Source organism: Pongo abelii, chromosome 5 (assembly GCF_028885655.2).
Source record: "Pongo abelii isolate AG06213 chromosome 5, NHGRI_mPonAbe1-v2.0_pri, whole genome shotgun sequence".
In the NCBI taxonomy this organism is placed as follows: Eukaryota; Metazoa; Chordata; class Mammalia; order Primates; family Hominidae; genus Pongo; species Pongo abelii.
The window spans coordinates 47,464,273-47,608,451 of NC_071990.2; the positions used below are offsets into that span (position 1 = coordinate 47,464,273).

The 144,179-nt window shown below is 41.1% G+C and overlaps 1 protein-coding gene across 1 annotated transcript; it reads right to left on the reverse strand.

Moving 5' to 3' along the window:
• Positions 1–38,061: 38,061 nt before the first annotated feature.
• Positions 38,062–115,656, reverse strand: TNFRSF21 (TNF receptor superfamily member 21). Its single transcript, XM_002816966.4, has 6 exons — positions 115,101–115,656; positions 92,828–93,479; positions 90,821–91,315; positions 60,207–60,472; positions 41,655–41,883; positions 38,062–39,511 (listed from the first exon to the last, which is right to left on the reverse strand). Exons 1-6 carry the CDS (start codon positions 115,194–115,196, stop codon positions 39,282–39,284), a joined length of 1,968 nt encoding a protein of 655 aa, XP_002817012.2. The 5' UTR covers positions 115,197–115,656; the 3' UTR covers positions 38,062–39,281.
• Positions 115,657–144,179: the final 28,523 nt, after the last annotated feature.

Below are 144,179 nucleotides of genomic sequence, written 5' to 3' on the forward strand. Positions count from 1 at the left end.
TTTGACTTCTGTTTCCATGGTCACATCTCCTTCTCTGACTCTGACTCTTCTGTTCCCTCAAAAGGACCCTTGAGATTCCATTGGATCCACCTGTATAATCCAGGATACGCTCCCCTCTCAAGATCCTAAATCACATCTGCAAATCCCTCTTTGCTGTTTAAGGTAACATGGTTACAGGTTCCAGGAATTAAGATGTAAACATGTTAGGGGGGAAAGGGTCATTATTCTGCTTACCATACCCCCTTTTATAGATGAGGAAGCCAGCTCTGTAAGATGATGTCTCTGGTTAAGTTCATGCAGCTGTCAGTGGTGAGGAGAGACTTGGCTTGAGGCCCATGCTTTTCCCACTGCAGTGTGCTGTGTCTGTAAATATTTTTCCAACAGCTGGCCCAGGGCAGGGGCACATTCTGGGGCAAAGGATATAGCATATTTAAAGATAGCTAGTATCTGGGAGACTGACCCTATGACTTTATGGGCCCTCCCAGGTCCATGCTTCTGCTAATGACACATCCTCCAATTTCCTTCCCAGAGTCCCTCAGATACCTTGGAGTTGGGAATACAATTACATAAAGTCTCTCAGAACCAGGTTTTCTTTTCTTTTCTTTTCTTTTTTTTTTTTTTTTTTAGACAGAATCTTGCTCTGTCACCCAGGCTGCAGTGCAGTAGCGTGATCTCGGCCCACTGCAACCTCTGCCTCCCGGGTTCAAATGATTCTCTTTCCTAAGCCTTCCGAGTAGCTGAGAGTACAGGTGTGCACCACCATGCCCAGTTAATTTTTATATTTTTAGTTGAGATGGAGTTTCACCATGTTGGCCAGGCTGATCTCAAACTCCTGACGTCAAGTGATCAGCACGCCTCAGTCTCCCAAGTGCTGGGATTACAGGTGTGAGCTACTGCACCCAGCCCAGAGCTAGATTTTCTACGTGTTGGTTGAGATATAACTAAGGGCTTACCAAGACACATGGACACATTTCCTCCCACCCACTCTTTAGCCACTCAGCAGTCTGACCCCTTTCTTTTCTGGGACTGAGCGTCCAACCTCACGACTCATCACACTTTCTATTCTGTCTCCCAGGTCATCACCACCTCCCTTCCTCAGATGAAATAATATGTAAATAGAAGAAACTATTAGGATGTCAGCACATCATAAGGACATCTGTGACACTCAGTGACACTCAAACTGATTAGATTCAAATCGGAAGAAGGATTAGAGCCCTCCCCCACTCCTACTAGCGCTCTATGCCAAGTGAAGGCAGCAGCTTAAAAGATGCTGAATTAGGAAGCTTGTGTCCTTGTTCACATACTCTTCTCCCAATTCATGGCCTGACTTTGGGCAATCACTTCTTGTGAGCCTTCATTTCCGTATCAGGGTTGACACAAGAAGCAGTTCACTCCTTGAAATGCTACAGTATAATGTAAAAGTGCTGGATCTAGCATCAGACTTCCTGAGTTCACAATCCTGGTTCCACCAGTTATTAGATGGGCAAAGTTGGATAAAACACTTCTCTATGTCTCATTCTTCTTATAAATAAAATGGAGATGCTAATGATATCACCATTTTACAGACTTATTGTAATGATCAAATGACTTAATGCAGGTAATGTACTTTAGCATAGTGCCTGGCATATCATAAGCCCTTAATAAATGTTAGTTATAGTTGTTGCAAGTTAGTGATTTTTAAAGCGTGGTCCCTGAACCAGCAGCATCAGCTTCGCATGGAAACTTACTAAAAATGCAGATTCAAAAGCCCATTTCAGACTTTCTGAACCAGGAACTCTCAGGATGATTGAATTGAGTTTCTCAGGCCATTGAATCCTTACAAAAAACGTCTGTAAAATGGTGACATTATTAGCATCTCCATTTTATTTATAAGAAAAATGAGACCGAGACAAGTGTTTTATTCAACTTCACCCATCTAATAATAGGTGGAACCAGAGTTGTGAACTCAGGCTGGGGCCTAGCAATCTGTGTTTTAACAAACCCTTTAGAGGATTCTGATGCTACCTGCTAATGTGTGGGAACCACTCATGTAGATGCTTCTAAAATCTCTTCCAATTCTGGAATTCTATTATTTCATGCAAGGTTATACTTTTATGCAAGGCCCCCAAAATTATTATTATTCATGCATGTTGTTCCACAAAAATTTATTACATCTCTCTTCATATTGAGATCTGGGGCTAAAAAGCAAAGTAAGACATAGCCTGTGACCTCAAGTAGTTTATAGTCTATCTCATTACCCTTAATTTATAAGTTTTAAAATATCTTATTTGTAAATTTTTCTGCATTGATTCACGGCTACTATTTACTATATAAAAACAGTATTTTTTAAAAAAAAAAATCTGTTGGTTACAGTTAGAGTAAGATATTAGCTAAGTGACCTTGAAACTCAGTCTCTTCATTTTTAGAACGAGACTAGTAATACCTCATTCACTAATTTGTTGTGAAAATTAATATAATTAAATGTGATGACATATATGAAATGACAGTTTGTTATAAATGTCTAATAATGGTCAACTGGGTCTCTATTTGAATCTAGTCATAATTAAGTATTGTTGATTAGTATTGATTTGGTTCTATAGTGTATGTTGTTGATATTCAAAAAAAAGAAAAAGGTTCAATTCATTATATGTTGAAATCTAGCTCCTCAGTGCTATAAAGAGCATACATCACTTTCCCTTTCTCTTTTTTAGAACTCAGGTGATGAAGACCCTCTTTGTAGTTCAGAATAAATCAGAGAAATAGCTGGTGTTTATCCAAAAGGCCACATTAGAGCTAGGAATCAAAGAAAAGTTTAGACCAGCTACAGTCTCCTCAGCTATTTATGGTATCATTTTGAAATTCCCTTGGAAACTTCCCTTTTGATTCTGTCTCAGAAGATGTTATCTGATTAACTAGGCAGTCTACAGATTGCAGAAGAGTTTCAACTCTCTTTGTTTAAAATCAAGGACCTGCCCCTGAGTGTGAACTGGAAATAGAGCCCTTAAAGTCACCCAAATTCAGTTCAACAAATGTCACATTGCTGAAAGACCATGATGGACTGCTTTTGAAGTTAGTGGTTTCTTCAACCAACAGGGCTTACTCTGAGCTTGGAAACTTTCCACACATCAGGAGAAGAATAGCAACAATCCTATTCATTGACATGAAGCATTCTGCCTGCTTTTCCTTTATCCACCAGAACTAAAGAGAGTGTTTCTTGAAACTTTTTGAGGTGAGATTTTTAATGTGTGCCAAGATCTTGCTGCTCTGTTAAGTCCTGGCCAAGGAGAAAACAGCTGCTGAAAAGGCTAATGTGTCACCTTGAGTCTTACCTACAGGTAGGAACATGCCTTCTATTTACTGAATCACGCTCTTCAGGTACTAGCCCTTCACTACTGCTCCTGACCTTTCGCCAATCTCCATCTGTTCAAATCTAAGTGGCATCTCACTTGTCAATGAATCCATGTAAGCCCTGGAGTTTTAACAAAACAGTAGTCCCAGATTCTAAGGTGTAAGACAGTAAATTAAGATAATGTCTTGAGGGCTTCGATATTGAAAATCTAGATCTTGATAAGTGCTGTAAGAGACATGGTCTAAGATGCCTTTTGTCTATTTGGGTAGCCAATTTGTCCACAGGGATGTTCTGTAGGGATCTGGAATTTAGCACCTTCAGACCTCAGACCATCATCATCTTAATTCACTGAGTGCCTACTAGTGTGTGTGTGTCAGGCCCTGCGCAAGGAGAGTTTCTTACCTGACCTCATTTCAATCCTCACAACTCTGCAAGGTTGATTTCATCAATCCTATTTTATAGGGGAACAATATCAAACCTCAGCCTGGTCACATAACTCAGCTAAAAATTAATGGCTAATTCAACAAAAATGAGATTGGTCTTCAGGCCCATCTGACTCCAGAACCCATATTTTTCCCAATTTATTTAGTGGAACAAAAACAAATCCATGTGTTCACAACAGAACACTGGGTATTAATTGCTTCCTCTCCTGTACCCCCCAAGACCTTTTTTCCATCTGATGGGTCATCAGACCTTATAATGGCACCTTTTAAATGGATTTCTTTCTGCCTTCTTCTCCATCTGCATCTCTAGCCCTCTCATTATGATCAAATAAATAAAATTTCCTCCTATCATTTTCTGCACTCAAGTTTTCACAGCCCTCCAATTCATCCTTCATGCTCCTCTTGGAGTCATCTTCCTAAGACTCAAACCTGATATCTGTATTTAGACTTAGATGTTACAAGCAATGGAAGTAAAGTATGGCAAGCACTAATCTCAGAAGATAGCTAGGTACTATGGGCACTCAATGAAAGTCTCCTAAATGGTTAGGAGCAAGGTTTGGGGAGTAGGAGGTAGGAAAGGCATCCTGAGAGAAATAATAATTGAGCTGATACATGAGGGTTAAAAAAGGATTATACAGATATAGTGTGGCAAGGACTGGGCTATCAAGACAGGAAAATATATGCATGAAGACTCGGGGCAAGAAGGGATTTAAAGAGAAAAGGGAACTGAGAATAGAGATCAGAGAAAAAGAAGGAAAAACAAGGTGTTGCAGAAGACAAGGGATGAGACTGTGTGAGAAGGCAAGAGTGGACCACAGTGTCAATGTTGCCAAGAGGTCAAATAAGATGAGAGCAGAGTGTCCATTGGATTCAGCAATGGAGAAATCACTAATGACCGCACTAAAAGCCCTTTGAGTCAGTGATGTGAACGAAGGCTAGGTCACAGTGTTGAGAGAAACAAATGGACTGTGAGGCACTGGAGACTGGACTGTGGACAAGTCATGGAAATTTAAAACATATCATTATTTTTTCAGATTCAGGGGGTCCATGTGCAGGTTTGTTATGGATAGATTGCATAATGCTGAGGTTTAGGCTTCCATTGATTTGTCACCAAATAATGAACATAATACTCAATGGGTAGTTTTTCAAATCTTACCCCACTCCCTCCTTCCCCACTCTAGTAGTCCCCAGTGTCTCTTGTTCCCATCTTTGTGTCTGTGTGGACTCAATGTTTAGGTTCCACTTATAAGTGAGAAGAGGTGACATTTGGTTTTCTGAATTAATTCACTTGGGATAATGGCCCCCAGCTGCGTCCATGTTGCTGCAAAGGACATGATTTCATTCTTTTTTTTAAGACTGTGTAATATTCAATGGTGTTGGAATTTTCTTTCTCCAATCCACCATATTTTCTTTATTTAATCCACCACTAATGAGGACCTGGGTTGATTCTATGTCTTTGCTATTCTGAATAGTGCTGTGATAAAGACGCGAGCACAGGTATGTTTTTAAAACACTGCATCTTTACACTATTTGCTCATTCTGGACCATTTTCCTTCTTTCTTGCTTCTTTCACTATCTTGCCTACACCTTTCACACTCAATTTCTCTTTCTATTGAAATCCTAGCCATTCTTTGAGACCAAATAAAACATCATCATATCCTAAGCTTTCCTGCATTCCTGGTGGTTAGAATGTACTGTTCCGTACTTGCCATGTAAATCTTTGCTGAATTAGCAAACTGTTTCCATTTGACTAATCGCATGACATCTCATTTCTGTGCCTGTTATAGCACTTTCTTCTTGCTACCTTTTAATCTTTTTAGTTGTACAGACCTGTCTGCCTGACTACACAACTTGATGACAATGAACTAGCTACATATTAGTCATTTTTAAACATCTCATAGTTTCCAACTAAGTGCATTGGGCACTGTTGTCAATCAAATTGAATTTAACTGACTACTGTTGGTCTTGCATGGATTTAAGCACATTACATAATCTTTGTCCTTAGAGACAATGATTGTTAATAGTATCTATAATGGAAATGGAAAATCTTAGGATTTGCTAGTCATTTTTAACTTATCTAAGTATTTCCACTATGATTCACATGCTTTCCATATTCTAAATTATATAAATCATTATCAGATTGGTTAATTCAATATATGTGAATGAATACTCTGCAAATCAACTCTGTAATCCAAGTGAAACAACTCAACTTTTAAGCTCAGAGTCCTCAAGTAGCAACTCATTAATGAAGCTGAGTTATCTATTCACGCATTGCTCTCTTTTCAAAGAACGCTAGGCAATTGTTAAACCAAGCCAAACTAGAAAAAGTAACATTGAACTTTTGGGTTTCTAGGGACTACAACCAAAGGAATAAGTCATATTCTTAAATTCTAAGTACCCAATGATCATTTGGAAAAGGCTGATTTAAAGAGGGCAACAACAATAGTTATAATGATGGATAAACTACTATGTTGTGGGTGGATTTTCAAAACCTTTAAAAAATTTTTTGTAGTTGAATTTAAAAACTTTTGTAGTTGACAAAATTAAGATCTACTTTCATTCTGTTTGATTAGTACAACTTATAAGCTCCAGTTTTAAATGTTTTGGAATTTCTACCAAGCATATTTCACAATTCTTCTGTAGTAGAATCTGGAATTTTTGCCACTTCCCCTCAATAAAGCCCCACTCTTCACTGCATGTTAAATATCAAGCAGAAAGAGATAACCAACTTATCCCCAGCTCACATAGTATAATTGGGATTAAAATACAAAGGTCCATTTTTTAAAAGCAAAATTCTGAAGCAACTATTGCTAAATGTTGATATTTTAAAAAACTGAATAATGGGTACCCAGGTGATTGCTATATTACTCTCTATTCTTTTCTCTAGACATGAGCTGTACATTTAAAATAAGGGGAAAAATATCCATAGAGTCCAAAAAGTATTAGAGAATTTAATCAGGGAAAGAGTTTCTTGTATTGATTTTTAATTATCCAAGTTCTCTACTTGCCCCATGAGCACTTAGAGGTCAGAGATATTTCTTTGGTTTTCAGAGGAAGAAACAAAAATAGTTCAGAAAAACCAAGTGATTCCAGAGCAATGCCAAGTCCAAGCTCAAGTCAGAGTTAAAATTCCTGGGGTATCAAAGGAAGGGAGGCTTTCTCCAAATACTTATTGGCATAAAGGACATTCAATTAGTACTTGTTCAATTAATTGGTTGCTGATTTAACAGGAGTAAAAGCTCAAATCCTTGGGACAGGTGGCATATGTCACCTTCTGCTCATCATTGACCATGGTAGTGTGTGCCCAAACTCAGGAGACCATTGTGTGACCTTTTCAGTAGTGGTGACAACTTAACACAAAATGACTCCTACTCAGAAGGATCCCTGCTTTTGTAAGGTGGCTGACCCAGGATGATGGGTACTGTCAATAGTCTTGGTATTGCAGAGCAAAGTTAATGAATCCAAAGACTAGGAAAAGCTACAGGACCTAAGGGTAAGAAAGAGCAAAAACACCCCAAAGAAATTAATTGTCAAGCAGTTCGCCCTCATTTTGCCAGCATTCTGTTTTTACAGAGGTGACTAGATGGGATGGATTTGGTTGGTGAAAGAGGCCACAAAACAAGAAAGGGAGTGCATGGTGGCTCTGCTATAGCTCTTTAATTCTGCCCTCTCCTTCACTTCAATCTAGCAGCATTGATTAAACACTTTCAATGAGCACCAATAGTAAGACATTACACTATCCTTTTTCTTCTGCCTCCTCGATGTCTTCTCTCTCTCTCCCTCTCTCTCTCTCTTTCACACACATACACACACACACACACACCCCTGAAATTGTGAGCAGCTTGTTCTGCCCACAGGGAACCTCTGTCCAAAGTCCATGAAATGTCACTTTAAGCAACTGTAGAGAGTCGAATGGTGATAAAGGAAGGTAAACTTCAATCTCAAGAAAGATATTGCCTGAAAAAAAACAAACTGATCTTTTATCAAAGCTCATTTCATCACAGCTGTTTTAGGATTCCTTAGTACGGTTTACTCACAATCTAGTTACAACACTTGACTGAGCTTCTCACAAGTGCCACAGCAGCTACCTATGCAGCCTGGGCCCACCTTTCCAAGCAATGACTGTTCACCTTATCTGCAGTGTCCTTCATTGATGCCCCCCTTCTCTCGGTCCAACATTATCTTCAACTGCCCATGAAACATTTCCTCCAACAGGGAAGTTCAGGCTTGTCATGGACCTGCTCTTTCTCAGGTGCGTATTGGCTCAGGTTCCCTTGGGAAGTCTCCAGTGTCCACTTCTCTAACCAGAATCCTTCCAAGCCTTTGCATCTCTATCACAGCAGGCATGCCCTTTGGAAGTCTTCAAACCAGCAAGCCCCTCAGCTTCTTGAAAACTCATGAGGCATTGACAGTCTCTCCCCTCACTAGGAACTTACCACATAAACTCTCTGTGGGGTCAGTTACCAGTCTCCCCTAACCAAACTGAAATCTTCTTTTCAGCCAAAAGTTTGACTTGCAGTCTCTGGGACAGCATCATGGGCCATGGCAGGGCCTTGAGCACCCTGGGTTTCCACTGCATGTGTAAGAGAGAAAAGCAGAGGAGAAGCTCTGGCAATTCAAGGAAATGGGAAAAGTACAAGGACCAGGATATGCCGTGACTTTGAGATGACATGAGTGTGTTAACCATGTAGATTTTCCCTTTGTTTTGTCTCAGCTGAGGACCTTAACAAGGTGCAGGAGGATGTTAGTGAAAAGGAAACAGGTCATATGTACCCTGAAGCTTCTTGGGCAAAATGTAAATCAAATTCCCCCTCTCTGGAGAGAGAGAGGTCGGAGTCAGAGTCACAGGAAGTACAGGTGTGTGTGGTTGTGTATATGTGTGTGACTGTTGTTTGCAGAAGTGACTCCTCCATGGCCATTGATTTCATGCACCTCTCTGGGCAGCCACAGCCCTGGTTAGAGTCAAGATTCCACCTAGGCCAACACGCTGAGACTGAGAAGGTCCTAGGGGTAATTCTGAAAGGCTGGAGCTGGAAAGAACTTAGAGAACAAGAATCCCAAGTCACCCACTGCACAAATGGAGCAGCGGAGCCTGCAGCTGGTGCAGAGCGTGGACAAAGCAGGCTACGGCTGAGCAAGAACAGCCACTCATGCACTACCTTGGGGTGGGGCACACATGCCCACTGGGAGCCTTCCTTGGTACTATAAAACACTGCCAATTATCCAGGAGCAGTGAGACTCAGCTTCTCATTAACTTGCCATCCTGGGCTTGGCAGTACATGTTGTCTTTCCAAACCTTGCTACTGGGCCTGGCAGTAAAATTTCTCCTCAGAGACTCCACAGGGGAATCAGAGGTGGGTAGAGAAGGTTTAAATAAGTGCAACGTATGAACAGGTGGGGAAGAGGGATGCCTCAGTGGAGAGGGGCACACAAGGTGAGCCAAAGAGAAGCCAAGGTCAGCCATGGACATATGACTGCAAAGGCCTCTGGCAAAATTGAGCAATGCGTTTTCTCCTGTCTGCAGGGGAGGAAAGCCAGACTAGGCGCGTTCTGGGAGGTGCTCTTGAAAATTCCAGCCTGCAGAATCCTTTGGCTTACATTACCTATAAATGTTAGGTGACAGCATAGCCTAGGAGCAAAGTTGATGGTAAGATGAGACCCAAAAACAGACTGTTAAGTCCACTGGAAAACTCCAGCCTTCCCAAGGAGGCCACCAAAACTGCAACCTGGAGTCCGAAGCAGGGCCAAACCTCAGAATATGACAGTTCCTTAGGGACTTCTTGTCAACTTTTTGTCTGAACTTGCCTAAGGCCAAGACATCCTGTGCCTTATGCCAGCCTAACCCTCCCTAAGTATGCTTTCATCTCACCCCTCCATCATCAGATCACTCGCGTCGTTCCATCCTGCCTCCTGCTTCAAGTCTAAACTTTGCTGCCCTGTTCTAGGCCTCCACAGCCCAGCCCTGCCTCGTTCTCCATCCTACATTCCTCCCTCACCTCCACACCTTCCTCTTTATTGTCCCCTGCACTCTGTGCTCATTCTTAACTCTGTGGTGTCTTCCCCCGCTCTTCTACCCAGATAGTCCTGTCTTCTCCCTCTGTCTAAAAATATTCAGCAAAGTGTGGCTCACTTCTTCTGTGAATCCTTCTTCTTTACCAATGCACATCGATCTCTCCTTTCTCAAAATGTCGTTATAGCTCTCCAATACCCATACCAACCCCAGTCCTATTACTAATGCTAGTGCTGACACTATCACTGATAGTAAAATTTATGCTGGCCTAAATTGTAGGTAATTTTGTATACTAGCTCACTTAATCCTCCAACAATCCTAAGAGATATGTACTCTGATTATCCCAATATTACATCCCTGAAAACAAGAAAGGAGATAGAGCACTCCTGTGGTAAGTGTTTTCATATTTGGTGGATATTTAATATATAAGAGGCCCTCAGTGGCCTCCAATGAGAGGAGAAAGCTATTCCCACTTCTCAGCTATAGGGCCATTGAGGACCTTCACTATTGCCCCCCAGATAAATCATCCCTGACCTGACTCAGGGTCCAGGATAATCAGGCTTCAGGTGAGGGAAGCAGGAGCATAGGGAGAGTTGCATTTATCACCGTAAATATCTTAGGCCTTGTTAAGTATCTGATACATTACATGTGGGCATTACATTTTGTTGAAGCCATGTATAAACATTCAATTACTATTCCTTGCCCTCCACTGGAGCAGAACTCATGGTCCTTGTAAGGATTTATTTTGTGTTTTTTATGATGAATAATTTCAAACATACACAGAATTAGAGGAGTTTAATAAACCCCAGTGTACCTGTAACTCAGATTCAGCAATAATCAACTCACAGCTAGGCTTGTAGATTTTCTAAGAGAAAAAGCTTAGAAAGTTTTTAAACTTTGTTCCATTCACCCCTCACCCAAACTCAAATTATTTTGAAGCATATCCAAGACACTGTACCATTTCCTGAGGAGGATATTTCAGAGAGAAAGGAAAGAGAGAAGGGAAACATACATTTTACATAAATTTTACTTTTTCTAAAACAAGGGATGGGACCTAGGAAAAAGGAATGCAAGACACCCTGTTCCCAGGATGGACAGAAAGTGACTAATTCTCCCTTTTAATTGCTTCCCCGCTTTATATTTATGCAGTTTGTTCTTTACCATTGTTGTTGTATATGTTGCCCTGTAATTTGTGACTTTAAGGGCCTCACCTGGGTTTGCCTCATTGACTCCAGTTGAATTGGAAACACCTGGTTAACAGCATCCACATTATCTTCTTACTGGATTTAATGTTGTATGTTCTTGTGCTCCACATAACATCTGGCTTACCTTCCTCTCGTCTTTCCTTCATAATGTCCTTCCTTCCTTTCTTACCAATCCCCTCACTTCCTAATAACTTCCTTTTATTAATCTCATATTTACTGGGCCCAGCTCCTGGCATACAGTAGACAAAGTAAAAATGAGACAGGAACATCTAGATGACCAGTGGGGACTAAGAGGTGGCAGGAAACTCTTGCAGAATAAGAATGAATTAGCCAATTAAAAAAAAAAAAGGAGGTAGCAAGCAGTTGAACATGGAGGAAGGGCATTCAAGGCAGAAGCAGCCATTCCAGCAAGGATCTGTGAAGGATATTTGGGGTCCATTTGGAGAACTGAAAAATGTACCATGTGACTGGACCAATAAATTTGAGTGGAGAGGGGGTAGAAAAAAGGAGGGTGGAAAATATAGAATTAAGCATAGCTGAGAGCTTGGTTAACAATATTGATTGCAGTCATGGGGAGATGGTTTGAGTAGAGCTGGGAGAGAGGGGAATTCTGTTGTGATAAAGATACACAACTATGATGCACTCCCCAAGCACCTGAATTTACCAAAGCACTTTTCAACTTTGACATCATCTTCTATGAGAGCATAGTCTCCCAAGACTAGCTTATCTTTTTGATAATTAACTAAAGACTGTTTCCTCTCCCAAAGATTTTTCCTTGATTAAGAACTTACATGTTAGCTGGGGAAATCCATGGCATGCATATTTATTTAGTTTGCAAACATTTCTTTTCCCAGAAAATGTTTTCAAAACAGAAATTAGGCTAGACCTTATTTTTTTTATAGATTTGTTTTTCTTTGTACAACGAAATAAAGGCAAACAATTATAAAGTGGGAGGGTGGGGATGCACATAATCATTTTTATTGTGGTGGTTGGTTTTATTAGGTCGACTGTATCTGCAGTGCACCTGTAGAAACTTACTTGGAAATGTTCAGTTTATGCCACAAGAGCTGTTTAACCATGTAGCTGGGACTTTGAGCTACATCTATAGAACTCAAAAGGAAATTTAGAGTTGCCAATTGGCTGCTGAATTGGAGTTGTGTAGATTATCATTGCCACTGAATGATGTATTCTGGCTATTGTCGCTGCCCGCATTTGCTTGCCAGTTAAAAATTCTAAACTTTGCACTTGATTTGTTGCACTTGACTTGTTTCAGAGCTCAAGGGCTGGATGGGTGATGTTTTTAAGTTCCAGGGGTCATAAATTTCAATTGCAATGAAGTATGCACTAGAGAGCTCTGGAGTGAGAAATGTGATTAAATGACCTCTAATGTACCTTCCATTTACATAATACTCTAGTCCTTGAGTCGCAGATGTCTGGAGCTACTAAACAGATCATTCATTTTTCTAAAGTAAAACTTAACCCAAACTTCTGGAAGATGATTTAATGACCAGTTTGAATGGTGGAGGGAAGCATTTGATCATACTGGGATCTAGTTTCACACTTTATGATATTTAGATTCAGGATCCACCAAGAACCTTGTTCCAGGACAATGCCAGTTTTTCTGCATCCAGATGTGACATCATTTCCACCCATTTGTTCTCTCATTTAAGTCAGGGGCTCACTCACCTGTTTCTCTCATTTTCAACCTGTTTTTCTAGGTTTTGATTATACTGTCTTGCTTGACCCAACTTTCACATTTTACCCAACTCTCACCCTTATTTGTAAGCTCAATTGAGCCCCAACTCTAGGTATAGATGTGATTTTAGACAGAGAGGAAGAGCTGTTTGGAGGGCACTAAGAACCTAGAATCTCTGTCTTTAAACTCCTACCTTTAGACTGCCAATATTAGGGTTTCTACCTCCTATTTCCAGATGTCAGAGACTAGTAGCCCAACATATGCTACTAGCTTTTTTGATACTAACATTCTGTTCTCTGGGCTTTGGCTGGCATCCCACCCTATTCCTGCCTGGAGTCACCTCTGAATGTTATACTGTGAGACCTTGGAAATGATCCTTGCAACCTACAAGTCCTAGATCCCCGGGACACATGCCCTCTGGAATCTGCCCCACGTGTCCTCCAGCCAGGCTCGCGTGTGGACCTTCAGACTCCGTTGACTCAACGGACCAGCTAGACTTACAATCCTACAATTCCCCAGTCAGCTCCAGCCCCTGCCAGGCCCGAAGCCTTACTTATGCCCCTGGACTTGGTTTCTGCCCAAGGAGAAAATGAAGGTGAAATCTCTAGCTCTGCCAAAGCCTTGCCTCAGTTATCAGCACCACATTATCACTTTCTAATTGCTTTTCTCTGGTGTCAGTTTTCTTTCTTATATGTCCCATCACTGGTCCCTGACCTGGAGCTTGACCTGACCATGGTAACAGTGTCTGTCTCATGCCTCTTGCTTCCTTGAAACTCTCAGAGCCTCCTTAGCTGCTGGGGTATTACCTTACTCCGATATTTAGTTTGAATATACTCTGACCTTCCTGGCTTTAACCAATAGCTGCTGTGGGCCCAGGACTTCTACCCCAAATCCAGCTTTATTTAAATGTTATGATGTAGCTCAGTGTTACCTGGACTCTGTTCTGAAGAAAATAACTATTCCATGAGATAATAGGCCTTTGTAAAAAAACAAACTGATTACTTGTAAAGTATGTATTTGTTAGGAAGTGTGTATGTCATAATCATGTGAATTTGGGAAATGCTGTGCTAAATAATGTCAAGCAGATGACTTCATGACAGGACTTTTTGAGTCCATTAATATGCTACTAATGAGCATAATAATATTCAAGGAAGGTGGAGGGGGTCAGAGTACGTAGCTTTTTTCAAATGTATTGGCCTACTGAAGTTTTTCCTGTAGAACACTCTAAACATCTCACCAAAACTTTCCCAGAACACCTTGTGAGAAATCTTGAGTGATTTCAGCTCTATACTTTGACACTGACCTGGACCCACTTGAACAGGGAAATTTCCCTCTGTCAGAACCTAAAAAAGCACGTTGGTCAAGACATCTCTAAATATGAGAATGAAATTGGTCCCTTATTTTACACCCAGACACAAAAATCAACTCAAAATAGATTAAAGACTTAAACATAATACCTTAAACTGTAAAACTCCTAGAAGAAAATACAGGGATCTAGGAGTGGGAGACAGGCCAAGATGGCCAGTTAGAAGCAGCTATGGTCTGCAGCTTTCACAGAGAAGAATGAAAATGGTGAGTGAATTCTGCACCTTCAATGGAGGCATCCAAGTTCTGGCATTGGGACTGACTAGGCAGTCAATGTGACCCACGGAAAGCAAGAAAAAGCAGGATGGGGTGACAGCCCACCCAGGAGTGGCATGGAGCCAGGGAAGTCCCCACCTCCAGCCAAGGGAGGCAGTGAGTGATTGTGCCACCCTGCCCGGGAAACCACACTTTTCCCACAGATCTTTGCAACCCTTGGATCAGAAGATCTCCTTGTGAGCTTGCCCCCCACCTCCAGGGCCTTAGGTCCGAAGCCCAGAGCTGTGCAGGCTCTTGGCAGCTTCTCAGACATGCACAGAAACCCAGGAGTTTTTGCATACTCTGGCCCCAGGAATTCTGGTGAGGCAAGAGATCAGTCTGTGCATTGCCCTAGGAAGGAGGCTGAAACCAGGAAGCCAAGTGGCATCATTCTGTGGACCTCACTCCCATGGCACCTCACAAGTTAAGACCCACTGGCTTGGAATTCCAGCCAGCCAGCGGCAGCAGGCTGGAGACTACCTGAGACAACCGAGTTCCAACGGGGGGAGAAGGGCAGCTGCCATCTCTACAGCTTGAGTTGGGGGTCCTGGCCTGCTGGCTTTGGAGAGTTTGGGCAGTCCAAACCATGAGGAATTCCCCACAGTGCAGCACAGTTGCTGTGACAGTTCATGACCAGACTGCTTCTTTATGTGGGATCCCAATCCATCCCTCCTCACTGGGAGGAGCCTCCCTGCATGAATTTCAGAAACTCCGGCCAGGATTTTACTGACAAAACCCTGATCTCCCTGGGACAGAGCCCCTGGGGGGAAGGGCGGCCATGGTCTCTGTGGTTCAGTGGACTTAACCTTTCTTGCCTGCTGGCTCTGGAGAATATGGGCAGTCTGGATGAGAGGAGTTCCCACCAGCACGGTGCACCTGCTCTGCCAAGGGACAGTTAGACTTTCAGACTTTCAGCTTGTCCCTGATCTTGTTCCTCCTGACTGGGTGAGACCTCCCAACAGGGGTCTCCAGACACCTCCTAAAGGAGCGTTTGGGCCCCCATTAGATCAATCCCCTGGGACAAAGCTTCCAGAGGAAGGAGCTGGCTGCCATCTTTGCTGTTTTGCAGCCTTCACTGCTGATACCTCCAGGTGTGGGAGGGACTGAGACGATTAGGATCTGGAGTGGACCCCCAGCAAACCACAGCAGCTCTACAGAGGAGGGGCCTGACTGTCAAAAGAAAAACAGAATAGAAAGCAACAACAAGAACAACATCAACAAAAAAGACCCCACAAAAACCCCATTCAAACGTCAGCAACCTCAAAGATTGAAGGTAGATAAACCCACAAAGAGGAGAAATAATCAATACAAAAATGCTGAAAACTCAAAAAGCCGGAGTGCCTCTTCTCCTCAAAATGATCATGACACCTCTCCAGCAAGGGCACAAAACTAGGCTGAGGCTGAGATGGCTGAATTGACAGAAGTAGGCTTCCAAAGGTGGGTAATAACTAACTTCGCTGAGCTAAAGGAGCATGTTCTAACCCAATGCAAAGAAACTAAGAATCATGATAAAGCATTACAGGAGCAGATAACCAGAATAATAGCCAGTTTAGAGAAGAACATAAATGACTTGATGAAGCTAAAAAACACACACAAGAACTTCACAATGCAGTCAAACAAGTATCAATAACCAAATAGACCAAGCAGAGAAAAGCATCTCAGAGATTGAAGACTATTTTACTGAAATATGACAGGTAGACAAGATAGAGAAAAAATGAAAAGGAACAAACAAAACATATGAGAAAAGACCGAACCTACTACTGACTGGGGTACCTGAAAGAGAGGGGGAGAACAGAACCAAGTTGGAAAACATACTTTAGGATATCATCCAGGAGGCCAGGCACAGTGGCTTCCACCTGTTATTCCAGCACTTTAGGAGGCTGAGGCAGGTGGACCACTTGAGGCCAAGAGTTCAAGACCAGCCTGGCCAACATGGTGAAACCCCATCTCTACTGAGAATATAGATTGCTTCCCTCTCCCTCTCCCTCTCCCTCTCCCTCTCCCTCTCCCTCTCCCTCTCCCTCTCCCTCTTTCTTCGGTCTCCCTCTCCTTCTTTTTTCGGTCTCCCTCTGTTGCCGAAGCTGGACTGTGCTGCCGTGATCTCGGCTCGCTGCAACCTCCCTGCCTCGGGCTCCTGTGACTCTCCTGCCTCGGCCTGCTGAGTGCCTGGGATTGCAGGCGCGCGCCGCCACGCCTGGATGGTTTTTGTATTTTTGGTGGAGACGGGGTTTTGCCGTGTTGACCGGGCTGGTCTCCAGCTCCTGGCCTGGAGTCATCTGCCTGCCTCGGCCTCCCGAGGTGCTGGGATTGCAGACAGAGTCTCGCTCACTCAATGCTCAATGGTGCTCAGGCTGGAGTGCAGTGGTGTGATCTCGGCTGGCTACAACCTCCACCTACCAGCCTCCTGCCTTGGCCTCTTAAAGTGCTAAGATTACAGCCTCTGCCCCGCCGCCACCCCGTCTAGGAAGTGAGGAGCGTCTCTGCCTGGCCGCCCATCGTCTGGGATGTAAGGAGTCCCTCTGCCCGGCCGCCCCGTCTGGGAAGTGAGGAGCGCCTCTGCCCGGCCGCCATCCTGTATAGGAAGTGAGGAACGTCTCTGCCCGGCCGCCCATCGTCTGGGATGTGAGGAGAGCCTCTGCCCGGCTGCCCCGTCTGGGAAGTGAGGAGCGCCTCTACCCAGTCGCCCAACGTCTGGGAAGTGAAGAGCGCCTCTGCCCGGCTGCCCCGTCTGGGAGGTGAGGAGTGTCTCTGCCCGGCTGCCACCCCATCTGGGAGGAAGTGAGGAGCACCTCTGCCTGGCTGCCCTGTCTGGGAGATGAGGAGCACCTCTGCCTGGCCACCCCGTCTGGGAAGTGAGGAGCGCCTCTGCCCGGCCGCCCCATCTGGGAGGTGAGGAGTGCCTCTGCCCGGCCGCCACCCCGTCTGGGAGGAAGTGAGGAGCGCCTCTGCCTGGCCGCCCCGTCTGGGAGTTGAGGAGCGCCTCTGCCAGGCAGCCCCGTCTGGGAGGTGTACCCAACAGCTCCGAAGAGACAGCGACCATCGGGAGCAGGCCATGAGGACGATGGCGGTTTTGTTGAAAAGAAGGGGGGGAAGTGCGGGGAAAGGAAGGAGAGATCAGATTGTTGCTGTGTCTGTGTAGAAAGAGTTGGGCATAGGAGACTCCATTTTGTTCTGACTAGGAGAAATTCTTCTGCCTTGGGATGCTGTTGATCTATGGCCTTTCCCCCAGCCCATGCTCTCTGAAACATGTGCTGTGTCAACTCGGTTAAATGGATTAAGGGCGGTGCAAGATGTGCTTTGTTAAACAGATGCTTGAAGGCAGCATGCTCTTTAAGAGTCATCACCACTCCCTAATCTCAAGCACCCAGGGGCACAAACACTGCAGAAGGCCGCAGGGACCTCTGCCTAGGAAAACCAGAGACCTTTGTTCATGTGTTTATCTCCTGACCTTCTCTCCACTATTATCCTATGACCCCGCCATATCCCCTCTCCGAGAAACACCCAAGAATGATCAATAAATACTTCATAAAAAAAAAAGAATTGCTATTATAAAATGAAAATTACAAGAGAGCATTTTTCAGCTTTGTATGAGAAATGCAATTGACCGAGTGGGAAAAAAAAAAAAAAGAAAATATAAAAATTAGCTCAGTGAGGTTGCATGTGCCTGTAGTCCCAGCTACTCAGGAGGTTGAGGCAGGAGAGTCATTTGGACCCTGGAGGTGGAGGCTGTAGTGAGCCAAGATCGCACCACTGCACTCAAGCTGCGCAACAGAGTGAGATTTTGAATCAAAAAAAAAAAAAAAAGAGTATCATCCATGAGAACTTTCTCAACCTAGCAAGACAGGCTAACATTCGAATTCGAAACCCAGTAAGATACTCCATGAGAAGTTCAACCCCAATACACAAAATCGTCAGATTCTCCAAAGTTGAAATGAAAGAAAAAATGTTAAGGGTAGCCAGAAAGAAAGGCCAGGCCACCCACAAAGGAAAGCCCATCAGACTAAAAATGGGCCTTTCAGCAGAAACCCTACAAGCCAGGAGAGATTGGGGGACAATATTCAACATTCTTAAAGAAAAGAGTGTCCAACCCAGAATTTCATATCCAGCCAAACTAAGCTTCATAAGCAAAGGAGAAATAAGATCCTTTTCAGGCAAGCAAATGCTGAGGGAATTCATCACCACCAGGCCTGCCTTGCAAGAGCTCCTGAAGGAAGCACTAAATATGGAAAGGAAAAACTGTTACCAGCCACTAAAAAAACACACTGACATACACAGACTAGTGATACTAGGAAGCAACTACATAAACAAATCTGCAAAATAACCAGCCAGCATCGTAATGACAGGATCAAATCACAACACAGTATTAACCTTAAATGTAAATGGGCTAAATGCCCCAATTAAAAGACACAGAATGGCAAGCTGGATAAAGAGTCAAGACCCATCAGTACGCTGTATTCAAGAAACCCATCTCATATGCAAAGACACACATAGGCTCAAAATAAAGGAATGGAGGAAAATTTACCAAGTAAATGGAAAACAGAAAAAAGCAGGGATTGCAATCCTAGTTTTTGACAATACAGACTTTAAACTAACAAAGATCAAAAAGACAAAGAAAGGAATGGTAAAGAGTTCAATTCACCAAGAAGAGCTAACTATCCTAAATATATATGCACCCAATACAGGAGGACCCAGATTCATAAAGCAAGGTCTTAGAGGCCTACAAAGAGACTTAGACTTCCACACAATAACAATGGGAAACTTCAACACCTCGCTGATGATTTTAGACATATCATTGAGATAGAAAATTAACGAAGATATTCAGGACCTGAAATCAGCTCTGGATCAAGTGGACCTGATAGATATCTACAGAACTCTCCACCCAAAACCAACAGAATATACATACATTCTTCCCATTGCCACATGGCACTGACTCTAGAATTGATTGCATAGTTGGAAGTAAAACACTCCTCAGCAAATGCAAAAGAACTGAGATCATAACAAACAGTATCTCAGACTCAGCACAATCAAATTAGAACTCAAAGTAGAAACTCACTCAAAACCACACAACTACATGGAAATTGAACAACCTGCTCCTGAATGACTCCTGGGTAAATAACGAAATCATGGCAGAAATCAAGAAGTTCTTTGAAACTAATAAGAACAAAGAGACAATGTACAAGAATCTCTAGGACGCAGCTAAAAAAGTGTTAAAAGGGAAATTTATAGCACTAAATGCCCCACATCAAAAAGCTAGAAAGATCTCTAATTGACAACTGAACATCACAACTAAAAGAACTAGAAAACCAAAAGCAAATAAACCCCAAAGCTAGCAGAAGACAAGAAACAACCAAAACCAGAGCTGAACTGAAGGAGATAGAGACACAAAAAAACCTTCAAAAAATAAACAAATCCAGGAGTTGTTTTTTTGAAAAAAACTTAATAAAATATATAGGCCACTAGCTAGACTAATAAAGAAGAAAAGAGAGGAGAATCAAATAGACACAATAAAAAATGATAAAGGGGATATCACCACTGACCCCACAGAATACAAACCATCAGAGAATACTATAAACATCTCTATGCACATAAACTAGGCAAGAGAAATCTAGAAGAAGCAGATAAATTCCTGGACACATACACCCTCCCAAGACTGAAACAGGAAGAAATTGAATCCCTGAATAGACCAATAATGAATTCTGAAATTGAGGCAGTAATAAATAGCCCACCAACCAAAAAAAAAAAAAAAAAAGACCAGGACCAGATGGATTTACAGATGAATTCTACCAGAGGTACCAAGAGGAGCTGGTTCCATTTCTACTGAAACTATTTCAAATAATTGAAAAGGAAGGACTCTTCCCTAACTCATTTTATACAGCCAGCATTATCCTGATGCCAAAACCTGGCAGAGATACAACAAGTAAAGAAAATTTCAGGCTAATATCCCTGATGAACATTGATACAAAAATCCTCAATAAAACACTGGCAAACCAAATCCAGCAGCACATCAAAAAGCTTATCCACCATGGTCAAGTTGGCTTCATCCCAAGGATGAAAGTTTGGTTCAACATATGCAAATCAGTAAATATAATTCATAACATAAACAGAAGTAAAGACAAAAACCACATGATTATCTCAATAGATGCAGAAAAGGCCTCCAATAAAATTCAACATTGCTTCATGTTAAAAATGCTCAATAAACTAGGTACTGAAGGAACATACCTCAAAATAATAAGAGCCATATATACAAACCCACAGCCAATATACTGAATGGGCAAAAGCTGGAAGCATCCTCCTTGGACACTGGCACAAGACAAGGATGCCCTCTCACCACTCCTATTCAATGTAGTATTGGAAGTTCTGGCCAGGGCAATCAGGCAAGAGAAAGATATAAAGCGTATTCAAATAGGAAAAGAGGAAGTCGAATTATCTTTGTTTGCAGATGACATAATCCCATATCTAGAAAATTCCATCATCTCAGCCCAAAACCTCCTTAAGCTGATAAGCAACTTCAGCAAAGTCTCAGGATACAAAATCTAAGTGCAAAAATTGCTAGCATTCCTATACGCTAGCAACAGACAAGCAGACAGCCAAATCATAAATGAATTCCCCTTTGCAATTTCTGCAAATAGAATAAAATATCTAAGAACACAGCTAACAAGGGAAATGAAGGTCCTCTTCAAGGAGAACTACAAATCATTTCTCAAGGAAATCAGAGAGGACACAAACAAATGGAAAAATATTCCATGCTCATGGATAGGAAGAATCAATATCGTGAAAATGGCCATACTACCCAAAGTAATTTATAGATTCAATGCTATTCCCATTAAACTATCCTTGACATTCTTCACAGAGCTAGAAAAAACCATTTTAAAATTTATATGAAACCAAAAGAGAGCCCATATAGCCAAGAGAGTCCTAAGTAAAAAGAACAAAGCTGGAGGCATCATGCTACTCAACTTCAAACTACTCTACAAGGCTACAGTAACCAAAACAGGGTTGTACTGGTACCAAAACAGACATATAGACCAATGGAACAGAATAGAGAACTCAGAAATAAGATTGCACACCTACAGCCATCTGATCTTCAACAAACCTGACAAAAACAAGCAATGGGGAAAGGAATCTGTATTTAATAAATGGTTCTGGGAGAACTGGCTAGCTACATGCAGAAAATTGAAACTGGACCATTTCCTTACACTTTATACAAAAATTAACTCAAGATGGAGTAAAGACGTAAATGTCAAACCAAAAACTGTAGAACTGCTAGAAGAAAACCTAGGCAATACCATGCAGGACATAGGCAACAGCAAAGATGTCATGACGAAAATGCCAAAAGCAATTGCAACAAAAGCAAAAATTGACGAATGGGATCTAATTAAAATGAAGAGCTTCTGCACAGCAAAAATAAACTATCATCAGAGTGAACTGACAACTTACAGAATGGGAGAAAATTTCTTCAAGAAATTTTCTGACAAAGGTCTAATATCCAGAGTCTACAAGGAACTTAAACAAATTTACAAGAACAAGACAAACAACCCAATTAAAAAGTGGGCAAAGGACGTGAACAGACATTTCCCAAAAGAAGACACACACGCAGCAAACAATCATATAAACAAAAGTTCAACAACATAACCAGTCATTAGAGAAATGCTAATCAAAACCACAGTGAGATATCATTCACACCAGTCAGAATGGCTTTTATATTAAAAAGTAAAAAAATAACAGATGCTGGTGAGGTTGTGGAGAAAAAGGAATGGTTACATATTGTTGGTGAGAGTGTAAATCAGTTGAATTATTGTGGAAATTGGTATGGTGTTTTCTCGAAAACCTAAAAGCAGAAATTCCATTCAACCCAGTAATACGATTACTGAGTACACACCCCAAGGAATATAAATTATTCTATTATAAAGACACATGCACGCATATGTTCATTGCAGCACTATTCACAATAGCAAAAACATGAAATTAACCCAAATTTCAATCAGTGATAGACTGAATAAAGAAAATGTGGTATGTGGTATAGATACACCATGAATACTGTGGAACCATAAAAAGGAACAAGATCATATCCTTTGCATGATCTGATGGAGATCATCATGGATGGAGCTGGAAGCCATTATCTTCAGCAAACTAACACAGGAACAGAAAACCAAACACCACATGTTCTCACTTATAAGTGGGAGCTGATGGATGTGAACACATGGACACATGGGGGGAACAACACGCACTGGGGCCTGTTGGCAGAGGAGGGAGAGAAGGCATCAGGAAGACTAGCTAATGGATGCTGGGCTTAACACCTAGGTGATGGATTAATCTGTGCAGCAAACCACCATGGCACACGTTTACCTATGTAACAAACCTGGACATCCTGCACATGTACCATGGAAATTAAAATTAAAGTTGAAGAAAAACAAAGAAAATATAGGGAAAAATCCCTTTGTCATTGTTCTTGGCGTTCATTGCATAGATATGACATCAGAAGCACAGGCAACAAAAGCAAAAATAGACACGTAGGACTACATCAAACTAAAAAGCTTCTGCAGAACAAAGAAAACCATCAACATTGTGAAAGCGCAAATTATAGATTGGAAGAAAATATTTGCAAACCATTTATCCAAGAAGGAGTTTTTCAAAATATATATTTTCAAAATATATAAGGAATTCCTACCACTCCATAGCAAAAATACTAATATCCCAATTTAAAAACGGGCTAAAGACTTGAAGAGACATTTCTCTAAAGAAGGCATACAAATGGTCCACAGGTATATGAAAAGATGTTCCATGTCATTAATCATCAGAAAAATGCAAATCAAAACCACAATGAAATATCACTTTGCATCTGTCAAGATGGTTTTTTTTTAAATGTCTTTTTTTTATTATACTTTAAGTTTTAGGGTACATGAGCACAACGTGCATGTTTACATATGTATACATGTGCCATGTTGGTGTACTGCACCTATTGACTCGTCATTTAACATTAAGTATATCTCCTAATGCTATCCCTCCCCCCTCCCCCCACCCAACAACAGGCCCCGGTGTGTGATGTTCCCCACCCCGTGTCTATGTGTTCTCATTGTTCAGTTCCCACCTATGAGTGAGAACATGCAGTGTTTCGTTTTTCGTCCTTGCAATAGTTTGCTGATAATGATGGTTTCCAGCTTCATCCATGTCCCTACAAAGGACATGAACTCATCATATTTTATGGCTGCATAGTATTCCATGGTGTATATGTGCCACATTTTCTTAATCCAGTCTATCCTTGTTGGACATTTGGCTTGGTTCCAAGTCTTTGCTATTGTGAATAGTGCCACAATAAACATACATGTGCATGTGTCTGTATAGCAGCATGATTTATAATCCTTTGGGTATATACCTAGTAATGGGAAGGCTGGGTCAAATGGTATTTCTAGTTCTAGATCCCTGAGGAATCGCCACACTGACTTCCACAATGGTTGAACTAGTTTACAGTCCCACCAACAGTGTAAAAGTGTTCCTATTTCTCCACATCCTCTCCAGCACCTGTTGTTGCCTGACTTTTTAATGATCGCCATTCTAACTGGTGTGAGATGGTATCTCATTGTGGTTTTGATTTGCATTTCTCTGATGGCCAGTGATGATGAGCATTTTTTCATGTGTCTTTTGGCTGCATAAATGTCTTCTTTTGAGAAGTGTCTGTTTATATCCTTCACCCACTTTTTGATGGGGTTGTTTGTTGTTTTCTTGTAAATTTATTTGAGTTCATTGTAGATTCTGGATATTAGCCCTTTGTCAGATGAGTAGATTGCAAAAATTTTCTCCCATTCTGTAGGTTGCCTGTTCACTCTGATGGTAGTTTCTTTTGCTGTGCAGAAGCTCTTTAGTTTAATTAGATCCCATTTGTTAATTTTGGCTTTTGTTGCCATTGCTTTTGGTGGTTTCAACATGAAGTCCTTGCCTATGCCTATGTCCTGAATGGTACTGCCCAGGTTTTCTTCCAGGGTTTTTATGGTTTTAGGTCTAACATTTAAGTCTTTAATCCATCTTGAATTAATTTTTGTATAAGGTGTAAGGAAGAGATCCAGTTTCAGCTTTCTACATATGGCTAGCCAGTTTTCCCAGAACCATTTATTAAATAGGGAATCCTTTCCCCATTGCTTGTTTTTGTCAGGTTTGTCAAAGATCAGATGGTTGTAGACATGCGGCATTATTTCTGAGGGCTCTGTTCTGTTCCATTGGTCTACATCTCTGTTTTGGTACCAGTACCATGCTGTTTTGGTTACTGTAGCCTTGTAGTATAGCCTGAAGTCGGGTAGCGTGATGCCTCAAGTTTTGTTATTTTGGCTTAGGATTGACTTGGCGATGCAGGCTCTTTTTTGGTTCCATATGAACTTTAAAGTAGTTTTTTTCCAATTCTGTAAAGAAAGTCATTGGTAGCTTGATGGGGATGGCATTGAATCTATAAATTACCTTGGGCAGTATGGCCATTTTCACGATATTGATTCTTCCTACCCATGAGCATGGAATGTTCTTCCATTTGTTTGCATCCTCTTTTATTTCATTGAGCAGTCGTTTGTAGTCCTCCTTTAAGAGGTCCTTCGCATCCCTTGTAAGTTGGATTCCTAGGTATTTTATTCTCCTTGAAGCAATTGTGAATGGGAGTTCACTCATGATTTTGCTCTGTTTGTCTGTTATTGATGTATAAGAATGCTTGTGATTTTTGCACACTGATTTTGTATCCTGAGACTTTGCTGAAGTTGCCTATCAGCTTAAGGAGATTTTGGGCTGAGACAATGGGGTTTTCTAGATATACAATCATGTCATCTGCAAACAGGGACAATTTGACTTCCTCTTTTCCTAGTTGAATTCCCTGTATTTTCTTCTCCTGCCTGATTGCCCTGGACAACCTGCTCCTGAATGACTACTGGGTACGTAATGAAATGAAGGCAGAAATAAAGATGTTCTTTGAAACCAAGGAGAACAAAGACACAACATACCAGAATCTCTGGGACACATTCAAAGCAGTGTGTAGAGGGAAATTTATAGCACTAAATGCCCACAAGAGAAAGCAGGAAAGATCTAAAATTGACACCCTAACATCACAATTAAAAGAACTAGAGAAGCAAGAGCAAACACATTCAAAAGCTAGCAGAAGGCAAGAAATAACTAAGATCAGAGCAGAACTGAAGGAAATAGAGACACAAAAAACCCTTCAAAAAATCAATGAATCCAGGAGCTGGTTTTCTGAAAAGATCAACAAAGTTGATAGACCGCTAGCAAGACTAATAAAGAAGAAAAGAGAGAAGAATCAAATAGACACAATAAAAAATGATGAAGGAGATATCACCACCAATCCCACAGAAATACAAACTACCATCAGAGAATACTATAAACACCTCTATGCAAATAAACTAGAAAATCTAGAAGAAATGGATAAATTCCTCGACACATACACCCTCCCAAGACTAAACCAGGAAGAAGTTGAATCTCTGAATAGACCAATAACAGGCTCTGAAATTCAGGCAATAATTAATAGCTTACCAACCAAAAAAAGTCCAGGACCAGATGGATTCACAGCCTAATTCTACCAGAGGTACAAGGAGGAGCTGGTACCATTCCTTCTGAAACTATCCAATCAATAGAAAAAGAGGGAATCCTCCTTAACTCATTTTATGAGGCCAGCATCATCCTGATACCAAAGCCTGGCAGAGACACAACAAAAAAAGACAATTTTAGACCAATATCCCTGATGAACATTGAAGCAAAAATCCTCAATAAAATACTGGCAAACTGAATCCAGCAGCACATCAAAAAGCTTATCCACCATGATCAAGTGGGCTTCATCCCTGGGATGCAAGGCTGGTTCAACGTACGCAAATCAATAAACGTAATCCAACATATAAACAACCAACGACAAAAACCACATGATTATCTCAATAGATGCAGAAAAGGCCTTTGACAAAATTCAACAACACTTCATGCTAAAAACTCTCAATAAATTAGGTATTGATGGGACGTATCTCAAAATAATAAGAGCTATTTATCACAAACCCACAGCCAATATCATACTGAATGGGCAAAAACTGGAAGCATTCCCTTTGAAAACTGGCACAAGACAGGGATGCCCTCTCTCACCACTCCTATTCAACATAGTGTTGGAAGTTCTGGCCAGGGCAATCAGGCAGGAGAAGGAAATAAAGATGATTGTTATGGAAAAATTTAAGGTAATTGTTGAGGAGGATGTGGAGAAATTGGAATCCTCTTACACTGTTGATAGGAATGCAAAATGATGCAACCCCTATAGAAAACAGTATGGAGTTTCCTCAAAAATTAAAAATAGAACTATTGTTCTACTGTTCTATTGTGATTCAACAATCCCACGTCTGGGTCTTTATCCAAAAGAATTGAAATCAGGATCTTGAAGAGACTTTAGTGCTCCCATATTTATTGTAGCACTATTCATACAATAGCCAGGATACAGAAACAACCTAAATGTCCACCAATAGATGAATAGACAAAGAAAATGCATATATAGACAATGGAATATTATTCAGCCTTAAAAGAAGAAAATTCTGTAGTGTGCGACAACCTGGATAAACCATGAGGACATTATGATAAGTGAAATAGTCACAGAAAGACAAATACTGCATGATTCCATTTATAAGAGGACTCTAAAACAGTCAAATTCATAAAAGCAAAGAGTAGAATAGTGTTTCCAAGGGGAAATGGGGAATTAATAATCAACAGGCCTAAAGTTTCAGTTACGCAAGATGCATAAGTTCTAGAGACCTACAGTACAACATTGTGCCTATGGTCAACAATACTATACTGTACACTTAATATTTTAAGGGAGTAGACTCATGTTAAGTGTTCTTAACACACATAAAGTGAATTTTTTTAAGAAAATAAGAATGAAATTGTAGCAATTAAATAGAAGTAAGCATCAGAGAGATAGCACTTTTCTTTTTTCTTTCTTTCTTTTTTTTTTTTTTTTTGAGACAGAGTCTGGCTCTGTCACCTAGGCTGGAGTTGTGGCACAATTTCACCTCACTGCAACCTCTGCCTCCAGGTTCAAGCGATTCTGGTGCCTCAGTCCACCATCACACCCAGATATTTTTTGTATTTTTAGTAGAGATGAGGTTTTACCATGTTGGCCTGTCTGGTCTCAAACTCCTGACCTCAGGTGATCTGCCTGCCTCAGCTTCTCAAAATGCTGGGATTACAGGCGTGAGCCACCACACCTGGCTAAGATAGCACTTTTCAATTTTAAATTCTTACTTAGTTGCATGTCTTCATAACTTTTTTATTTTTTATTTTTTGAGGCAAGGGCTCACTCCAGTTGCCCAGGCTGGAGTACAGTGGTGCAATCTTAGCTCACTGCAGCCTCGACCTCCCAGGTTCACGGATCCTTGAACCTCAGCCCCTCAAGTAGCTGGGACTACAGGCGTGAGCCACCATGCCCAGCTAATTTTTCGTATTTTTAGTTAAGACAGGATTTCGCCATGTTGCACAGGCTGGTCTTGAACTCCTAGACTCAAGCAATCCTCCAGCTTTGGCCTCACAAAGTGCTGGGATTACAGGTGTGAGACACTGTGCCCAGCCCATAGCTTTATAAATTTAAGTTTGTGCCACTACACACTTAGTTGAATGACTATAATAAAGAATATTGCCAATACCAAAGACTAGCATGGATACAGTGCAAGTGAATCTCTTATACATCAATATGGGATTATATTATACAATACTGTTGTAGTAGTTATTAAGAAATTATTTTAGGCAGCTAGAGAGGAAAAGGGATCCTTGGGAAGTTTTCGTTTTTAAAAGCAGCTCTTAGGGCCAGGCTGGCAACCTTTGATATGCAAATACAGGCCATTAGAAACTGGGTCCACCCAAACATGGCAATTCCCTCGGCCTTCTTGCCCTTGCCACACATGTTCCGAGCAACATGCCCAACCCCCATATCCCCAAGTGTGTGGAACATCATTACGCCCTGCATTTGCATATTAAAAGGCTAGAGTCGTTCACTGGCTACGTGAATGACATGCCTGGTCAAACCAATCCCCTGAGCCCTATGCAAATCAGACACCGCCTCCTCCAGCCTACTCATAAAACTGGCTGGTATCCGTGGCACTTAAGGTTTCCCTCTCTCAGCTTTGGAGGCCCCCTCCCTCTGTCTTTATACAGAGGAGTTTCTTCTTTCTTTCTTCCCCCTTCTTTCTTGCCTATTAAACTCTCCACTCCTTAAAACCACTCCATGTGTGTCTGTGTCGTTTTTTCCAGTTAGACTGGAGACAAGACCCCTGGTGTTCCTCCACTCATCGGAGCCGTATCAATAGTACCACTACTGTGAAAACAGCTTGACAGTCTATTATAAAGTTAAACATACACTTACAACACTCCCCAACAATCAGCTCAGGTGTATTTACCCTAAAGAAATGAAACATACACTCCAAAAAACTCAGGTGTATTTACCCTAAAGAAATGAAAACTTAGGTCTGCACAAAAACCTGTATACGAATGTTCATAGCTTTATTTATAATAGCCAGAAACTGGAAACAGTCCAAATGTCCTTCAAAGTTTGAATGGTCAAGGAAACTATGGTACATCTATACCATGGAATACTACTCAGCAATTAAAAAGAACAAACTCAATTTTTCTCTTTTTTTCCTGCTACAACAAAAGAAACTTTAAAATATTTTTTACAGACATGAGTGCTTGAAAAAGCTCTTAACTATTATGGAAATGAAAACATTAATAATTAATGTTAGTGTAACAGACCTCTAAATGTTAATACACTGGCAAAATAAAATAAACTTAAAATGAAAATGAATCTTAAAGCTCTGCTATCTCAGTAAGAACATTTACCTTCTATTTTTCTTTTTCTTTACAGGTGTTAATGATTAAATACTGCTAATATAAATAGTTTTTATATTAATGACACACTTTTTAAAATAGTCCATGAAATTTGTTCAAGTTCCTTATGGATGCTGGAAATTAGACCTTTGTCAAATGCACAGTTTGCAAACATTTTCCCCCATTCTGTAGGTTGTCTCTTTACTCTGTTGATAGTTTCCTTTGCTGTATAGATGCTCTTTAGTTTAATTAGATCCCATTTGTCAATTTTTGCTTTTGTTGCAATTACCTTTTTTATCTTTGCCATGCAATCTTTGCCTGTTCTTATGTCCAAAATGGTATTGCCTAGGTTGTCTTCTAGGGTTTTTATAGTTTTGGGTTTCACATTTAAGTGTTTAATCATCTTGAGTTGATTTTTGTATATGGTGTGGGGAAGGGGTCTAGCCTCAATCTTCTGCATATGGCTAGTCAGTTATTCCAGCACCATCTACTGGATAGGGACTTTTTTCTCCATTACTTGTTTTTGTCAGCTTTGTCCAAGATCAGATGGTCTTAGGTGTGTGGCCTTATTTCTCGGTTCTCTCTTCTGTTCCATTGATCTATGCTTCTGTTTTTGTAAATTTACAAGGAAAAAAAAAAAACCGTTATGAAGTGGGCAAAGGATATGAACAGACCCTTTTCAAAAGAAGACATACATGCAGCCAACAATTATATGAACAAAAGTTCAACAACATAACTGATGATTAGAGAAATGCTAATCAAAACCACAACGAAATACCATCTCACACCAGTCAGAATGGCTATTATTAAAAAAGTCAAAAAATAACAGATGCTGGTGAGGTTGTGGAGAAAAAGGAATGCTTAAACATTGTTGGTTGGAGTAAATTAGTTCAACCACTGTAGAAATTGGTATGGTGATTCCTAAAAGACCTAAAAGCAGAAATACAATTTGACCCAGTAATACCATAACTGAGTATATCCCCCAAGGAATACAAATCATTCTATGATAAAGGCCAGGCACAGTAGCTCATGCCTGTAATCCCAGCACTTTGGGAGGCCAAGGTGGGCAGATCACTTGAGGTCAGGAGTACAAGACCAGCCTGGGCAAAATGGTGAAACCCCATCTCTACTAAAAATACAAAAATTAGCCAGGCATGGTGGCACACACCTGTAATCTCAGCTACTCGGGGGAGACTGAGACAGCAGAATCACTTGAACCTGGGAGGCGGAGGTTCCAGTGAGCTGAGATCATGCCACTGCACTCCAGCCTGGGCAACAGAGTGAGACTCCATCTCAATAGAAAAAAAAAAAAAGAAGAAAAAGAAAATGTGGTACATGTACACTATGGAATACTATTCAGCCACAAAAAAGAACAAGATAATCTCCTTTGCAGGAACATAGATGGAGCTGGATGCCATTATCCTTAGCAAATGAATTCAGTAACAGAAAACTAAATACCACATGGTCTCACTTATAAGTGGAGCTAAATGATAAGAACACATGGATGCATAGAGGAGAACAACACACATTGAGGCCTATTGGAGGTTGGAGGGTGGGAGGAGGGAGAGGATCAGGAAAAATAACTAATGGATAATAGGCTTAATACCTGGGTGATGAAATAATCTGTACAACATACCCCATGACACAAGTTTACCTATTTAACAAACCTGCACATGCACCCCTGAACTTAAAATAAAAGTTGTTTGTTTTTTCTTTAAGTCCGTGAAAATCTCACCTTAAGTATTTGTTTTGTTTTCTTCCTAACACTGATATACAAATTGGGACTCTTCATTCTGGGGAAAGCATCAAGTTCTCTCTAGCCCCATCCAGGTGAAGAATTTCAAAATCGTGAATAAGGAGTACTGATATGCAAAACAATTGTGGTCAGATCTCAAGGGAATTACGCCGAGTGAAATAAGGGCAATCTCAGAAGGCTATATCCTGTATGATTCCATTTATTTAACATTCTCTAAATCACAAAACTATAGTGATGGACACAGTTGCCGGGTTTACGGTGGAAAGTAAGGTATGAATATAAAGTTAGCAGAAGGAAGTTTCTTTGTGTGAAGAAATGGTTCCATATTCTAATTATGGTGGTGGTTACCAAGTGAATCAATACATGTGATAACATTTCATATCCACCCCCAAAAAAGTACAGGTTAAAAACTAACATGAACTATGTTCTGTAGTTTCAGTTAGTAGTATTGTACCAATGTCAATTTTCTGATTTTGATAATGTCTATGGCTACACAAGATATTATTCTTAGAAAAAGCTATGTGAAGAATAGAGAAACTATTAAAATAAAAAGCTAGGTGAAGGAAATAGAAACTCACTGTGATATTTTTGAAACTTGTGTGTCTTAAATTATTTAAAAGTACAAAATATTTTACTAAGGAAAAAGCCTCCCTACCCCAAAATTCAATTTCAGTTGAGTCCAGGTGAGAGGCTCTAGGAAAACAGGAATCAGATCCACTTCATTTGCTATTTTGTCTCCAGGATTTACCACCATGCCTGGCTCACTCATCTTTGTAACAAGCCTTCCTGGCTATACCCTTTACTAGCTGTGTGACTTTAGGAAAGTCACTGTCTCTCTTCGCCTCAAATTCCTCATTAGTAGAATGGAAATAGCAGACCCCACATCATAAGATTCAGGTTAAGATTGAAGAGTGAATAATGCCAAGTGCTTTGAATACTTTATAGGAAGAGTCTTTCCATGAGGGGACATACAACCTTTCTATCCTCTGAGTATGTGATATGCACAAAGGAATAGCATGACTGGGCCTCACGTCTTATCTTGTAATGATAGTAAACAATAAGCCCGGGAAATGGTGGAACAACCAATTTATAAAAGATTCGAAATCCTTGCTTATAAAATCATGTCTACCTTATGCCTATATTTTTCCTTTTGTTTTCTTCCCCTTTTCATCTTCCTTCCTCAAGCTTTGAAATGCATGGAACTGCAACTGTCAGCCCTTTGTTTTTGATGCAATTTTCTTTAAGATTAATAAGAAAGAAGGTTTACAGTAGGGATCTTGCAATACTTTTCCTTGATTCATATTTAGTTTCTGGCTTTCCTAATATCCTCTTCATATTACTATCATTTCACTCGGATACATTTGATGATGTTCATAAATCTGTTTCTCTTTCTAAGTTGTGAATTCTTGAAGCCAGGATCATGCACTCATTTATTTATTCAACATTGTAGTGACTGAACCCCTACCATGTTCCAGGCATGAGTCTAGATGCTGAGAATATAGCAGTGAATTAATGCCTTGTTCTCATTGGTAGTTACAATCTTGTATCAAATTCTTCTTTGTACTTCTAGCTTCTAACATAGTGCCTGGTAGTTGCTCAAATATTTCATAGATAGATGAGTGGAGTGATGAAATGAATGTTTCTGTGGGTAAGTGCACTATATTTAAACAGCAACAACAACAACAAAAAACCAATGCTATGAAATTGGCCGTTCTAAGTTTCTGGAAGCAGTGAGAAACAATTGTCATAGGATTCTTGGAAATGAGCTGCCTTTCTGCCTTCTCCTTCCCCATGAGATTTCCTGTTTGGCATGTTGCTGTGGATAAAGCAGTAGATGAGTGACAATGAGACAGTGCCAGTGCAGAACAGAAGTATCTCCTTTGGAGAGATGAACTGCTGAAGGATCCTTAAGAAATCTTTGATATTTTTCCTCACAGACATTGATTATGAGAGATGTCTTTTTTTTTTTCTTTTTTTTCCAGACAGAGTTTCGCTCTTGTTGTCCAGGCTGGAGTGCAATCGCATGATCTAGGCTCACCGCAACCTCCTGCCTCCCGGGCTCAAGCGATTCTCCCACCTCAGCCTCCCGAGTAGCTGGGATTACAGGCATGAGCCACCAGGCCTAGCTAATTTTGTATTTTTAGTAGAGACAAGGTTTTTCCATGTTGGTCACCTCAGGTGATCTGCCTGCCTCGGCCTCCCAAAGTGCTGGGATTACAGGCGTGAGCCACTGCGCCCAGCCTGATTATGAGAGATTTCTGTGCTAAGAAATATAAAAAGATGTTTTGGCCAGAAATTAGCTACTCTGCCCCATCTCCCTAAATTTCGAACTTTGAATTCTCTCCATTTGAACTTTGTATTACTTTTGTGTTTGTGATCTAAGCCCAAGAAAAGGATGTCAAATTCTCATAAAGAGGATGTGGAGGGATGGGGAAGGTGGCCACTTCTCCTGGAGAGCAGGGCAAGAGGCTGATTCCCTTTGCAGATTTTGCCAAAATGCTCCTCACAAAGCTATTGCTAGCATTTTAAGTCTAGTGCATATGACTCTTACCTTGGGCTTCATCAGTGCACATTTCCTGGATGCCATAGAAACATTCTACAGTTTTTATTTACAACTTTTTGAATTCAATAATATATACAAATGATGTACTACTCAAAATGCTCAATAGAACAAATCATGACAAGAACATGTCCTTCTTTGCCTCCTACGTCCTTGCTAGCCCATTTTTCTTCCCAGAGGTGCCCATTGGCATGTTTCTTATGAATCCTGGCAAGCTAGTCTATGAATATCTATATTGGAAATGCAAGACTCCAAAATCCAAATGTGTTTCATGTAAACAGCTACTTCAAAGTCAAGTACAATAAAAGCCTTTTTAAAACTCAATCCTTACTCAGATGAGTGGATTTCATTTTCTACTTACTTTCAAGAAAGGTAGTAAGAAAAGAAGCAAAAAGAGATAGTTTGGAATCAAAAAAGAGTGCTGATAGGGGCTAAGGTGACCAGACTACACCACTAACTAGCAGATGTGAGTCTAGCTCCCCTACCAGAAAACTGCAGGGTTCTCCAGGTGATGTCCAAGGCTCCTTCCAAGGTAAGGACCTCAATTCTGCTCAACAAGAGATCACATCTTCTTTCTCAAGTCAAAGGCCAGCATAGGTACCTGTTACATCTGCAGTATCGTACAATGAGATTGCTGCTCCAAATGGCGCAGTCTGAGACTCTAATATAGTCAGGGCAGTTTTATCACTCATTATATCTCACTATATCTCTTTGAAAATTGGCATTCTATCAAATATAAATATAGTAACTTAAATCAGAATAACATCATTTCCCAAATATTCTTGACTAATAATAGCCTATACATTATGCTAAAAACCATGAAGAATTGATTACTGTACTTGCAGGTAGGTTCATCAATGCAATTGAGCTTTAAGGTGTTACCTCATTAGTGCTTGGTGTGTATCAATTCTTAGCATAATCACATAAATCTTACAGTAAGGTTATGGGTCCTAAAGCAAACATGAAGAGTCAAGTAGGACTGGCTATAGCAAAATCACTTTTCAATTACAGATCTTCAGGTTAACTCCCTGGAAGGTTTGTTCATCAGATCTTGGGTAAGGCTTGAGAAAGGCTCTGTTCCTAAGCTTTAAATACATCATTCTCCAAGCTGACTATACACTGGGATCTCCTGGAGAGCTTTAAAAAATGCTGCTCAATCCCATTACTGGGTATATACCCAAAGGAATATAGACCATTCTACCACAAAGACACATGCATGCATATGTTTATTGCAGCACTACTCGCAGTAGCAAAGACATGGAATCAACTAAATGTCCACGTATGGTAAACTGGATAAAGAAAATGTCGTACATATGGAATGTGGTACCATGGAATACTACACAGCCATAAAAAAGGATGAGATCGTGTCCTTTGCAGGAACACGGATGGAGCTGGAGGCCATCATCCTTTGTAAACTAATGCAGGAACAGAAAGCCAAACACTGCATGTTCTCACTTGTAAGTGGAAGTTAAATGATGAGAACACATGGACACAAAGAGGGGAACAAGACACTGGGGCCTATTTGAGGTTGGATGGTGGCCGGGGATGAGGATCAGAAAAAAATAACTATTAGATACTAGGCTTAGTATACTATTTGGGTGACAAAATAATCTGTACAATAAACTCCTGTGACAAGAGTTTACACACACACACACACACACACACACACATATATATATACACACAACCTGCACACGGACCCCTGAACCTAAAGTAAACCTTTTTTTTTAAAGCTTACCCCCAAATGAAAAAAAATTTAAAAATTTAAAATTAAAAAAAAAAAAGTGCCATTGCCTGAGTCCTATCGTGATTCTGTCATTGTTGATCTTGTATATGGCCTGGGCATTGGGTCTCTCAAAGTTTTCCCGCTGATTTCAATGTGCAGTGACAATTAAGACCCACTACTGTAGAATTTGCCCAAGATTGTCTGGTTCTGGAAATCTCATTGGGTCATCAGAATTTGTTTACTTCTCTCACATGGAAGTGGTATAATCTCCCGTATTAGTGCTACCCTTTGCATGAAACTGAGGCATAACTGGCCTGTTTCAGGCTACCCAGTGTTATCTCATGACCGGGAGCATCCACATCACCCAGGAGCTTGTTAGAAATGCAGCCTCAGGCTGGGTGCGGTGGCTCACACCTGTAATCCCAGCACTTTGGGAGGCCGAGGCAGGCAAATCACGAGGTCAGGAGTTTGAGCCCAGCCTGGCCAACATAGTGAAACCCCGTCTCTACTAAAAATACAAAAAAAAGTAGCCAGATGTGGTGTCGGGCGCCTGTAGTCCCAGCTACTTGGGAGGCTGAGGCAGAATTGCTTGAATCTGGGAGGTGGAGGTTGCATTGAGCTGAGATCATTGCCGCTGCACTCCAGAGTGAGGGACTCCGTCTCAAAAAAAAAAAAAAGAAAGAAAGAAATGCAGCCTCAGCCCAGTCCCACAAAACAATTAAAACCGAATCTGCCTTTAAGATACCCAGGTGTTTCAGTTGCATATTCAAGTTTAGGGAGCACAACACAGTGGCCTCAAATTCTGCGTGCCTAACACAATGCTTCCTTGTATTATGGATACTGCCAGTCCTCATCCACAGTGGCAACGATCTAAAGCACTTTCTCTAAGTGTGGGAAACTCATTCTGGAATTCACCACAAACCTGAATTGAATTCTCCGAATCTGCCTTTTTAATTGACTGCTTATTCCCAGATGATTCTTATTTACATGAAAGTTTGAGAACCACTGATGCAGGCCCAACTTTTTCCCAGAGCAGGAATCATTCTCTTATTTGAAAAGCAGCTCAGTCTAATTGCACTTAGCCTACACCAGCCTAGAGGAAAGTATATTACCCTCTAGAGAAAAATACATCATCTCTTCCTTAGCCCTTCAAATAACTGAAGCTAATCTTTCCCCTGTTGCCTGGTCTTCATTGTCAGGCTTAGACTTGCCAACAGTTGCTCCTGATTCTGTTTCTTACTCTTCTTGGTATCCCCCTATGTCCCCCCCACACACTGGAAACCTTTCACTTCAGCCATACTCCTCAAAGTAAGACAGCCCAAAGCTAGAGGAAAGCTCTAAAGTGTGCCACACAGTATACAAATGACACTATCATCGGCTCTGATCAGAACTTCTTATTTTTTAATAATGCGGCTGGAGGTTCCATTCTTTTTAGAAAAGCTATATATCATGTTAGTTCAATATTAAGCTTTCATTTAACCACATCTCCTATGTTCCTTCCCCATGGATCATCAACACATGTCACCTCATTCCAATACTTTCACAAGTACTGACTGAACTTGCATGCAGGGCTTTACTTATAACCCAAATAAATTTAATCACTGTGATCTCTGCCCACTATTTCAGCCAACAAGGAATTTCCGGTCACTGGTCCTAAATACATGGAACAGTCAGTCTTGGATTCAGACAGTCAGAAAACATGGATTCAAGTCTGATCTCTACAACTTTGCTATAGGTCTTAGGCAAGTTCTTTAGCCTTTATAAGCCTGTCTTTTAATCTATAAAATGGACACAATAATAGTACCTACCTTATAGTTGTGAGGATTCAATAAGGTAATATAAAAATCACTTTGTAAAGTATAAACCTGTGTAAATGTGAGTTATTAATGAAAGCATCCCAAGACACAAGGTACAAATAACTCACAAACTTAACCATAATAACAATTCGTTCATTCTTTGTGTCTTCTACCCCCACATGAAATTAGTGGCAGTTCTGAGATCCTCTGAAATGCAAACTCTGTCTCCTCCACTACCATCTGTGACCCATTCTAGTTTGCTTTCCTTCCTGATAGAGTTCCTATCTTTTATTGACAAAAGGTGGGGAAACCTGGTGTAAGAACCCGTGTAATTAAATACCAGGATGGTTGTCTAGAAACCAACCATGTGGAAGTGGATGAAACCAGAAAAACCCTTTAATGTCGCTGACGTGGGTGTCCAAATGTTCAGGCAGGGCATCCACTTCGTTTCTCACTGAAAGAGGAACTTAAAATTGCTAAGGTTCTGGTTGTTGGAATTCTGTAGAGCCACGGGATGACATGCAATGGGAGACATGCAATGAATATGATATGATATATGATATGCTACAATATATTCTATCAACATGAGATCTCACCCTGCCTCAAGACCATGAAAGCCCTCTGAACTTATTCGGGAACAATGAGGTATCTACCCATTTCCTATAAGGACAATCTCAAAAACTGAATTCTCAGATTTAACCCAAAAGACTAGGAAATGCTTGGTAGTTTTCACTAAAGTCCTTCCCTACGAACCTCCAGGTACCTTTCCAAACACAAATCTATAAAACTGTAGAATACATTATAGCATATCATATATCATATCATATTCATTGCATGTCTCCCTTTGCTTGGGAACTGTGGCTCTATAGAATTCCAACAACCAGACCTTAGCAATTTTAAGTTCCTCTTTCAGTGAGAAACTGAAGTGGATGCCCTGCCTGAAATCTTTGCTAATTTCCAGGATTTACAGATTAGAATAGCTGAGGTTTTTAGAACACACATACTTTTGCAAAAGACTAATCCAAGACTCACAACTAGAGGACATGTACAAAGCAAGAAATTTAATGATTAAATACACTCGGACTACTTAAGTAACAAACACCTAATGTTTATTAATAAATTAGTACACTTGAAGGCATTTTTCTGATATCGGTCCTTCACCACTACCCACAAACCCCACCCACACAAAGGGAGTCCACGCCACCTTTGCACTGGAACCTGGCAACTGAGCATTAGAAGGTACATTTGTAAATGGGAGCATAGTTGCAAATATATCAGACAAGGGTTCTTACAGCTGCAGCCATTTTTAATTAAAGTAATTGGTGAAGGAATCCCACCAAGACCAAGGCCTTGAGAGCAGATTGGACCTATTGACTATGTGTATATGAAAAACAAGACATCTTTTAAAGCAAAGCTGGGCAAATTCTCTATGGAAAGGGTGCCACTGGCACTTGATTTTGACTTTCCAAAGTGCAGCAATGTGTTCCAGAACAGCTCAATTCCTAAAAGGTGAAGTTCAAGTTCTTTGGTGGCCCAGTTGCCAAGCCACTTAAATAGCAAATCCCGATGGCTTGAGGATTTCATTTCTCCAGCCCAGAGCATATTAGCATAAGAAGAGTACAAGTAATCAAGCATTCTACACGGTGTCCAGGTGAAAACCATACAATCAGCAATAGTGTGGTCAAGTTTCAGCCATGAACATGAACTATACAAGACATATTTAAAAGATAACTCAAAGTTGAATTGCATTACAGTAACTCAGTGGGGTCTTAAATTTTCTTAATCTTTAAGAAAATTTATAAGGGACAAAAAATAATAAAAATAGTAATAATATTTGTTTTTAAAAAGTAGGTATGAATGTTAAGAGACATAAAGACTGCTTATAGGATTCACAAGATGCCATTATACTTTTAAGAAGTTAAGAGCCTCACAATCCAGTGTGTGGGAAAAGTCACACTGCATTTATGATAAGTTAAGTAAATTTAAAGTGCACAGAATAATCTTGAAAATACACAAGAAGGCAAAATGGAGAAAATACGGAACTTAAAAAACTTTAGTGGTGGGTATTTCACAACAGTTACACCTTGCAAAGGCTTATAAACCAACTTCCCAGAAGAGTTATTAAAAAAAAAAGAGAGAGAGAGAGAGAGAGAAAGAAAGAACTCAAGCACTGGCCATATACTCTGTTACACACACACACACACACACACACACACCCCCCCCCCAAACAACACAAACCAGAAACAGAAGAAAATTAAAAAAACACCCTGCCACTAAATTGAGTAATTTCCAGAATGCAGTATCCCTATGTTCTACAGCAGGTCAGGAAGATGGCTATAAACAGAGTCCAGGAGGGTCTGGCTGGCTTCCTGGCTCTTGACTCCAATAATTTCGAATAGCCGGTCCAGTTTGTCCTCAGCCTGGGGAATCTCTTCAATCACCCGCAGCTCCTCAGGATTTAGAAAGTGGAGCATGTCATCAAAGATAGGCTGCAAGTCACAGGGGTCCAGGCGTACCTGCCGCAACACTGTGTCCTTCTTTTCTGCAGAGAAGAGAAGGAAGCAAAGACAGCTGTAAGGTGACTGTACTGGCAAGGCCTGGAGGAAGGAGAGCAGGGTACTAGAGAGAGAGACATCTATTTCCCCCCTCAGCCTATTATTCTCCATCCTCCATTACAGTGAGAGAGTGAGTGATCCTCTGGCACATTCGAAACAACACAAGAGTTTTTACTTGCATTGCACGTGTAAGATAGCAAACAAGACTTGCCTGGTAGAGATCAGACAAGGTCTTGCTTGAATGGCTTGCTGAGGTATCATTAATGTGACATTTGCTTAGACTTAAGTAACTTCTAAATTATTTTAGAATTCAGAAGGTGAATGGTGAGATACTTAAAGAAACCAAAGAAACAAAAACAAACAACTAAAAAACCTTTACTGCTTTCCCTATCTGTAATGTGTTTACTAAACTAAGATATACATAGGCCCACCCCTTTTCCAAATGATCAAAAATTCCAAGACAATGTAGTCTACTTATGTGACTTTCTGATTACATTGTAATATTTTAGAACTAAACTGCTGAGAGAGTAAAAGCACATAAATAAGAAAATATTATTTCTTCTCAGGTCATACCTAACATCGGGATGAGGAACTATAACTTTTATTACTATTATAAAGCACTTTTTCTAAAATATAATATATAACATAAAATATAAACTAAAATATAAATATTTTATGTAAATGTAAAATAGATTAATATAAATATATAAAGTATATAAATTATAAAGATGTAAATATAACATTTTATGAATACATAAAATACCAAATATAACCCTTTCACTAAAATATAACTGGAATTACCCAAAACTAGAAAATTTCTTTAAAAACTATCATAAATAGTGTATGCTAATTCCCTACCCTGATATTAAAAATTAAAAGTGGCAAATTCTTTGCCAAAACTACCAATCCATAATGTTTAAAATATTGGTATTTGCAATGTAGTTTAACAAAGTGAATTTTAGGGTATTTTTAAGTCACTAAAACCTGTAGTTTTCTTTTTTTTGAGACAAAGTTTTCCTCTTGTCACCCTGTCTGGAGTGCAGTGGCACGATCTCAGCTCACTGCAACCTCCGCCTCTCAGGGTCAAGTGATTCTTTTGCCTCAGCCTCCGAGTAGCTGGAACTACAGCGGGCTAATTTTTCTTTTTTTTTAGTAGAGATGGGGTTTCACCATGTTGGCCAGGCTCATCTCTAACTCCTGGCCTCAAGCGATCCGCCAACCTCGGCTTCCCAAAGTGTTGGGATTACAGGCGTGAGCCACCGTGCCCGGCTAGAACCACTTTATCAATGACGCTCAAGCTTGGACATTGTGCCTACCATATGGATATGGTGCCAGCCAGAGCCTGGGCTTATGAAGAGGCAAATGAGGCACTCACCCCTGGTGCAAAATTTAAGGTGGCACCAAAAAACTCAGTAGTCAAGTTATATTTCAATGAAATAGGTTTTTTTGGTTTAGGGTTTTTTTGTTTGTTTTTGAGACAGGGTCTTGCTCTGCTACCCAGGTAACAGAGTGGCACAAACTCCTGGGCTCAAGGGATCCTCCTGCCTTAGCCTCTGGAGCAGCTGGGACTACAGGTGCACACCACTATGCTTGGTTAATTTTTAATTTTTTTGTAGAGACCATGTCTTTCTTTGTTGCCTAGGTTGTTCTCGAACTCCTGGCTTCAAGTGATCCGCCCACCTCGGCCTTCCAAAGTGCTCGGATTACAGGCGCGAGCTGCTGCGCACGACCTAAAACCTGTACTTCTGACTCTCAAGTTAAGTTCAACTTTAAATCTTTGGATACAGCAAGCTTGGTAAATAATTTTCAAAAATCTTGCCAGATTACATTTTATCAGGCCTTCCCTGAAACACACATTTGATAGCATCATGAGGATAAAGGGTGGCCGATAGCTCTCCACTACGCAGTGTGAGCTGTAAAGATTTCGGAGGCGTGTCTTCGCCAGCCAATGGCAATGGCGAGGTTTCTCTCGGGCCAGCGTATCTTGAAGTTTTGGACTGGTCTTCCTGGGCAGGTAATTCAGATGACTCAACTCTCAACTACAACTGGACTGTGGACGGGGAGGGACAAATCCCAGGGGCTCTTTTGGGGGTTTAAGTGCGTGTGTGAGGTCTGCTGCGATGCCTGTACCTTTGGTAATAAAGGAACCGTTCCTGCTTAGCGCGGAGGAGCCGCTGGATGTAGAGTCACAGCGGAGAAGGGGCTCCGACTCATCCACGAAGAAGCCCTTGTTCTTGTCCTGTGGGGAAGACTCTACCGTCAGGAGAGCGGAATTCTCAAGTTTCGCGTTGGGGCTGGGGATGGGGCTCGGGCTAAGCGGGCTGGGGCTCACGGGGAGAGCCAGTTTGTCAGTTTCCAGCTGTAGGAGGGAAATTTTTTTTATTATTATATATAGAAAAAAAAAACAGTAAAACCAAAATCCCTCCTCAAAGGCTATTTTTTTTGTTCCATTTAATATTTTATATATAATCCTCCCATTTCAGTTGACGTTAACTTATTTATATGATTGCTAGACACACACACAGACTTTTAAACCCTTCAAAAATACAGTGAGGATATGCATGAGTACTAAAAACTGGGAGGCATATGAACCAAGCTATTATCTCAGGGGAGTAGAAGGGAACATGGGTGTAAGGAGAAAGATCCCCAATTTAAAATATAATTTTGTAGAGCTGAAAGGAGTCTTAGATATAATTTAGTACTATGAGCTGAATGAATTATGCCACCTCCATGTTGAAGCCCTGACCCCCAGTACTTCAGAATGTGACTACTGTGAGAGAGGGCCTTTAAAGAGGTAATTACAGTAAAATGAGGTCTTTAGGGTTGGCCACACTCCGATATAACTGGTGTCTTTAATAAAAAGAAGAGATGAGGACACAGACGCACACAGAGGGAAGACACAGTGAAGACATGGTGAGAAGGCAGCCATCTACAAGCCAAGAGAGAAACCTCAGAAGACACTTTGGTCTTGGCCTTCTGAGGCTCCAGAATTGTGAGAAGACCAATTTCTGTTGTTTAAGCCATGCAGTCTGCGGTCCTTTGTTACTGCAGCGCTTGCTGACTCTTACACTCAGCTTCACAGGGAAGGAAACTGGGGCCTGGAGAAGTGAAGTGACTCTCTTAACTAAGGGCCAACAGAGAAGTCACAGAACTAAAACTAGACCCCAGGTTTTCTGACTCCCATTTCAAACTAGCTCAGGAAAAAAACTGCTAAAATTAAGAATGAGAACAGGAGAAAATGAGAGGTGTCAGTGGCTGGGAGAAGAGAGTGATGACCGAAAGGATAGAACAGAGACTGTGAAGATTGCATTCTGGAGTGGGGAGGTCAGACAGACAATAACAAACACACAAGATGGTTTCAGATAAAGATGGTGAGCCTCACCATCACTCTGGCTGGTGGGTAGAGAATGGATTTTAGGGAGGCAAGAATCAAAGTAGGGAGAGCAGTTAGGACACTCCTACAGAGGCTACATACAGTATGAATGTGGCTTGTACTGGGGGTGTACAGTGGACACAGGGGGAAGTGATAGGTGATGTGACCTCATTTTACCAGTAAAGTGACTGGGGCCCAAAGAGGGCACACAGCTACTGGGAGAAAGCCAGTGCTCAACTCAGGCCTGCTTGACATCTCTATTTGGCCCTTTCATTTGAGAAAACACATCAGAACTCTGGCAGGCACTTGTGGCCTCTCCTAGTAATTGACTTTATCTTTTTATTGGCTCTTCCGGCATGGATAAAAAAACCTGGGAGCCAGCTGGCCAGATCACACAGAGCAGGGTTCAGGGAATGATGGGCACTCTCCCCAAGCTGTTAATCACCACTCCTTAGAATCCTCATCCCTTCACTCACACACTTCAAGTAAAATGTTTTCAAGCTCTTCAACGAAGATGTTGATATTTCAAAGTATTACACGGGATAGTTATATAAGGCACAAAGCAAACACAACTGCTTCTTTTACAAATTTTAAGGCCTGAGAAATTCTTGCAACTGATTGCAGATTGTGAAGATAACTGATTACGGCACAAGTCTAATGTTCCAACAGCGTTTTTTCCTCTGAACCACCACTCACACCCTGCTGCTGCTTCCAGGGCAAGTTTCAGACTTGGGAAACATGCATACCTAGCAGTCCCTTTCTGATCTACAGACAGATGTTACGTATATGCTTGTAAAATGTTAATTCCATAGGCCCTGGCGCGTGCCCCTCCTCCTTGAAAATGCACATGGCCATTCACGCCAACACACTTTTTTAATTCACTCAGTTAGACCAAGAACACTTGTCTACATCCTAGTTCTCAGGGACAATACATTGGAAGACATGGTCAGTCAATATAGTACACTGTTCCTGCTTAAAAGGAAATTTCCACCCACAAATCACATGCCAACGAACTAAAAAGTCCACCCACCTGTTTCCTAAATTCATTTGAAAACTTGAAATGTTTAATTTTCCCCCCAATTTCACCAAAAGGTCCTATTAGTAAAACTTGAGCACATGATTTCCAACATAATTGGAAAGACAGAATGCTGAACTGATGCTCTCCTGTAATTAACAATGAGTCAGGTGAATATGAAAATGCCCCTACAAATGGTATTAGCATCACAACAGAGCTAACAATCATCATTAAAGCCAGAGACCATTTAAAAATCATCTTTCTAGAAAATCTACGCAGTTACTAACTATAAGTATCTCTTACTTTGTGCAACAGTAGCTGGTTGCATTCTGACTTCATCTAAAGTTGTTTTCTTCCCAAAAGAAAAAAAAATGCTCATAGAAATTTCTTTCCGTGCTTTACCATAATATATATAATATCCATCAAAGCTGGTTTGCAGTACTGCTACCGTACTAGGCATTGTGTTACTTCTGCTTTCTAATCAGAACAGTGAGTCATCAGAATATGTGGAATAAATTAATTCCTTGTTTTATTAATTCTGAAAGTTCATGGCTCAGTATTCTGAGTTTATAGCCAATGAAGAACACCTACAATAAGATTTAGATACTAAAGAGAAAACAAATACTCTAAACAAGAAAGCCGTATTTCCAGAGAAGAGGATCCTCTTATAAAAACTTTGAGCATAAACTTACCAAGATACTCATAAAATAAAATAATTTATTTCCTAAGATTCTTTGAGCTTTTCAAATTCTCTATAAAGATATATTAGGCTGGGCGCGGTGACTCACACCTATTTTTTTTTTGTTGTTCCATTTAATATTTTATATATACATCCTCCCATTTCAATTGGCCATAACCAGTTGACCTATAATACTAGCACTTTGGGAGGCCAAGGTGGGTGGATCACTTGAGGTCAGGAGTTCAAGACAAGCCTGGGCAACATGGTGAAACCCTGTCTCCACTAAAAATACAAAAATGAGCCAGGCGTGGTGGCAGGCGCCTGTAATCCCAACTACTTGGTAGTCTGAGGCAGGAGAATTGCTTGAACCAGGGAGGTGGAGGTTGCAGTGAGCCGAGATCGTGCCACTGCACTCCAGCCTGGACGACAGAGTAAGACCTGTCTCAAAAAAAAGAAAGAAAAAAAGATATATTAACTTTTACAGCTAGAAAATCAATAAATGTTGTTTATAAAAGCAGTCACCACCGATAAGTATATTTTCCTTCCTCTACCTTGAAAATGTTGTGGCTGCAGCAGCTCTTATTTATATGGGTAGCCAAGAAACAGGGTAGCAGGAAGATTATCAATGTGGCTGAGCTCCTGTCTATACTTTTGTGAAATGTTCATGGACATGGCATTCATATATGCCCTAACTTATTTCAATAAAGCAGATATTAAGAAAACGTGGCCTGTAAAGGCAGTGTATCTGTCACTTATTTGAAGCTCCTTTGGAGAAACTTGAAAACTACAGTTCTTTTTGCCTACTGCCATGACATAATCCTAACTTGGAAGACTCACGTGAGAAATGAGGTGGGGACAGTAAATAGACCAAAATGGTAGGGGGCATGGAGTGCTCCCAAAGCAGCCCAAAAGAGAACAATTCTATTTTGTGAACTTCAAGAGCGTGGCATTTCTTTCAGCCAAACAAGTTCCAAATGTCCTTCTGATTAGTTTCCATGCAAACACGCTTAGTCCTTCCAGATACTTATTAGTCCAAACTGATAAGGGAAGAAAGATAAATGGTTCAACTTACTCAAGGCTGAGTCACACCTAAAGCTCTGCTGCTGACCTAACAATTTTCCTTTCCGAGCACCTCTACCACTGAGTACAAGGAACCATCCAAATGGATTAGGTAAACAGACTACTGCTTTGGGAATCTGGACATCTCTGGGCTACTGAGTTTGGTAGCAGTGTTTATGAGAATAATGATTTAACTTGTATCTGGATTGTACCACAATGAACCATGACTGTCATCATTGCCCTTCCCCATTTCCAGCTGTGCCCTTGCCAACCCTACATTCCCGCACCAACCAGACTTCTAAAAAACTGAAGTACCCACTCTGGGTGCTTAACCAAATCAAAATTGGAAACTGAGGCCGGGCGCAGAGGCTTACACCTGTAATCTCAACACTTTGGGAGGCCAAATGGGCAGATCACTGTAGGTCAGGAGTTCAAGACCAGCCTGGTCAACACAGCGAAACCCTGTCTCTACTAAAACTACAAAAATTAGCCGGGCATGGTGGCACATGCCTGTAATCCCAGCTGCTCAGGAGGCTGAGGCAGGAGAATCGCTTGAACCCAGGAGGTTGCAGTGAGGCGAGATTGCGCCACTGCACTCCAGCCTGGGCGACAGAGCAAGACTCCATCTCAAAAAAAAAAAAAAGGAAACTGAAGCTCAAAAATAATTCTCCACTTCTAATATCAAACTGAAAAATCACTTCCCTGTTGACTGGCCTTTCCTGAGATGACACACTGGTGGAGGATGCAGTATTCCCCTAGCCCCGGGGATGGCAGAGCCATGGATGGTAAAGGAAAATCCTTCCAAGTTTTATTCATGACAAGGGTGGTAGATAAATGAAATAAGATTTTGAGGCAGCAAGATCTGGCAGCATTCCTGAGTAGACTCTGAGAGCAGGAATAGGCGAGAACTCCAGCCTCAACTGCCATCTGTGTGGCATGTACTTCATGTTCCCCATAGTCAGCTCCCAAAAATCAAAGTCATGAAAATCCTGGAAAAAGCATTGCAAGAAAAGAGAGAAGACATAACAATAACTAGCTGTGTGGCACTAGGAAAACCACTTCCCTCATCAGACCTGTGGTCTCACTTCTAACCTAAATAGGTTAGACCAGGTCACTTCTGTGTTCCTTTCATTCAAATTATGTCTTATTTATTGCTTGTCTTGCTGTTGCTATTTCATTCTCCTCATGCCCTAATCCCCCACTCCAATTCTCTTTCCCCTTCCAAGTTACCCCCAACTGAACTACCTACTCAACGAAAGTTTACCACAAAGTTATTTTCAATTACTACCCAATTACAATCTCCCTGTGATTGCACAATCTGTTTTCATAAAACTAATTAATGACTTTGATGCATCAGTGACCCCCTGAAATGAAGCATTAATTGCCCAGCCTGGATGCTCTTTGCCAGCCTGCTAAAATGGTTCAATTTAACCCCTTGGCTCCTGACACTACCCAGTTCAATACCACCAGGCCCCTTTTCCCTAATATAACTAGATATGCCTGATAGTCCCCAGCAGAAAGCTCCTTACAGTAAAGTCACTGTTTTGATTTAATTTTCCCTCCAGACCTCATTCAACACTTAGAAAGAAGGAAGAGTTCTATGTTACATTTGTGAAAATCTCTATCACTTTAATAATGGTTTTTAAAAGCCCATTTGCTAAATCTAACTGAAACTTACCGCTTTTCCATATGAGGTAACAAAAAGAGACCTGAAGAAATAAGCCATTGCCAATACTGTGCTAGGTGATTCAGCAGAAAATATCTGTGATTCGTTTGCTGCTAAGGAAGTTGTATCAGCCCCATTTTACAGATGAGGAAACTGAGGCTCTAAGAGGTAATAACTTGCCCCAAGCCATAGAACCAGGATTCAAGACCAAGTCTGTCTAGTTTCAAAGTTACCCTCTTTGCTGCCACTTCCCTGTCTAGATCCCACAGCATTTAGAGCAAATTGACAAACCCTGTAAACTGATTATAAGCGATCACATGACCACAAGGCATTGCCCGAGCCCCTCCGCCAGAGTGAAGGGAGTAGAGGTGAGATCTGCAAGTACCTGGGACTCAATGGCAGACTTATACTCCAGCTGGATGACCGCCCTAAGATAAATATGAGAGATTCTGTAAATACCATATACCTCAACTGTAGCCAATAACTTTGTTTTCTATTGAAAATATTTCAGATCCCAACAGACCAGTGGCTGGTTAAAAAAACAAACAAACAAATTCAATTTCTACTAAAGGTTTATCTCAAAGGAATTCTAGTCGCAAATAAATATAAAATTACAACTATTTAAGAATTATGATATTATCTCAAGCCTGTTTCCCCTGCTCTCCCAGCTGCCCACATAATCAAAATCAAATTAGATTTCAAGACCTTCTATAGGCCTATACAGGCATATAAGATTGGGCTCTGGGAGGAAAAAAAGGCAAATTTTCTTTGCCAGAAAAGTATTTCTTGATATCTGAATCTATGTGGTCTTTAGAGAAGAGGAATTCAGATAATAAGAAATGCTTTCTTATTCAAATCTATGTGGTTCCAGGATTTCAGATATAAATGAGGGTTCATATAATGAGGTTACCAGCCTGATCACAAAACAATTTATCTGAATCTATTCAATTCCTAAGTTCGGACACTGTAGAATACTTGTATATAATGATTTCTCCCTTAAAAAATGAAAACAAATACATCACCCTAAAAAAAAAAGTTTCAGATGATGAGAGGCAATGATTTTAAAATTATTCTTCTGAGTGTGAATTCTTGTTCAATTCAATCCAGAGTAAGGGGTCTTGGCAAGTAGAACCCAAATATACCCAAATTTTTTTTGCAAACAAAAATCTTAAGAGGCAAATGGAAAAATGCTGATTTCTAAATGCTTGAAAGAAGGATTATCAGTTATAAGAAATTTAGAGAAAGTCTTCGAAATGGGACTATGGACTGGAAACGTATACATACATAGATAAAGCAAATATGCCAAAATGTGAATAACTATTGAATCTAGATGGCAGATTTATTATTTTTGTACTGTGCTTCCAAATTTTCTTTGCTTTGTACGTCTTCTCTTAAAATGTTATTTTAAAAAATTAAAGAGAAGGGCCAAGAGTCAAGTAACTTTAAGACAAAAATTCCCCAAACTTTTCCTGGGCTTCTGATTGTTGAGTTAAAACCTCTTGTTTTCTTTCCTTCTTTCTTCTTCTCCTGCACAGCCCAGACTTTAGTACATGAAGCAAGGAGGTGCTTCCATTGCATAAGTAGGGAACAGCACCAACACTTAAATCTAAATTGTCAATTGCCAAGTGGACGGCGAGGGCCATCTGCTGTCTAGAGCTCCCTGGGATCACTGGATGTCATGGGATGGAAGAAGGAACAGGAGCACAACACCAAGATGTTCTGCTCAGCTTCCTTGGGAACCCCCAAGCCAGACCACAGAGATGGCATAGGTGAGTGAACTTTAAGCTGGGAGCCAATGCAGAGCCTGCAGAACAAATTCACCCACCATCAGGGGAGTCTCAGGATTAACCTGGCCAAAAAAATGCCAAAACCACTGGGGAATTATTTTAAAAAACACTCCCACTCACCCTAGATCTGTTTAAGCACAGAATAATGAAAAGGTTTTGTTTCAACTGCAACCTTACTTAAGGCATATGAAGTTAGACTAGGTTAGCTGGTCACGGTGGGTTTCTCGCTTAAATACCCCAAACTCAAATCAAGGTAGTTGGCTATAATTTTCTGTATATACCTCGTCTTAGAATTCTCATCACTTCTAAGAGTTAATTTCAAAATTGAGCACCAAAGTCTATAAATCCACCCCCATTTAAGTCAAAGTGTCAATAGCCAATCCTTGCCCTAAGCAAGAGAGCTGTGCCTTTCCTGTATGTACAGGAGAAAAGCCACAACACAACAAATAGTGCTGCACAAAGCTGCCAAAGCTGGTAAGAACCAGCTGGCTCCGGAGGGAGGGAAAAGGGGGGGCAGCCCCGCCCCGCTGCTGGCACGGGTGTGTGCAAGCTGTCCAGGCTGCTGACATCAACGGTAGTGGTGTTGCCGCCCTGAGCTCACTCACTGACTAGCTTTCTCAAAAAGAGGAAGTGAGGACAGTGAATAAGTGGGTTCTCTTGGCTCAGAGTTGGAGCCCACTCACGTTTGAATATATTGCCAAGACTTTTAAGAGCTCATCACCATCAGAACATGAGGAGATCAGGCTCCGTTGGAAATTCCTTAGGTTTCCCTAAACTTCTATTGGAAAATCTTTCCCACAAAAAAGCCTTTCGATAATTCTATCCATGAGAAAAAGTTTCACAAACCTTTTTAAAGCTTGCCGTAAGACACGGTGGAGGATGGAAAGTAATTTCATAGGAAACTCAAGACCTTGAAGTAAGAAGGCTTAAGTTCATCTTTATGACTTGGGCTTTTTGAACTCATTAAATCTGATTAAATTAGCATTGCATAATAAGTCCATTCATTAGATTCATGCCATTAGAATCACAATGCATATGGTCTACAAGTCTAAGTTAACCTTTGACTTTAACCTCTGACTTCCAAGTCTCGGCAACTCAGCTTCCCTCCGTGGTGGTAACTACTGTTACCAAGTCACAATATACTCTTCCAGAGATAATCTATACTTATACCAATAAACAAGTACATATGTTCTCCACCCCCCTTATTTTTTAAAACAATTTTTAACATCTTTGTATATACTGTGTGTGTGCGTGTATATATACATGTATATATATTTGCAGTATGGTGGCACAATGTAAATACTGTTTTTTTTGGTTTTGTTTTTTTCATGTCTCCCAGGCTGGAGTGCAGTGGTGCAATCTCAGCTCACTGCAGCCTGCATATCCTGTATTCAATTGATTTTCGTGCCTCAGCCTCCTGACTAGCTGGGATTACAGGCGTCCACCAACAGGCCCAGATAATTTTTGTATTAGTAGAGATGGGGTTTCACCATGTTGGCCAGGCTGTTCTCAAACTCCTGACTTCAAGTGATCTGCCCACCTTGGCCTCCCAAAGTGCTGGGATTACAGGAGTGAGCCACTGTGCCCCATCCTACGTACTATTCTTCACCTTGCCTTTTTTCGTTTAACCCTTCTTGAGGTTAGCACATGAAGAGCTGACTCACTTCTTCTGACAAGTGCATGCTGTTCCATTGTATGGATGTTCAATAACTTACATAACCAGTCCTCTAGTGAAGGGCATTTGTAGATCTCCTCACTCTTTTGCTATTACACATGACACTACAATGAATACACGTGTACTTGCATCATTCTGAATGCATGTGAACATGTGTAAGATACCTTCCTAGATGTGGAATCATAGGTCTCCATGCCAGCCTGAGAGGTTAAAAATCTGCATGTTTATAAAGTCTTCAGGCCGGGCGCGATGGCTCACGCCTGTAATCTCAGCACTTTGGGAGGCCGAGGCGGGCAGATCACAAGGTCAGGAGATCGAGACCATCCTGGCTAACATGGTGAAACCCCATCTCTACTAAAAAATACAAAAAAAATTAGCCAGGCCTGGTGGCGGGCGCCTATATTCCCAGCTACTCGGGAGGCTGAGGCAGGAGAATGGCGTGAACCCCGGGGGGCGGAGCTTGCAGTGAGCCGAGATGGTGCCACTGCACTTCAGCCTGGGCGACAGAGCAAGACTCCGTCTCAAAAAAAAAAAAAAAAAAAGTCTTCAGTATTTCTTTCTCTGTGAACTGTTTTGTTCACAAGACTGCACATTTTTTTCTTAATTTGTAAAAACTCCTTATTTTTCAAGAAACTGAACCCTATGTTTCAAACAATTCCGACCAGTGATTATTTTGTCTTTTGATTTATATATGGTATACTCTGGCTTGTTTATTTATTGTTAAGTAGTTGCATTGTTCTTGTATGGCTTCTGTGCTTTATGTTATTCTCTACTGTTGTGATTATAAAAACAAAACATTTCCCCCAATTTTTTTTTCTAGTACTTTTTTGGTGATAAGTCATTTTTGTTGTTGGGCATTTAATTTCAGCCTGTCCTCTGAAAGTCCAACTGTAGATCAATCAAAGTTTCCTCTGTGGCAATTGTTTCTTAAAAAATCAGGAATGACATTAGTGTCTCCCAAGGAAATGGTGAAAAACAAGTGATGAAAACCTTGAAATTAACTGATATAAAATAAAACCTACTGCTGACCATGATGCAATTCCTCATCAGCAAGTGTACCTGTCATTGACACTTGGGTTATAACAGAATAAGGGACACTTTCACAAACACAGAGTGGAGAAGCTAGGCCAAAGCTGGAAGCTATTCAACTTTATCCAAATCGGTGTTTTGGCTTTAAAAAGAAAAAATGAAAATGTGCTCTCCTGCACTGGTAATTGATGGAGAAAATAAACTTCTTTTCACAGTATTGATTCTGATTTCCTCCCAATGCACTTTTTGAGAAAGCCAGTAAAGGGTGTAGATTAAAGGGGTGGGAAATGTCATCCACTAATAGACCCAGCCTTTTCTGAACGGTGAGACACTCTGTCTCAGAAAAAAATTAAAGCCCACTTCCATCCCTCTGTATAGCAGCTTCACAGAATATATTCTCAAGTCTGGCTCACATATCTATCCCTCCTATAAAACTGTCAGCATCCTAAGGGATGATTCTGCTTTGTGTTTTGTTTTGTTTCATTTAGTATCTCAGTGCCTGGTACAGGGCTCAATACATAATGGGTGCTCTGATAATCTACTAAATAAATTGTCTGTGTTGAATTATCTCAACCTTAAAGGCAATACTAATAAGAAGAGTGTGTGTGTGTGTGTGTGTGTGTGTTGGGGAGGGAGTGTACATTAATATAAAGACCCCAAGAATCTGTTTCCTAGACTTTTCTCCTTATGATCTGCATACAGCAAGCTCAACTACTATTTTTTTTAATTCTATGATGCATATTTTTTTCACATTTTAACATCTCTGAAATAGGGGTGTCTCTTACAATTATAATTAGCAGTATTTTATTTCTTTCTCAGTAATACATAATGACAATGGTATATCTTACAATTGACACGGGGTTCAATGAAATATAGTAATATATCTGTATTAGTCAGTTTTCATAGCAAAGAAATACCTGAAGTTGGATAATTTATAAAGAAATGAGGTTTCATATGCTCACGGTTCTGCAAGCTGCACAGGAAGCATGACTGGGGAGGCCTCAGGAAACTTACAATCATGGCAGAAGGCAAAGGGGAAGCAGGCATGTCTTACATGGTCGGAGCAGTGGTGACGGGGGGAGGTGCCACACGCTTTTACCCAATCAGATCTCGTGAGAACTCTATTGCAAGAACAGCGCCAAAGCGGGAAATCTGCCTGCATGATCCAGTCACCTCCCACCAGGCCCCACCTCCAACACTGGGAATTACAATTCAACATGAGGTTTGGGCAGGGACACAGACCCAAACCATATCACTATCTTAATTAGAACATACCCACCTATACTTCTCAGGACCATGAAGCTTGCTAAATAAACCAGCTATAGAGCACCCAGACAGTGTTTGGGACACAACACATATTTAGAAAATGCTGATTCACTTTCAACTTAATGTGCATTTACTGAAAACATAATGCATTTGCTGTCAAGTCAAGAAAAGGACAATGTAGAATTCAATTTCCAACACAGAAAATAGTTGCTAAGATTTACTGAGCCCCCTGCTCTATGTCAAGTGCAGGACTGGGCATTTAAACTCACCTCTAGTTCTCAGCAAGATCTTTACAAGGCACTTACAAAGAAACTGAGGCTTGGAGACTGTATAGGATTTGCCCAAGGTCACACAGTGAGTGGCAAAAGCAAAATTCAAACCTGATTCAGAGGGACAAAGTCAAATTCTTGAATTTGTCAGTTCCTTCTAGTAGTTCCTGGAGATTCAAAGTTCGATATCTAGCACGGGACATGAAATGGGACATTAAAACCTTATTTCTATACCTTAAATATTACAGAACAGTTAAGGGTTTCTAAAAAGCTTGCTACTGAGCAAAACAAGGATGTAAGTAAAACAGACGTTCTTTGCAGAGTCAAAGATATGAGAAGCCCTTAATATGAAAAAGCAGGTGGGGCTTCCTAGGCAGAAACCAAATGTGAAAGTTTCAAGAAAGAAGACCAAAATATAGTCTTGAAAAAAAACTAGTCTGATTTTTTTAAGTGACTTTCAAATGGACAAATATATATCTGCTCTAGCTTTCTATGTATTTTTTTGGCAGGTTGAGTACTCCTTCACCCTGATGCTTATAATTCCTCATGCACACTTCTATTATAACATTTGCTTATCCCACTGAATTATAATTATTTGCACATGTGTCTCCATCACCACAAGTGAGTTATTGAAAGGCACTGACCACTTTTCTTCTTTACCCAGTACCAGGCTCACAGCTGGTGTTTGACAAATGGTTGTCAACTAACTGAATGAAACCTTGGACTATGATAATAAATAGAACAGCCTGAAATGTAATTAAAAATCTAAAGCCTATTTATAAACATTGCTCCTTTGTGCACAATGACAACTTTAAACACAAGCATCATTAAATGTTCTGGTTCTATGTGTGTCAGCAATCCCTTTATAATGTCCTTTTCTCCTCACCACCCCAGAAGTTCCCCAGAGCCTGCAGTCACACCCCATGAATTAAGTAACTTGACCTTAAATAACCCTCCATGCTATAGTAACACGGCAGAGGGCAGCTGCTAGATACATGCAAGTTTAGCTGTTACCTTAGGTCCTCAGGTCTTAGGACAAGAATCCCTAATTTCTAAGAGATGACAAATTGGAAAATTAATGACAAAGACTAATTTGAGTAGCCAAAAAGCCAACAGTTAATGTACAGCTGGTATTTGCTTCAACTCGCCCTCACTGTATTAAATTTCTGAAAATAGCTGGTCTCAGTCAGACCCGTAGATAAGGACAGCTGCATCCTGCAGCTGGTAAGCAAAAAATCAGTAACTGTAGTTCCCTCTGCAGCAGAGGCAGGAGTGCTGTTCTCACCAAAATAGAAGGCCCAGTACTTCTCTAGCTGTTGGGATTCTCCGAGTTGATTATACAGAGCAAAGCCATCCAGGATCCAACACAGAGTCTACTATAGTAGAGAGAGAGAGAGTGCCTAAGTGCACAAATGCTCTGTTCCTGAGACATAGGTCCCCTATGTGGTTCTGGAAAGGACTAAAATATCCTAACAAAGAATCATTCTATTATATAGAAATCAACAACCACCACCACAAAACATTGGCGGTGGGTCCACTGGTTGTTAAATTATAGTGTAGTTTTAATCTGCTTAATCTTATGGAAGGAGCGATAAGAAGTAGAGCATCGATTCTCAACTGTGCTGCCTGGTTAACATCAGTCCTTTATATTTGTGAATCTCTGATCAAAGCAGACAGCTAAAGTAACAATTTATATTATTTTAAATTGTTGTGGTTGTTTTTAATATCATCATTTTTTAAGTATCTATAAAATTTCTTTTTCTGCCCCTTTCTCTCAGGAAGCAATGAAGGGATGCTGAAACTCTAATCACAGATATAATACTTCTGAACCTAGCTGCTAAGCATCACTTTAATATCTCACTCTAGTATGGCCCACAGTAATTTGATTATCAAAATTAATTTTGATAACCACTCAGAGCGTCAAGGGCAGGTCCTGTAATTCCTATTTTAAATGGAAAAATCTCAGAGTTAGAGAAATTGTTTGTCCAGGGTTTCCTATGGAGAAGAAACAGACTCCCTTCCTCCTACCCTATCCAAGGCGCAGGGAAAGAGCGCACTGGTTAAGTCTCTCTGCACATACAAAGGCTCTAAAATAAAAGAGGGGAGCGAAAAAAAAAACCATGGAAAACCAGAAATTCACTTGCTCAGTTTTGTTTCTCTTTTTCTGACAGCTATTGAGGAAGCAGACCATTATCTCCCCTGCTAGAGAAAACTTTCCAGCCAGCCTAGGAACATGTGCTCAGGCAGTAAGCAACACATAGCTACAGTTAGCTGGGATTTCCAGCTCTGAGGCACTGAACCCAGATAGCAGCCTTCCTGCTCGGCCACCTGCTTTCAGCAGTCCTGGAATTGGGTGGACATCCCCACCCAACACTAAGTGACCCTCAGTATTCAGCATCTAAAAGACCCATTATGTGTATAAGTTTTAGCTAGTTAGGAACATTCTTCCATCTCTCTTGCCTCCAGAGCCTGGAAATAATTGCAACTATTAATAGTCAACATCTGACAAATGCTTACAGTGGGTCACACTCACCTCATTCTCAGAGTAACCCATAGGACAGGCACTCATGTTGTTCCTATTGTCTCATGAAGAAACTGAGGCAGAGAGGCCAAGTAATTTACTCAGGGTCCCTAAAATGACTATGTTGCCAGGACAGGGATTTAACCCAGCACACATCTCCATACTGATGTTCTGATCAGAGCCTTACTGGCTGGTTAGATGGCGATTCAGCACATTCCTCCTCCCGACCTCTTAGATTTACTCCTTTAGATTATATAAGTATGTGTAAATTTCTTCCTTCCATCCAACTGTAAGCTTCCTTGATGGCATTGACTTTGTCTTACTCATCTTTGCATTGCCCAAAGTGCCTGTTATAATACCGTGCACAAACTGTGTTATGTAATGTAGATTTAAAAATAAAATCACATCCTCTCCTTTGCTGGTTAGCAGGGGAAACTTAAACCTAGGCATTAAAGGACTAAAGGAAAATAACTGGCAAGCTAGAATTGTATTTCCAGCTATCCTTCAAAAACTAAGGTGAAATAATACAATTTATTTATTTATAAATAGGCACTTTTCAGACCACAAAAAATAGAGTTTACTGCTGGAAACCTACACAGAGAAGTATTCTTTAGGCAAAAGAAAAATTATCTCAGGTAGAAGTTGAAGCTCCAGGAGGAAGGTATTAAGAATGGAAAAGATCAATATGCAGATAAATCTGTGTGACTCCTGACTGTGTAAAACCGCAATAACTCTGCCTTTTAGCAGTATTAAAAGTGTAACATTAAAATTCATGAAAACAAAAGCAAAGTATAAGAGGAGGATAAATAGGATTGAAGTCTTCTAAGGTTGTAGTATCTGTAAAATGGTAAAAAGTACACATTTATTGCCTATATCTCATAATTTAAGCATGTGTGTTGTAATCCCTTGGGTATCCATTAAAAGTGAAGTAAAAAATGTGAAATTAACAAGCTCACAGATGAGGAAAAATGGAATAAGAAAAAAATACTTGATTATTCCAAGAGAAAGCAAGAAAAGATGGAGAGAGAAAAAAATAAAAAAAGAGGACAGGACAAATTCAAAACAAAGATATGGTAGATTTAAACCCAAATATTTGAGTAATTATATTTTAAAAATCACATTTAAAAAGCAATTATATAATTACATAAAAATGTAAACACACTGAAATTCTCTAATTATCAAAAGCTATCAGACTAGATTTAAGAAAAAAATCTGAAATATATGCTTCTTATAAGAGACATTCTTTAAATAAAGACAGAAAAAAATCAAAGTAAAAGGGTGGAAAAAGAGATAACATACAAACTGGAATGCTGTATTAGGGCAGTGTTTTGTTTTTTAATAGCTTTGGCAAAATTGCAATAACTTACAACTATTATCCCACTGTTTTGCTGCTTATTCCAAATGCTCATGTCCCACAAGGGAAGAATAGCTATGATTCTGGAAGGCTGGGTTCAGTTTAGATGTCGAACTTGAAAGAAGAGGGTGCTGAAAAATACAGCTCATACCTCAGATAAAGAAAGAGTCAGACTCTGAATGGGTTTAATTTAAAAATGGCTAATAGGCCACCATGGTTAATAATGAACCGGCTGTTCTTGACAGAGGCAACAAAAAGCCACACCAGGGCTAATCCTTTTAGTGGAACATAACATAGCCATTTTCAGGCTTATGAAGAGAAAAAACATTGACCATTTAAAAAAATGGTCATTTTTACCCATTAAGAGTCCATTAACTCCCGGGGCAAGGCCCCAAATCCCCAGCAGTACCACCATACACAGGGAGTACAAGCCCATCACAGGATGAGAATAAGGAGTCTCAATTAAGCCCCCTGCCTTCTGATTCTCTTGTTAGATGGGACAAATTTCAGAAATAAACTACGGACAGAGAGTAACATACTGTGCAATTACCACTTGAGCATCCCTAATCCAAAAATTCAAAATCCAAAACTTTTTGAGCACCAACATAGTGCCACAAGTGGAAAATTCCACACACGAGTACTTAACACAAACTTTGCTTCATGCATACACTTTTTCTAATTTTGTATAAAATTACCTTCAGGCTATGTATATAAGGTATATGTGAAACATAAATGAATCTCATGTTTTGATTTGGGTCCCATCCCCAAACTATCTCATTATGTATATGCAAATATTCCAAAGTCTGAAAAAATCCAAAATCTAAAACACTTCCAGTCCCAAGCATATCAGATAAAGGATACTCAACCTGTAATAAGAACTGGCAGCCAGAAATCCATGTTCATTGGCTATTAAAATTAGAGTTAGAGCTGGATCCAAAACGCTGCTAGACATTGATGTATATTGTTAAAACGTGAAATCAAAAATTTAATACTGCCTTCTCAGCCTCCATCATAACTCAAAGGCTATAGCAGAACCAAAGAGAAAGTTGTAGAGTGCTTTGACATTACTGTTCTCAAAAAATAAACAACAAAAAATAGCTACTATTAGAATCTTTTGGTATTATAGAAGAGATAAGGGGAAGGAAAGAATTAAAATGTACAAGAGTTTGGCATTTAGGAAGAAGGTGCTTTGTTCTCTCATTCGTTGACCTAATGATTTTATTATGAATCACTCTTTTTGACATGCACTCTCACCTTCTTATTTTTCCATTGGCCCACCATAGGTTTGGGTTAACCAAATCCTAACCTTGCATCAGTCATATGCTTTCTTTCTTTCTTTTAGGCATCATCAAGGACATTAGGCGACTTATTCTCACATATCTAAATCTTTCTTTGAGCCTTAGGCTTGTCTTCCAGCTCTCTCCTTAAAGCCATTCTCTAAGAATGCATGGCAATGCTTTGCCTCTAAACTCCCTGTATTCAAACCACCGCCATTTTACTTAATTGGAGGGTTAACATCTCCCTCGCTTTCCCCCAAATCCAGCTACTTAAAGCCTAGTTTTACTTGTGAATAATATTTCACACCTAAATTATTTCTTAGAAAGTCATAAGACACTGGTGTATGCCTTTGAATGTTTATCACTTGGGTCTATTAATAAGTATTTTTTTCTAAAATTCCACATTTCAAAGAAGTTAAAAATATGCCAGGAGCTTTAAAAGACCACCTTCAAAGTCAATTAGCACCTATAAATTGTTATTATCCAGTTACTTGGATAAAAGATTCACCTGATAAATGGTTACATCAATTGTCAAGAATTACTGCGCTATCAGTATAAAAAGATAAAAGCATTTGGACTTCTTAAGTACATAAAGTATACTTAAGCATAAGTATAAAGTATGTAAAATGGAATCCTTTGATACACAAAATGTGATACAGAATGATAGTAAACTGCATTGATGTCATAAAAAATCTCTACCTAGCTCTTTTAGGTAACAAATTTAGACCACTGGAATAATAACACAGACCAGCCCTTTAAATCTTAAGTGGGTTTTATCTAGTCTTAGTGGCAGCATTTTCTTTACTTTGGGAATATGTTCTGAAACCTGAATCGAAGTCTGTGGAAAATATGATTCAATATCCAAATCTGAATTTTATTCATGGCCTTTCAGGGAAGTACATACAATTAAAGAAAGGCTAAGTAAAATGAGTTACATCATGGTCGTAACTACCACTTGTAGAACACTTGCAATGAGTCAGGCATTTTATATGCTTTATTTCTCATCTTAATCTTATATAGCAGGGTTGCAAATGTGAATAACAGAGGCAAGGAAAGTTGAAGTAACTTACCCTTCATCACCTAAGCTAATATGTACCAGAGCCAGGATTCAAATCCAGTGCTGTCTGGCTCCAAAGCCAAGGCTTATTAGCTATAAAGAAATCACACTCCTGGGTCCCCTCAGTTCCCATCTGATGTGCGCCACGGAACAACCCAAGGAGGAGAATCAGTTCTGTCATCAACTGCCGCTAGCACCACCTGCATCCTCAGGAGGCGAGAATGCTGCCTTCATAAGCCACATCACAAAAACACCCTCTGGAGGAGAGGCGGTATAGTAAAAAGTATTTTTTCTTGGTTTTGTTCAAAGTGTGTCATGCAAAATGAGATTGTAAATGGGGTAACAAAGAGAGCTTTTACAAATACTGATTCATACTCTGCCCCCTTGGAGATTCTGATGTGACTGGTCTGCAGGTAGGGTCTGAGCATCAGTATTTTTTTTTAAAGTTTTCGAGATGATTCTAATGGACGGCCACTGAGAACCCCCGTCCTAGAAGGTAGGGTGTATGTATGTGTGTGCAGGCGTGTGCGTGTGTGTGTGTGTGTGTGCCTATACACCGAATATGTTATTTTTCTTTGTTCCCATACAACTGATAAAATTTGAAGCATAGGGGCAATAGGTCAGTGGTAAAGACACACAACCAGGGCTCCATTACCTGGGTAGTGTCTTCCATCAGCCCACGAATCTTCTCCACAACATCGTTTCTCCGGTGCTGGCGCAGGGCGCTAATTAGCTGGGCGAGGCTGGCCTCGGGGCCCCGGATGGTCCAGTGCTGCAGAGCTGCGTAGGCCCGCTCGTGGTCGGCTGTGTACCCATTGGAGAAAGCAGCAACCTCCCTCTCACTGGCATTGCAAAGAAACTGATAGATATCTTTCCACTGGCTTCCCACTTGGGCTGCTACAAGCTTCAGGATGTCGATACCTACACCAGAGAAAAAATAAAAAACAAATGAGGGCTTGTAAGGGAAGCTTCTTACATAAGGCAGCTCTGCTTTAATGAATAAACTAGAAGAGGCACGCTTTCCTGTCTTTGTATGTCAAAGGACTGCATTGCCTCCCTTAAGCACTTGGCACAAGCAGCTCATCTTGTGGACTCGCTGGTACCCTCATACAAATTCCACTTCCTGAGTGTGGAACCAGAAGAAGGAGTGATCATGGAATTATAATAAATCAGACCCAAAAAGATGTTTTGAAAGCTAAACCCAAATAAGGTATTCAAGGTGATTCCTCTGTTACTATAGTAATACACCCTTGTTGAAGGAGAGGGGTGGATAAGTTCCAAGATCCCCAGTGGATGCGTTGAAGCCATGGATGGTACAGAGCCCTATACATACTGGGCATGAATTTCATTTTCCTTCTTCACAATGTATGGATAGAAAATTCCTTCTTCTTGTAGATCTTAGCAACCTCAGCATACAATTGACTTTTCTTATTAAGTGGGGAACTTTCATGTTTTCACTTAAAGGAAGCACTTTATGGCCACTGGCATATCCAAATTATCAGCATCACTCCTCTTGAGCTTTGGGCCAATATTAAGTAAAATAAGGGTACCGAGACGGTCAATCTGATAACCTAGATGGCTACTAAGTGACTCACAGGCAGGTGAGGTCTCCAGCATGGAGATGGTGGACAAAGGGAGGATTCCCTTCCCCAGCGGGACACAGCAGGATGGTACGGGAATGTAAGATTTGATCACATTACTCAGAATAATAGTGCATTATCTAAAACTTATGAATTGTTTATTTCTGGAATTTTCCATTTAGTATTTTTGGACCACAGTGGACCACAGGCAACTGAAACCTTGGAAAGCTAAACTGTGGATAAGGGAGGACTACTGTACTAAATACAATAGTAACCAAGTAAGTTAGAGGCTCCCATCTAAAAACATGGTGACTTCATGACATTCAGAAAAAGGGAAGCTGCAAATTAAAACTGCAATGGACTTTACCCAGAACTGTCTAGGTAAAAGGTTTCCAAATTCTGGGAATGGTGTCGTTTATATCAACTAACAGTGTGCCCAGCTGTTCCAGGCCAATAGAAGCATTCCTGAAGAACACCTAACTTGTGCTCAAACTCATGTTCAACAAGCAATTTTCTAATTCATTATTCAGTCTTCCAACTTGACTTGCACAGTTATAATGAAGACAGCAGCCAAAATGACTGTATAATAACAATAGCTATTATCTTCCAGGTATTATGTTAAGGCATTAGCTTACTGAACATCTTTATAAGGCATTAATATTCCAATTACACAGGTAAGAAAAAAATACAGTTAGAAAAGTTAGGCTACTGGCCCAGTATCACAAAGGTAGGTGAGTTGGTTATTGAACCCAACTCACCAGTTTTGTAATTCAAATCCTGTATGTGTAACCACTATGAAATGTGACAGTATCGATGGTACTTCCAAGACGAAGGAAATGCCTTGGCTTATAATGACCATGGCTGGTTATTCTGACAGACAGCTGTCCCCAGTGATTCAATATATTGTCATCCTGGCTCAGCAGTCACTTGAAAACCCAGTGAGTGTGCATCTGTGGTCCCCAGATCTGATGAACAGATGAAATGGTGATGATGAAATTGGTGAACTGCAAAAATCAAATCTCAAGATCCAAAAACTCAGGATAAGAACCTGGCACCAACCCTTCGTGAGGGGAGGCTCTCCCTGAGTAGCTCACTTTGGTGTCTCTCTCTTTATGGCATCTTCTCTCTGCAGTTACACATTGGCTTTGCCAGGATTTACACGTGGGATGCATATATCACCCTTATAGTAAGGGCTCTGGTATTTTACTACCATGGGTGAGTGAGTCCTCTGAATCAATGTCATGTCTTTGGTTTTTTTTTTTTTTTTTTTTTTTGAGATGAAGTTTTGCTCTTGTCAGCTAGGCTGGAGTGCAATGGCGCAATCTCGGCTCACTGCAACCTAAACCTCCTGAGTTCAAGGGATTCTCCTGCCTCACCCTCCCAAGTAGCTGGGATTACAGACACCCACCACACCCAGCTGATTTTTGTATTTTTAGTAGAGGTGAGGTTTCATCATGTTGGCCAGGCTGGTCTCGAACTCCTGATCTCAGGTGATCTGCCTGCCTCGGCCTCCCAAAGTGCTGGGATTACAGGCGTGAGCCACCGTACCTGGCCAATATCATGTCTTTGAATGAGGCCATGCTCACCTGCCCTGATAACATAGCTGTTATAGTTAACGATATCTTAAAAATATTTACTACTCAATAAAAAAAATAGGGTCACATTCCCAAGTGAGGCTTAGGAGAGAAAGCAAAAGAGAAGAATAAAGAGGGGCTTACTGTTCTGATTTCTCAATCAAAGGTTTCCTAGAAAAAAATAAAAATTTTTTTGCACCCATCAGTTGTTCAAGAAAATATTTATAAAATGAGCTATCGATTATTGCCAATAAAAACAATAATAATTATAAAAGTTTCTGTAAAAACGAAGGACGCTGTGGCTCCTCAACATGCATTCTTACTCTGCCAGGCAATCTTATTGAGGCAGATGATATGGAAGACTGTGTACACATTCTGAACCAATCCACTGAAAACGGTTTTCAAAAATAGCTTCCTAGTAGAAGGCTGTTTTCTTGTCAACTATAAAAGTAGAATGGCTGGGCAGGGTGGCTCACACCTGTAATGCAGCACTTTGGAAGGTTGAGGCAGGTGGATCGCTTGAGTCCAGGAGTTCGAGACCAGCTTGGGCAACATGGTGAAAACCCATTTCTACAAAAAATACAAAAATTAGCCGGGTGTGGTGGCATAGGCCTATAGTCCCAACCGCTTGGGAGACTGAGATGGGAGGATTGCTTGAGCCCCAGAGGGGAGGTTGCAGTGAGCCAAGATTACACAACTGCACTCCAGCCTGGGTGAGAGAGGGAGACTCTATCTAAAAAAAAAAAGTAGAATGCCACAAAAAATAAAAAAAGGACGCCACAAATTGAGTCATTACTGTACTTCTAACACAGTTTTCCCTGGCAGTGTGAAGTTACTTTAACCAATTGCTTTTCAGTTTTCTGAGCAATGTTTAGTCAGATACAGAGCTTTTGATTTCAAGCAAATAGACTCCTCAGAAAACCCATATCTGATTTAAAACCCTGCAGGTAACTTTAAGGAATAAGCCAGCTCTTTGTGATTGGTGCGGTAGACTCTTCCAAACACCAAAAGTCTTGTTAGTCCCTGAATCTTCATTTAGATCATTTTGACTAAGGTCCACAGTGTCTTACATGTAAACATGACCGTGTTTTCTGGTAAGTAGGACCATTGCTTAAATCTTCATAATGCCAATGACAGTGGCTTTGGGCAAACCTCTAACTGTCATGTCCATTTCCTCATGTGTACAATGGAGAAACTCACTAGGGTCACTGGGGATAAGCTGATTAACATTTTCTATAGAGTTAATTTATTTTTGGAAGTGTTCCCATCATTATGAAAGCTCCATATACAGAGCACTAAACTTAAGGCTCAATGCATTTCAGATGCAAATACACAGTCTTTACGAAGTAATTACAGAGTTTAAAAGGTTTAAGTTTAACAACCACTCCTTCTTCCAAAACCCAGTACTGTATTTATCCTTTTTTTAAGCCACAAAATAAAGAAAAAAAGAAAAAAAAACCCACAAAGAATAGATACAATGAAATTTCCCATAAACTAAAATGGACTGGAAGCTAAATTTAAGGCCTACAAATCAGGTTTCATCTTGTTCTCTCTCTCAACTAGATTCTCTACTATGAAAACATGGAGTCAACTCCATGAACTGGCTGGGTTTGCCAATGTTCTTCACTGCTGTCCTCTCCCACCGTGGAGTTGATAAATCAAAGATAAATCAATGACTCCCTCAGGGGATACCAACCTTTTAGTCTAGCACGTTATCACAAAACCCCAGTGAGGAGACCAGACTGGGGCTTTGAATGCCTTCCTTGTGTAGGAAAAAGTGTTAGGCAAAAGAAAACAACTACAGAGAAAAGCAGGAGGATGATTTGCCAAATTGAGACAGTTACCTCTTTGGGGAGGGGGAAGGAGTACAGAAGGGATTTCAAAGGTATTCATAAAGTTCTGTTTCCTAGGCTGGACAGCGGAGAAATGGGTTTTCTTTTCATGTTATTACTTTTATTTGAGATTTATTTTACTATTTCTTTTCAAACTATCTATATAACATACACATATATAAGATGTGTTTATATATACTTCATAAATACACATGGTTAAGTGTTCAATTTTGTTGGCACGGAAATCTCATGTTGGGGTTGGTGACTAGTGCAAGGTCACCCACCCAGTTAGTGGTGCCTCGATTGTGGTTCATAGGGAATGTGATGCAGTGGAGGAACATTATTATTTGCTGGAATTATTCTCCTCAGGCATGGCCATCCAGCCGAGGAGGAACGCACTCAAGGCTGGCCACAGTGTGTGTGCTGCCTCCTGATCTGTTATTACTGATGAAGTATATGTTAGTGCAAAAGTAATCGTGAGCTGGATGGGTGGCTTATGCCTGTAATTCTTTGGGAGGCTGAGGTGAGTGAATCCCTTGATCCAGGAGTTCATGACCAGCCTGGCCAACATAGCGAAACCCTGTCTCTACTAAAAATACAAAAAATTAGCGAGGTGTGGTGGTGCACACCTGTAACCCCAGCTACTCAAGAGGCTGAGGCAGGAGAATCGCCTGAACCTGAGAGACAGAGGTTGCAGTCAGCCAGGATTGTACCACTGCACTCCAGCCTAAGCAACAGAGTAAAACTGTCTCAAAAAAAAGAAAAAAAAAAAGTAATTGTGTTTTTTTTTTTTTTTTTTTGGTGACCAGAATGGCAAAGACCACAGTAACTTTTGCACCACCTAATAGACACTGGAACAGTTTCCCCAGGGACTTTATTTCTTTTCTTGTGATCTCAGCTCACTACAGCCTCTGCCTCCTAGGTTCAAGAGATTCTCCCACCTCAGCTTCCCTAGTACCTGGGACTACAGGTGTTCACCACCATGCCCGGCTAATTTTTGTATTTTTAGTAGAGACGGGGTTTTGCCATGTTGGCCAGGCTGGTCTCAAACTCCTGACCTCAAGTGATCTGCCCACCTCAGCTTCCCAAAGTGCTGGGACTACAGGAGTGAGCCACTGCACCCTTTATTTCCTTTCTTTAAAATTCTGATACCCTAAAAGAAAGAGAAAAAGAGAGAATGAGAGAAGTCAGCAAACTTTTCCTGTAAGGACAGCAGTAAATATTTGAGGCTTTGAAAACCATACAGTCTCTGTCATGACTCCTCAGCTCTGTTGGAGCATGAAAGCAGCCACCAACACCACAAATGAATGTGGCTGTGTTCTAATAAAACTCGACTTACAAAAAAAGTAGGCTGGATATGGCCCATGGGCTGTAGTTCCCCAGCTCCTGCAATTACAGCAATTTAAAGAGACCTTGGTAGGACTGTCAAATAGCATAAAGATTTAGAAAAGCATTTCATTAAAAGAAAAGAAACCACACTCAGAAGACAATGAAAGTTCCCACTCCAATTATTAACCTCAATGTGAAATGACAGTAAGTGACATGGAGACCACCTCTCTGCTTGGCAGGATGCCCAGTCATCTGTCCCATTGGAGTTCCCAGGGTTTTTGTCAAGATTGGTGACAGTAGCTATGTGTTGAATTGATCTAAATTGTTTAACTGGATGTGATGCCAAGTGTCTTTTTCCTTACATTGAAAAGTAACACAACCCTCAACCCACTGAGGGGCTGATAGACAGGGGCACAGAACATCACATTGCCTTTTTTTTTTTTTTTGAGACGGAGTCTCACTCAGTCACCCAGGCTGGACTGGAGTGCAGTGGTGCAATCTTGGCTCACTGCAAACTCCACCTCCTGGGTTCAAGAGATTCTCCGGCCTCAGGCTCCCGAGTAGCTAGAACTACATGTGTGCACCACCAGGCCCAGCTAATTTTTGTATTTTTAGTAGAGACAGGGTTTCATCATGTTGGCCAGACTGGTCTTGAACTCCTGGCCTCAAGTGATCCACCTTCCTAGGCTTCCCAAAATGCTGGGATTACGGGTGTGAGCCACCGTGCCCTGCCAACATTGCCTTTTCCCGTGGTGCCAGATCCTGGAGCTCTGGAGAATGGATGAAGTTTCTGGGGAGGTCATCAAAGGAATCAAGCCCTATACATCCGAGGCTGTACTAGTCAGGAACTATCTGAGAAGGTGGCCCTGGCCCCTGGAGAAAAGCATGAGGATGGGAAGGATCAGGTAGTGGGAAGATTATCAGTAGTAGTCACAAGATATGGTTTCAAACTCCAGATTTGTGACTTGATAGTTGTGTGACCCTGAGCAAGTGACAACCTCTCAGATTTCACTTTTCACTTAAGTAAAATAGAAACACCACCTCTTATCTGGTAGAGTGGTTAAGGAGATTTATGTGATCAAGTATTAAAGACTTCTAGGGTGGCACATCAGTACAATTCGGTTCTCCTTCCCCTGCCCCTCCATTTCTGCCTGGACAAGTGTCATTGGGCCAATGAACCTAAAAGATGGGAATAGTTCTGTACAAACACAGGTTTTAGCACTGGGATTATTGGTGCTGAACAATGAAGCCAAGCACCAGACTCCTGGCTTCCTGTGTTTCTTGGAACCTCACACGTACATGTTAGGAGATCGCTGAAGTCATCCACAGGAGGGTACATGTGGAAGGAAAAATGCTGCTGCTACCACCTGTGCCACATGCAGGGCATCACAGCAGTACTCAATGGGTTCTTCCAAGTGAGCTGGTACTGACCTGATCCCCAGCGGGAGAGCTCAAGAACTGAGGTATGAGCTGATAAACTGGGTTATTATGGAAGAAATGGCAATTTCCAGTTCATTATAAAATCTTGAATTACATATTATCTGGGGTACAATCCTAATTTGAAGCTCATTTTTTAAAAGCTAAATATCAGCTTCAGGATGCAAAAATGGGTTCCTTCTCTTTTAATAAAAACCCAAATTGACCTTTATAATTAGAGAAAATATGAAGGCTGTTTTCCTTTTGGAGATAAATATCTGGAATGAATGTCATCACTGAGAACCCATATCAAAGCCCTTCTTGGATGAGGTATAAAGGACAGTGAAGACAAAGCTAGAGGAAGCAAAGGCTGCCTGGAACTACACAACATAGCACTCAGTTTCATGCTGCACAACCAGACTTCGTGCAGAATGGGTGCATCTAAGAGACAGGTTTATAAACTTTTTGATGGTATCAAACTCATCATATAAAAAGATTCAAGCACTCCCAACACATCTTGTTACATGTAATGTCAGTTCTCATTATTCTTCTAGAAAGAGAGGTGTAAAGGGACAAATAATGAGAAAATTCCCAGGGAGGCAATTAATACACAACCTCCTCCCAGGACAGACCACTCCACAGTTATCCCCGTGCCAGTTTCTCAACACACACACAGCAGTCTCCTGAGATGTACACATGGAAGACGGGAGACATCAACTCAAGACAACCTCCCTTATAACACCCCCCCGAACCTCCCTAAAAGACATGCTCCTAACAGGCATGCACTGTGTCCATAACCTTACAAGCTGCAGATACAGGGACAAAGATGGCCACAGCACATAAAGCAACTATACAAAGCAACATATGTCAAAGTCAGAAATTGGAATAAAAGCCTGGCTTTAGCATTACTGGAATCGATGTTCCACATACAATGGTCTTGTCCTCAAAGATGCCTTTGAGGCCAAGCGCAAGATCACACTGCTTTGACTAGCAGTATCCCTAGCACCTGTCAGAGGAATACCACAAATATCTTTGGATGAATGAATGAGAGTCTTTTTTTGTCATCCCTGCCCTCTTGACTGAGCCTCCTCACCATTTGTCATCTCATTCGCTTCTGTAACCTAAGCCACTGAAAACCTGAGTGGCCCCAGGCCCACACACACCCTAGCCTTGTGGCCCTGCCAGATCTACAGCCTCTATAATAATGAGAAGAAAGGACAACGGTTCTATGGTGTTCTATGCTCACCACTGGGTGAAACCTGGGCTCCCAGGGACCCCGTTCTTGTACAAGGGCCTCTCCCTCTGCCAGTGCCCTCTTCCCATTGAGAGTGATCCACTACGTCCACTTTAGTGGCCAGAGCTCACAAGCGGTTAAGTTCTCCCAGATTCTCCCACTGCAGCAAAATCCTTCTGCTGGGATCAGCTGTCCAAGCTGTGGTCTCTCCAGCCTAAGAACAGAGTAAGTGCTCCTAAAAGCAACATACCCACATGTACCTGTGTTTCGTAGTAACCAGTATACGATAGCATGGTTAAAAATTTGTATACCAACAGCAGTAACTTCCAGTGCATCCACTACACAGGAAACTGCTTTATTAGTGCTAGGAACTTTGTATGCCCCGGGTTAAAAGTAGTCCTTCCCTAATTGAGGTGTAAAAGTTAGAAGATCTGTTTAGATTTTACTTTAGCTGCAAAAAATTATTTCTGAAGCAGAATTTATCACTATCTAGTTGAAGGTTTAATAGACAATAACCGTAAGCTCAGACGAACCTTGGGGACTACTAAGAAAGAAAAAGAAAAAAAAAACAAAAAACACTGTGCAAAGATCTCTTGAAGTAAATGGACAACATGTTTTCTAACGGTAAACTATCAAAACAGTAGACAATTTTCCAAATGGAAGAAATATCACTGATACTGTGAGGAAAACGAATAATCTTTTATTTCATTCTACTGGGCAAAAAACAAAATTAAAAAAAAATCCCTCCTTCCTGCTTATCTTACTCTGTTTTTGAAGCTATCCCAAATATCTGAAGCTGTTAACTTATTCATTCAACAAAAATTTATTGAGCGTCTACTTTGTGCCAGACACTTTTCAAGGTACAGGAGATACAGCAGTAAACAAATGCCAAGTGAAACAAAATCCCTCTCTTTGTGAAGGCTACATTCCATTGGGGGGAAGTAATAAAACATAAACTGTGTTAGATAGGGAGGAGAGCTGAGAAGAAAAATAAAGCAGGGAAAGAGGATAGGGTAGGAGGTGATGGGGCTGCCACATCTAAGAGAAGCCTCACAGAGGTAGCATCAAGCCCCTAATGAAGAAAGCTGTGCAGATTATCTGCGGAAAGAGGGTTCTGGGCAAAGGGAGCAGCAGGTGCAATGGCAGGAAGGGTACTGGCATGGACGGCCTTTAAGCTGTACTATGCATTCAATAAAAAGTCACAGGAGACCTTGGGGAGAGAAATGACACAATCTGACTTTACATTTAAACAGTATCATTCCAGCTGTTGTGCCAAGAATAAACTGAAGGGAGCACAGATAAAAATGGAGCAACCAGTTAGAGGCCACAGCAGTAATCCAGCAAGGAGGTGATAGTGGTCTGGGCCAAAGTGGTGGCTGTGGAGGTGATGGGAGGTGGTGGACTTCTGCATGTATTTTGAAGGTAGAGCTGACAGACAGGATTTGCTAATGAGTCAAATATGGGGTGAGAATGTAATAAAGGAATCAAGGATGCTAAGTTTTCGGCCTGAGCAAGTGGAAGACAGGGGACCACTTTCTGTGATGGGCAATTGATGTGGAGGTATGGTTTGGAATTTGGTGTTAGACATCTTAAGCATAAGGTGCCTGTTAAACATCTGGGTCTGCCAAGCAGGCAGGAGCATATTTCTATCGTGAGTGCAGGTAAAAGGTCCAGGCTGGAATATGCACTTGGGAATTACCAGCAGATAGATGGTATTTAAAGTCGTGGGTCACCAAGGGAGAGAGAGTACGTACATTGAAAAGAGGTGCAAGCACTGAATCCCGGAGCTCTCCACTGTTTAGAGGTCAGGAAAATGAGGAGGAACCCGCCATGGAGACAGAGAAGAAACAGCCCAAGATGGAGGAGGAAAACCAGGACAATGTGGTGTTTCGGAGGCAAAGGGAAGAAAGTGTTTAAGGAAAAGGGAGGCAAGAGTGTCGATTGCTGCCAATAGGCCAAGCAGAGGAAAACTGAGAACTGAACAGTGGTATTAGAATCGTGTTGTCACACTCTATGGAAAAAAGGTGAGACTGCAGCTGAAAGATTGCCATATTTACTAATTCTAAGACACCTGAATGTATATTTTAATCAATGACTTTTCATAGTTTGGTTGTAGTGTTTCCTTTTTCTCTTAGTGGTGTATAAAAGAGTGGTAGGTCTCACAATTAATTGTGTGTCAGATTTGGTGAAATATAGTTAAGAGGTTTTTTATACTTATAAATTTGAATTTACCTATTTGTTAAAATTTGACACATCATCAATAAGCCTAATATGTCCAATTCTATACATACATTGCCATGTTAGCCACCAATTACTCATGAAGAACATCAGCAGAATTCCAGAAATTCCTCTTCTTCTGCAAAATCTGCTTACATAATACCTGACCAGGTTGACTCAAGGACATACATTTTTAGATTTCTTTTTTCCTATTTGTATTTGAGTCCTATGTGGGAGAAATGCTGATTTGCTTTTCAATATCCCAAACAGCTTAAATTTAAAAGCTGTTAGTTAAAACATAGAGTGAAATATGCATTTTAAAAATAAATACCTTAGGCCGGGTGCGGTGGCTCACACCTGTAATTCCAGCACTTTGGGAGGCCAAGGCAAACGGATCATTTGAGGTCATGAGTTTGAGACCAGCTTGGCCGACATGGCAAAACCCTGTCTCTACTAAAAATGCAAAAATTAGCTGGGCATGGTGGTCCCAGCTACTCAGGAGGCTGAGGCAAGAGAATCGTTTGAACCTGGGAGGCAGAGGTTGCAGTGAGCCGAGATCGCGCCACTGCACTCCAGCCTAATAAATTAATTAATTAATAGCTTCACCCTAAAGGCTAGAGAACAGTCACTAGAGGTTGGGTCTGAGGAGAATCACAGTCTCTGACTCCCAAGGTCGAAGGCCATATCTCTGGCCACCTTGCGCATAAGATAATGCTTTTTAGGCTACAAGCATAAGAGGCTTTTCTCCTGCCAACAGTTTTGGGTGCTTTATAATCCTCCAACACCCTAAGAGGTTAAAGAGAAAGGTGCTGTCTACTGGAAATGGCATTCCTGGACTCAGAGGTGGAAAAGGCAGTGGGATGGGGGCGGGGGTGAGAACAGTCCAACCCCGCCGCTGGAAAATGACTGCGGCTGTCAGCCCAGAGCTGGAACGCTAGGACATAGCAGCCTCTTAAAGGGAATAACCTGCTCCCTTCAGCCTCGCTTCCTGGTGTTTACACTTCAAGTCTACTTCCCATAGGAAATTTGGGCTGACAGACAGGATGACTGTCTGGAATTTAAGTCAAAAAGTCTATGTGGCAAAGGAGGGAAAGCTTTGCTTGCAGCAACCGCTGCTGCTGTTGCCACTGCTGTCTGGTGATGAGAAAAACACCAAGTTAAACAGAAGTGAGTTCAGATTAGAAGGACTCCATCACCTCTGACTTACTTGAAACAGCTTCTATTTCTTAAAACAGCCTTGTAGAGCCTTCAGCCATTGGGTGTCTGGCTTTAGAATTTTTCTATTTCAAGCAATTTATGAACAAGTAGGAAATCTAAGTGATTTCTACAGAGGAAAACTTACTGTTGATGACAATTTTGTAGGCGTTTTATTTCAGAACAAGCTGGGCTTTGCTAAGGTAATAATTTTTTCTTGACTGAGCACAGTTTTTTGTTTTGTTTTATTTTAAATCAACCACAAAAGTCAGACTTTTCTAGCACCAAGTAATTTATGGGAAAATCCAGATTCTGATCATTAAGGGACAGTGTCTAGCATCAGATCAGTGCCTGACTTTAAAACCTGGCACTGCTACTTCCTAGCTATGTGAACTTGGGGAAGTTACTCTTCAAACCTCAGTTTCCCCATCTGTAAAATAGGGATAATAGTGGCCTTCCTTATAGGGTTATGAAAATGAAGTTGATATTTATAAAAACTTAGAACAGGACATGGCACTCAGGAAGCATATCAATCTTTGTTAAAGAAAAGTAGAATGTGAAACCAATGTAGCAGAAGAAGCCTTTCCTATCAAGGTTAAAAATGTATATTGTAGTAATCACATTTTATGTCATCTTTGCATCCCAAATCACCTCCTGATCTTGCCTATGCTGGTAGTAGCAAACACCCCATAACTCCATTTTAAGCAAAACCAAAGTGGCAAAGTGCTAACGTAACATCATTCCTAACACACTTGATTTGTTCATTTCCAAACACTGCATATGGTGGTTTTAATAATTCAGATGAAAGTTTTCTTAAGCTATTCCTGATACCTGATTGAAGAGTTTATTAATATTGTTCAAATATATCCACAGCATAGCTTCCAGTTGATCAGCTTCTGTCACCTAACCACTGAAACCTCTAGGAAATCTTCGTATAAGAAACATGCAATTCCACTCCTACGATTGCACTGCATTGCAAATCTACTCTCACTATTGGACTGGCCCTTACTGCTTACCCTAGAAAGAGGGAGAAGTCTGCAGGGTTGAGAGTCTGGGAGATGGGTTTTGTTCACAACCCCCAATAAAGACAAATTCTCCCACATTTGACCAATCCTAAAAGAGGAATCACACTTGGGGAAGGAAGGAAACATTTTTTTTTCTAAGCCTGTTGTTGGGATTCATAAGAACTTAGAACTCTGAACTGGGCTGTTATTGAGTAAAACCATTTTTGCTGGCTTGCTAAGGAAAGAGGGATGATGTTATGATTTGCTTTGCTTGAGTAGTACATTGTGGATAAGGGATAGGATGGAAGAAATAAAAAATGTTATCACCAGAAACTCAGTCCTAAAATATAACTTAGTTCAATATATAAATAAATATGCTAAGCAAATTATGTCTTGTTTGTTAAGCAGTGTTATTTCCCCAAAGAACAGTCTTTACATTCAAACTGGGACATCAAAGTTATGCTAATAAGAGGTTCGACCACCAAGCCAGCTGGTCTGTACTTTAACTTAGTATTTGAATTTCAATCCTAATATACAGAAGCGGTTGGTTGTAGGTTGTTTTCAATGCAAGTTTCAGTTTTTGCATCTCTGAAGGAAAGGATTTTAAGATGAAAAGAGACATTATAAATATTTAAATCCAAGACCTTTATCATTAAGGGGAGCAAAATCAGGCCCACAGGGTCCTTCCCTCTGCACAGCTTCCCTCCCAAGCCAAAGCTGCCCTACTCCACACATCTCCCAATGAGCAGGTTTGCTTTTTCACTTGTACACAGAATATTCCCTTCTTTCACCTCCCAAGGCTCCACCCTATCAGCTTAGCAGGTGCTCCCCACCCTACGAGAGCAGACCTGTGTGAGTAAATTTCCATCCTTCCAGCCTCTAATATTGTTAGAGTCAGACTACCCATGCCACAGTCTGATTTTCTTTTTTCTTTTGTTTTTGTTTTTGTTTTTGAGACAGAGTCTCACTCTGTCACCCAGGCTGGAGTACAGTGGTGAGATCTTGGCTCACTGTAACCTCTGCCTCCCAGGTTCCAGTGATTCTCCTGCCTCAGCCTCCTGAGTAGCTGAGACTACAGGCACGCACCACTATGCCCAGCTAATTTTTGTATTTTTTAGTAGAGATGGGGTTTCACCATGTTGGCCAGGCTGGTCTCGAACTCCTGACCTCAAGTGATTAACCCCGCCTCAGCCTCCCAAAGTGCTGAGATTATAGGCGTTGAGTCACCGCACCTGGCCTCACACACTGATTTTCTTCTCCACTCTTCTTGTACTGGTCAATCTTTAAGGCACTTTATAGTCAAAGTTCCTAGTGCAGTTGTTGCCTCTGCAACCACTTCTTCTGGCCTATATGACTCATTATAAATTTTGACCCTAGATGGATTTCTACTTGGGTTGAAAATCCAATACAATGTCCCTCCGCCTCACCCCAGCTTCAGTATGGCTCATCTCCCTGACCTTGTGGGGAAGAAAAAGGGGCAACCAAGCTGGCAATTTTATCAATATTACATATTATATCATTCAATCTGCATTGACATCCCATGAGACAGGAGTCACATCCACATTACAGGTGAGACACAGGCTTGGCACCATGGCATAGACAGGACTGATATTCAAAACCCAGGTATATCTGATGCATGAGCCCTCACCTTTCACTGCACTATGCTGCCTCCCAGGGTGAAGTAAAAATTATCAACCCCATCTTTCTGAATCTTGGCTGCTTCTTTGAATATAAATATCTTGAATATGTCTCTCCATCAACCCCCACTCCTCATCACGGGGTCCTAGAAAGGGAAACAAGTAGAAATTGAGGAGAAATATGTTGCAACAGTATATTTGTGATGGTCTAGGTTTCAAGCGTCTGTCCACACCTCCACTCCTCCTTCTCCAAAGGATGGAAGGGTAAGAGTGAGATGCAGTGTATGCACTAGTTCCCAGCTCAGGATCCAAGGCCACATGCCTGAGAGCCAGTCCAGGCTCCCCACTGACTCGTGGTGTGGCCTTAGTCAAATTACTTTGTCTTTCTGTGCCACTGCTCCTAATGTGTTAAAACTGGCATGATCCTGACATCATAAGGTTATTCTGAGAATTCAACAAGAAAATATATATTAATTCCATAGAACAGTGCCTGGAACATCATAAGCATTCAGTAAACAGGAAGTATTATTTCTCTCCCTTCCCTCACCAAAAATAAGGCTCTCCTAGAGGAGCTTTCTTATAGATTTATCCTGGACAAGAACATTTTCAAGAAAAACTGAGTTAAAGTCAGAGAATGTCAAAAGCAGCCAGAAAGGTGCTCAAGTCTCTAAGAGGGTTCAAGGAAAGGAGACATGAAGAAGAACAGCTTTGTCTCTTCAAGGGAAAGGTGGGAAGGTTTCATTTGTGTTGAAAGAGTTTAAGAATTTCTTTAAGTTGTTTTCACCTGGAGCCAAGATCGCCTAATTTATCTCACAGCCACCAGTTCTGTAGACATATACCACTTCCCCTTCTGGCTTGATTATCATCTAGGAACCATTACCAGTGTCATCCAGGCTCTCCAGGGAGAGACAGCAAGTCAGGCTCTGAGACATGCCTTCCATCCCCACCTCCTCATCTACCCTATGCCCCTGATAAGGGCCAAAGGGCTATGTTCCTTCATTCCTTTGCTTCTCCAAACCTCAGTCTCCAATATCCTTATTTATCTTCTAGGTTTTTGCAATCGCCTGTGTGTTTTCTCGTTCAAGAAACTTGAGTAATTGTTTACAAACCAGAATGTCCTCTGTACTGAGCAGAAGAACCCTGCAGTCCTTTGACCAGGAAAGCAACATGTCAAATATAAAGAGCACTGTCTCGAGGATCAGAGAGCCAGGCCTTGGCTTCCCTCTAACCCTACTGGCCATGTGACTTCGGGCAAGTCACCCTTCCTTCTTGTGCCTCAGCTTCATCTTCTGTATAATGTGAGGACTGGACTAAGTGAATCTCCTCTAACCCTGACTTACACAGAAACACACACACACAGACACACACAGACGCAAACACACACACACACACATACACACATTGCCCATGATCTTCATTGCTCTCCAATTTGTAAATTTTCCAAAAACTAAAATGAAAATAAACACTATATTACTAAAGCCTAGTAAACCCTAGTCCTGGAACAGTGCCTTGAACATGGTGTTCAAATATATATAATTAAATAAAAACATCACAAGTTAAGCAGTTGAATAACAAGTCTTTGTAAAGATTATTTTCTAGTTTTTCCTTTGCCTTGAGATTCCTTAAGGGTGAACCTGGTTACAAACTTATCCCAAACTTCCCTCCATCATTTCAGAAGAGGATAACATGTTTACCTCATATAATTCATTTCCCTGCTTTAGCCAAATTCCAACTAATTCAGAATTGGGCAGACTGACCATTTAGCGTCTCTTCAGGCAAATAATGCAACATATGGATAACAATAACTCTCAACCAATATATAATGTACCAAACAGCAGAACAAAGAGGGAGAAATATCATCTAAGACAGAGAATAATTCCTCTCTAATTTAATACCTCTCATAAGCATTTTTAAAGGAAGAAATTTGTGGTTGTCATGGCTAAAGGTATACCCTGTGGACAAGAGCTCTGCCTGGGCCCCTGGAAAGCCACCTTCTTCCCAGCAGAGCACTTAGCCTGTAACCTGCATGTGAAGCCAGACTTGGACATTGCCTTTCTAGAAGTGAAATAAATTATTTCTATAACCCCAGCCTCCACCCATATATGAGTGACAGTTTTCTCCATTCGCAAGTATCACTTTTAGATTATCTTGTAAAATTTAAGCACATAGTCCCAACAAATTACAAAGATGCACTGATCTGTGGTAAACATGTAATTTAAGAAAGTTTTTACTGGGGAGAGTTACGTCCCTGTCTGACAGCTCTGAAGAGAGCAGTGGTTCTCCCAGCATGGCGTTTGAGCTCTGAGAAGGGACAGACTGCCTCCTCAAGTGGGTCCCTGACCCCCGTGTAGCCTAACTGGGAGTCACTTCCCAACAGGGGCCAACAGACACCTCATAAAGGCAGCTGCCCCTCTGGGATGAAGCTTCCAGAGGAAGGATCAAGCAGCAATATTTGCTGTTCTGCAACATCCACTGGTGATACCCAGACAAACAAGGTCTGGAGTGGACCTCCAGCAAAATCCAACAGACCTGCTGCTGAGGGACCTGACTGTTAGAAGGAAAACTAACAAACAGAAATGAATAGCATCAACATCAACAAAAAGGCCATCTACAACAAAACCCCATCTGTAGGTCGCCAACATCAAAGACCAAAGGGAGGTAGATAAAACCACAAAGATGGGGAGAAACCAGAGCAGAAAAGCTGAAAATTCTAAAAATCAGAGTGCATCTGATCATAGCTCTTCGCCAGCAATGGAGCAAAGCTGAACAGAGAATGACTTTGAGGAGTTGACAGAAGTAGGCTTCAGAAGATCAGTAATAACAAACTTCTCCGAGCTAAAGGAGCAATGTTTGAACCTATCCCAAGCTTAAAACCTTGAAAAAAAAGTTAGACTAATGGCTAACTAGAATAAACAGCGTAGAGAAGACCTTAAATGACCTGATAAAGCTGAAAATCATGGCACGAGAACATCGTGACGCATGCACAAGCTTCAATAGCTGATTCAATCAAGTGGAAGAAAGGGTATCAGTGATTGAAGATCAAATTAACGAAATAAAGCGAGATGACAAGGTTAGAGAAAAAAGAGTAAAAAGAAACGAACAGAGCCTCCAAGAAATATGGGACTATGTGAAAAGACCAAATCTACGTTTGATTGGTGTACCTAAAAGTGATGGGGAGAATGGAACCAAGTTGGAAAACACTCTTCAGGATATTATCCAGGAGAACTTCCCCAACCTAGCAAGGCAGGCCAACATTCAAATTCAGGAAATACAGAGACCACAAAGATACTCCTCAAGAAGAGCAACCTCAAGACACATAATTGTCAGATTCACCAAGGTTGAAATAAAGGAAAAAGTGTTAAGGGGAGCCAGAGAGAAAGGTCAGGTTACCCACAAAGGGAAGCCCATCAGACTAACAACGGATCTTTTGGCAGAAACCCTATAAGCCAGAAGAGTGGGGGACAATATTCAACATTCTTAAAGAAAAGAATTTTCAACCCAGAATTTCATATCCAGCCAAACTAAGCTTCATAAGTGAAGGAGAAATAAAATCCTTTACAGACAAGCGAATGCTGAGAGATTTTTGTCACCACCAGGCCTGCCTTACAAGAGCTCCTGAAGGAAGCACAAAACATGAAGAGAAACAACCAGTATCAGCCACTGCAAAAACAAGACTATCGATGCTATGAAGAAACTGCATCAATTAACGGGCAAAATAACCAGCAAACATCATAATGACAAGATCAAACTCACACATAACAATATTAACCTTAAATGTAATTGAGCTAAATGCCCCAATTAAAAGACACAGACTGGCAAATTGGATAAAGAGTCAAGACCCATTGTGGTGCTGTATTCAGGAGACCCATCTCACATGCACACATAGGCTCAAAATGAGGGGATGGAGGAAGATCTATCAAGCAAATGGAAAGCAAAAAAAAAAAAGCAGGGGTTGCAATCCTAGTCTCTGATAAAACAGACTTTAAACCAACAAAGATCAAAAGAGACAAAGAAGGCCATTACATAATGGTAAAGGGATCAATTTGACAAGAAGAGCTAACTATCCTTAATATACAGGCACCAAATACAGGAGCACGCAGATTCATAAAGCAAGTCCTTACAGACCTAAAAAGAGACTTAGACTCCCACACAATAATAATGGGAGACTTTAACACCCCATTATCAGTATTAGACAGATCAACGAAACAGAAGGGTAACAACGATATCCAGGACTTGAACTCAGCTCTGCAACAAGCAGACCTAATAGACATCTACAGAACTCTCCACCCCAAATCAACAGAATATACATTCTTGTCAGCACCACATCACACTTATTCTAAAATTGACCATATAATTGAAAGTAAAGCACTCCTCAGCAAATATAAAAGAACAGAAATCACAACAAACTGTCTCTCAGACCACAGTGCAATTAAATTGGAACTCATGATTAAGAAACTCACTCAAAACCGCACAACTACATGGAAACTAAATAACCTGCTCCTGAATGACTACTGGGTAAATAACAAAATGAAGGCAGAAATAAAGATGTTCTTTGAAACCAACGAGAACAAAGACACAACATACCAGAATCTCTGGGACACATTTAAAGCAGTGTGTGGAGGGAAATTTATAGCACTAAACGCCCACACGAGAAAGCAGGAAAGATCTAAAATCAACACCCTAACATCACAATTAAAAGAACTAGAGAAGCAAGAGCAAACACATTCAAAAGCTAGCAGAAGGCAAGAAAATAAGCAAAATCAGAGCAGAATTGAAAGAGATAAAGACACAAAAAACCCTTCAAAAAAATCAATGAATCCAGGAGATAGTTTTTTGAAAAGATCAATAAAATTGATAGACCGTTAGCAAGACTAATAAAGAAGAAAATAGAGAAGAATCAAATAGACACAATAAAAAATGATAAAGGGGATATCACCACCAATCCCACAGAAATACAAACTACCATCAGAGAATACTATAAACACCTCTATACAAAGAAATTAGAGAATCTAGAAGAAATGGATAAATTCCTGGACACATACACCCTCCTAAGATTAAACTAGGAAGAAGTTGAATCTCTGAATAGACCAATAACAGGCTCTGAAATTGAGGCAATAATTAACAGCCTACCAACCAAAAAAAGTCCAGGACCAGATGGATTCACAGCTGAATTCTATCAGAAGTACAAAGAGGAGCTGGTACCATTCCTTCTGAAACTATTCCAATCAACAGAAAAAAAGGGAATCCTCCCTAACTCATTTTATGAGGCCAGCATCATCTTGATACCAAAGCCTGGCAGAGACACAACAGAAAAAGAGACTTTTAGACCAATATCCCTGATGAACATCAATGGGAAAATACGCAATAAAATACTTGCAAACTGAATCCAGCAGCACATCAAAAAGCTTATTCACTATGATCAAGTCAGCTTCATCCCTGGGATGCAAGGCTGGTTCAACACATGCAAATCAATAAACGTAATCCATCACATAAACAGAACCAACGACAAAAACCACATGATTATCTCAATAGATGCAGAAAAGGCCTTCGACAAAATTCAACAGCCCTTCATGCTACAAACTCTCAATAAACTAGGTATTGATGGAATGTATCTCAAAATAATAAGTGCTATTGATGACAAACCCACAGCCAACATCATACTGAATGGGCAAAAACTGGAAACTTTCCCTTTGAAAACTGGCACGAGACAAGGATGCCCTCTCTCACCACTCCTACTCAACATAATGTTGGAAGTTCTGGCCAGGGCAATCAGGCAAGAGAAAGAAATAAAAGGTATTCAATTAGGAAATGAGGAAGTCAAATTGTCCCTGTTTGCAGATGAAATGACAATATATTTAGAAAACCCCATCGTCTCAGCCCCAAATCTCCTTAAGCTGAGGATATAAAATCAATGTGCAAAAATCACAAGCATTCCTATACACCATTAACAGACAAATGAGAGCCAAATCATGAGTGAACTTCCATTCACAATTGCTATAAAGAAAATAAAATACCTAGGAATCCAACTTACAAGGGATATGAAGGACCTCTTCAAGGAGATCTACAAACACTGCTCAACGAAATAAAAGAGGACACAAACAAATTGAAGCCTATTCCATGCTCATGGATAGGAAGAATCAATATTGTGAAAATGGCCATACTGCCCAAAGTAATTTATAGATTCAATGCCATCCCCATCAAGCTACCAATGACTTTCTTCACAGAATTGGAAAAAACTACTTTAAAGTTCATATGGAACCAAAAAAGAGCCTGCATTGCCAAGACAATCCTAAGCAAAAAGCACAAAGCTGGAGGCATCACACTACCTGACTTCAAACTATATTACAAGGCTACAGTAACCAAAACAGCATGGTACTGGTACCAAAACAGAGATATAGACCAATGGAACAGAACAGAGCCCTCAGAAATAATGCCGCATGTCTACAACCATCTGATCTTTGACAAACCTGACAAAAACAAGAAATGGGGAAAGGATTCCCTACTTAATAAATGGTGCTGGAGAAACTGGCTAGCCATATGTAGAAAGCTGAAACTGGATCCCTTCCTTACACCTTATACAAAAATTAATTCAACATGGATTAAAGATTTAATGTTAGACCTAAAACCATAAAAACTCTAGAAGAAAACCTAGGCAATACCATTCAGGACATAGGCATGGGCAAGGCCTTCATGACTCAAACACCAAAAGCAATGGCAACAAAAGCCAAAATTGACAAATGGGATCTAATTAAACTAAAGAGCTTCTGCACAGCGAAAGAAACTATCATCAGAGTGAACAGGCAGCCTGTTCTACACAATGGGAGAAAATTTTTGCAGTCTACCCATCAGACAAAGGGCTAATAACCAGAATCTACAAAGAACTGTAACAAATTTACAAGAAAAAAACAAGCAACCCCATCAAAAAGTGGGCAAAGGATATGAACAGACATTTCGCAAAAGAAGACATCTATGCGTCCAACAGACACATGAAAAAATGCTCATCGTCACTGGTCACCAGAGAAATGCAAATCAAAACCACAATGAGATACCATCTTACTCCAATTAGAATGGCAATCATTAAAAAGTCAGGAAACAACAGATACTGGAGAGGATGTGGAGAAATAGGAATGCTTTTACGTTCCTATATTCTCACTCCTAATGTGGGAGTGTAAATTAGTTCAACCATTGTGGAAGACAGTGTGATGATTCCTCCAGGATCTAGAACTAGAATTATCATTTGACCCAGCAATCCCATGACTGGTTATATACCCAAAGGATTATAAATCATGCTACTATAAAGATACATGCACACATATGTTTATTGTGGCACTATTCACAATAGCAAAGACTTGGAACCAACCCAAATGTCCATCAATGATAGACTGGATTTAAAAAATGTGGCACATATACACCATGGAATACTATGCAGCCATAAAAAAAGATGAGTTCATGTCCTTTGCAGGGACATGGATGAAGTTGGAAACCATCATTCTCAGCAAACTATCACAAGGACAGAAAACCAAACAGTGCATGTTCTCACTCATAGGTGGGAACTGAACAACGAGATTACTTGGACACAGGGCGGGGAACATCACGCACCACGGCCTGTTGTGGGGCGGGGGGCTCGGGGAGGGATAGCATTAGGAGAAATACCTAATGTAAATGATGAGTTGATAGGTGCAGCAAACCAACATGGTACATGTATACCTATGTATCAAATCTGCACGTTGTGTGCATGTACCCTAGCACTTAAAGTGTAATTTAAAAAAAGAAAAAAAAAATGTCTCACATTCTCCCTAAAAGCACACAGAGTTATTACACATTATCTTGGTTTTCCCCCAACCCTGTGACCTAATTTAAATAGAAATTTTCACTAACCTGCCCTCACACTCTCATAAGCCTGGGGGAAAGCTCTTTAATGTTGCGGTGAGCACACAATCTTTCAGTGGCATCAGGTTGGCATTGAGCCTGGCCTCTTCCGTCTGACTGGCAGCGCAGTGTTCTCCACCCTACAGCACATTGCAGGACCCCTCAGGCCAGTGTTTCTCCTGACAGACACCAGCAAGACAGTAGGCACACTCAGATAAGGCACAGATAAATTGTCACACTGATCAAAATCTGGTGGCCCTTCTGTGATGGATTCAAGTCTCCTGATTTTACAAAGAAAGACGAGATCCAAAGAGAGAAAGTGCCTTGCCTGAGATCATCCAGCCTTTTAGTAGCCAAATAGATTTGAATCTGAGCTCTCCCAGACCCCCTCCCCTCTTCTGTATGGCTCCAGGGTGGCAAAGAGATGAGTTGTAGCAGGTACATGGCAGGTACACCTGTGAGGTGGACCAATACATAAGATGGAGTCTCCTGGTGAAAGCTGACATCTGTTAGGAGATGGAGGAAGCACAGAACAATTTTTAAGAGAAAATACAAGGACAGCTGCCACCTTTTCCTTGCTCCCGCTCATAGCTGATGGTTCTCCTTTGTTACCCACCCCTTCAGCAGACTTAGAAACAGTTACTGCTAGAGGAAAAACTGAGCTCGAACTGTTGAAATTCGAGAAAGGCTCCAAGAATCAAACTGTTTATCCAAGCTGTGCAAGCCAGCAGAAGGTGAAAGAGAAGAAGCTGCTAAGAGATGACAAGTCTATGGCATAGACCAGATGCTGGTAGGCGACAACCTGCAGGACAAACCACCTGTTCTTGCAAATAAAGCTTTGTTGGAACACAGCCACACCCATCATTTACATGGTGTCTCTGGCCACTTTCATACTACTACACTTTCAAACAGAGTGGAGTAGTTGCAACCTATAATCCTAAAATATCTCCTAGATTCTCTTAAAGTATCTCCTAACTTGCTGACCCATGGTATAGATAGCTTAGGGAAAATATTGTTTTGGACAGCATAGATTTATATCCAAGTCCAAAGCCACTGAAGAGTCTTGCTTGATGATCTCAGAGTCTCTGCCCATTTGAGAGGGCACTGCCTACATGTGTAAATTAATTAAGCTAATAATCATATCTGGTATGGAGGGAAACCCATGTTCCTAATAAGCTCTTTTAAGGTGGCAGTGTTGCTCCTACCTAAGTACAGTTGTTTGTTTTTTTTTGTTTGTTTTTTTTTTTTGAGATGGAGATTTTCTCTTGTTGCCCAGGCTGAAGTACAGTGGCATGATCTTGGCTCACTGCAACCTCCGCCTCCCAAGTTCCAGTGATTCCCCTGCCTCAGCCTCCTAAGTACCTGGGATTACAGGCGCCCACCACCACGCCTGGTTAATTTTGTATTTTTAGTAGAAACAGAGTTTTGCCAAGTTGGCCAGGCTGGTCTTGAACTCCTGACCTCAAGTGATCGGCCTGCCTCGGCCTCCAAAGTGCTGAGATTACAGGCGTGAGCCACTGCACCCAACCCCTAAGTATAGTATTTTAAAGGAGAATGTTTCTTTCTTGCTAGTGGTCATTTCTGTGACTTAATCAGGAAACAAACTGAGTCTGTCAGGGAGGAAGGAGGTGATGATGTCAGTGGTGAGGATGATGATGATCCATCCTCTGCATCATCTCCAGCGTCTGCACCCTCATCCTCATCACTGCTATCACTTGTGAACTGTGGACCAGGTGGCCAGCAATGTCCCAAGCACTGGGCACACACTCATGTATGTAATCCTCACTGCAGCCTGTGTATTATCAGTATCCCTGTATTACACATGAAGAAACTAAAGCACAGAGTGGTTAAGTAACTTGCCCTGGCTCACACAGCTGGTAAGCAAAGGGAAACCAGACTCCAGAGTCTTTGTTCCTAACTGCATATTCTAATGCATTTTTTAAAATTTTCTAACATTATAAACAGAGGCCCAGAGAAGTAAAAGGTCTTAACTGAGAGTACATGACTAGGAAATGGCAAATCCAGAATTTTCGAACCCAGGTTTATGGATAGAATTTCTAGTCTATGATGCTTCTTTCTTACCCAAAAGCTTCATCTCCTTTGCCTCCCTCACTCCCACTTCAGCCCAACCACATTACTCCTACAAGCTTCTCATGCTTGTCTGCTAACGCCACCCACAAGGTTAACCCATTTCCACACTAGTTAACCACGAGCACCTAAGCATTTACGAAGCTGCCTCGGCCTTTGAATTAGCAGGGTTCTCTCTCTTGGCATCACCCTGCTCTCCAGTGTCCATGGGCTGATGTGTTTTACTTTCAAATAAGCAAATCAGATGAGGGATGTCAGCAATCTTTTCCTAGTCAGTTTTTGCATATTTTAAAGCAGTGCTATTATGGAAGCTTCCTTTAGCTCTGAAAAATAATTCTTACCATCTATGGCAATTTAGTATAAAGAACCCACCTGAAGGTCTCTATGTTTAAATCCCTAACACCAACATCAGTATAAGTCAACAAGAAAAAAACCAATCCAATGTCTTTAAAACAATCCGGCCTTAAAAAGTATATGTAGATTACTTAGTTTATGGGTGCTTTACACCAGTGCTATCCAAGAGAACTTTGTATGATGACAGCAATGTCCTTTATCTGTCCTATCCAATATGGTAACCACAAGCTATGTGCGGCTACTGAGTACTTAAGATGTGGCTGGTGCAACTGAGGAACTGAATTTTTAACTTTAGTTAATTTTAGTTTTAAATTAAATAGCTCATGAGGCTAGTGGTTACCATATGTGCCAGCTCAGCTCTGGACCACCCCTCCTCAAACCCTATTCCAGGCACAGGGCACATACAGTAAGACCCAATGTCTTCTCTCTAAGAACTTAGAAGCTATGTGGGGAGACAAACCACATAGCCACAAAGAGTTAAACAGTGACAGATGGCGAGAGCTAAAGGAATGAAGAAATTGCATCTTATAATCCAGTTCTACAGAATAAGACCTTTGCCCTTTTGCTGTAGAGGATACAAAACAATCTGCTTGAGAAATAATGCCTGCCCCAACTGATTTCATAATCCCTGTTGCAGTTGATTTAAAGGAGATGCTGCCTATCTATGGCATGTGCCTCAAGTAACTATGTGGAGAGGGATCACTGTCTCTATCAAATGCTTACTACAGTGTCTCCTCAAGGCAGAGCACTGAAGAATGTGCTAATTAGAAACTGAGCAAGTTTAAACTAGGTATATCCAATTCCTTTGTCTCTCACCTTTTTTCCCTCACTTTTCTTCACAGTCTGAAGGAAAAAGGAAATATGATCCAAGCCAGAAACTGCCAATGTTTTGTTCCTTTTGTCACTTTGCAGAGCTTCTTCATCCATAAGTACTTTCAGGGCAATTCCTACTCCTCACCTGCTTTTCAAACTTCCCCTCTAAATTTCTAGGCCCGCTAGTTGCTGAGAACAAGACTTCCTACTTTTTGCAAATAGTTAAAGAGGGAGGAAGAATGGGGGAGAGAAGGATAAGAGGAAAGTAGGGAAGGGAGGAAGGAGAGGAAGAAAGAAGGAAAAGGGAAATAGTAACGGTACAAATTAGAAACTGCAATGAGCAAACAGCAATTGGTTTCTGTTCTCAGCTACCCTGTTTTTCAATTGGGACTGGAATACAGTTTTGTAGCCTCCATATCTATGAGGAAATGAACAAAGTGACTGTTTTCAGATCATTGGTGACTTTTCTCAGTGCGATGTATGGCCAATTGTATAGGGATTAAATTCTACTATCTTTACTTTTGTTCTTTTGTGACAAAACAGATCAAATAAAAAAATGTTTTCCATGTAACCTCTCAATTAATGTGAATCCACATAAATCCTTAATTTTTAATTAAATTGAAATTTTTGGACCCTCCCCCACCACTTACCCCATTACATTGAGGTTATACAACAAAAAGAAATACATTTTCAAAAAATGATAAAAGCATGATAAATTATTAACAATATTCTTATCTTGCTGACACTTCAACCTCTTAACTATATTTTTATACGTAAACATTCTGAAGATACTTCCAATTCCTGTTGCAGAAATAGATATATTACATGGAACCACAGTCCAGTCCCCAAACATATACCAACATCTACCAAACGTAAAATTGCTCTGACTTCAGAAAGGAAGAAAGAGTACAAAATACCACAGCACCTTTATTCTTCCATCTCCTAGCCATGCGAGGCCTCATCTTATGTTTCCAATACTAGGACTCCATGAAAGTAGGATTGTAGCTTTCTGGAGTTCAACTTTAAAAACTATAAGTCCATGGTAGACAAAGATGGATGAGTAGAGCTGAATAATAAAAGAAGTTTTTGTTCGCAAGAAAGACAGAAACCAATGGCCTAGCTTCAAAGTTCGGAGGATGTATATGGCATCCAGGAGCACGGCTTGTTCTGCTGAGGGTAGGCAGGGATAAGTGAGGTTTTAGAAGACCTCTGATAGAAAACAACCCAAGGCTAAGCCATTTCCTTCCCACCTTATCCTCATGAACAATTCAGTGTGAAATAGACAAGGACCAGGAAAAGATCTTATTATACAGGATTATCTGCTGGCCGGAACTCAATGCAATCAGACCAACAAAGCCCTTATCTAGAGACCTCTCTGAGCACCTGGAATGGCTTCACTAAACAGAACCTCTCTTTGTAATAGGATTTTACCCGGTTGCATGTTTGAGACCAGCAATTTGGAAAGAAAAGACTTTCCTTAGAAAAACACCTTAAATAAAATATCCCAATGCAAAAATCTGAGGAACAAACCTAAACTATTGGAAGAGATAGTTATGCCTCAATGAAACTACTGTAATTTAGTTTGAAAAGCGTATTGCTGAGGTACTGCTTTCACAGACGAGTAGGATCAGGCTTTGTTTGATTTGGCACTTCCATTATTTTTACAAAATAGGATATTGTTTTAAGGACACAGGCATACTAGTTTATAAGGTTACGATGGTCATAAGAACGTCTAAGGTCATATTAAATTGCTTTCTGCCGCTGGACCAGTTTTTACTCTACAACTTGCTGTGTTCTCAAGAATTTTAAAAACCGGACTGCAAAAGAGAGTTTAAAAATGTAGCTGACCATAATCTATAAATGCAACTACTAAAGGAATGGAGTTGCTTTTGTAATAAAGTGAATAATGAGAGGACAGTTCCAGATATTTAATTATCTATCAGGATGTTCACATGGTTTTCCACTAATTGGGTGAATCTGCAACAGAACAAATATCCTGACTAGCCACTTACAGGGCAGTTTAATGCAATTCTGATCCTAGCCTGGATCCTACACTAGAGAAAAAAAAGTATATTATCTACCAAGGGCCTTATTGGGTCAACATACAATATTGCCAAATGAAAGGCAAAGGATTGTAACCCTGCTAAATTTATTAAGGTTGAAAACTGTAGTATGTTTTCTGAAGAGAACAGTCTTATTGTCGGGAAATACATGCTAAAGTATCAGGGGATAAAAGGCCATAAAATAATTAAGAAAAATTATTTTTTCCATGTATGTATGTGTATATATGCGCATAATTATATATTATATATTACATGTTATATAATATATAATAAGCTATTCTATAATACATATTTTATAATATAAAATCTATGTGTGATTTTTTTTTTTTTTGAGATGAAGTCTCACTCTGTGGCCCAGGCCGGAGTGCAGCGGCACGATCTTGGCTCACTGCAACCTCTGCCTCCCAGTTTCAAGTGATTCTCCTGCCCCAGCCTCCCGAAAAGTTGGGACTATAGGAGTGTGCCACCACACCTGGCTAATTACTGTATTTTTAGTAGATACGACGTTTCACCATGTTGGCCAGGCTGGTCTCAAACTCCTGACCTCAGGTGATCTGCATGCCTCAGCCTCCCAAAGTGCTGGGATTACAGGCATGAGCCACCACGCCCGGGCCAATAGGTGTATTTTTTACGTAGAGAGAGCAAATGATAAAGCAAAAGAGCAATATGTTAATAACAGATAAATGTGGAAACAGGTATGTAGGTATTCTTTGTACTGTTGTTGCAACTTTTCAAAAGTCTGGAATTATGTACAAATGAAAAGGTTTTTTTTTTTTTTAATTAAAAAGAAGGGGGAATTGAAACTTTCCCCAGACAGGCTTCCAGTAAATAGTTGTCTTATTCAAGTTTATGCAGGCTTAGTCTGATAAGACCCAAATAGGATGTTTGCCCCTGCCCGACTTTCACTTGACTTTTGACCATGTACATAATTGGTGTCCAATCTTTTGGCTTCCCTGAGCCACACTGGAAGAAGAATCGTCTTGGGCCACATAAAATACACCAATAATAGCTGATAAGCTAAAAAACAAACAAACAAAAAAAGCTGGGCGAGGTGGCTCACGCCTGTAATCCCAGCACTTTGGGAGGCCGAGGCAGGTGGATCACCTGAGGTTGGGAGTTCGAGACCAGCCTGACCAACATGGAAAAACTCCATCTCTACTAAAAATACAAAATTAGCTGGGCATAGTGGTACATGCCTGTAATCCCAGCTACTCAGGAGGCTGAGGCAGGAGAATCGCTTGAACCTGGGAGGTGGAAGTTGTGGTGAGCTGAGATCACACCATTGCACTCCAGCCTGAGCAACAAGAGCTAACTTCTGTCTCAAAAAACAAAAACAAAAAAAAAAACAACCCTCAGAAAGTTTATGAATTTGTGTCGGGCTGCATTCGAAGCCAAAGCTGTCCTGGGTCATGGGTTGGACAAACTTGATTTACACAAATCAATAAGGGGAAGCAAAATGAATTGCAAGACTTTTTTAACTTTTTCTAAATGTTTCATTATAGAAGTGGCATGTACTTAGTACAGACAACTTGGGGAAAGTACAGAAAACTAATAAAGAAAAAAGAAACCCACACATAAATCCCACCACACTGGGGAAAAAAAAATTGTCACTTTGGCATATTTCCATTCAGTCTTATTCTCAAGTTTAATAAGAGTTGGGATTATATTCTACAAAGTATGTAGTTTGGTGTTTGTTTTTTTCCTTTAACCTAGAGGGAGCATGGCTTGTTCTACTGAGGGTAGGCAGGGATAAGTGAGGTTTTAGAAGACCTCTGATAGAAAACAACCCAAGGCTAAGCCATTTCCTTCCCACCTTATCCTCATGAACAATTCAGTGTGAAACAGACAAGGACCAGGAAAAGATCTTATTATACAGGATTATCTGCTTTCCTGGCTAAAATAAACACTTTCCTGGCTAAAATCAAAAACTTCATAAAATCTTGAATGTCAACATAATATTCCATTCTATGAATACACCATAATTTACTTAGTTTTTCCCTAAAACTGTCCTTCTGTTGTTTTCCATTGCTATGAGACATGATGTTGGGTTAAAAGTTTAAGATCTTTGTGCTTACATCTTTGTTTCGGTGTTTCTGATTATACCTTTATGATATATTCACAAGAATGGAATTGCCATGCCAAATGGTATAAATATTTGTAAGACCACAAAAAGCCAAACTGCTTTTTAGAAAAATAGATATACCCCTTTCTCTTTGAGGGGAGAGGACACACCTGAATGGGGTTATCAAAACTGGGCTGAAGTTTCATTTAGGATTTAAAGAAGGGAAGTTACTGCACAGTCTGAAAACTGTAGTCTTCAGATCAAACTTAGCTCTGGGACAAGTTCTATAAGCTATTTTTTGCCCTCAAAAGAGGAAAGGCCAAAATATTCCAGCCTGTATTCAACACATGCTGACTACCAGGAAAGAGATGTAATGCTGAGCCTCAGATGATGACTGACATATTATGCTTCTGGGGTCTACAATCCAAAAGACCATCCTACCCTCCTGATAGACATGGGATCCTAAAAATTTAAGTGGGGAAAATATATATGTGAGGAAATTGTTAGGAATCTAAAAGCAAGGTTCTGATTGAAAAAGGCAAACTTATGACAAGTTGGGTTTTGTCCCCTTCATTTGCTTCACAGCCTAATTGTATAGGAAAAGCAAATGCTCCAACAGTCAGGAGTCTCGTCCTATCTGTCCTCAAAAACAACGAGCCTCTTGTTTGGATCAATGTTGCCAAACCTCGCTAAACTCAAATTTCTCATTTGTTAAATGACAAGGTCAAACAAAGTCCCTAGGAGTCACTCAGGTCTCTGATTCCGCAACATTCTTCTGTTTTAAAGGTACCAGGGGAAAAGGAGGAAGAGAGGTTATTCTCTCTGAATGCATTACTTCTAATGAGATGGTCAATCTCTTTTTCTATAACATGACTAGATCAAGTAGTGTTTGGTCTACAAAGGAGATTCCACAAACTACGCATTCCCATTCCTTCAGAAAACAGGGACTAGGGAAAAAGTGGCAGAGACATCTGTGAGTAAGGAGAAAAGAGAGAAGGCTCACCGTGGCCATTGCAGTAGTAGATCCATTTCTCCCGGTTCTGGGTTGGAGTCATGGATTTCTTCAGCCCTGCCTTTTCCACAATGGCACTGGGATCCTGCCGGGGCCCCTTTTTCAGAGTCCTTGAGCTTTTCCGGATACTGCACACCACAATCACCACAAGCACCAGCAGCAGGAAAAGCACAATCATCCAGGGCAAATGCTCATTGATGTCAAAATGCTTGTGTAGGTTCTGTCTAGGATGTCCCCTCTTGGGGCCCTTGATGGGCGTGCTGGACTTCTCGCCCCCAGTGGCCTCCATGGACGGCAGCAGCTTCAGGATGTGTCTGTGGTGGGGGCCTTGCTGGTGGCTGACTACCTGAAGGTTTGGGAGGGTCTTGTTCACGTCTTCCTTCCCCCTTGCTGAGCTTGTGTTGTCAGGGACTGTCCCTTCCTGGATGCTACTCAGTACCTTTGGTCTAACAGAGGCAGAAGAGTTGGATTCTGTTGAGTTCATGCCTAGAAAAAAGAGTAAGGAGGGGGGAAGAGCTTTTCCATATTTGGGGATCTATACATTCCCTCCTTTCCCTGGTCATCTCCAAGCTAGGCCAGATAATCAAAGATGAGATGACCTTTGGGGCTTAAGAATAAATTGTGTGGCACATTTTCATAAAGACCCTAATGGCACCTTCATGTGGAAGGCAAAAATGGAACTGAACCACTAAACTCACTTTCTTACACCAAAATCAAGGGCATCCTTAAGGATCCAAGAGCTGAGCTTGACAGCAGCTTCTCCTGTACTCCACATATTGAGCAGGCAATTATATGTGCACAGATCTAATCAATTCTTATTTTGAGTTTTCAGAGAACCAGTTCAAATTTAATTCTTTTGTCCATCCTCCTTCTCCCACCTTTTGACTATTTTATGATGCAGTGGTAAAACTGAGAATATGACTAAGATAAAGAAAAGAATTCAAATGCAAATTTGACTAGTGAAAGACTTGGTGGGACAGGTCAGTGAATAAGAGCATCTGTTATCAAAAGATTAAACAAGATTTAGGCTGGCAGCTTAGCAGACTTCTCTCAGAGAAGCCTCCGCAAGTAATTTTCATTAAGAAGTAAGAGAGATGGGAATTTTGAGTCCCAAGAGACAGGACTTGGCCTAAGCAAAGCTAGAGTGGCCATCTGAGCTCTTGGAGGCTGTTTCTTCATTTCAACTGGCAATTGTAAGATGGCTGTCTTCACAAGGTTATCATGAAGGCTAAATGTAATCATGCATGAGAGGACACTAGGAGGAACAACTCAAGTTGGTCATCATCTCATGAAAATTACATTAAATCAAAAAGGATTTGAAAATAAAGGCTAAATTTTATATTCTGCTTGAGGTTCTGATGGAAAACTTGAATAATTGATACAAGGAGTAAAGTTAAAATCATTGGGAAAAAATAAAGTTATTATTTTCCAGGCATGAGTGCTAGTTACCTTCAATCTGATACAAATTTGCTTATTTCCTGAGCTTCTAACTTTCCTACCCATTCTTTGCCCCACCTGGATTCAAAATTCATCCCTCGCTTCCGGATGTAATGGTATTTTCTCCCTTTCTCCCTCTTTCTCTGCTCCTGGCTATGTCTACCTGGGACTGACTCCATGTTGGAAAACTTTTGATCTGGAAGGAACCTTAAACATCTAAATCATTCATTTGTTTGACAAGTTTGAAACTGAGGCCTGAAGAGATTAAGTAACTTACATAAGGTCACAAGCTGTCCTTGTTTCTCTTGGTTCATATTTTATAGCTTGATGTGACCTAGTTTTTAGATATTTGATCTCCCCTAATAGAAAAATTCTGAGTCTACATGTTTCTAATAAGTCCAAAAAAGCCAGATTTAATTAGCCACCATATGAAGGCCTCTCTCCAAGGGGTGATTTTGGAATACACAAAATAGAGAAAACATCTTTGGTACAAGCCCACTCTTGGTACCTCCAATGGGCTCAAAGCCTTCCTCAAATAAATAATTCATGAGGTTAAGTTACCTTTGGGAACATAAGTGGAGGAAGGGACTTCATGGGATTCCATGTGCTCAGGGCGTGAAAAGATGGCTGTGCCAGGGGAAGGTGAGGTGGAGCTGGAGAAGGACGGGAGTGTGCCACAGACGTTGTCTGTCTCCTTGGTGCCCGGCTTGATCACCACCAGGTTCTGACTCAGACAGTCTGTGTATGCTTTGCATTTCATCACACTAGAAGGCACATCTGAGAAGGTACCCCGAGCACACTGCTTACACCGCACATCCTCAGTCTCTGTTCCTTTCTTTCGCACACCCCAACCCACAGGACACACTGTATGGTGGGCACAGGTAGCGTTAGACTGGAACATGCCAGGTGGGCAAGTGCATTCTCGGTCAGTCAAGGCAGCACAAGGTAATTTCTCAACCATTGGCCATGGGCATGGCTGACTACAGTCATGGCATTTCTCTATGCCATTCTCATGCCTGGTAAAGGTCCCCACAGGGCAACTGCTGCAGACGCGCAGGCTTGTGTTGGTACAATGCTCAGAGACATAGGTTCCTGCTGGACACTTGTCACAGGTTAGCACCTGGCCGGTGGCACGGTCAACATGGCGGTATGTGCCAATGAGATTCGAGGCCTTCTGTTCTGGCTGAGCTGTGGTGGTGCTAAGGAATCCAAGCTGAAAGAAACAGAAGGGGAGGGAAAGGAACAAAAACCAAGAAGATGTTACATAGGAGCAGAGGAGAAAAAGGGCGAACAATTCCAGCACCACCATCATCATTCCTGTTAAAGATCCGACCAGGACTGCATCCTCTTGACAGCATGCTGCAACATCGTAGAACGAGAGAAACGAAGACTTGGATCCCACCCTATAGCTTGATCTACTGGTTGTGACGCTTTGGTTTCATTGCCTGACCTTTGCCTCAGCTTCCTTTTTTTCCATTTGTAAAATGGATTTGTAAAATTGATTGTAAAAATCAGTTGAAAATATGTATGTGAAAACACTTTGTAGCTGAGATTTAAAATGTTATATATGGCTGGGCGCAGTGGCTCACACTTGTAATTTTTGCATTTGCAAAATTTGCATTACATCACACCTGTAATTTTTGCACACCTGCATTTTTGGAGGCTAAGGCACGTGGATCACCTGAGGTCAGGAGTTCGAGACCAGCCTGGCTGACATGGTGAAACCCCGTCTCTACTAAAAATAAGAAATTAACCAGGCTTGGTGGCACATGCCTGGAATCCCAGCTACTCAGGAGGCTGAGGCATGATAATCGCTTGAACCCAGGAGGCGGAGGTTGCAATGAGCCAAGATCACACCATTGCACTCCAGCCTGGGTGACAAGAGCAAAACTCTGTCTCAAAAAAAAAAAAAAAAAGAAAAAGAAAAATTATATACTAGTCAAAATCCAAATGCAACAGGAAAATAACTTGCTGAATAGTTATCTTCCTTTCCCCAACCCCAACGTTAAGCTGCCATTTCATGATGCTAGGACCAAGCAACTGAGAACCAGGAAGGCATGCATTCAAGCTGCCACTTCCACGCATCAGATTGCCTGCTTGGCATGACCTGACAGTCATGGCATGACCTGACAGTCATGACATGATTTTTTCAGACGCTTTGCCTACATGAAGCTAAATTTTATTTATTTGTCAAAACAGAGGCAGGCCCTTGGCATTTTTGTAATGTGCTTTAAACAACAGAGTTGATGCTTTTAGATTCACACCCTGTTTGCTCAGCCTTTGAAGACCATAGCTACGAAAGATGGGCCTGCAGCCACCCAGGAAAGGAAGCACAAAGCTAGACCCAGCAAGAGGGAGTAAACAGGCACTTAGGGGAAAGGAAATTATATTCGTGGGACTAAATCCTGAGGTCCTTCTGAGAAGAGATTGTGGGAGAATAAGAATATTAAGAGAAAGTTTTTCTGCATTAATGAATATTGAGAAGTTCCAACAGTTTTCACTATCCTTTATGAAATGCACAAAGTTTATGTGTCAAGGAAATAATGGCTACCTCAAACTACCAGCTACTCAGCAGGGCAAATTCCTTCTAAATTGGCTGCTATACCAGTGACTAAGAGAATAAATCAAGAATTTTTTTCACAGTGATCAGAGTTTCTGTCTTTTTAGCACCTTGACACTTAATTCAAGGTTTAATTCTCTCCCACCCCAAAACTTAACTATTTGAATCAAAAGTATTTCCCTGAAGTCCCTTCCCCTATCCCAGAGCTGCCCATCTAGTTAAATGACAATAATGAAAACAAATTTTCAGCTTATGAGGGTATATTCATTTTTTCTGTCGAGACCCTCCCCCAACAAAAAAAGGACAGTTGTTGATTCTTTTGTTAAGAAACTTAACCTCATCTTGAAACCTGGAAAAAACCTCCTGCTTGATGATAAATTCTGTAATGTCTTCCCTTATCCCTTCTGACTTTACCTTTCATTTTCTTGTTCCTTCTATTTGAAAAAAAGCCACAGACACCTTTTTCTGAGCACAGCAGATGCACTGGATAAAAGGACCCATCCTGTGGAGCCCAAGTTACATTTGCCAAGAATACCAGCCAGGCACAGTGGCTCATGCCTGTAATCCCAGAACTTTGAAAGGCCAAGGTGGGCAGGTTATTTGAGGTCAGGAGTTCAAGACCAGCTTAGTCAACATGGTGAAACCCCGTCTCTACTAAAAATACAAAAATTAGCCAGATGTGGTGGCGCATGCCTGTAATCCCAGCTACTTGGGAGGCAGAGGTGGGAGAACTGCTTGAGCCTGGGAGGCGGAGGTTGCAGTGAGCCGAGACTGCCACTTTACTCCACCCTGGGCGACAGAGTGAGACTCCATCTCAAAAAAAAAGAAAAAGAAACAAAAGAATATCAACAACAGGATTAGACCCTATCTCCCTACTAAACACCCAACCCAAGAGGTTGCAAAAGTGGCTCTGCTCTGTACTTCCTGGCATGTCTACATGCAAAAGCAGTTTTAGATAGCTGCAGCGTTCTGAAAGTTTCAAAGCTGTATTAGTAACCCAAGTGGCAGGTTATTACACTTCAATTAAGAAAGAAGAGAACTGAACCCAAGATCTGGGCAGGGAGCGGTGGTCGGTGATGAATACCACTCTGATGTGCTGTGTGACCTAAGTCAGCCTCCCTACCTGTGCGGGAGGATAGGCAGTCAGACACAGCCACACACACACTCACAAGGGTGGCTCTGCAGAATGAGCACAGCAGGTCATGAATAGCAAACATGTGCGGATTTGGGTGTGGAGTTGGGGTAGGCTTCCTACAGCTTTCTATACTTCCCCCAAAATATGCACTTCTAAATCTAAAGTAAAACCAAAAAGGTTTTCCTAGCTATACATAAAACACACCTCCAAACCCCACAGCCCCAACACTCTTTCTCAGACTGTAAGTGGATTTTAGAGCTCTTTGTTCATTTGGAATAACAGATCAAGTTTCTAATTAAAGCAAAACTTGGCCCTGTTTAAACTGTATCATACTGGGTAACCCACTTTAGACAATGTGTCTCTAAAAAAGGACCTTTAAATTACCTCATACAGCAAGAGACAATTCCAGCTCCCACAAGCAGAGCCAACAAACAATGATCCCTCCACAGTCGGGCCCAGGCTGAACACGAGAAATGAGATTTAGCAAAAACTAGACGCTATGAATTCACTGGACAAATAATTATTGAAGACCTAATAGGTGTGTGCAAGACAGCATGCCATGGGCTGAGGATAGAACCTTGAGAACTCTATTCCAGCCCTTATGAAGTTTACATTCTAGGCTGGGATGAACAAAAACAGAATACATCAGTAATTACTCAATTAGAATTGAGATCACTGCTGAGAAAGAAAAATACAGAATCCTATGAGAGGGAATTGAACAGGTGCTTCCTAGCTCAGGGAAGTTAGAGAAACATTTTGATATCACTCTTAAGGATGGAGAGGCAGAAATTAACTCCAGGCAAGAAGCAGTGAAAGGGGGTTAGGCAGAGGGAACACCAGATCAAAAGTGTGAAGCAGAAGGAAGCTCAGCACAGGAACTAAAAAGCTTGTGGCTCTATCTCAAGATGCAACAGAGTGGCCACAGTTACCTCTGAAGAGGCTCCATGTGCTGATCTTAATTCAAAATGCAATGAGAAGTCATTAAATGTTTACATGATAGGTGGGGGGAGAAGGCATATAATTGCACCTGTGAATCAAAAAGCTATCTGCTTCAGAGCAGAGGGTGAAAGGGGTATGCGGGAGAGTAGACGAGGAAACCCAGTTAGAGGGTGAAAACCAACATGGAAGGTGGTGGTGACTCGGACTAGGGTGGCAGATGTGGAAATGGAGAGAAGGTGACAGATTTGAGGGCTCAGGTCAGCTGAATTTGGTGAATGATTACATATGGAAGGGGAAAGGGGAAGAAATCAGTGGTTTTCAAATAGGACTTAAGAGAGCACTGGACAGAACACAACTCTCAGGATGCCCCTTGGACCAGGGAGGGATGGGAGGTAGGCTCCAAGCCCCCCATCTCTGCCTAAACCAAGCATCTCCACTTTACCAATTTGCTAATGGGGCTTTCCAAGTAAGAATTCATTTGCAGGAGGGTTTATTCCTAAAACAAGTCTGAAAATCACTGAACTAGCGGGACTTCGAAGGCCTCTTCCAATTCTGAAGTAAACAGTTAACCCAATCTGTGCTACAAAGCTGGAGGGACTGCTCCATGGGCTCTTTCACCTGAGTGAAACCCTGCTGAGAGGAAGAGTTGGCAACATCTCTTTCTCTTGACAGAGACTCAGCTGGCACCTGAGAAAAGCCATTTTCCTAAGGCCTTTTAATCAACTCACGATCTAAAACTAGGGCTTTTCCCACTCACCTAGTGGCAACCCTCTGATCTCTAAGAAAATTAAAACACTGTAGAAATCATTCCCAGTGATGATCTGGGAGTGAAACAATGAGTAATGGGGGTGAGGTGGACCCCATTCAAAAGTGGCATTTAAGAATGGTTTCTGTATAACACAACAAGTTGAGATGCCACCCAAAGCTAATGCTAGGAAAACACCTGAATCAGGGGACACAGTCATTGAAAAGTGCAAGAGAGTGGGAGCCAGAATATCTGAGGCTGAGTCCTACCTGGTCAAGAGCCTTAATTCCTTCATTTGTACAGAGTTGGATAAACTAGATCAGAGGCTCACCAAAGCCTCGGATCTCAAAGGCAGCATCAAAATTACCTGGGAAGCTTTAAAAAAAAAAAAAAATCACATCCCAGCGCCATCATCTGAGATCATTGTGGGTCTGCAGTGAGGCCAGGAATTTATTTGGTTTTAGCTTTGGTTCATTTTCTTTTTAAGCTTTCCAAGTGATTCTGATGCCCATCCAAGTTTTGGACACCCTGAACTAAGGGCTCTAATCTTCTCTGATTCTGAGACACATTTTGGAGACTGCCCAATCACACTTCTGCACTACTCTCTCAACCTCTTAACCAATCTGGCACTTTTAATTGTTTTAATATTGCCCTGTATTAATTAGTATTTTTTATGATGAAAATAAACATTCATGTAATAATTCTAATAATTAGGAACTATAAAGTAAAACATTTAAGTGTCTGCTCAAATCCACTTACTTCCAGAGAGACTCACTGTGAATTTTGGTGCACATCTTTCCAGACCCTTTTCTGAGCATTTACACATAATACATACATACATGCATGCATACCTTAAATTGGCTGTTGCCATTGATTTTTGTTTTGTTTTGTCTTACATATCCAAAGGGGACTGTCCATACATAGTGTTCTGTGATTTGCTTTTGTTCATCTTCTAACACTGCATCACTAAAATTTGCAAGTTGGACTAGGTTGTGTTCACCTCTAACCCTCTAAGTGTTTACAATTATTTCTGTCAAGCTCCACCTTCCCTGTAAAGCCTTTAAAACTATTCCCAGACACCCACATTCCAAGTAGATGAGTGAACTCTTCATCACATTTCCTGTTTCTGTTCATCATATTGGTGCCTAATTACATATCGTCTTGTGATGTTTGCTGATGGCCACTTAAGTGTATATACTTATCTTCCCATAATGATTATAAGCAGCTCAAAGTCAGGGACGACCACATAGATTGCATTTCCTCCCTTGCACAACTACCTCAATAACGAAGATCATGGGAATAAGAAGCAAAGTATTCTCCAAGCCAGGGGTCAGCAAACTAAATCCCACATGCCAATTGTTTTTATAAACACATTTATTGGAATTCAGCCATTCATGTAAGTATTGACTATGGCTGCTTTCATGCTACAGCGGCAGAGTTGGATAGTTCCAAAAGATACCTTATGGCCTGCAAACTTAAAATATTATCCAGCCCTTTATAGAATACACTATATATACTACATGCTGGATAATATAAGATCCAGCCTTTTATAGAGAAAGTCTGTCAACACCTGCACAGGGCAGTCAAAAGAAATGTCAAAAAATACAGAGAGCAGAAGCTCACTCACAAGAATCGTCAGACCTCTGAAAGTTTAGCAATGAGTACTGAGATCTTGGCTTCCTTTCTTGACACCCACTCCAACTCACACACCAAATCTCATCCTTTCATCCTCTACTTAAAACTCTCAATCACTTCCCACATGACTTAGGATGAAAGGCAAAGTCTTTAACAAAGATAGGACTTTCTCTGGAATGCCATCCCTGACCACCTCTCCACTAATAAAAACAGGTTTCACAAGATCCCTCATTCCCATTTTTCCCCCAGTATGGCTACCACAATATTGTACTTACCCATTTTTCTTTTTAGCATGTCTTCCCCTATGGATCACAAGCTCCATGTGGACAAGGATCAGGTCTATTTCACTTACTGGTGCTATCCACGCCCTCAAGGACCCAACTCATGGTAATGTCTGACAAGTGTTAGTTGAATAAATGAATGAATGGACTTACAGACCACAAATAATTAGAACCAGCATATTAGAAGTGGTGGTAGAGGAGGTTGCTAAAGATGAGTGCACAGGTTTTTTGTTTTGTTTTGTTTTGATACGGAGTCTTGCTCTGTCGCCAGGCTGGGGTGCAGTGGCATGATCTCAGCTCACTGCAACCTCCGCCTCCTGGGTTCAAGCAATTCCCCTGCCTCAGCCTCCTGAGTAGCTGGGACTACAGGGGTGCACCACCATGCCCAGCTAATTTTTTGTATTTTAGTAGAGACAGGGTTTCACCATGTTGGCCAAGATGGTCTTCATCTCCTGACCTCGTGATCCGCTTGCCTCAGCCTTCCAAAGTGCTGGGATTACAGGCGTGAGCCAACGCGCCTGGCTGCGCACAGGTTTAAAAGCGAGCAGGAGAAAGCCCAAAGCCTCCACAATGTAGCCACAATAACTCAAGAGATAAAGCAGTCTGGCCTTATACCCTTCAATACAAGGGCAGATACTTCATTTCATCTCCAAAGTTCCCTGAGGACATCACTCTGTTTTAACAGAACTACAAATGGCTTACAAGAATTACACTCTGCAGGGTGCTTAAGGTGACAAGCAAATGTATCAGAGAGTTAAAACATTCCCTCCTCATTTCTTTCTTTTTTTTTGAGGGGGCCAGGGGTCCTCACTATGTTGCCCAGGCTGATCTCAAACTCCTGGCCTCAAGCATTCCTGCCACCTCAGCCCCCGAAAGTGCTGGAATTATAGGCATGAGCCACTGTGCCCAGCCTCCCCTCTTATTTCTTTAAAAAAAGATGATACTAACTTGGTGATTAGAATTATAAGCAGCATAATAAGATTATCCTCCAGAAGTTAGCTATGCACCATCCTAGTTTAAACTTTAGTTATTTGGAAAATTTCATTTATCCAAGACATTTATTTCACCAACAATGGATAAATGAGGCAAATATCCCAAACTGTACAGGATTTATGAGCACTATAAATGCCTACTGAATGATTAAAAGGTAAACCCAGAACAACACAAATTTCAAAAGAGGGAGGAGGTAGCTCTAAATAACCAACAGTAAAAACTCCCTGGGTCTCAGCATTCACCCTGGTGAGCCACACCACACCTCTCCTGTTGTCACTTCTATTCTAGGACACAGAGATGGGCCTGACTAAGGACAAGAAGCACCCAGATTTGCAAAGACATGTCAGAATGTTGATTCCTATTTATTCTTTAACAATTCTTACTCCATGACCTCATTCTTCAAACAACGTATTTTTGTCATTCTTGTTCCCTATCAAATTCTAATTTTTAGCAGAAAATGAGCAAAGTCAAGGCGGAAGTAAACTTTTTTTCTATTCATAAAGGGCAGGCAGAGAGACTGCCTATGAGTTTGTTGTAGAATTTTTCAATGCTGCATAAAACTAATATTTTGAAGAGGAAACCCGTTACTGTAGAGATGATAATGCAACCAAGTTATTCCTGAGATGGTGAATCTAAAACATGATAACAGATGATCTAAAGGCAAAAGCCAGGCAGAGCGGGACCTTCCAGAATTTCTGATCATTTTATTTTGAGCATCACATTAAATGTGTAATATCAAGACACTGGCTGTTTAGAATTCTGTAGATTTGAAGCGGGGGAAAAGGAATGCACAAAGAAGAAAGCTTCAAGGACAGAGCTTCCACAAATCACAGACAGAACTGTTCCCAGTTATATAAATTTGGTCAACTCTTGCATTTCCTACTATCCTCTCTGATTTAAAAAAAAAAAAAAAGTTTTCTGTTGCTAAGGCAAAAGCAGGGACCATTTTTAAAGCTGCAAATATAGAGGATGCCAAGGCTAGAATGTGCTGACTGCAGTACTGGAAGGAGGCAAGCTCCGGGGACACTGAAAAAGGAAAAGCCATGTGAGACTTAACTCAGGTGCTGTTTTCCCTGGAACCTGCAATGCAGGAGCGTGTACACTCAGCAGCACTCAGTCCTGGGGCCACAGAACCTCATCTCCTTCCGTGTCCTTAGAAATAACTATTTCTAAGACTTCTGCATACATGAAGAAGCCAAGAGTAGGCTACCCATTTATTTAGTCACTAAGCAGTAAATGAATTGGCATTCCATGAAAGACAGGAGGAAAGATGCAGAAGGAATGTTACTCTGTGCTCACTAAGGATTTAAAGAAAAGCATGTGAACCAAGGCAAAACCAATGACTCTGGCCAGTGCAGCAGCTCCAGCATAAAAGCACGCATAAACAAAACCTATTAATATTTTAGCCTATAGTGTGCCAAGCAGCCTAGATCTACCAGGTACTAACTAGGCGTGATACTGTGATATAATAAATATATATATTTGGTCTCTGTCCCTGGTTTCTGGTGCACAATTCCTAAAACCATAAAATCTCCAGCTGTAAAAGACAGCCATAATAGTGTCTTTTACATGCTAATGAGATGATTGGTGGCTGGGGGCTGCTAGGTAGCTTCTGGATAGGGGCTGGTCATAAGAAAGACCAAGGTATGATGGAAGGGTTGGGACCTTCAACCCCACCTCCAACCTCAGAGAAGGGGAAAAGGGCTGAAGGTTGAGCTGATCACCAATGGCCAGTGATATAATCAATCATGTCTAAGTAATGAAGTCTCCATAAAAGCCCAAAAGGACTGGGGTTTGGAGAGCTTCTGAACAGCTGAACACCTGGAGATTCCTGGAGGATGGGGCACCCAAAGAGGGCATGGAAGCTCCATGCCCCTTCCCACACACCTTGCCCTATGCATTTCCTCCATCTGGCTGTTCATTTGTAGCCTTTATTATATCTTTTATCAAGAAACTGGAGCTGGGTGTGGTGGTACACGCCTGTAGTCCCAACTACTCAGGAGGCTGAGTAAGTAAAGTGTTTCCCTGAGTTCTGTGAGCCGCTCTTGCAAATTAATCAAACCTGAGGAAGGGGTTGTGGGAACCTTGATTTACAGTCAGTCGGGCCGAAGCACAGGCAAAATAACCTGCGGCTTATGCTTGACATCAGATATTGGGGGCAGTCCCCTGGAACTGAGTCTTTAAACTGTGGGATCCGACACTACTTCCGGGTAGATAGGTCAGAACTGAATTGAACTAGAGGGCACTCAGTTGGTGTCCGCTGGAGAATTTGGTGTCAAAGGTGTTGTGTTGAGCCTTGTGTGCAAGTAGAAAAACACGTTGGGTTTTTTTTAATCCTTAATTCTGGGTGGCCTTGGCAAATGGCTCACTTCTGTGTCTCTGCTTCCTCATTAGTATAAAGGAGTTAATTAGCAATACCTACTCTTCAAAGACTGTTTTGAGAATTAATTGTTAATACAGATAAAGCAGGCAAAACGTGTCTGACACATAGTAAGCATTCCATAAATGTTACCTTAATTATCACTCCTGCCAACTTAACAATGTACTATATTTTAACAATCTTTTAGTTTTTTACTTTTATTTTTCAAATTTTCTAACGAGTGATGGAAAATCTTTTCTCTTTTTACTTTTTTTTTTTGAGTTTTTTGAGACAGAGTCTCGCTCTGTCACCCAGCCTGGATTGCAGTGGCACGATCTGGGCTCACTGCAACTTCTCTCTCCTGGGTTCATGCAATTCGAGTGCCTCAGCCTCCCCAGCAGCTGGGATTACGTGTGCCACCATGCCCAGCTAATTTTTATATTTTTAGTAGAGACGGGACTTCACCATATTGACCAGGCTGGTCTTGAACTGCTGGCCTCAAGTGATCCGCCTGCCTCGGCCTCCCAAAATGATGGCATCACAGATGTAAGCCACCGCACCTGGCCAAGACAATCTTTTAAAACACCCCAATTAAAACGCAAGTATTCAATTCCTGAGAAGTGTATCAAAGACTTCAGATTTTTAAAAGCTATAATCCTGAAACAAACCATCCTGGACTTAGAGCAAACAACGAAACAAAAAATACAGACTGCACAGTAAAGAGTTAAAAGAGAAACATGGGCCCACTAGCATTTTCAAAACATTTAAAATAAAAACTTGGTATATAGCAAATGAGAAAACACAAGAGAGCAGAAAGGATTTACTATTAATAAGTACTTTAGATAACTGGGGCAGAATTTAAGTAAGCATTTCCCACAGTGAGTTTCCCTGATCTAGTCCCATGAGATATTAATGATTCTATGGTCTTAAAAGAGTGAACATGGGAGGGCAAGGGGAGAGGATTGCTTGAGCCCAGGAGCTTGAGACCAGTCTGGCAACATAGGCAGACCCTGTCACTACAAAAAATTAAAAAAAAAAAAAAAAAGAAAAAAACGGAATCAGGTATAGTGGTGTTCCAGCTACTCAGGAGGCTGAGTGAGGTAGGAGGATCGCTCGAGCCCAGGAGGGTGAGGCTACAGTGAGCTGTGATCACACAACTGAACTCCAGACTGGGTGACAGAGCAAGACCCTGTCCCAAATTAAAATAAATAAATAAAAATTTAAAAAGAGTAAGCGCCAGCACCTGCCTGTGTATTGCTCACAAGCTAAGAAGGTTTTTACATTTTAAATAGTTTTTAAAAAATCAAACAAATCATCATATTTTGTGACATATAACAATTATATGACAGTCAAATTGTAGTGTCCACAAATAAAGCTTTATTGGAACACAGCCACACCCAATCTCTTAGGTATTGCCTAGGGCTGCTCTCACCATTCAAACACAGAATTAAGTAGTTAGAGCAGAAACCACATGACCCATAAAGCTGAAAATATATACTATCTGGCCTTTCACAGACAAAGTTTACCAGCCCCCGGTCTAAAAGTTTAGAAAGTGCTCCTGATTAGAGTCTTCTCTCAGAAAGGCACAATTAATATTAACCTATTGAAGGCTCCAGCAGGCCCGGCAGGACAGCTGCCAGAAATGGTGACTTAGTTGAACCTAGCACTCCCCAAACATATTTGACCATAAAACCCTTTCCTCATGCAATGAGTATTACTATCTTGCAGAACATACTAATGTAGTTCTTACCATAAATATGACACTAAAGTCCAAAAAGTCAACAAACCCAACATTTAAAACATCACATAGAAAATTCAAAGTTATCAGAATAGTTCATTGCAAAGAGATCAATTTCTGTTAAAATAAACAGCACCAACAAAATGAAAATATTCTCAGACACAAAATATTCTCAGACACAAACAAAGAAAAAGATTTAAAAATATAAATCTCGGCTGGGTACAGTGGCTCACACCTGTAATCCCAACACTTTGAGAGGCCGAGGCAGGAGGATCACTTGAGGTCAGGAGTTTGAGACCAGCCAACATGGCCAACATGGTGAAACCCCGCCTCTACTAAAAATACAAAAATTAGCCAGGCAGGGTGGTGCACGCTGTAATCCCAGCTACTCAGGAGGCTGAGGGAGGAAAATCACTTGAACCTGGGAGGAAGAGGTTGCAGTGAGCCGAGATCACACCACCTGCACACCAGCCTGGGGGACAGAGCGAGACTCTGTCTCAAAAATAAAAACATAAATCTCAACTTTTATGTTATTAAATATAATAATATTAAAAGTAGAATGTAAAATATGGCATACACTGCTAATAAAAGCTTATAAAACTAAAAATGTATATAAAGAATTCATGCAAATGTGGCTAACATAACTCCTTCTCAATAGTTATAACAGAGGGCTACATGAGTACATAATTACAAAGGTGATCATCCTATGGATAATGTTTGATATCCCTAGGAGCTATTGAAATTCAAATTTGCACCCAAGGACCCTCACGTATCTATATTAAAGCACCATAAATAAATTAAAATCATAAACTCCAATATTGGCAGGCTTGTGGGCTAGAAAGCACATTTATAGGTGGCTGGTGGCATTCTAAATTAATTCAGTTCTTCTGGACTACAATCTGGCAAATTCAGTTCTTTTGGACTACAACCTGGCAATGTGCAGCAAAAGCCATAAAACTGTTCATTTATTTCCTTTGACCCAGCAATTCCACTTTGAGGAACACACCTTGGGGAAACAACCAAAAAGGAAAAAGAGCAATTGGTTTATACAGAGACAACTTCATTAGTGCTGCTTGCAGTGGAAGACCAAAGAGACAGCAAGCCAAGCATCCAACAACAGTAGAATGGCTCAACACAGTGCCAACTGGAGGGGATAGAGCTATTAAAAAGTGGCAGCTATAAAGGCTTGAACTGACGTGAATCACAGGCACCTCAAACTTACTCAATACGCATCCAAACTTAAGGCCTCTCAGTTTCACCCACTGCTCCCCAAGCCTTCCCTTTCAAAGTAATCAGACCACAATAGACTGCTCAATGTGGGAACCTAGGAATCAACCTTGATCACTGCTTTCAATATCACCTGCTCCTTCCTATCTCGCCATCAGCAAATCTCTCCAAAATTTCTATCTAGTAATCCCCATCTTCATTGTCACTGCTCTAGCACCATCATCTCTGCCCTGAATTACTGTAAAAGGTGCTAACTGGCCTCCAGCTTCTATGCTCCCCTTCTCTAATCCATTCTCCACAGAGCTGCCAGTGAGTTTTTATTTTTTTAATTGCATTCAAGTCATATTATTACCCTGCTTCCCACTGCACTCTGAGTGATGTCCTGATCCCTTAAAGGATCTTGTATGATATGGCCCCTGCCTGCCTTTTCAAGCTCGATCCATTGTCCCCATTCACTGAGCACCAACCACCATACTCTTTCTATTCTCTGAAAATGTAGGCTCTTTCCTCCCTCTGGGCCATCCCACATACTGTTCCTTCCTCCTGGCATACTTTTTCTTCTGTTCTCTAAAAGGCTGGTTCTTATTAAGCATCACCCCTTTTACAACGTCCAAGAAGGAAAGCCCATGAATAGCTTTTCATATCATATACCCAAAGTCTAGCAATGCCTGACATTTAATAGATGCCCCATAAATTTTATTAAATGGATAAAATATAAATATATCTCTGTAAGATAACAGAAAATAGCTGCACTAAGAAAAGCAGAACACGAGCAGGTACATACACGTTAGTTTTAACTATACATAAATACTGTAAACAAAGGGAATTGAATTGAAATGACACATAAAGAGAATTCTACACCCACTAGGTTCTTCTAGTCTGACAACTTACATAAGTTTAAATTGTTCTTTCTTAATAACTCATCTATCCTTCGTTGTTCAAAGTACTGAGATGTAACGCTAGCTCCAACTACCCTCTAACTTGTCTAGAATGAATGAACAGTTAGTTTAAATCAAGATCCTTCTGAAATTCATTAATCATTTATTGCTTAACTGCTATGTGTCAGGACATGGAGCCAGAAACACAATGATGAAGAGCATATTGTCTTTGAGAAGCTGAAAAACAGTATTAGCCCTGAGCTTTTCAAATGAGGAAACACATACAAACCTTGTCTATTTTGTTATTTTTCCTTGACCAGGTCTGCAAGGTTTAAACCCAAGAGGAGTCATGGACTTCTACACATAAAGGAATAGCAAAGATTGAATCATGATATAGTTAGGATGTATGTCCTCTTCAAATCTCATGTTGACATGTGATCCACAATGTTGGAGGTGGAGTCTTACGGGAGGTGTTTGGGTCACGAGGTGGATCTGTCATGAACGGCTTGGCGTTGTCCCATTGGTGATAACTGAGTTCTCTGTTAATTCCTACCAGAGCTGGTTGCTCAAAGAGCCTAGCACTTCCTTCTCTCTCTCTTGCTCCCTCTCTCACCATGTGACACACCAGCCGCCCTTCCCTTCTGCCATGACTAAAAGCTTCCTGAGGCCTTACCAGAAGCCAAACAGATGCTAAATCCATGCTTCTTGTACAGCCTGCAAAACCATGAGTGAAATAAACCTCTTTTCTTTATAAATGACCCAGTCTTGGGTATTCCTTTATAGCATCGCAAAACGGATTAACAAAAATATCCAGCTAAATTATTCTGGGGACCTGTTACCATTTGCCTTGGAATCTCTTTCTTTCTTCCCAACACCCCTACCTCTCCTAATCCTGGGCAAGCTGACCTGGCCGTATATAGGATGAAATCAAACAACGGTCTTGTCCCAAAGGTTATTTGGGAGACCAGAATTCCAGCCTGTTTTCCAGGACAAATGATTAAATAATTTCCTCTCACCCTTTGCCTTTTCCTAGTTTACTCAGTCTCTACAACCTACGAAGCGATGTTTAAAAGCTTACTTAAGCGAGTGCTACCACTCAGTATGATAAACCACACACAAACACATGACCTCTGACACCCCTCAAATCACGGAGTTAAACCGGTTTCTAAGAGACCTGAAATGAAAAGTGAAAAAAGGAAATACTAATAACAGATGGTATAAGCCCGTGCACTTATCCTATACAAATAACTAGGCTGACAGCAAAGAAAACCCTAAAAGGTCCTCAAGTTCTCAGGATAAGTGAGTTGAAACTACATTGCTAAGCAGAACCCATGTCACACCGTTACTCACTAAACAAATATTTTTCAAAATGACCCAAGTAGCAGGAAAGCAAAGCATCCATTCCCTATTTATAACATTTCAATTTGCAGGAGTATCTTTCCATCTTAGCCATGGCACCCTCGCCCGTCAGAGTCACACCATAGGAAAATGCTTACCAATGACTGCACACCCTCCCCTTTCAATCCACACACAGGTTGCTCTCAGTTTATAACCAGCAGTTTTAGCTAAACTTCCAAGCACCATCGTGGAGTAGAACTGCTCATTAAATTTCTGGAAAGAGAATGTCCAACTCTTGGGTAAAGTCATTCTCTTTACAGAAAACAAAATTCTGGTAAATCAAGGTGACCTCTCTGCTACCAACAACTTGCAGAAAAAGCAGTGTGCACAAAGCCACACTGACCTAGATTTAAATCCTCTCTCCAGCAGTTGCCAACTGCATGACCATAAGATTTTTCAAACTCCATTCTCTTATCTGTAAAATGGGGCTAATGCTACTACCTCATAGACTTGTCACATGTACTGAGATCATTTGTAGAAGGTATTCAACACAATGTCAAAGACAAGTACTCAATAAATAAGAGCCAGTGATAGCAATATCAATGATTAATATTAACACCCACTTGCTTATTCCTCCCCTCTGGGCTCTCAGAGCTGAAGCCCTATTGAATCCACAGCTGCTCTCAGTTGATTCCAGGACTCATGGACTCACTCCTCTCCTCTCTCCTAAATCCATTAAGCTCATATTCCTTTTCCCAAAACAGATAGATTTGCAAGGGTGCCAAGCAACAGAGCCACACAGCAGTACTGACAGCAGACGAACAAATAGAAAAGTATATAAAGATTAGATAATGAGCCTTGCTATGACTTAGCTTACTAAGTGCCCCCCTTTACTCTTCTTGTTTTTATTTTTATGTAGCACAAAGTCTTAGGTATAATTTTTAAATATGAAGCCACAGGGCAACATCCTGATCCCCAACCACACCCTGCTCGGTCCTACACCTGCCTGAGATCTCTCTGAGCGCAACTTTCCCACCACTGCACACATCTGTCATCTCCAAAGCCAGGATACTGATAAGAAAATCTTCTGGTGGCCTTTAGCACCTCTCAAGAACAGTGAGATCGCTATTGCTCACTGATCTCACTGAGATCACTATTGCTTACGATTGCTTTGAGTCAACAGCCTAAGTATCAGTGAACCCCACCCACCTCTGTATAGCCCTCAGTCCTGCCTGTACTCACTGATATCTGCCAGGTTCCTCCCAGGTTATAACCTCTACCCAAACTCCTCTCCTCTTGGATTCAGGCTAGAAATGAAGGTGGTAAGAAAGCTAGGTGGCAGCGCGCAAGTCAATTTAGGATTCTCATTTTATTTTTTGGTATTTGACAAACACAAACACTGGGGCAAGGCCAGTATTTATTCATGATCTTGCCCCTATCCTAAATAATCAAAGCTCAGCAGCTGTTGCTGCTACAGCCACAAGGCCCAGCCTTCTGCTAATGCTAAATGAGGATTCAACTTTGGGAACCAAATTGATTCCTATTATGGCTCCCATTGTCATTCTGTCAAACAGACATATCTTTGCCTAATGGTCCACACTGAGTCAGCTCCAAGTGATCACTGGACACATGCCCAAAGCTCTGAGATAACCTGGGCTCTTCTTGTCACAGAAGAGAAGCACCTGAGTTTGCCAAGAAGTTGCTGGTGACCTGGCATCACCGGAATTTGCCAGGCCTGCTTGGGGAAAGAAAGCCAACAGAATATTAGTGCTTACTGGAAAATAAGCACAAGGAAAAGTCACTCAATTCATGCCAGCCCCTGAATAGTAATGATCTGATAATGCACCTGACCATTTTGTGTCACCAAAAAAAAACCCAAAAAAAAAAAAAATAGATGTTTATTTAAGACAGTTAGAGTTTACATGCTTTATGAAGGACCAGCTGAACACAAAATTAATTTGCAAACTGTCTATGCAGCCTCCAAAGAGGCTTCACCTCTCATCTTCGTGGATATAGTTGCCTGCAAAGTTAAAGTGTGATGTCTCCACATTCTGGTCTACAATGCAGAAAGGACAAAGACCACCTGCCAGAGCCAGCCCAGAAGCTCCCACCTATTTGTTCCGACCCAATAAGAACACACCTGGAGTAAAGGACTGTCTGCAAACTGCCCCAGAAAATACAGCATTAACTGTGCTTACCATATCCTGCGTGATAGACTTTGTCTACATTTAGCCACACTAAAACATGTCATGCAGGCATTTGGTGGATATATGCCTTTTCAAGTCTCCCTTTTTTCCCTTCCCAACTTAAGGTAGTCCTTAAATCCCATTTACAAGGAATTTTTTTTTTTATTGCTGATTTGATTTACTTGTGTAGTTTATTTACACTAGAGGTGTGTTTGCTTTGGACTGGACTTGAGGAAGATTCAAACATATGTCTTCAGAAACAGTTCAGATGACAGAGCTCAATTCCATTACACACATTTTGACTGTAATGATAACTCATGGGGTCGGTCAGGACTCATGCATTCCAGCACAGGTTCTGCGCTCCCCATTCTCTGATTAGAAGTTGCTTTCTCTACCGAGGATAATGTATGTCATTCTCAGATTTGAAAGAGTTGTTTTTTTTGTTTTTTGTTTTCTTATTCTCAGACTAAGAGCCAAAGTTACTTCAGGTATTTTAAAGATTTTAACATCAATCATATTTTGTGTATTAAGGTAAGTATACTACATTCATCCACTGATTCCATATGAGTGAGTAAAACCCAACCAGCACTGGTGATGGCCATGCTCATTTTATATACCATACAAATTGTACCTTCATGGCAAGATCCAAATCCCAATTCATCCCTGGGTTCCCACTGCCCAGAAGAGTGCCTCACTTAGAAAGGGTGCTCGATGCAGTTTCATTTGTAAACATGAAAAAGCAGTCACTTCCCCAGTAGAGCATTTTTTTTCTCTCAACCAAAAAATATAGGGTGTTAAATCAGTATTTTTTATGCTCCCTTCCAGCTTTCACATTCTAGGATTGTAGAGCTAAGATATATAAGAGGGAGAAAATCTTTTAGATGTAATATCAGCTCTAATTTAAAGTTCTGCTTGAATTTGCCACCAAGTCTTGACATGATTCAGAACTTCAGCCCCCACCAGACCACTCCACACCTGCCCAAGCAGCCAAAGTGAATTGCCAATGTACCAGGTAATGTACTTTGATAAATGATGGTCAGGAGGTAGCACTAAGCTACACATGTAGTTTCAGTAACAGAGAAAAACACTATTACTTGGCACTTTCTAGGCAAACGCACAGCTGGACAGGCTATAACAGCAAATAGCCCTCTATGTGGAATTCAAAATGCTTGCAACAGAGTGTTTTCTAAAACTTCAGAACTCATATCCTTACCAATTATGGCTCCCTTCTCTTCTGACGGCCTCACTGCCAAAATCCTATCTATGCAGTTAAAGCGAGCTCCCCGAGGGCAAGGGGCATCTCTGACTAAGTAGTGTCACGCTGGGCAAGCCATTCTAGAGCATTCCTTATCACTGGCACAAACCTAAAGCTCTCATTGATCTTGTCTCTGCCTTCCAGAGATATGATATAGCAAAGGTGAGTGTCTCAGGCAGAATAGTACAATTGGTAAAGTCAAGATGGTGGAAGGTAAGCTTAGATTATGAAGACAAAGCACAACCATGCACACCAGACTTACTGGGTGTCGAGCAACAAGAATGTTTTGTCCACCTGAGTCCCAGACTTTTGAACCCAGCTCTTGTCTTTCAGTGTATGTTTTACTTTCTATTATCATGCAGACACTCATCAGAAATAGAAGTGCAAGCAGCAAGAATACTTCCTTCCAAAGGCATTCCTGTAATTCTTATTCACGTTCTGTAACAAACCAAACCACCTCCTTAACTTTTCCCCAGTGGGCCTTCTCTGTTGTTACATTTTATTATCAAGCAATTTGGACTTGTGAAACACGCAGTGTGGCACAGCGCTAAGGGAAGACATGAGCTGAAGAGCCAGGCAGTCCTGGGTTCTGGCCCCAGCAATATCACGTGCAAGCTGTGTGGCCTGGGACAAACCAATGAAGTTCTGGGAGCTTCCATTTTCTCAACTATAAAAAGGAGATAATATCATCTGCTTCACAAAGATGCTATGAATAAATGAGATACTGTATACAAAGCACCTGGCATGTAGCAATTGCTGTCTCTATACATATACAATTGCTATATACGTGTGTATATATTATATCATATTGTGTACCTATATATTTGTATTTTTATAAGCTTATAGTAAGCTATTTTTCATGCAGTTAGCTGGTCATGACAAACAAAAAGTCACAACACAAAAATGATGACAATAAATATTATCACACAAAAAGGGAGATATTTGAAAGAAGAGCATTAAAAGACATAATACATAGAATACTTTACTGGGATTATTACTTTTTAATCTAACTGTAATACGTAGGCAGGCCACTAACTTGCCCACCTCCCCCAGTAGTGTTCTGAGTACCCTGCCACGTGCACCCAGGCTCCAGTACCTGGTGTCCGTCATGTTCACATGGCCAAGGATCCCAATGGGATAAATACTTCTTGGAACAGTATCATGAGATCATCATTTTACACATTAACAAAGCCTGTCCTGTGGACTTGGGCATGCAGTATAAGAATGTGAAAGACAAAAGGCATTTCCTCCCCACCCTGGATGGGGATTATAGCATAGTCTCTACTGATTCATGGCACACCCTCCAGTCACCCGTCAGGATGAAGGGCTCAACCTCATGCTATTCCATGAATTTACCTGAAGTCTTTTTAGCATAGCTAGCAGAAGAATAAGGAATCCTGTACTGGTTATCAGCTTGAGACTGCTCCTAAGCCCCATTATAAATTTTATTTTTTTCAAAGTAGCCAAACTTAAATTGTCAGGTCTTTAGTTGCAAATCCAGTGCACAATTTTTAAGGTAGGTTGAGTGTGATAACTTATTGTTTATTTTGGTTTTGGAGACAGGGTCTCATTCTGTCACTCAAGCTGGAGTGCCGTGGCATGGTCACAGCTCACTGCAGCCTCAACATCCTGGGCTCAAGCCATCCTCCCACCTCAGCCTCCTGAGTAGCTTGGCATACAGGCGCACACCACCACCACATCCACCTAATTTCTTGTAGAGATGGGGTCTCACTATGTTGCCCAGGCAAATCTCGAACTCCTGGACTCAAGCAATCCTCCCACCTTGGCCTCCCAAAACGCTGGGATTACAGGCATAAGACAGGCTGCCTAGCCTGATGATTCAAGAAAAGGAGCTGGGCCCTTTCTCGGTTAAAGCAACCTACCCTTTGATTACATCAAGACCTTTGTTTAATTACCTACCTCATGCTGAAAGGTAAAATAAATGGAGTATTGCACAATGACTTAAGATTTAATCTGGGAATGGACTCTATGAGGCATATAATAATCAGATGTGTTGGAAGCACCCGAAACATAGTAGTGGATAGTAGTGGATCTAAGGCCGTGAAAACGGAAATGATGATAGTTCTCACTCCACTGAACTAGGATCAGTGTTCCCATGGACCCTATATGTGTTTCTCTCCACACCAAGACTGTCAATCCAGGTTCATTGTCCCAAGAGACTCCCCGACTACTGCTTACCATCCACCATACTTGTTTCAAAGATATAAACCTTGGCCATGCCATTAATAAGTGGGCAGAAAAAGAGTTTCTGAAGAGAGACTGGGACTTGCCTCACTATAAATGCTAACAGTAACAAACTTTTCTTTAGTCTCTCTCTTCCTCTTAAAACACACACAAGGAACCAGAGTGTCTGTAGGATGAATTCCCAGGCCATAGCAACTGCAATGTTCTGAGATCTAAGCAGTTCTTGGCTGGCCAGGCGTTAAGCCCTTTTGGGGAAGGAGACAGCAAGCCTGCTTTTCCCTTACACAGCCCTGCCGTGAAAACAAGCTCTTGTTTTTTGGGGTTTTTTTTTTTATTCGGTTTTTAGCTAAGAATTTCCATCCCTCCTGCAGGGATAAAAGATAGGCAAGGGAAGCTCAAGGGTTTGATCTCAAATTTTCTTCCACCTAACTTGCCCCTTCACCCCCATATTTGGAAATAAAGGGAAGGAATTTGCGGGAAGTTGAGGGTAAGTTTTTGGTCAAGATGATTGACCCGAGATGTGGATGCAGCTTAGGTGATGAGGGAGACTGCACCACCCTGCAGGGTCACCTGCCTAGCCACAGGTAAACGAGGGATCGGAAAGACTGTAGAAAATTCATGTTCCTTTACACACATCTCCTTCCCCCTCCCCCCATTCCAGTGCCAGCGCGCTGGCTGGCTGGAAGCCGGCGCTTTGGAGGCGCCGGAGAGTGGGTCTAAGGGTGATATTTCGGCATGCAGAACCTGAGACCCCACCCGAGCCAAGAGGGAAGAGAGAGGGTAAAGGGATTGAGGAGGGGGCGGCTTGCGCCCTGCTCGGGAATGCACCGCGCGACAGCACCCGGAGGTCTCCGGTGTCCGGCGCGCACCGGTACCACTCTCTTCCACTGCGGTACCATCCCGACATGACATTGCAGCTGCAACAAAGCGCCGGCCTCGGCCGGCCCTCGGAGCCCAACACCGCGGCGAGGCCCCACACCACGCAGAGGGGCAGTGGCCGATGGGTGGGGGGCTGTGGCTGCGGGCGTGGGGAGCGCGAGGTAGGCCGAGTAGGGGGAAAAGCCCTCAAATGCGCAGAAGCCGGGCGGCTACCTCTAGCGTCTCCTCCAGCAAAGCCAGATTGCAAGGAAAACAATTCGTCTTCATTCCCGAGCCCCGGCTGAGCCCTCAGATTCCCCCAAATAACCTAGTCGAGGCCCTCTGGTGTGTTGCCTTGCCTTGCAAACCCCTCAGTGCCCGTAACCCAGTCGGCCGGGCCCCGCGCCTCCCTAAGCCCCGGCCCAGAGACCCGCCCGGCTCCCGGAGAGCGGTTCCTTCTGCTCCGGCGCCGCCGCCACCCCCGGTCCACGCAAGCGCTCACCAGGAGAAGGGAGCCCGCGATCATCGTGGCTCTGGCTCGGCGGGCGATGCGGCTGCAGGAGGCGAGGGCGGTGCTGCTGCTCGCAGAGGTCCCCATGGCTGAACCGGGGACTGGCAGGGGCGCCCGGGGCGCGCGGGGCAGCTGGAATCGGCGGCTGCTTCTGCCCAGCGCCGCATCCACCGCCGCCTCCCGGGCCGGGAGCCCATCTACCTCCAACACCCCATGTGCACTGCTGCAGCCGGGCAGAGGAGGGAGGCGGCAAGGGAGGCTCTAGGGGCGCTCAGCACCTGCCCAGCGGCGCAGCCGCCCAGGCGGAGAGAAGCCGCCGCGACTGCAGCCCGCGTCTCCGGGTGCTCTCCTCCAACAGCGGCTGAGGAGAACCAGGGAGGAGGACTGTGCGCGAGAGAGCAAAGGAACAACTTCCCATAGCGAAGCTTCCAGCCACTGCCAACCACCCTCCTCCGCTGCCCAGACTGGCTGGCGAGAGACTGAGTCGGTAGCCACCGGGCGCAGAGACACACGTGGTGGCGCCGAAGGGGCGGGGGACCGACCCTTTGTGATGTCACCCGGGAGGAGGCCGGGCTCTTTGTGCGGTCGGAAAGGGGAAGGCGTTCCAGATAGAGCGGGGAGGGAGAGGGTGCCCCTTGGCGTTCGCTGAGGAAATTGCACGCGCCTGTTGACCCAGGGAAAGCTCTGAGAAAGCATCTCACCCCTGATCTAACTTTACTTATTTTTTCCAAGATAATTCCAAGTAAATTATTTCAGCTGCAGACGCCTTTCCATTGTTTCGGACACGATGATTAAATCAGAGAGCGATAGTGAATAGACCACAGAGCACATAGATCAACTGCGTGACAAAAAAGGAGACCTGTGTGTTGCTTCTCAAACTTTGCTGCCCTGTGGAATCACCTGGAGAGTTCAAAACATATATATTGATTCTTGGGCCCCACCTCTAGAGACTCTGATTTAATTGGAACAGGACATGATCTGGCCTGGGCATTGAGGTTTGTTGTTGCTGTTGTTTGTTTGTTTTTTAAGTTTTCAAGGCGATTTTAATATGGGGCAAAGTTTGAGAACCTCTGGGCTTATAATGCAATTAAGGAAATCCAAACTAAAAGGATTTAAAACCCAGAGTCATTGGTGTTGGGTCCATGGATGGTCTTGGAGGGACTTTTGAACTCCTTGAAATGTATCAAAAGATGCATTTTCCTAATTTAAAAATCAAGAGTTTTGAATCGGATTATCCCTGAGATTTTTTTTTAATCACCCTCCCCCCAAAAAATAATGCTAAAAATTTTTTAGTTGATTTCCAAAGGCCTTGTCAGGATGTGGGTGGTGGAATAGGTAGCATTCTGCTTCAGAAGGAGAAGTGGAATATTCTCGTGGATGTTGGTATCTCACACACTTCTGAATGTAAGAGAGCACCTGTTATCCTTTTCTTTGTTTCACCTGGGGGAAGGCTGAGTCTCCTGACTGTGGCCACCATTTCTGGTGTCGTGTTATCCATCATCTAGGTACTGACAGCACATGGCACACTGTATTGATATTACCTCTTCAGCCATCCAGTCCACACCCCTCAATTGGGAGCCCTATGGTGCTGGGCTTATCCTAGCCTTCTTTGGTCCCATTTCAAAAGAATCACACTTTTTAAACTATCAGCTTCAAGATCCAACACCCAGTGCTAATGAAGGTAAATTGCTAAGTCATAGGTACCAACTATTTGCTTTATTAGTTAACATGTTGTCCTTTGATTCTTTGTTCTATGCACACTTTGGTAGAAGCTAAAATTAATATGAGGGTTAATTCCAATCTATTATTTCAAACATTTGTCAGTATTGTCTATAAATGTTAGAGTGGGGAAAAAGCTACAATATATAACCTCTAGTGAAATTCAAAGAAGTTCTAGAAAATATTACCACTAATTATGGAGTTTTGGGGAGAGGATGATGGTTGGACTTGCCACTCTCTAGATATTTTCAGAAGTTGAAAGAGTGAGGGATAGTTGCTGTGTTTTCATGCATAACAGTATCAATTTTTTCTTCAAAAATTCAAATGACTGGCCAATACTATTATAAGGTTGGGGTTTTTTTTTTTTTAAGAAGTTACATAACTATTAAAGAGGAGGAATTGTTTCAAATACGTTTTTATTTAGTCCATTTTACTCGTTGCATCCAAACTCACATTTTTCGTGGTAATATCTGATTGATTTGCTCCAAAGAGTTGGGCAACTTTAGAGTTTAGTGTCTGGGTTACCATGCAGGTATAAGAAGTTCTCTCAACTATTTGTCTTCCTAAAACTAAAAAAAAATTGTTTATTTGTGCTTGGACCACTTTGAAACTTCATGAATTCCTGGTGTTCCATTGATCACATCAAGTTGAAATTTAATATACATTTTGAGAGATGAAAAAATTTACTCAATTCTGTTTACTACTAACATTTAAATACATGTCCCTCTATAGAGTGATAGATTATAGATAATTTGAATCTAGATGCAGTGTGAAATTTTATTACTTTGAATTGAAATGTATACATGCCTTCCATTTTGAAGTAACAATGCTGCAACCATTAAATAATTCATTGCCACATTTTCAATATGGTAACTTAGACATGTCTGTTTCCTGGGAAAGGATAAAATTCAATGATACATAAGGAAGTTTCTTCCAAAGTTCCAAGGAAAGAGGAGATATGTGTTGATAAATCATAATTATAGCTAAATTTTAAAGTAAGGCCTAAATGAGTTAATCCAATGTCATCTTTGCCATAAAAATTACTCTATCTCCACCCTCCATCCTAACTTTGGACTTTCTCTCTTTCTGCCAATGTTGTACAATTTTCCTAGTTTTCCAACTTCGAAAATCATTGCTAATTCTTTCCTCTTCCTTAGTACATTCCAATTAATGCTTTTCTAACCTTTCATTTTTTTCTATTTTATCTGTCTTTCTTGTTAAAAACCTGATATATACATCTGGATACTGATGAAATCACCAGATTTACCATCTTGCCTTCTTATTTTTTTAACTTATCCTGCACACTTTCAGAAGGTCTAGTAAAATTTCATGTTTTAAAAATCTAAGTACTCATTCTTTATAGTGAAAATAACAATTGTCCACATTTTGAGAAGTGACTGCTGCATGACAAACATCCTGAGCCGATCTACGAAGGAATGACAGAAAGTTGACAGAAAAATGCCAGCTCAGTCGGGGAGACCCTAACCCAGTGACGCTAGAGGAATTAAAGACACACACAGAAATATAGTGGTGTGAAGTGGGAAATCAGGGGTCTCACAGCCTTCAGAGCTGAAAGCCCCAAACAGAGATTTACCCACGTATTTATTAACAGCAAGCCAGTCATTAGCATTGTTTCTATAGATATTCGATTAACTAAAAGCATCCCTTATGGGAAACGAAGGGTGGGCCGAATTAAAGGAATAGGTTGGGCTAGTTAACTGCAGCAGGAGTATGTCCTTAAGGCAGAGACCACTCAAGCTATTGTTTGTGGCTTAAGAATGCCTTTAAGCGGTTTTCCGCCCTGGGTGGGCCAGGTGTTCCTTGTCCTTATTCCTGTAAACCCACAACCTTCCAGCTTGGGCGTTAGGGCCATTATGAACATGTTACAGTGCTGCAGAGATTTTGTTTATGGCCAGTTTTGGGGCCAGTTTATGGCCAGATTTTGGGGGGCCTGCTCCCAACATGTCCCCCTTCTCTGATTTGCAAATCGATAAAAGCAAAGGCAGCTTTGTCACGGGGAGCTACTTCTCGCAGGAGTCAGGATCCACATCTGCAGACTATACAAAGACAAACAACACAGATTAAAAGCACAATCGTCATTGAAATCACAGAGCTTCCAAGTGTTTTTATCCATTTTAATGGGTTGCTAGCTGCTAATTTGTCTGTAACTCCTTCAAGCACTCCAGTTCCTGGCATTAAAGTCAGGTGTGCCTGGGATGCTGTAAACATTTGTTCTTTTAATTTTAAATGCTTATGTTAAGCTCCTAGAGCAGGCCATATCATTTGAGGTTGAGGTGCTGCTATACCGCCATGGTTCCAGATAATAGGAACTTTTGCTGTACTTCTTATCATTTCTACCATCTGACCATTTTGTTCAGATCATCTGAACATAGTGTGGCCATGGCACACAGACTGAGAGGTGCAATTCAAGCTAAATATCCCCTTAGGGGACCAATTAATAATGATTCCATAGGAATCGTTGTGCAGCACCTCTGGCTGTTCTGCAATGCAATCTTCCTAAACAAGTAGGTTCATTTTTTCTAACTGGGTCCAATCCTGTTTACAAATAGGTTTTTGAGGGCAGTATGCCCCAATTATAGGAGCAGAATCAGAAATCACATTAATAGGCATATCAAAAGCAGTCAATACCTCAATTACAGCTACAAGCTCCACTTTTTGAACTGAAGTATAGGGAGTCTGAAAACTTTACCTTTTGATCCAGAATAAGAAGCTTTACCATTACTAGACCCATCTGTAAAACAATGAAAACTCTTAGCAGGCTGCATTTGTTTACTGCAGAAATTGTAAATGCAAACCGTTCACAGTCTTGCTCAGCTAAAGGGATAGTAAAGAAACAATCTTTTAAATCTATGACTATTAAAGGCCAATTTTTTGGAATTATAGCAGGAGAAGGCAATCCTGGCTGTAATGCTCCCATAGGTTGTATAACTGAATTGATAGCTCTTAAGTCAGTTAACATTCTCCATTTACCTGATTTTTTCTTAATTACGAAAACTGGAGAATTCCAAGGAGAAAATGCTGGAGGTATGTGCCCATATTCTAATTGTTCAGTGACTAATTTCTCTAAAGCCTCCAGTTTCTCTTTACTTAGTGGCCATCGTTCTATCCAAATTGGCTTATCTGTTAACCATTCTAAAGGTATAGGTTCTGGAGGCTTAATAATGGCCACCATCAAAAATGATATCCTAATCTTTGGCGGGAACTTTTTAAACTTGCAAATTTTTTTTCTAGTCCTGTGCCAGGTACATACCCCCATTTCATGCATCATATGTTGACTTTGAGGGCTATATAATTGTTCTGGAATTAGAATTTGTGCTCCCCATTGTTGTAATAAATCTCTTCCCCATAAATTTATAGGTACAGAAAGTTATAATTGGTTGAATAGTCCCAGGTTGTCCACCAGGCCCTTCACAATGCAAAATATAACTACTTTGATATACTTCAGGGGCTTTACCAACTCCAACCATGTTAAATTGAGTGGGTTGAATTGGCCACGTGGATGGCCAGTGCTATAGAGAAATCATTGAAATGTCCACTCCTGTATCTACCAAGCCTTTAAATTTCTTTCCCTGAATAGTTATTTCACAGGTAGGCCGTCTATCAGTAATTTGATTTACCCAATAAGCTGCTTTGCCTTGTTTATTTGTGCTTCCAAATCCTCCTGTTCATTTAATTTCACTTTTTCCCATTCCCACATTCGGCACAATCAGAAGCTGCACTATACACTCTCCTGGCTCTGCTTTCCAGGGAACAGAAGTAGATATAACAATTTGAATTTCCCCATTGTAATCTGAATCAATGACTCCTGTATGTATTTGTACCCCTTTTAAACCTACACTAGACCTTCCTAAAAGTAATCCTATCGTCCCTGCTGGCAAGGGTCCACAGCTTCCTGTTGGAACCTTTTGCGGGGGTTCCCCAGGCAGAAGGCTCACAGCTTTTGTGCAGCATAAATCTACCATGGCACTACCGGCTATGGCAGGCGACAGACATTGTACGGGGGTGAGGGAATGGCCTGAGCTGGAAATGCCCCGGTTTAGAACTGGGCCCGGGATGGGCCCCCATGTTGTTTCCCGAAATCGCATTACCATCTTTATCAAACTTAGAGTGACAATGATTAGCCCAATGTTTTCCTTTTTTACAATTTGGACATATTTCAGGATCAGCAGTTTTCTTTCTTCCCCTATCTGACAGCCTGACTCACTGATTTTTTCTACATTCTTTTTTAGTATGACCATGCTTCCCACAGTTAAAACAAAGTCCAGGAAATGGAGTATTTCCTTTATCCACTCTCAGTCCTGCCATTGCCTGTGCTAGCAGAGTAGCTTTATGCAGATTACCTCCAATACCATCACAAGCCTTGATATAATCAACTAAATGTGCTTTCCTGAATTTAAAAGGAAAAGGCTCAAATGTAGCTATTATATTTCCTTGTTGATCTGGGGGATGTATTCTAACAGGGAACTGCCAAGCCTCTAAATCACCCTCTCGTCAGGCTGAATTCCTGCCTGAATAGAACTAAGAGCGGTGGCTCAAGGCGCTGCTCTAACAGTCACTGGGGCAACAACTTTTCGTCCAGTGTCCTCCGGAAAACAAAGATCTGGAGGGTCTTTTCTTCAAAATAATAAGGAGGGGGTGCAGATAGGTAGGGATGAACCTCTCCCTCCTTTGCCGCTTTAGCTTTAGCTGGCAAATAAACCTGGTCTGTAACCTCTTCTGTTACTTCATTATACTCTCGTTCCTCCTCATCATCAGTGTGAAAAAGTTCCAAGGTGAAACAAACCAGACCCCACACCTGTCCCATTGTTACCCTGACGCTTCTGAGCTCCCCTTCTTACTCTCCATGGGGATTGCTTTAAGAGTACTCAGGTATCCTCCAGCTAGTTTTCCATTCCAACCATCACTCCGGCGACCCTTTGACCTGGATTCAAGCCCCCACAATGGATGCCACTTGCCAAGACCAGCTCCATTGGGGAGACCCTAACCCAGCAGCACTAGAGGAATTAAAGACACACACAGAAATATAGAGGTGTAAAGTGGGAAATCAGGGGTCTCACAGCCTTCAGAGCTGAGAGCCCCAAACAGAGATTTACCCACGTATTTATTAACAGCAAGCCAGTCATTAGCATTGTTTCTATAGATATTCGATTAACTAAAAGCATCCCTTATGGGAAATAAAGGGATGGGCCGAATTAAAGGAATAGGTTGGGCTAGTTAACTGCAGCAGGAGTATGTCCTTAAGGCACAGATTGCTCATGCTATTGTTTGTGGCTTAAGAACGCCTTTAAGCGGTTTTCCACCCTGGGCGGGCCACGTGTTCCTTGCCCTTATTCCTGTAAACCCACAACCTTCCAGCTTGGGCGTTAGGGCCATTATGAACATGTTACAGTGCTGCAGAGATTTTGTTTATGGCCAGTTTTGGGGCCAGTTTATGACCAGATTTTGGGAGCCTGTTCCCAACAGGAAAAGGTGTGAGCATAGAAAAAGTGCATGAATTAGCTGAAGCTAAATTCAAACGGAAGAACTTGAAATATGTCTAAGCAAGGCTGGGCATGGTGTCTCACTCCTGTAATTCCGGCACTTTGGAAGGTCAGGAGTTCGAGACCAGCCTGGCCAACATGGTGAAACCCCGTCTCTACTAAAAATACAAAAATTAGCCAGGCATCCTGGCAAGCAGCTGTAATCCCAGCTGCTCAGAAGGCTGAAGCAGGAGAATCACTTGAACCTGGGAGGCAGAGGTTGCAGTGAGCCAAGATTGCACCACTGCACTCTGGCCTGGTAACAAGAGTGAAACTCTGTCAAAAAAAAAAAAGGAAAGAAAGAGAGAGAAAGAGAGAGGGAGGGAGGGAGGAGAAAAGGAAAAGGAAAGAAAAGAAAAGAAAAAAAGAAATAAAGCAATGGCAAGATTGTTTCATTGCAATGCGTACTAAGTATTTATGTATCTACTGTGTGCCTGGCACTATTGGCTACTGCAGATAACAATATCTCCCCTTGAAGAGTCTCACCTTCAAAATCTCCAGAGGAGAGAAAGTAAAAGGATGATTAAAATACTGCAGCTATAATACAGATATGGGTGGTAGAGATTGCCCTTATCCCACCTGATAAGTGTATACCTATTTTCAACTGATCACATGGCTCCCCAGAAAAAAAGACTACATTTCCCAGCTTCCAACTGTGCTATGCATGGCCATGTGACTGAAGTTCTGGTCAAGCTGAATTGTCATATGTGCCTTCTGGGAAGCCTTCTCATTGGCTAAGACTTAATTATCCATCATCCCTCTCATTCCATGTGTCACCAAGACCTGATAATTTTATCTCAATCGATTCTAATTTAATTATATCCCTACCAGTTGTGTCCCCTACCCCTTCACAATATCACTTCTGCTCTAGGTCTTTTTCCTAGATAAGTACACAAACCTCATGATTGTTCTTCCTGCCTCTAGTGTTGTCTGGACCTCCTAGTCCTGCAAAAATCTCTTCTTCATATGCTAAGGAAAATGAGCTTTTCAGAATACAAAACTGATCATGTTCTTCCCCCACCAAAAATCCAGCAGAATCATCATTATTCTTAATTTGACGCTCAAAGTCCTAATAAAACTACCCATATTCTGATCACTGCTTATGATTCAACCCTCTGCATTGCTACAATATGGCACATAGAGCCTTTACTTCCTATATCCAGTTTAGTTTTCCATCCCCACTGCCTGCCAATCCCCAGGGATCCCTACCCCAAATTCGACACACTAATCCCATTTGATTATTCTGTTCCTTAACTACGTTTTTCCTGTTGTGCTTCCAAGCCTTTGTTGGGAGTTGTTTTCTTTTCATTTCCCTTCCCATGAATCAACCCTTCAAGATCAAACTCAAATAGCACCTCATCTGAGAAGCCATTCCTAATGCTCTCTCTTCACCTACTCTACCTCCATTTGGAACTAGTTGTTCCTCTCGTGTGTTCCATGTGTCTCTGTTATAGCATACATGATATTATACTATAGGTTCTTTATTTCTGTGTGTCCCCAGCCAGACTTTGAGCTCTTTGAGGTCAAAGTCCGTTTCTTAGTTATCTTCATATCTCCATAGTTGAGATTTGAGATAGTTACCTAGCTCAATAAATATTTGTTGAATGAAACAAACTTGGAAAGTCTGACAAGCAGCATAAGAGTTAACACACACGATGTGCCTTTTCTTTTTCCAGGGCTTAATTCAAGCATCCTGAGTTGTGCTATCCATACAACAACAGATTTAATATTGTGTATTACTAAAGTGCTATGTACCAGACTTTGGTTAAACATTTGTCGGCAGTTCTGGTTCTTTAAAAGAATTCATTTAAGAACCTGCTGTTCTTTGGCCTAAGAAGGAACATCAGCCAGTCAGCAACAGATTGCAAGATTAAGTGCATGAGCATGAGTTTGATCAAGTCTCCATGGTGACATGCTACAAAGATGGCACTCTTGGATAAGATAAAATGGGGATAGAATTGCAAAGCAGGCACAGTTCCAGAAGCTTCCTTCTCTCTTGGATGATAAGAAAGGAATAATTTGAAAACTAAGATGGCCAATCCCTTGAGGATAAGATACCTCTGTCCCACTCCCAAGAACAGTGGGGCAATTTATTTCCCTTCTTTTAGGAAAGAAGCTGCAAAAGCTGTGGAAAAGAGAGCTCATCTGGAATTGTCCATTCTGTATCTGCTTTGGAGTCCACATGTGTAATGTTTTCATTTTGCCATAAGCTTTTCTCACAATCTTAAATCATTTGTCCCTTATTGCAAGAGTTGGTGTGAAAATAGATCTTGTTCTACACCATTCCCTGCTCTTGCTAAAAGAAATTTTAACAGTTTATTCAAAAGGCAGTGGGCTTGGGGAGCCACCAGGTATTAGATCAAATCTCCATTATACTACTTATTAACTGTGTAAATTTAAGCAAGTATCTTAATCTTTTTGCATCTCTTCACTCGTAAGGCAGTTAAAAACTATCTCATAGTGGAGATATGAGGAATAAATGAGACAAAATCTATAAAATTTCCAGCACAGGGCTTGTCCCTTAGTATTTACTTGATAAATTAACTTCCTTTCTGGAATCCCTTTTTGAAAGGATAGTCTTTTATAAACTACTCTGATTAGAGAAGAAACACTGGGTTGGAAAGTTTGAAACTTCTTCAGACACATTAGAATTTAGGGTTAAGATGAATAGAAAAATTGCTTACTCAGATATTGATGCAATGTGATGTCATAAAAGGTGTAATAGCCGGGAGATCTGACTTCCGGTCTTGGCTCTGGCATTAACCAGCGGTGTGATTTTGGACAAGTCGCCGCACTTCACTGTATCTGCTTGGATTTTTAAGCTTCCTCATGTGAAAAATGATAAATGTGGACTAAATGATCTTTTATGATCCTTTTCTGTCACTGAAGTGCTAGGATACTAATTGGATCATGTGGTATATTTCTCTTGGTTATGAGAATTGTGGGCTGTTTGAAGTAGGAAAAGAGTAGATTGAAGAAGGAATTATTTGAGGAGTGGGAGGTCCAAACAGATGCCTTGAAGTGTAGAAGGATCATGGAACATAATTAGCTTATGTTCAGGAGTTGTTTGTCCAGTTCAGGAGTTATCAAGTCATTGGCATCTCCAACCTTTTTACTTGTTATCTCTCTCTGATCTCCTTTCATCTGCTCAATCACCAAGTAGTTACTGAGGGCTTGCTTTGGCCCAGTGCTGTGCTAAGAGGCAGAGTTGCAAGTAGAATATCAGGCAAGGTCTCTGCCTTCCAGAAGCTTTCAACAAAACCAGATTGATGAGATTAACATACATGAAAGCATACAGTATACAGACCCATAATTTAGTACCGAGATATGTGACCCAACTTACACATGTATAGAAGGATTTTTAAAAAAGATTACTGAGGGTTGGAGTACTTAGGGAAGGCAGAATAGTTATTCTTGAATATGAGGAAATTTTGTATTGGAAGAAGTCAGTTGGGTTTCTGAGCCAATGAAGCAAAATAAGTGAAGGTGCAGAAACAAGGAAGACATGACTTTGCCATTTGACACTCTAAGATGTTTCCTATCTAACTAAACACTGTGCCCTTTTCTCTGTCCTTAAGCCCTGCTGAGCCTGACATGTATTCTCATCATGGTTTCTAATCTATCTATCTCTCTGCTTTCCCTGTTAGTTATCCCTTCTCCTATTGTCAAGTCACTTGCCCCAGAGCCATGCTACAAGTCCTCTCCCTGTGGCCTACCATTCCTATCTTACAAGGTTCATCCAGTTTGGCATAGCCCTGCCTTTATTTTCTCAGATCTTACCCTGTGAACCATCAGGCTTGTTAAAGAAGTCTTGTCTACACTAACAGAACTCCAAGCTATTTAACTGAACTTGATCCTCACTGCTCAGTGAAAATCAAGTTTGTTTGTTTTTTTTTTTTTTTTGAGACGGAGTCTCACTCTGTCACCCAGGCTGGAGTGCAATGGCACAATCTCGGCTTACTGCAACCTCTGCCTCCTGGGTTCAAGCAATTCTCCTACCTCAGCCTCCAGAGTAGCTGGGATTACAGGCACACGACACCATACCTGGCTAACTTTTGTATTTTTAGTAGAGACGGGGTTTTACCATATTGGCCAGGCCAATCTCCAACTCCTGACCTCAAGTGATCCACCCACCTTGGCCTCCCAAAGTGCTGGGATTATAGGCATGAACACTGCACCCGGCCACAATCAAGCTTTTGTCTTTGACTTCTCATGGCATTGTGCATGTTGATTGCCCCAACTTTCTGTTTTTCTCAACTCCTCTGCCCACCCTCCTTTGCCCTTTCACTCTCATCAGATAATCTTGATGATCATGATTCTGTAGTGTAAGCTCCCTCCACTTCCTTCTTTACAAGTCTAAGTAGGCCTGGAATGGTGGCTCATGCCTGTAATCCCAGCACTTTGGGAGGCCAAGGCAGGTGGATCACAAGACCAGGAGATGGAGACCATCTGGCTAACATGGTGAAACCCCATCTCTACTAAAAATACAAAAAAATTAGCTGGGCATGGTGGCACACGCCTGGTATCCAAGATACTTAGGAGGCTGAGGCAGGAGAATTGCCTGAACCTGGGAGGTGGAGGTTGCAGTAAGCCAAGATTGTGCCACTGCACTCCAGCCTGGGTGACAGAGGGAGACTCCATCTCAAATAAATAAATAAACAAACATGTAAACAAATAAAAGTGTAAGATCCCTTACACTTTACCCTTCAACCTCTTCAAGTTACTCCTTGGTCTTTCCTCTTCTTTTTAGCAACCAACTTTTTGAAAAAGTAACTGTTTTCTTCCAAGTCAGTTTTCTTATCTCTCTTGAGTTTGGTTTTCCTTTCATCAAACCACAGTCTCCACCCCCCACACCCCGTCATGTCCCCAGTGCTCCTGCTGCACAGATCCTTCAGCATTTGTGCTGCTGAATCCATCTTCCCTCTAGAGTATGCATTGCCATCTATTGGCTTTCGCTGCTGTAGCATTACCTTAAGGTGTCTAATTTTCTCTTTTTGTTTCTGCCTTATTCTTTGTTTCAGTTTTCTTTCTCCCTAAAAATATAGACATCCCCTGATGTTCTTTTTTCAGCCCTTTCTTTTCTCTCCATGCCTTCTCTCCATGGTTATGCATTTATTATTACAGTTTCAGCAATGTTGCTATTCCTTTAACTCTCAGCTCTTCACCTCTGGCTCTTTCAGTCAAGACCCATTTTCATTTCTAGTGGTTTGCTCAATGCCACTTCTGCAATATGGAAATGGCCCTCAAACTCAACATCTCAGCCAGGAACAGTGGCTCACGCCTGTAATCCCAGCACTTTGGGAGGCCGAGGCGGGTGGATCACCTGAAGTTGGGAGTTCAAGACCAGCCTGACCAGCATGGAGAAACCCCATCTCTACTAAAAAATACAAAATTAGCCAGGCGTGGTGGTGCATGCCTGTAGTCCCAGCTACTCAGGAGGCTGAGGCAGGAGAATCGCTTGAACCCAGGAGGCGGAGGTTGCGGTGAGCCAAGATTGCACCATTGCACTCCAGCCTGGGCAACAAGAGTGAAACTCCATCAAAAAAAAAAACTCAACATCTCTGAAGCCCTTCTCCTGTTAACAAGGCCACAGCTCTAAATAAGCCAACAGCTCTTTTTGCGGTCACTGTTTCTGTTTTGTTTTTTTTTCATTTGTTTGTTTGTTTTTAGTGACAACACATTTCTTCCCCACTCATAGGCCTGGCTCCCAGAATTGTCTCTGACTCCTCCTTTTCATTGCTTTTTCATAACTCCTACCTCTACTCTGCTGCTAAGACCCGTATTTTAACAAAGACTCTTATATCTTTATATACCTTTCCATTTCTTTCTAGCAACAAACTCACTGAAATTTTTAACAACGCTGCTTAGCTAAATTCATTAGCTTTATACCTGGGCTACTTCTCACTAGTCCCTCTCCTCTAAGATACTTAAACACCATAGCTAAATTAATCTTCCTAAGTAACGGACTTGATTATTTCTCACAGTGCTCAAGAACCCTCAATAGCTCCCCACTGATTGAAAAACTATGTATGAAATTATCAATGTAACATTCAAGGCTCTTCACAATATAGCTTCAAACTCATCATCCACCACTCTCAGCTACAGAAAACATTGTCCCCAGAGAATACCTTGCATTTTTCTACTAAATGATTTTGTTTATTCCATTTTCTGTGTGTGGAATCTCTATCAGTTGAAATTATCAAGCAAAAGTCATTTTAATATTTCTCTCTTTAATATTTCTCTATTATTGATACCATTCAATTCAGCAAACATTTATTGAGGACTTGCTATGCAATGTGTGCCATACAAAGGTGTATAAAGGTAAATTCTACCTTTGGGCACTGGCAAAAATATTGGGAAGACAGCCATATATATAAATATATTTATATTTTCATGTTCTGTAATGAATGTCTAGCATAGAGCCTGGCACATAGATTACGCAATACAGATTTGTAGAATGATTGAATAATTAAGCATTTTATGAGATGCAAATAGTGCAATACCAGTGTACATGAAGTAAGGATTCATTTCAGCTGAGAGACCACCTGGGAAAGCCTAAAAAAGAAGTTGGATTTCCAGCAGAGGGAGGCTCTGCAGTCTAGTGGTTAAGACCACGGGCTCGACAGAAAGATTAGATGTCGTTATTCTGAGAACCATCTGCCTGATAAAGAGAGTCTGGAAGAAACAACCTTCTCTCTCCTGAAGATTCTCACAGTTTTTCTCCAGTCTGCCCTCTCTATAGAATTCTTCCTTACATCTTTCTTCTTCTCAGCATCCGGGACTTCCCCAAACCCATCTGGGATCTGTCCCAAGAAAATTCCAAATTACTTTGCATAGAAAAACCTTCATATGATAGAGAAGAAAGTTTCACTTTGTTATACAGAGTTCCTTGGTTTCCTTTGTCTTGATATCATGGATGTTGCGTTTCAATTAGACATTTTGCAAAACAAAGGAGTAGTTTTTCCCTTTTGATAACTCCAAATGAAGAAATCTGACTCCATTTATGATGAGAGCTAGGAAAAGCTTTAGGATGCTATAGTTTGAAGTACTACTAATCACAGCATCTATGAAACATTTACTATGTACCAGGCACCATATAAGTCCTTTACATACATTATCTCATTTGATCCACACAGCGCACTTTTGCAATATGCATTATTAGTATCATCATTCCCATTTTGTAGATGGGCAGATTGAGGCCTAAAGAGATTTTGTGACAAACATAAGGCACTGATGGGGACAAAATTTGGACCTAAGTCTTGTGGATTTGTATAGCTCATCTCTTTAGCTAACACGCAGAGAACTGCCTCACAGTAATGGATTGTTGGTTGTTGGTTATTGTAGAAGATCCTGTGGGTAAACAGGTACTACACCTACTCTCTTGAGCAATATTGTCAGCTTTTGTAATTGGTAAGGGAGCAGTTAAAGCCTCTGACAAATGAACAGAGAAACAGCTTTATTAGCAATAAAAAAAAAAACTGGATCCAGAGTCACTTAAGTAATAAAAATGTAATGAACAAGTGGGATTCATCCCAGGGATTCAAGAAGGGTTCAACATATGTAAGTCAACAAATATGATACATCACATTAACAGGATGAAGGACTAAAACCGTATGATCATTTCAATAGATGCAGAAAAGGCATTTGATAAAATTCAGCACCGTTTTATGATAAAAACTCTCAACAAATTAGGTATAGATGGAATGTACCTCAACAAAACAAAGGCCATTTATGACAAATCCATAGCTAATACTATACTCAGTGAGGAAAAGTTGAAAGCGTTCCCTCTAAGATCCAGTATAAGAAAAGATACCCACTCTTGCCAGTTTTTTTGTTTGTTTGTTTGTTTGAGACAGGGTATCACTCTGTCGCCCAGGCTGGAGTGCAGTGGCGTGATCTCGGCTCCCTGCAAGCTCTGCCTCCTGGGTTCTTGCCATTCTCCTGCCTCAGCCTCCCAAGTAGCTGTGACTACAGGCATCCGCCAGCATGTCTGGCTAATTTTTTGTGTTTTTAGTAGAGACAGGGTTTCACCGTGTTAACCAGGATGGTCTCGATCTCTTGACCTTGTGATCTGCCCGCCTCGGCCTGCCAAAGTGCTGGGATTAAAGCGTGAGCCACCATGCCCGGCCCACTCTTGCCAGTTCTATTCAACTTAGTACTGGAGGTCCTGGCCAGAGCAATTAAATAAAACAAAGAAATAAAAGGCATCCAAATTAGAAAGGAAGAACTTAAATTGCCCCACTTGCAGATGACGTGATCTTATATATAGAAAATTTTAAGGACACCATTAAAAAGTTAAAACCAATAAATGAATTCAGTAAAGTTGCAGTATATGAAATCAACACACAGCATTTCTACACACCAACAGCAAACTGCCTGAAAAAAAAGAACAAGAAAACAATCCCTTTTATGATACCTACAAGAAAAGTTATGAATAGTTGAACAAAAAAGATTGAAGATCTCTACACTGAAAACTATAAAACCTTGATAAAAGAAATTGAAGAAGATATAAATAAATGAAAATATATTCTATGGACTGGAAGAATTAATATTGTTAAAATGTCTGTACTACCCAAAGCATTCTACAGATTCAGTGCAATCCCTCTCAAAATACCAAAGACATTCTTCACTAAAAGAGCAAAAAAAAGTCCTAAAATTCATACAGAACCACAAAAGATCCCAAATAGCCAAAGCAATCTTGAACAAAAAGAACTAAGCTGGAAACATCACACTACCTGACTTCAAAATTACACTACAAAGAGACAGTAATGAAAAGAGCAGGGTATTGGCACAAGAACAGACATAGAAACCAATGAAACAGGATAGAGAGCCCAAAAATAAATCCATGTATTTACAGGCAACTGATTTTTGACAAAGGCATCAAGAACACACAAGGGTGAAAGAACACTCTTTTCAATAAATGGGGTTGGGAAAATTGAATATTCTCATGCAGAAGAATAAAATTAGATTATTATCTCATATCATATACAAAAATAGACTCAAAATGGATGAAACATTTAAATGTAAGACCTGAAATTATGTAACTATTAGAAGAAAACATAGGGGAAAACTTTCATGACATTGGTCTGAGTGACAGCTTTTTGGATGTGACCTCAAAAGTAAAGGCAACAAAAACAAAAATAGACAATTGGGATATATCAAGCTAAAAAGCTTCTGCACAGCCAAGGAAACAATCAACAGAGTGAAGAAACAACCTACAGAATAGGAGAAAATACTTGTAAACTATGCATCTGATAAGGGTTTATATCCAAAATATCTAAGAAAATCAAACAACTCAATAGCAAGAAAATAAACAACCCATTTAAAAATGGTCAAATAGATCTGAACAGACATTTCTTAAGACATACAAATGACCAGCAGCTATATGAAAAAAGTACTCAACATCACATATCATCAGAAAAATGCAAATTAAAACTGCAGTGAGACATCAGTTTACACCTGTTAGAAGGGCTAGCATAAAAAAGACAAGAGATTACAAGTGTTATCCAGGACGTGGGGGAAGGAAACCCTTGCACACTGCTGGTGGGAATGTAAATTAACACAGTCATTATGGGAAAAAAGCATGGAGGTTTCCTAAAAACTTAAAAATAGAATGACTCTATGACCCAGCAATGCCACTACTGGGTATATATCCAAAGGAAATGAAATCAGTATGTTGAAGAGATGTCTGCCCTCCCATGTTTATTGCAGCATTATTCACAATAGCCAAGATATGGAATCAACTTAAGTGTCCATCAGTGGATGAATGCATAAAGAAAATGCGGCAAATACACATAATGGAAAACTATTCAGCCATAAAAAAGAAGAAAATCTTATCATTTGCAGCAACATAAATGAAGCTGGAGGACATTATGGTAAATAAATCAAGCCCAGAAAGACAAATACGGCATGATCTCACCCATTTGTGGAACATAAAACAGTTGATCTCATATAAGTGGAAAGTTATAGAAGTTACCAGGGCCTTGGGTTGTGGGGGAGGGTGGGTTGGAGAATGTTGGTAAAAGAATACAAAATTTCATTTAGATAGGAGGAATAATTTCAAGAGATCAATTGTACAACACAGTGACTACAGTTATTAATATATGGTACTCCTGAAAAATGCTGAGTGTGCATGTATTCTCTTCACAAAAATGACAGCTTTGTGAGGTCATGCATGTTCATTAGCTAGATTTAGTCATTCCACTGTGTATATATATGTGTGTGTGTGTGTGTGTATAAACATATATATATATACACATACATATACATATATATACATATATATACTTACATACTTCAAAATATGTTGTAAATACAAATACACACAATTTTATCTGTTATTTAATAATAAATATATTTAAGCCTCAGTGCAGTGGCTCAAATCTGTAATCCTAGCACTTTGGGAGGCCAAGGTGGGGGGATCACTTGAGGCCAGGAGTGGAAAACAAGTCTGGTCAACATATTGAGACCCTGCCTCTACAAATAAATAAATAAATTTGTAAAAGAAAAAAAAACTTGAACCCAGGTCTGCCTAGCTGGCAAATTTGTACCCTTCATTTGTTTGTTTGTTTTTGTTTTTGTTTTGAGTCAGGGTCTAACTCTGTTGCCCAGGCTGGAGTGCAGTGGCTCAATCACAGCTCATTTCAGCCTCAAACTCCTGGGCCCAACAATCCTCCCACTTCAGCCTCCACAGTAGCTGAGACCACAGGCATGAGCCACCATGCTCAGCTAATTTTTAAAATTTTTTGCAGAGATGCAGACTCCCTATGTTGCCCAGGCTGGTCTTGAACTCCTGGCCTCAAGTGATCCTTCTGCCTCAATCTCCCAAAGTACTGGGATTACAGGTGTGAGCCACTGTGCCTGGCCTTATACTGTTTTTTAAAAATACACCAGAGTGGGTCAATTGGTCCCAAGATGGCAGAATAGGAACAGCTCTAGTCTGTAGCTCCCAGCATGATCGACACAGAAGACAGGTGATTTCTGCATTTCCAACTGAGGTACCTGGTTCATCTCATTAGGACTGGTTGGACAGTGGGTGCAGCCCACTGAGGGCGGGCTGAATCAGGGCAAGGCATCTCCTCACCCAGGAAGTGCAAGGAGTCAGGGGATTTCCCTTTCCTAGCCAAGGGAAGCTGTGACAGACTGTACCTGGAAAAACAGGACAATTCTGCCCAAATACTGCACTTTTCCCAAGGTCTTAGCAACCAGCAGAAAAGGAGATTCTCCGCCATGCCTGCCTTGGCGGGTCCCATGCCCACGGACCCTTGCTTACTGCTAGCGCAGCAGTCTGAGATCAAACTGTGAGGCAGCAGCCTGGCTTGGGGAGAGGTGTCTGTCATTGCTGAGGCTTGAGTAGGTAAACAAAGTGGCCGGGAAGCTCTAAATGGGTAGAGGCACTGCGGTTAAGCAAGGCCTACTGCCTCTATAGACTCCATCTCGATGGGCAGGGCATAGCTGAACAAAAGGTAGCAGACAACTTCTGCAGACTTAAACGTCCCTGTCTGACAGCTCTGAAGAGAGCAGTGGTTCTCCCAGCACTGTGTTTGAGCTCTGAGAAAGGACAGACTGCCTACTCAAGTGGGTCCCTGAACCCCCTGTAGCCTAACTGGGAGACAACTACCAGTAGGGGCCAACAGACACCTCATATAGGCAGGTGCCCCTCTGGGCCGAAGCTTCCAGCAGAAGGATCAGGCAGCAATATTTGCTGTTCTGCAATATTTGCTGCTCTGCAACCTCCACTGCTGATACCAAGGCACACAGGGTCTGGAGTGGACCTCCAGCAAACTCCAACAGACCTGAAGCTGAGGGATATGACTGTTAGAAGGAAAACTAAAAAACAAAAACAAAATGGAATAGCATCAACATCAACAAAAAGGACATTTACACCAAAACCCCATCTGTAGGTCACCAACATCAAAAACCAAAGGTAGATGAAACCACAAAGATGGGGAGAAACCAGAGCAGAAAAGCTGAAAATTCTGAAAACCAGAGTTCCTCTTTTCCTCCAAAGGATCACAGCTCCTCGCCAGCAACGGAACAAAGCAGCACAGAGAATGACTTTGACGAGTTGACAGAAGTAGGCTTCAGAAGGTCGGTAATAACAAACTTCTCCAAGCTAAAGGAGCATGTTTGAACCCATTGCAAGGAAGCTAAAACCTTGAAAAAAGGTTAGATGAATGGCTAACTAGAATAAACAGTGTAGAGAAGACCTTAAATGACCTGATGGAGTTGAAAACCATGGCATGACAACTTCATGATGCATGCACAAGCTTCAATAGCCAATTCGATCAAGTGGAAGAAAGGGTATCGGTGGTTGAAGATCAAATTAATGAAATAAAGTGAGACAAGTTTAGAGAAAAAAGAGTGAAAAGAAATGAGCAAAGTCTCCAAGAAATATGGGACTATGTGAAAAGACCAAATCTACGTTTGATTGGTTTACCTGAAAGTGATGGGGAGAATGGAACCAAGTTGGAAAATACTCTTCAGGATATTATCCAGGGGAATTTCTTCAACCTAGCAAGGCAGGTCAACACTCAAATTCAGGAAATACAGAGACCACAAAGATACTCCTTGAGAAGAGCAACCCCAAGGCACATAATTGTCAGATTCATCAAGGTTGAAATGAAGGAAAAATGTTCAGCGCAGCCAGAGAGAAAGGTCAGGTTACCAACAAAGGGAAGCCCATCAGACTAACAGTGGATCTCTCAGTAGAAACCCTACAAGCCAGAAGAGAGTGGGTGCCAATATTCAACATTCTTATTCAACATTATTAAAGAAAAGAATTTTCAACCCAGAATTTCATATCCAGACAAACTAAGCTTCATAAGTGAAGGAGAAATAAAATCCTTTACAAACAAGCAAATGCTGAGAGATTTTGTCACCACCAGGCCTGCCTTACAAGAGCTCCTGAAGGAAGCACTAAACATGAAAAGAAACAACCAGCCACTGCAAAAACATGCCAAATTGCGAAGACCATTGATGCTATGAAGAAACTGCATCAATTAATGGGCAAAATAATCAGCTAACGTCATAATGATGGATCAAATTCACACATAACAGTATTAACCTCAAATGGAAATGGGCTAAATGCCCCAATTAAAAGACACAGACTGGCAAATTGGATAAAGAGTCAAGACCCATTGTGCTGTATTCAGGAGACCCATCTCACATGCAGACACACACATAGGCTCAAAATAAGGGAGTGGAGGAAGATCTACCAAGCAAATGGAAAGCAAAAGAAAAACAGGGGTTGCTATCCTAGTCTCTGATAAAACAGACTTTAAACCAACAAAGATCAAAAGAGACAAAGAAGGCCATTATATAATGGTAAAGGGATCAATTCAACAAGAAGAGCCAAATATCCTAAATATATATACACCCAATAGAGGACCACCCAGATTCATAAAGCAAGCCCTTACAGACCTAAAAAGAGACTTAGACTCCCACACAATAATAATGGGAGACTATAACATCCCTCTGTCAATATTAGACAGATCGATAAGACAGAAGGTTAACAAGGATACCCAGGACTTGAACTCAGCTCTGCAACAAGCAGTCCTAATAGACATCCACAGAACTCTCCACCCCAAATCAACAGAATATACATTTGTCTCAGCACCACATTGCACTTATTCTAAAATTGACCACATAATTGGAAGTAAAGCACTCCTCAGCAAATATAAAAGAACAGAAATCACAACAAACTGTCTCTCAGACCACAGTGCAATCAAATTAGACCTCAGGATGAAGAAACTCACTCAAAACCACAAAACTACATGGAAACCAAACAACCTGTTCCTGAATGACTACTAGGTAAATAACAAAATGAAGGAAGAAATAAAGATGTTCTTTGAAACCAATGAGAAAAAAGACACAATGTACCAGAATCTCTGGGACACATTTGAAGCAGTGTGTAGAAGGAAATTTATAGCACTAAATAACCACAAGAGAAAGCAGGAAAGATCTAAAATCAACACCCTAACATCATAATTAAAAGAACTAGAGAAGCAAGAGCAAACAAATTCAAAAACTAGCAGAAGGCAAGGAATAACTAAGATCAGAGCAGAACTGAAAGAGATAGAGACACGAAAAATCTGTCAAAAAATCCATGAATCCAGGAGCTGGTTTTTTGAAAAGATCAATAAAATTGATAGACCGTTAGCAAGACCAATAAAGAAGAAAAGAGAGAAGAATCAAATCGATGCAATAAAAAATGATAAAGAGGGTATCACCACCGATCCCACAGAAATACAAACTGCCATCAGAGAATACTATAAACACCTCTACACAAATAAATTAGAAAATCTAGAAGAAATGGATAAATTCCTGGACACATACAACCTCCCAAGACTAAACCAGGGAGAAATTGAACCTCTGAATAGACCAATAACAGGCTCTGAAATTGAGGCAGTAATTAATAGCCTACCAACAAAAAAAGTCCAGGACCAGACAGATTCACAACCGAATTCTACCAGAGTTACAAAGAGGAGCTAGTAACATTGCTTCTGAAACTATTCCAACCAATAGAAAAAGAAGGAATCCTCCCTAACTCATTTTATGAGGCCAGCATCATCCTGATACCAAAGCCTGGCAGAGACACAACCAAAAAAGAGAATTTCAGACCAATATCCCTGATGAACATTGATGTGAAAATCCTGAATAAAATACTGGCAAACAAAATCCAGCAGCACATCAAAAAGCTTATCCACCACAATCAAGTCAGCTTTATTCCTGGGATGCAAGGCTGGTTCAACATATGCATATCAATAAGCGTAATCCATCACATAAACAGAACCAACAGCAAAAACCACATGATTATCTCAATAGATGCAGAAAAGGCCTTCAACAAATTCCAACAACCTTTCATGCTAAAAACTCTCAATAAACTAGGTATTGATGGAACGTATCTCAAAATAATAAGAGCTATTTATCACAAACCCACAGCCAATATCATACTGAATGGGCAAAAACTGGAAGCATTCCTTTTGAAAATCGGCACAAGAAAAGGATGCTCTCTTTCACCACTCCTATTCAACATAGTATTGGAAGTTCTGGCCAGGGCAATCAGGCAAGAGAAAGAAATAAAGGGTATTCAATAAGGAAAAGAGGAAGTCAATTTGTCCCTGTTTGCAGATGACATGATTGTATATTTAGAAAACCCTATTGTCTCAGCCCCAAATCTCAAGCTGATAAGCAACTTCAGCAAAGTCTCAGGAAACAAAATCAGTGTGCAAAAATCACAAGCATTCCTATGCACCAATAACAGACAAACAGAGAGCCAAATCATGAGTGAACTCCCATTCACAATTGCTACAAAGAAAATAAAATACCTAGGAATCCAACGTACAACAGATGTGAAGGATCTCTTCAAGGAGACCTACAAACGCTGCTCAACAAAATAAAAGAGGACACAAATAAATGGAAGAACATTCCATGCTCATGGATAGGAAGAATCAATACCATGAAAATGGCCATACTGCCCAAGGTAATTCATTGATTCAATGCCATCCCCATCAAGCTACCAATGACTTTCTTCACAGAATTGGAAAAACCTACTTTAAAGTTTATATGGAACCAAAAAAGAGCCTGCATTGCCAAGTCAGTCCTAAGCCAAAAGAATAAAGCTGGAGGAATCATGCTACCTGACTTCAAACTATACTACAAGGCTATAGTAACCGAAACAGCATGGTACTGGTACCAAAACAGATATATAGACCAATGGAACAGAACAGAGGCCTCAGAAATAACACCACACATCTACAACCATCCGATCTTTGACAAACCTGACAAAAACAGGAAATGGGGAAAGGATTCCCTATTTAATAAATGGTGCTGGGAAAACTGGCTAGCCATATGTGGAAAGCTGAAACTGGATCCCTTCCTTACACCTTATATAAAAATTAATTCAACATGGATTAAAGACTTAAATGTTAGACCTAAAACCATAAGAACCCTAGAAGAAAACCTAGGCAATACCATTCAGGACATAGGCACAGACAAGGACTTCATGACTAAAACACCAAAAACAATTGCAACAAAAGCTGAAATTGGCAAATGGGGTCTAATTAAACTAAAGAGCTTCTGCACGGCAAAAGAAACTACAATCAGAGTGAACAGGCAACCTACAGAATGGGAGAAAGTTTTTGCAATCTACCCATCTGACAAAGGGCTATTAACCAGAATCTACAAAGAATTCAAACAAATTTACAAGAAAAAAACAACCCCATCAAAAAGTGGGCAAAGGATATGGACAGACACTTCTCAAAAGAAGACATTTATGCAGCCAACAGACACATGAAAAAATGCTCATTATCACTGGTCATCAGAGAAATGCAAATCAAAACCAAAATGGATACCATCTCATGCCAGTTAGAATGGCGATCATTAAAAAGTCAGGAAACAACAGATGCTGGAGAGGATGTGGAAAAATAGGGATGCTTTTACACTGTTGGTGGGAGTGTAAATTAGTTCAACCATTGTGGAAGACGGTGTGGTGATTCCTCAAGGATCTAGAGCTAGAAATACCATTTGACCCAGCAATCCCATTACTGGGTATATACCCAAAGGATTATAAGTCATGCTACTGTAAAGACACATGCACACGTATGTTTATTGCAGCACTATTCACAAAAGCAAAGACTTGGAACCAACCCAAATGCCCATCAATGATAGACTGGATTAAGAAAATGTGGCACATATACACCATGAATACTATGCAGGCATAAAAAAGGATGAGTTCATATCCTTTGCAGGGACATGGATGAAGCTGGAAACCATCATTCTCAGCAAACTAACACAGGAACAGAAAACCAAACACTGCATGTTCTCACTCATAGGTGGGAACTGAACAATGAGAACACTTGGACACAGGGTGGGGAACATCACACACCGGAGCCTGTCAGGGGTTGGGGGCCTCAGGAGGGATAGCATTAGGAGAAATACCTAATGTGAATGACGAGTTTATGGGTGCAGCAAACCAATATGGCACATGTATACCTATGTATCAAACCTGCACATTGTGCACATGTACCCTAGAACTTAAAGTATAATAATAAAAAAAAACACCAGAGTGATGAGATCCATCAAAAAAAAGTTATATATTATCTTTATTATTGTTATTGTTAATATTGGGTTTTGCCTTTTTAGTCCTTAATGTTAACCAGTTTAATGACTGCATTTAAAACATGAGGCTCATTTTTACCCTTTGTATTCTCAAATATGAGCCCCCCAGCCCTCTGGCATTTTAGCTACAGCAGGCAGGAGTCAAGGAGGCCCACTCCCATGGACAGCAATGGCATGAGAGCTGATTTCCCAGGGATCAGACTGCCCCTTCTTTTTTCTATTTTATTTCTTTACTCTTCTTTTGATCTTATGCTCTCAGCTTCTTTGTCCAAGCTCCTCCCTCTTCTCTCACCCCTCCTCCTCCCTGACCCCTCCTGTACTTGTGAACTCCTTACCACCCCAAATGCCAAGAATGTGAATTATATAAAAAGGCAAAAATATAAGATGTAAACAGAACCAGACAATGGAGAAGGAAGCAAAATTGTTTTTCAAATATAAGAGGAAAAAGCAAATCCTCTAAAAGATCCTATTACGTGGTGGTGACTCTGATACTGGGGCTTGGGGAGGGATGGGTCATTTCAACTCTCACAGGAAGGTAACTTTGTCCTATGCAAAGACTGTGATCTTGAGAAGTGATAACTTCCCCCAAGGTAAGGTACTTGTGATACCGCAATCTAGTTAGAAACATGTATTTGGTCTCTGTTCCTGATTTGATAGAAGTGCTCTATCTTGTAGATAGAGAAGCTAGGAGAATCTTTTGTTCTAATATTTGGTCTTTGACCCCTAGTTCCTGACACAGAGCTTCTAAAACCTTTGTAATTTCCTGATTGATAGGAGTGTCTGACACAGAGCTCCTAAATCCTTTAGAACTTCCTAGGTAATAGGAGCATCTTTTGTTCTAGTGAGGCAACTTACGGTGAGCTTCTGGATAGCCTCAGGATGGAGGCTGTTTGCCAGGGGAACCAACCATATGACTAAAGGCTGAAACTTTAAGCCCCATCCCCTGATCTCAGAGAAGGCAAGAGGGGCTGAAGGTTGAATGGATCCTCGATGACCAGAAATGTAATCAATTATACCTGTGTAATGAAGCTTCAATATAAATACAAAGGGACCATGGTATAGAGAGCTTCCAGGTGGCTGAACATGTAGAGGCTCCTGCCCAGAAAGGGCCTGGAAGCTCTGTGTCCCTTCCCACATGCCTTGCCCTATGTATGCATCTCATCCATCTGGCTCTTCATCTGTATCTTTTGTAATATCCTTTATAATAAATGGGTAGATTAAGTAGGGTGTTTTCCTGACTTCTGTAAGCCTCTCTAGCAAATTAATCCAACTCAAGGAGGAGGAATTCTGATTTACAGCCATTTGGTCAGAAGTATAGGTGACCTACTACTTGCGATGGGCATCTGAAGTTGGAGGGCAGTTTTGTGGGACTGCGCTCTTAACCTGTGGAATCTGACTCCAATTCCAGGTAGATAGTGTCATTATTGAATTAAATTGTTGTTAAAAGAAAAACTTCAGCTGAATTGAATTTAAAGGAGTTTAATTGAGCAATGAATGATTTGCGAATAGAGCAGCCTTCAGACTCAGCAGATTCAGAGAGACTCCAAGCATGCCTCGTGGTCAGAACAAATTTACAGACAAAAAAGGGAAGTGACGTACAGAAATCAGAAGTGAGGTACGGAAACAGCTGGATTGGTTATAGGTTGGTGTTTGCCTTATTTGAACACTTAGCAGTCTATGAGTGGTTGAAGTATGGCCTCTGGGATTGGCCAAGACTCAGCTATTGTTACAGGCACATAGTCGTAAGTTAGGTTTTCAACTTGTCTGCTTATCTTAATAAGGTTACAGTTCATCCACCAGGTCTCAAATATAAAATTATGGAGTCCTTCTCAGCCCATATTTAGTTTGCTTTAACAGTGTTCACTGGAAAATTGCTTTTGGTGTATGAGAAAAAAATCTCCACACACATTTTGGTGACCAGAGGTGACGTATTCTATATTGGGTGTGTAAGAAAAACACTTGATTTTCCATCACATACTCCCAGAGCCAGGGGAGAATGCAGGTGGTCTGTCAGTAATGCCTCTAGGAGATACCAGTGGGCTTCTCGGCAGAGGTAACACATGAGCAGGCTATTGCTGAATGCACTATGACTCTCCTGTGGATACAGGGAGAAGGGCATCTGTCTCCCCCATCAAAGGAGCAGCCAAACAATGACATGAAGTCCTCAAAGCCCCGCCATGGTGTGACCTCTGGAATTCCCTCCAACTTCATGCATCACTCCCTTCCAGGCTCACTCTGCTCCAGCTACACTGACTTCCGTGCTCTTCCTTAAACTTGCCAAGCAAACCCTGCCTTGAAGGTTTTTGCACTTGCTGTTCTGTCTGCCCGCTAATCTCTTTTCTCACTCCTTCACTGTATCCTCCACTCACAGCCATCACTTCAGAGAAGCCCTCTCTGGCCCCCCTTCTAAAATAGCAATCCCTGTCATTCTCCAACCACTTTCCTATTTTGTCTTTATCAGCATTTTTCTCTACCTGGCATTACATTTTTTCCTTCTGTGTTTATCTTACCATTTTCTGTCTTCCCCCATAAGAAGTTAAGCCCTGTACTTACAAGACCTTTTCCCACAAGCTTCTTAGCAGACTTAGAATTGATTCCTTTGTTTTGGGCTGGCTGCACAATTTTTTCACTTTGCCTTAGAATTTCATCACCAAGAAGCCTTCACACACAAAGTCTTCACAATCAGGGCAAATGTTCCTCAAAATTCATTTTTTAAATCCAGATAGGATTTTCCTACTGCTGTTTAACCCTCCCTATCTGTCATTCATTGGCTTTGTGAATTATCTCAAGCCTGAATTATTCTACCTCACCCCAGCCTGTCTGTGCCCTGCCTATGTCAAGAATTCTGCCTTAGCACTGAGAGCCTGCCTGAGAGCTGGGGTTTAAAATGTCAAATCGGACCCACTAGCACAATTGTGTTTCAGTCCAGACTTGTTGAGCTGCCTGGGTGCAGACATGTAGGAGGTGGAGGGCTAGGTTACACAGGGGTGAAGCTTATAACAGAAAGGGGTCAGGGCAAGGGTGTTAAGGCTGTATGCAGTGGAAGATTCACAAAGACAGATTTTGAAGGCTACCTGAGGAAGTGTGGAAGTGGAGACAGACCATGGATGGTTATGGTAAACTGAATAACCTCCCCTTAAAATATTCACGTCTTAAATGGCCAGATCCCATGAATGTTACTTTATATAGCCAAGGAGACTTTGCAGGTGTAACTGAGTTGAGGAGACTTTGCAGGTGTAGCTGAGCTTAGGATCTTGAGATGAGATTATCCTGAGTAATCTATTGAGCTATCAATGTAATCTCAACGGTCCTTATAAGACAGGGGATAGAAGGTCAAAGGAAGAAGAAGATATGTTGATGGAAGCAGCAACAAGAGTGATGCCCTTTGAAGACAGAGGAGGAAAGCTATGAATCCAGGAATGTAGGTGGCTTCTGGAAGCTGAAAAAAGCAAGGAAATGGATTCTCCCCTGGAGCCTCCAGCAGGATGCAGCCCAGCCTATGCCTTGACTGTAGCCCAATAAGACTGATTTCGAATTTCTGACCCCTAAAACTGTAAGAGAATAAATTTGTGTTGTTTTAAGGAGAGGGAGGGAGAGAGAGAGAGAGAGAGAGAGAGAGAATTTTCTGCCTTAAGGCCGTGTGAGAGCTGTCAATTGCCAAGGTGTCTGCTGAATTTAACCAGGAAGCCACTCTCATTGAATCATCATCATCACCATCCTCCTCCTCATTATTAGCACCTCTGGGATTCCAATGCCACTACCACCACAGCAACAGCTAACATTTATCAAGCACTTACCTTATACCAGGTTCTTTGGTATGTGTTTTACACACATGATCTAATTCTTGTATTTACAATAACCTTGTATGGGAGGTACCATTATTAACCTTATTTTAGAGGTGAAGAAAATGGGACTAAAAGGTAAATTTTTGCACAGAAGTTTCATAGGCTTTCTACCAGGTGGGGAAATACACACATTTCCTATTTTATGGTTTGCCTGATGGTGCTGAACAGGGTTTGAAACTGGGAGTAGGGGAGGGGGCAGAGTAATGGACATAATCCCTTAGTATCTCCCTTTCTGATATCTGCTTCTCTCTTTGGTATTTGGGGTTGGGGAGCAGGCACACCAACCTAAGACAAATCTTAGTCCCTGATCCATGAGTCTGGCAATGGTTTTCTGGAACAGACCCCAGTAATAATAATAATCACCACTTTGCAAAGCTACTATGTACTCAGCACATTATTAGTAGACTTTCTATTCTCCACAACTATCTTGCATGGTAGATATTACTGACATTTTTCAGATAAGAAAACTACATCTCAGCTAGGTTACATGACTGGTCCAAGGCTACCCAGCTAGTTAGTAAATGCCTAATCTCAGATTCAAACCAAAGGCTGATGCCATCATCTATATTGTTTCAATTACTCTAGGCCACTCTCTAACAACCAGCTCACAGAGAGCACATGTTGAGATCCATTTCAGATTTATACCCAGATTTGAGTTGAGCATCTGATCTTATGAGGCCAAAGAGACTTTGCAGGTATAACTGAGTAAAGAGCCTTGAGATGGGGGGGACTATCCTGGATTATCCAGTGGGCCGTAAATGTAATCACAAAGGTTCTTCTGCTGGTTTTATTTGGGCTTCAGTGGATGCTGTGCCTTCTGCAGTTCAGATTTCTCCTGAGACAAG

What these genes read in the sequence shown, in the direction of transcription:
- TNFRSF21 (XM_002816966.4), bottom strand. Translation starts at nt 115,196, where the DNA reads ATGGGGACCTCTGCGAGCAGCAGCACCGCCCTCGCCTCCTGCAGCCGC. An exon ending in CTCCACTTATGTTCCCAAAG is followed by an intron (nt 91,316 to 92,827) that starts GTAACTTAACCT and finishes TCTTTTTTCTAG; the next exon opens with GCATGAACTCAACAGAATCC. An exon ending in TGATGGAAGACACTACCCAG is followed by an intron (nt 41,884 to 60,206) that starts GTAATGGAGCCC and finishes TCCCTCCTACAG; the next exon opens with CTGGAAACTGACAAACTGGC.